Source organism: Pantherophis guttatus, chromosome 1 (genome assembly GCF_059756535.1).
Source record: "Pantherophis guttatus breed Tessera chromosome 1, ASM5975653v1, whole genome shotgun sequence".
NCBI lineage: Eukaryota > Metazoa > Chordata > Lepidosauria > Squamata > Colubridae > Pantherophis > Pantherophis guttatus.
The window spans coordinates 340,461,755-340,605,933 of record NC_142063.1 but is presented as its reverse complement, the minus strand read 5'-3'; the positions used below and the strand labels follow the sequence as shown (position 1 = coordinate 340,605,933).

At 45.2% G+C, this 144,179-nt stretch overlaps 1 protein-coding gene and 1 long non-coding RNA gene across 2 annotated transcripts; one reads left to right on the top strand and one right to left on the bottom strand.

Moving 5' to 3' along the window:
• Nucleotides 1–46,237: 46,237 nt before the first annotated feature.
• Nucleotides 46,238–47,926, bottom strand: LOC148116996 (uncharacterized). The gene is made up of 4 exons (XR_015731636.1): nucleotides 47,866–47,926; nucleotides 47,702–47,775; nucleotides 47,348–47,553; nucleotides 46,238–46,419 (listed from the first exon to the last, which is right to left on the bottom strand). It is a non-coding gene; the product is annotated as an uncharacterized LOC148116996 (long non-coding RNA).
• Nucleotides 47,927–69,151: 21,225 nt separating this feature from the next.
• LHX1 (LIM homeobox 1) lies at nucleotides 69,152–143,931 on the top strand. The gene is made up of 6 exons (XM_087883444.1): nucleotides 69,152–69,269; nucleotides 70,106–71,138; nucleotides 91,276–91,502; nucleotides 106,445–106,722; nucleotides 141,628–141,793; nucleotides 143,081–143,931. Exons 2-6 carry the CDS (start codon nucleotides 70,969–70,971, stop codon nucleotides 143,458–143,460), a joined length of 1,221 nt encoding a protein of 406 aa, XP_087739570.1. The 5' UTR covers nucleotides 69,152–69,269; nucleotides 70,106–70,968; the 3' UTR covers nucleotides 143,461–143,931.
• The last annotated feature ends 248 nt before the right edge of the window (nucleotides 143,932–144,179 follow it).

Here is a 144,179-nt window from a genome sequence, read left to right as displayed (position 1 = left end):
GAATGGGATGGCTCCCTGCCCCGTTTTTATCGTTTTTAAGATGCAGACGATACCGTTAGTCCTTGACTTACAACAGCTCATTCAGCGAATTTACAATGACCCTGGGAAAAAAAGGGAGTGAAGACCGCTTTTCACACTTAACGACTGCTGCAGGAACCCCGTGGTCACCTGATCAGTATTCAGGCCCTCGGCAACTGACTCGGATATATGACAGTTGCGGTATCCCAAGGTTGCGTGCAGGGCCGGATTTTCCTATAGGCTAACTAGGCTTCAGCCTAGGGCCTCAAGATCAAGAGGGGGCCTCAAGATCAAGAGGGGCCTACATTCAAATTGTTAGCAAAATTAAAATTACACTTTCACTATAGGTGAAAGGGCCTCATAAGTGGAATAGCCTAGGGCCTCTTTTCATCTAAATCCGGCCCTGGTTGCGTGATTTATTTTATTTATTGATTGATTTGATTTGATTTGATTTCTATACCGCCCTACTCCCGAAGGATTCAGGGCGGTGCACAGCCAAACAATAAAATACATACATACAAAATTTAAAAGTGGAATTAAAATCAAATTAAATAGTTTTGGCCCAGACAAATTAAAACCCCAATCAATTTAAAACCAATTTTAAAATTTGAATATATAAAATACTAAAAAATATTAAAAATTAAAAATCTTTTATAAAAGAAGGAGAAAATTAGGCCAGGCCCACCTGGTGAAATAAAAAGGTCTTTAAGGCGCGGCGGAAGGTGCACAGATCCGGGATCCTCCATATCTCTTTCTGCAACCTTCGGATGAGTAAAGTCAATGGGGAATCCAGATTCGTTTAACAAGCACGTTACTAACTTAACAACTGCAGTGATTCCCTTAACAACTGTGGAAAGAAAGGTGGTATCATGAAGCAAAATTCACTTGGCCGTTGTCTCGCTGAGCAATAGAAATTTTGGGGTCAATTCGATCATTCATGTAATAATTGCAGCGAGAATTGTATTTGCACAAAATTGGAAAGCGGAAAAAATCCCTACAGAGAGAGAGGTAATTAAGAAAATATTAGAATGTGCAGAAATGAATAGATTAACATTGGCAATTAAAGGGAAGGAAGAATCGGAGTATTATAATATATGGGGGCAATTTTATCATTGGATGAAAAATGAATATGGACAAAAGGTGGTATAAAATTAAATAAATTTGGAAGGAAAATGCTTTAACAGGAGATATAATAAATCAAAATGTAAAAGTAAAGATATATAATTAAGAAAACGGTGGTAAGCAGTCCTGTTGGAGAAGGGCGGTATAATAAATAAATAAATAAATAAATAAATAAATAAATAAATAAATAAATAAATAAAATGACACAAAAAAATTGTACCCAGATGACACACTGATTGATCAATGATGTAATGTTTGCTATGAAAGGAAAAAATAAAAAACTTTTTATTAAAAAAAAATTTGGGGGTCAATTGTGGTCATAAGCTGAGGAATTTCCTGTAGCAGAAAGTGAAGAGGAACTAAAGAGCCTCTTGATGAGAGTGAAAGAAGAGAGTGAGAAAGTTGCATTAAAACTCAGTTTTAAAAAAACTAAGATCCTGGCATCTGGTCCCATCACTTCCTGGCAAATAGAAGGAGAAGAAATGGAAGCAGTGACTGATTTTATTTTCTTGGGCTCCGAGATCACTGCAGATGGTGACTTCGGCCATGAAATTGAAAAATGCTTCCTGCTGGGGTGGAAACCTAGACAGCATATTAAAAAACAGAGACATTGCATTGCCGACAAAGGTCCATATAGTCAAAACTATGATTCGTGTACAGCTGTGAGAGTTGGGCCATAAGGAAGGCTGAGCATTGAAAAACTGATGCTTTCCAATTGTCGTGCTGGGGAAGACTCTTGAGAGCCCCTTGGACTGCAAGGAGATCCAATCAGTCAATCCTAAAGCAAACCAACCCTGACTGTCCGTTGGAAGGAGCAGCAGGTGTAGCTGAAGTGTCTGAAATGCCAAATTCAGTGAAAGACCAACTTGTGTGTGGAATTCTGAATGGAAAAATAAAATTAATGGAGGCAAATTTAACATTTGAAAGGGCTAAAGGTAAAGGTTCCCCTCACACATATGTGCTAGTCATTCCCGACTCTAGGGGGCAGTGCTCATCTCAGTTTCAAAGCCGAAGAGCCAGAGCTGTCCGAAGACGTCTCCATGGTCATGTGGCGGGCATGACTAAATGCCAAAGGCTTACAGAACGCTGCTATCTTCCCACCAAAGGTGGTCCCTATTTTTCTACTTGCATTTTTTATGTGGGACAAAACTCACTTTACAGCTGTGTTGCTTAGCCACTGAAACATTGGGCTCAGTTGTGGTCATAAGTCAAGGACTACCTGACCTGTATAGGTTTTAACTGCTCTTTCTTTTGTAAGGATCATCTTCCTACCTGTTCTATTTTTTTTATTTTTTTTTTAGACCAGTGCATTTCTGGAGTAGCTCTGTGTAAATTGGGGTTTGGGCCTAGAATCATCAGACTGTTGGAAATCTCTGCAAGTTTGTTTGCCAGAGTTGTGTCAAACCTTGGCAGTTGCCCAAGAAGAAGATTAAGAATCAGTCTTCACCGAGATGGTGTTTTAACGGTGGCCTGGAGAGCTGAGCTGTGAAAAGGAGTTTAAAGCAGGAAGGAAGATCAATTCTGAATAGTAGTTTTTTAAACGGGAAGACTGACATGTAATAGAGGAAGGCCGGGGATTTTAATGCCCTGAAGCACTGATGGCTAACCTTTTTCTCGTCGTGTGCTGAAAGCGCGTGTGTGCTGGCATCCTAATGCAACGCGGGGGGGGGCTGCACATGTGCTCACAACCCCCCACGCTCCGCCTGCCCCCTGCGCAGGCGCATGCGACCCCCCCCCTGCAGCCCCCGTTTTTGGCCTAGCAGGCCTTCCTGCAGCCAACCGGGCCCAAAAACTGTTTTCTAGCCTGGTGTCTTAACCACCAGACCAATTTTTCTTCTCTAAATACTTTCATAGTTATGGGAAATTAACTATTTTAAATTTTATGGATTTAGGGGTTTTAAATTGGGAAGCTAGTGATTTAATTTTTTTTAATTATCTTAACTTTTGTATTTGTATGTTTTTTAATTTTGGCTGTTCACCGCCCTGAGTCCCTTCTGGGAGAAGGGCGATATACAAATTAAATTAATAAATAAATAAAATAAATAAACTATGATGCGTTGGATTGCGCAAACAAAGCCTTCAACTTCACCAATAGCAATTTTGTAATAAGAGTCACTGTCGTTTTGTTTATTCGACAAAAAAATTTACAACGTCGAACAAAAAAAAAAATTGTGACGGGAACAATGGGTACGTTAGTGCACTTACACAGACACACCCTTAGGAACCTCTTAAGTGTGGGTTGCGGTCCACAGAACTTAAGTTGGCATTAAAACTGTGAAAGTGAGTAGTGTGGAGACAACTCAATTGGGTTAAGATTTTCCAGACTTCGACAACTCTGTTACAATAATCGAATTGTTTACAATCAAGTTTAAAGCGGTTTACGTGAACTTTAAAGTGTTAATGACATGACCACGGGATGCTGCAATGGTTGTAAGCGTGTGGCATGGTCATAAGCCACTTTTTTCAGTGTCTTGTAACTCTGAACGTTCTCTAAATGAATAGTTGTAAGTTGAGGACTACCTATATGCAGCTGTGAGCTATGTCTCCTATTATCTGACCGTTCCCTAGGCCAGTGATGGCTAACCTTTTTGCCATCGCGTGCCAAAAGCGGGAGGAGGGCAGGGGGGTTGCGCGTGTGTGTGCCCACACCCATAATTCTATGCACCCCTCCCCCACGCATGTGTGCGCAACCCCTCCCCCACCTTCTCCTGCTTTTGGCATGAGATGACACGGTGGGCCTGGTAGGCCCATTTTTCGCCATCCCCAGGCTCCAGAGCCTTTCTAGGAGCCTGGGGAGGGCGAAAACGGTCTGTCTGCTGACTTCCAATGGGCCCAGAAGGCCCAAAAATCAGCTGGCCGGCACGCGCATGTGCGCCGGAGTTCAGCTTGCGTGCCCACTGATATGGCTCCGCGTGCCACCTGTGGCACGCGTGCCATAGGTTCACTATCATGCTCTATCGTCCTCTTCGGCCCAGTTCCTCAAGGTCTTTCCCACATACCATTACATCAAGACTGATCGAGGAAAACAGATATCCAAGCAGTAAGATAGATAATACATCCGTTGTGTTTTCAAACTGAAAACTAAAACAGGATTTAGTGCAGTTTTAACCGGAAAGCGTGCCCCCCCCCGCCCCCTCCCCTCCTCCTCCAAGTCTTAAATCTTCCAGCCTTCCTTTCTGGGAGGAAATTATCCCAGGATCGGATCATCTCACCTCCTTCCACTTTACCAACCTCCTGACATTTGAAGCCTGTCCCCTGTCTTGTACGGTGTTGCGTCTTTTTGCAGGTAATTACGGCCGTAAAATTAAGCCGGTCTTGTACACGAAGCCAGCAAATTAGCTAAGGATTGAAGGTCAAAGAGATCTCATTTATGGAGTCTCTAAGAAAATGTTAAGAGCAAGTGTGTGTCAGGCAGACCAGTATGCTGGATTAACGTGAGGTCATGACAAGTGGAAGTGAAGTGTTCGTGGGGGCCGTGTAACCAACTCCGCCAGCCCATCAGCACAATTGGGAATTTATCTCTCCGAGTCTTATCAGAGCCCTGGTGGCTGCCCTCTCTTTTAATGAAGCCTGACAAAAGTGACAAAAATAAAGCACTTTTTTTTCTTTTTCTCTTTTTTTTAAAAAGCAGGCTGGCCACGGCTGTTTTTCCCAGTGGCATCCCACCGAAGCCCACACACACACACACACACACACACACACACTTTTTTTTTTTTTGCTCAGATAATATAATCCGCAGCGAGTAATGAAGAATGAATGGGAACAAATGCTTGCTGGGTAACTACCGAAGCCAAGGTGGTAGGTGACCTACTTTTCAAACTAGAGAAGCGAAAATCTGGCCAGATCATCCTAATAAATAATCATAACGACAGCAAAGAACAACAATTATAACGGGATATATAATTTAAGGGTAAAAAGCGGCCTTGCCTTGGGAGGAAGGGAAGGCTCAGACCGGCTATGAAATTTTCCAGATCGCTCTCTTAAATCAGGGGTGAGGGGCAGGGATGGGTTCTACTTACCTTTACTACCGGTTCGCAATGGGATCGCACATGCGCAGAATGCCAATGACAACATCCGGGGCAGTGGGTGGGGCCTCCCACCAGTTTTACTACCGGTTCTTGCAAATCGGACCAAACCGGGGGCAACCCACCACTGGTGAGGGGTCCAGTTTGCTTAATTTCGCCAGAGTGAGTGGGAATGCAGCCATGGTGCTTTGTAAACCACTACAGTAGAGGTGGTATTCAGCCGGTTCGGTTATTCAGCCGGTTAGGGAAGATCGCGAGTGGGCCCACCCTAGCTCTATGACATCCTATTTAGGCATGTTTTCGAGGCTGGGCGCATGCACAGAAGGCACACGAGTGAGCAAAATGCATGCGCGGGAGGTGCGCGCATGGGACAAACCAGTGATAAGAATATTGGAAACCCACCACTGCACAAGTAGTCCTCAATTTACAACCATTCGTTTAGTGACCGTTCAAAGTTACAACGGCACTGGAAAAAGTGATTTATTTTTCACACTTACGACCGTTGCAGTATCCCTGTGATCATGTGATCAAAATTCAGATGGCTGGCAACTGGCTTGTATTAAGGATGGACGGTCGGAGTATCTCGGGGTCAGGAGATCAACTTTTGCAAACTTCTGACGAGCAAAGTCAACGGGGAAGCCAGATTCGCTTAACAACCGTCTAACTCATTTAATCAATCGCAGTGTTAACAACTGTGGCAAGAAAGGTCATAAAATGGGGCAAGGCTCACTTAGCAACAGTCTCGCTTAGCAACAGAAATTATGGGCCCAATTGTGGTCATAAGTTAAAGACTATATTTGTGGCACTGCATTTTAGAAATTGTTCTGTCCCAGCTACAGATCCCAAAGAACACAGCACACACAAACTCTGAACAAAACTTAGTTTACTCAAATAACACAGTTTTAGCAAATGCCGGCTGTTAATAAGCGTTCTTAACAGCCTGCCAGAATTCCACAGATAAGATAGTAAGAGTCTTACTGGAGTTGGCATAAAGCCCAGAAGCAAGGTTGCAGAGAAATCCCAACACGATGATTAGCGAACTGAAGTTGTTTCCTGCAGCTTGTTGCAAGCTACATTCTTTCTTAAATAGGCTAAGGGAGTGGCCAATTAGCCCCAAGCCTTACTCTCGAGGAGACCTCCTCCTGAGGAACCACTCTTGCCTTTTGGCAGCTCTGAGTGCCCGTGCATTGAGAAGAGGCTCCTCCTCTTCGTCCTCTTCACTTAAAGGAGCCTCTGGAGGTCCTGAAAGTCCTGACTGAATCCCTGCCTCTGGCACCACATCTTCTTCAGCCTCCTCGCTGGCTGCACAGGGTGCTGGCGCAGCACCACACCAGCCTCCTTGTCATCAGGATCAGCAACAATCCGCGCAGGCCGCTGGCGGGCCACAACAGAAATATTAAAAATTGATGGCGGAAAAAAAACCCACCAGTCCATCGAGTCTGGTTTGAGTTTTTGTTTGTTCTTATTTTCTTTTTAAGTTCTTTGCTTATTTTTTATTTTAAGTCTTTATTATTTTATTGTTGTTTATTTTTATTTATTTTAATTATTATCAGTTAATAGACATGAGTTTATCCCAAGCATGTTTAAACACAGTTACTGATGATTGACCCACTACCTCCATTGGAAGATGGATGGACTTCAACTCCCACAGTTCCCCAGGCAACATGCTTTAAGATGGGTGGACTTCAACCAGTGGTGGAATTCACATTTTTTTACTACCGGTTCTGTGGGTGTGGCTTGGTGGGCATGGCTTGGTGGGCATGGCAGGGGAAGGATAATGCAAAATCTCCATTCTCACCCCACTCCAGGGGAAGGATACTGCAAAATCTCCATTCCCACCCCACTCTGAGGCTAGCCAGAGGTGGTATTTGTCGGTTCTTCGAACTACTCAAAATTTCCACTACCGGTTTTCCAGAAACTGTCAGAACCTGCTGAATTTCACCCCTGACTTCAACTCCCAGTATTCCCCAGGCAACATACTTTAAGATGGGTGAACTTCAGCTCCCAGAATTCCCCAGCCATCATACTTTAAGATGGGTGAACTTCATCTCCCAGAATTCCCCAGGCAACATACTTTAAGATGGGTGAACTTCAACTCCCAGTATTCCCCAGGCAACATACTTTAAGATGGGTGAACTTCAACTCCCAGTATTCCCCAGCCATCATACTTTAAGATGGGTGAACTTCATCTCCCAGAATTCCCCAGGCAACATACTTTAAGATGGGTGAACTTCAACTCCCAGTATTCCCCAGGCAACATACTTTAAGATGGGTGAACTTCAACTCCCAGAATTCCCCAGCCATCATACTTTAAGATGGGTGAACTTCATCTCCCAGAATTCCCCAGGCAACATACTTTAAGATGGGTGAACTTCAACTCCCAGTATTCCCCAGGCAACATACTTTAAGATGGGTGAATTTCATCTCCCAGATTTCCCCAGGCAACATACTTTAAGATGGGTGAACTTCATCTCCCAGAATTCCCCAGGCAACATACTTTAAGATGGGTGAACTTCATCTCCCAGAATTCCCCAGGCAACATACTTTAAGATGGGTGAACTTCAACTCCCAGAATTCCCCAGCCATCATACTTTAAGATGGGTGAACTTCAACTCCCAGTATTCCCCAGGCAACATACTTTAAGATGGGTGAACTTCATCTCCCAGAATTCCCCAGGCAACATACTTTAAGATGGGTGAACTTCAACTCCCAGAATTCCCCAGCCATCATACTTTAAGATGGGTGAACTTCATCTCCCAGAATTCCCCAGGCAACATACTTTAAGATGGGTGAACTTCAACTCCCAGTATTCCCCAGGCAACATACTTTAAGATGGGTGAATTTCATCTCCCAGAATTCCCCAGCCATCATACTTTAAGATGGGTGAACTTCATCTCCCAGAATTCCCCAGGCAACATACTTTAAGATGGGTGAACTTCATCTCCCAGAATTCCCCAGGCAACATACTTTAAGATGGGTGAACTTCAACTCCCAGAATTCCCCAGCCATCATACTTTAAGATGGGTGAACTTCAACTCCCAGTATTCCCCAGGCAACATACTTTAAGATGGGTGAACTTCAACTCCCAGTATTCCCCAGGCAACATACTTTAAGATGGGTGAACTTCATCTCCCAGAATTCCCCAGGCAACATACTTTAAGATGGGTGAACTTCATCTCCCAGAATTCCCCAGGCAACATACTTTAAGATGGGTGAACTTCAACTCCCAGTATTCCCCAGGCAACATACTTTAAGATGGGTGAACTTCAACTCCCAGTATTCCCCAGGCAACATACTTTAAGATGGGTGAACTTCAACTCCCAGAATTCCCCAGCCATCATACTTTAAGATGTTCAGACTTCAACTCCCACAATTCCCCAGCCAGCATGCTTTAACGTGTTTGGACTTCAACTCCCACAATTCCCCAGGTAGTGTTAAGCCCACACTTCTTAAAGTTACCAAGTTTGAAAAACAGTGATCTGGACGGCTGCCTGAATTCGCACCAATTTCTTCAAGCCACCTTGTTACCACAAACAAGCTGTGGAAGTCCAATGAATGTTAACCCATCCTGACAACAGTGCCTTTTGTACAGGATTCAATTAATTGGCAAAGAAGATCCAGACTAATGAAAATAAAGTAAAATCATTCTGGCAATTAAGTCACTGTAAACATTATTGACAATGCTTCTTCCATACAATAAACTTGGATTTAAAGCCAACTGTGGCAATATTGAATCACAGGTTCATTAGTAAATCATGAGTAGCATAAATGTAGGTTTTAATCAAAGGGGCAAAATGAAGGAGACCCATTTGCCTGCCTCTGCCCTGGACTTGAGAGGAATATTCTACAGCTGTGTCATGTTTATTTATTGTCTTTTCTTTGAACTATCGATATTCAAGGAAATAAATATAAACAGCAATAGTTGGATAAAGTCAGGTTCTTCAATGCTAATTGTTCAGGGCTGTTGTTATTGAAACATTTATTATTCAGGTTGGCTGATTTGGTGATAGGAACTAGCTGAGGCTGGCTGATCTTCAAAGGTGATACTTGGAGGAAAAACCGCAAGGAAACATTCAACCTGAACAACTTTAAGATGGGTGGACTTCAACACCATTGAAGTTGAAGAGCCGAGGTGGCGCAGTGGTTAGAGTGTAGTAACTGCAGCTACTTCAGCTGACTGCTAGTTCAGCAGCTCAGCGGATCAAATCTCACCGGCTCCAAGGTTGACTCAGCCTTCCATCCTTCCGAGGTGGGTAAAATGAGGACACAGATTATTAGGGGGCAATATGCTATTTAGTATACTGTCTTTGGTGTAAGCCGCTCAGAGTCCTCGGAGAGTGGGCGGCATAGAAATATGAATAATAAAATAAATAAATAACTCCCACGATTCCCCAGTCAGTTGCCTGGGTCACTTCTGAATATTATTTGGATATTCTGGACTTTGAAATGCTTTAGTCCCTCCCGCCTAGGCCACAGAGCTTGTGTATCAAGGTCACCTTCCTTACTCTCTCAGAAATTTTGGGCTCAATTGTGGTCGTAAGTTAAAGACTATGTTTGTGGCACTGCATTTTAGAACTATATAGAAAATGGATGGCGGGGAAAAAAACCTCACCCGTCCATCGAGTCTGGCCTTCGAGATTTGGCTTGTTTTTATTTTCTTTTTAAGTTATTTACTTATTTTTAGTCTTTATTATTTGATTGTCTACTTTTATTTATTTATTTTAATTATTATCAGTTAAGAGACATGAGTTTATCCCAAGCATGTTTAAACTCAGTTACTGATGATTGAGCCACTACCTCCATTGGAAGATGGATGGACTTCAACTCCCAGAATTCCCCAGCCAGCATGTTTTAAGATGGGTGGACTTCATCTCCCATAATTCCCCAGCCAGTTGCCTGGGTCACTTCTGAATGTTATTTGGACATTCTGGACTGAATGTTATTTGGACATTCTGGACTGAATGTTATTTGGACATTCTGGACTCAAGGGGCTCCCCTTGAAGAGCACTCGGAGGTTCCAACTGGTCCAGAATGCGGCCGCGCAGGTGGTTATGGGCGCAACTCGTTGAGCCCACGTGACACCCCTCCTGCGTGAGCTGCAGTGGCTCCCAGTGGTCTTCCGGGTGCGATTCAAAGTGTTGGTCACCACCTTTAAAGCGCTCCATGGCACAGGACCCGGGTACCTTCGAGACCGTCTTCTGCCACCAGTAGCCTCCCACCGGCCAGTTCGCTCCCACAGAAAGGGACTCCTCAGGGTGCCGTCAGCCAAGCAATGTCGGCTGACAACACCCAGGGGGAGGGCCTTCTCTGTGGGAGCCCCAGCCCTGTGGAATGAACTGCCCCCGGAAATACGTAAGATCTCCGACCTCCGGGTATTTCGCTGTGCATTGAAGACCCTGTTGTTCCGCCAGGCCGGGCTATCAACGTAATATTTTAAATTGGGGTATTTTAAATTTTCTGGGGTTTTAAATTGAGCCGAATTTATTTAATAATTTTAAATTTTTAATTGATGTTTGTCTTGTGTTTTTAAATAGGCTGTACACCGCCCTGAGTCCTTCGGGAGAAGGGCGGTATAGAAATAAAATTATACTTATACTTCGAAATGCTTTAGTCCAGTGATGGCGAACCTTTTCGGCACCGAGTGCCCAAACCGGAACGTACATGCATGTGTATGCATGTGTGCACGCCAGAGCACCGGAAACTCAAAGACCAGCTGGCTGGCGCACACATGCCTGTTTTTGGCCATTTTTCGGGCTGTTTTTCGGGCCATTTTCAGGCCGTTTTTTAGCACTCCGGCACCCGTGAAGACCAGCTGGCCAGCGCACTCCAGAAACCAGAAGAGCAGCTGGTGACGGCGTGCGTGCCCAGTTAAAGGGCTCTGCCTGCCACCTCTGGCACGCGTGCCATAGATTCGCCATCATGGCTTTAGTCCCTCCTGCCTAGGCCACAGAGCTTGTGTATCTCCATCAAGGTCATCTTCCTTACCGGTAGTGGGTTTCACTTACCTTCGCTACCGGTTTGGAACTGTGAGCGCATGCGATGCTTTAGCACAAGCGCAGAACCTTCTGCGCATGTGCAGAGTGTCTGTGATGACATCCGGGTGGGTGGGCGGAGCCTCCCACCACTGCAGTTACCGGTTCGACCGAATGGGGTTGAACCAGTAGAAACCCACGACTGTTCCTTACTCTCTACAGCAGTGGCCCACAAATTTTTGGACACCAAGGACCGGTTCTGTGGGGGGTAGGGAGGTGGAGGGAGGATGGGAAAGGGGAAGTGGAAGGAAAGGGGTGAAGAAGGAGAAAGAGAAAAGGAGATTGAAAAAGGAGAAACAGGAGGAGGAGGGAGAGAAGAGAAAAGGGACAAGGGTAAAGGGAAAACGGGAAGGAAAGGAGAAGCGGAAGGAAAGGGGTGAAGAACGAGAAAGAGAAGAAGGGAAGGAGAGATTGAAAAGGAGGAGGGGGAGAAGGGGAAAGGAAAGAAAAGAAAAGTGGAAGGAAAATGGTGAAGAAAGAAAGGAAAGAAGGGGAAAGAGAAAATTTGAAAAGGAGGAGGAGGGAGAGAAGGGAGAAGGGGAAGGAAAGAGCTGAAGAAAGATAAAGGGGAAGAAAAAAGGGAAGAAGAGTTGAAAAGGAGGAGGAGGAGGAAGAGAGAGGAGGAGGAGGAGGAGGGTTGGTCAACATAGTCAACCAGATGTTTTAGACTGGATTTGTCATTTTTATCCACCTATTGAGACCTTCCTAGAGTTGTGCCCTGTTGTTCAGGGGGAGCAGCTGTCATGATCTGGACGTGTTGATGACCTTTGAAGAGAGACCTGGGAAAGACCAATTAAAGTGGGACCTGTTAAAGAAATTCGGTCATCACTTTTTGCTTTCCCTGCCTGCCTCATTATGGTGGGCAACAAACAGTGAAGACATCATTTTGAGCAAAACCTTTGCAGGGATCCACATTTCTTCTTCATTGTTCACCCAGGACCTAAACTTCCTTTTCCCGAGCCACTCTCTAACCAGATGTCCATTCAGCCAAGAAAGGTGTTTACTGAAATATTTAATAAATCCACAGAATCACTTGCAAGACAACATTTTAAAAGCCATGGGAAAAATGCTGTCTTCCTCCTAATTCTCTTTGCAAATTAGTATTGTGTAAAAGATAATGTCCAGTTTTGAAAGCCAAGTTTCTTGCATAATTATGAATAATTTCATTCATGCCCTTCCTTCCTTCCTTCCTTCCTTTTCCCCTTCCTTCTTTCCTCCCCCCTACCAATTCTTCCATTTCCTTTCTTTCTCCTTCCTTCCTTTTACTTCCTTCCTTCTATTTCTTTCTTTCTTTCCCTCTTCCTTTCTTTTTCTATTTCTTTCTTTCCTTCCTACCTTCCTCTATTTCTTTCCTTTGTATTATTTCCTTCCTTTCTTTTCTGTCCTTCCTTTTTTCTTTCCTCCCTCCCTCCTTCCTTCCTTCCATCCAGCAACCTCATTTTTCTGTTATGTCCCCATGATATTGCCATCAATAATCTCTAGCCAATAAACAGGACAGCCTTAAGCAGCCTCAAAGCTGCACTGGGTTCAAGAAAGTTCATTCTAGGTACTCAATGCAACTCTCTTGGCCATGTTGATGGTTCTTTTATGATGCTCAGCTGCTGTGTCTGTGAATGTATTCAATTGGTTTTATCTGTGTTATGGTAAGCCACTTAGAGTCTCTTTGGTGAAATGGCTGGTTATATCTTCAGAAAAGCTTTAGAATAATAGAGTTGGAAGGGACCTTGGAGGTCTTCTAGTCCAACCCCCTGCTTAGGCAGGAAACCCTATACCATTTCAGACAAATGGTTATCCAACCTCTTCTTAAAAATTTCCAGTGTTGTAGCATTTACAACTTCTGGAGGCAAGTAGTTCCACTGATTAATTGTTCTCACTGTCAGGAAATTCCTCCTTAGTTCTAAGTTGCTTCTCTCCTTGATTAGTTTCCATCCATTGCTTCTTGTCCTGCTCTCAGGTGCTTTGGAGAATAGCTTGACTCCCTCTTCTTTGTGGCAGCCCCTGAGATACTGGAAGACTGCTATCATGTCCCCCCTAGTCCTTCTTTTCATCAAACTAGACCTACCCAGTTCCAGCAACTGTTCTTCATGTGTTTTAGCCTCCAGTCCCCTAATCCTCTTTGTTGCTCTTCTCTGCACTCTTTCTAGAGTCTCAACATCTTTTTTACATCGTGGCAACCAAAACTGAATGCAATATCCCAAGTGTGGCCTTTCCAAGGCCTTATAAAGTGGTATTAACACTTCACATGATCTTGATTCTGTCCCTCTGTTTATGCAGCCAGAACTGTGTTGGCTTTTTTGGCAGCTGCTGCACACGGCTGGCTCACATCTAAATGGTTGTCCACTAGGATTCCCAAGATCCCTCTCACAGTAGTACTATTGAGCCAGGTACCACTTGTACTGTACCTGTGCATTTGGTTTTTCTCGCCTAAATGTAGAACCTTATTTTTTTCACCATTGAATTTCATTTTGTTAAATAGCGCCCAATGTTCAAGTCTGTCAATGCAATTCAATATGAATTGAATATGAATTGAATCAATCAATAAAATAAAAATCAATAAAAATAAAACCCCCAAATCTTCCAGACTTGGAGAGCAGAGGAGGATGGGCAAGGTTAGAATTTTAATGCTTGTTAAGATGAAACCACTTTGAGTAGCTAATTGTCTTCTTGACAATGTCAAATGAGGCCCTACTGATAGGACGGCTTCATTTTGACACTTCTCTCTCCTGCTTTCCCCACACCTTAACAAACAAACAATCAAACAAACAAACAAAATTCTAGACAGGCTGTGGGTTTTTGACCTAATGGACATTTTTGCCCTGAGAAACTCTGGTTCCTATCCTACAACCAGTTGTGTGTACAGGGGTGGGGGCGTCAAAATCTGGAACAAGGCAAATGCAGCATTGCTATCAAAATCTATCGTTTGTTTGTTTGTTTTTTGTTACATGCAATGATGCCAAAACTTTCAGATTTGGATCGTTCCTGCACATGTGACCCATGTCAGATGTATGCACGTAGATTTCTACTTGTACAATTTCTGGCATGCGCCTGAAGAGTGTCCAAACACATATGGACAGCTGCAGGTGGGGGAAGCCCCCGTTTTTAATTTAAAATGTACTCGAAAAGCCACACCAAATCTGTAAAACTTTGTGCCAAGCAGATTAAGAACTATCAGTTGATTCCAGCTCTGTCTAATCTTTCTTTCTTTCTTTCTTTCTTTCTTTCTTTCTTTCTTTCTTCCTTCCTTCCTTCCTTCCTTCCTTTCTTTCTTTCTTTCTCTTTCTTTCTTGTTTTCTTCCTTCCTTCCTTTTCTTCCTTTTTTCCTTCCTTCCTTTGGTTTCTTCTCCCTCTCTCCCCTTCCTTCCTTCTTTCCTCCTTTCCCCTTTCTAGGTCCTTCCTTCCTTCCTTCCTTTCTTCCTTCTTTCCTTCCTTCCTTCCTTCCTTTTCTTCCTTCCTTCTTTTGGTTTCTTTCATCTCCCTCTCTTCCCTTCCCTTCTTCCTTCCCTTCTTCCTTCCTTCCTTCTCTTCCTTCCTTCTTTCCTCCTTTCCCCTTTCTAGGTCCTTCCTTCCTTCCTCTCTTTCTTTCTTTTCTTCCTTCTTCTTTCTCCCTCTCTCCCCTTCTTCCTTTCCTTCCTTCCTTCCTTCCTTCCTCCCTTCTTTCATCCCATCTTCTTTCTAGGTCTTCATTCCTTCCTCTTTCCTTCCTTCTTCCTTCCCTTCCTTCCTCTCTCTCTCCTCCCTTCCTGCCTGCCTACCTCTTTCTATGCCTTTCTTTCTTTTCTTCCTTCCTTCCTCCCTTCCTTTATCTTTCCTTTCCTTCTTTCTTTCCTTCTCTCCTCTCTCCCTTTCTTCCTGCCTGCCTGCCTTCCTCTTTCTATTTATTTATTTATTTGTTTATTTCCTTCCTTCCTTCCTTCCTTCCTTCCTTCCTTCCTTCCCTCCCTCCTTCCTTCCTTCCTTCCCTCCCTCACATCTCTGTCGGCATGTGCACCGACTTAAATACAACATGGATAGTTGTACTTTCCAAGGAGCTGGCAACCCTTAATCAGTGTTAATTGGCTCTAATTAGCATATGTTAATTAATGATATTTACTACAAATTAAAGGTATGAGTGTTCCCAGAGGATTTCCTGTTCATCCAATTAGTGCCAATTAGTTGCAATTAACACGTGTAAATGAGTTGCCATTGAACCCAAAACAAACAAACGCATAGACCAGGCTCTCTCTCTCTCTCTGTGTGTGTGTGTGTGTGTGTGTGTGTGTTTCTTGCACATTTTGAGAAGGCACTAAATTGCAGTGGGGGAGTGAGGAACAAAAAATCCAGGAATTGCTTAATAAATGACAGTGTTGATTACTGTATTCAGCGTGTATTCAGCCTGGTTCTGGAACAGGGGTGGGGTACTATGGCCCCTTTATGACCTGTGGACTTCAACTCCCAGAATTCCTGAGCCAGTTGGCTCAGGAATTCTGGGAGTTGAAGTCCACAGGTCATAAAGCAGGGGTGAAATCCAGCAGGTTCTGACAGGTTCTGGAGAACCGGTAGCGGAAATTTTGAGCAGTTCAGAGAACCGGCAAATACCACCTCTGGCTGGCCCCAGAGTGGGGTGGGAATGGGGATTTTGCAATATCCTCCCCCTGCCACGCCCACCAAGCCACATCACGCCCACCAAGCCACACCCACAGAACCAGTAGTAAAAAAATTTGGATTTCACCACTGTCATAAAAGGGTCATAATTCCCCACCCTTGTTCCAGGGGATCACCATTTCCATAGGATTGTGAATCTGGGAAGAAAGGAAGAAAGAAAGAAAGAAAGAAAGAAAGAAAGAAAGAAAGAAAGAAAGAAAGAAAGAAAGAAAGAAAGAAAGAAAGAAAGAAAGAAAGAAAGAAAGAAAGAAAGATAGATAGGGGGGGGCTATCCAGTGGCGATCTAACAATCCCACACACATCCCTTCCTTGCTTGCTACCTGAAAAATGCATGTCCAGGTGTGCCCCGCTCAACACCTGGCTGAATCCATCTTTTTCCACCTTTCCTATGACTGTTATGTTGAATAGATCCTGTGAGAATCATGGCTGGCTGGGGAATTCTGGGAGTTGAAGTCCACAGGTGTTACGGTGGCCAAGATTGACCATCTCTGACCTAGAATATCAATGCATTTACACAAGTAGTCCTTGATCAGAAAGGTCAACAGTTTAGAGGTTCAAATCCCTAGTACAGGTCTCCTGCGTGAGTAGGGGGTTGGACTAAATGACCTCCAAGGTCCCTTCCAACTCTGTTACTGTTTACTTAACAACAGTTCATTTAGTGACCATTCAATGTTACCACAGCATTGAAAAGAGTGATCTATGACCGTTTTTCACACTTACGACCGTTGCAGCCTCCTCATGGTCCCCACGTGATCAAAATTTGGACCTTTGGCAACTGGCTCGTACTTAGGACAGTTGCATTGTCCCGGGGTCACATGATCACCCTTGTGACCTTCTGAGCCAATAGGGTAGACAGATTCACTTAATAATCGCGTCACTAATTGAACAACCGCAGTGATTCACTTAACAACTGCGGCAAGAAAAGTGGCAAAATGCGGCAAATCTCCCTTAACGGCTGTCTCACTTAGCAACAGAAATTCAGGGGTCAATTGTGGTCGTAAGTCAAGGACTCCCTGTATTCGGCCTGGTGGCAGCTTTCATTTATATGCTGCTTTTAATTAATATATACTAAGCCACTTGAGCCCCTAGGATAACCTGGAACAAATAAATAAGATTTAACACAATCAACTTCGACTCTATTTGAAAGCTTAACAAATTTGCTCACTGCTTTTACTATGTGAATCACATCCCTTGGCCTTAATTTAAATGAGATTCTCATTCACTTCCGTGCCCACACACAGGCGCACGGGGACACGTGCGTGCACACAAAACACCCAGACACACAAACACACCCCACACACAGAGGGAGTCTTTAAATTAGAACCCCATATTGCTTTCTGATTCATTGCAGTATATACAGTTCTCAGCTGCAGCTCCGTTTATTTTATTTTTTTCAGCAATGATTCACAAAGCATTTAAAACGAAATCAATGTCATAAATATTGAAGGGCCATAATAGATAATTCTAAGTAAGTTTAACCAAAACTAGAAATTGCTTTAAATTATGGAGGACAATGAGTGGAGTAGAATAGACTATCTCTAGCAGCCTCTGCCTTTGGACTCAGGTGGTCAACTGACTTCCCTATTTTTCGTTCCTTCTTCCCTCCCTCCCTCCCTCCTTCCTTCCTTTCTTCTTTCCTCCCTTCCTTCTTTTCTTCCTCATTCCTTCCCACTATCTTCCTTCCTTCTCCCTTCCTCTTTTCTTTCCTCTACCCTCCTTCCTTCCTCCTTCATTCTCTCTATCCTCTTTCCACCCTCCCTCCCTCCCTTCTTTTTCTTCTTCTTTCCTTCCCACTATTTTCCTTCCTTCCTCCTTCCTTCCTGCTTCATTCTTCCTATCTTCCTCCCTCCCCTTCCTCTCTTCCTCCCTTCCTCTCTTCCTTTCTTTCTTTCTTTCTCTTTCTTCCTTCCTTTCTTCCTTCTCCCTCCCTCCCCCTTTCTTTTTCTTCCTTTTTTCCTTTCTTCTTTTCTTCTTCCTTCCTTCCTTCCTTCCTTCCTTCCTTCCTTCCTTCCTTCCTTCCTTCCTTCCTTCCTTTCCTTGAATTCTTCTCAACCAGCACTGTTTTCAATTTATCTGAGCCATTGTGGGCTAGTGCTAAAAATCTGGGTTGGTACCAAGGAGACATATCTTCACCGACAGTCTCAGAAGCTCCCTGGGTAACTTTGGACCTGTCCTATTCAGAACAACCTACCTTGCAGGGTTATTTGTTGTGGGGAAAAAGCAGAAAAGATTTTACTAGGTAGACCTCCTGGAGTTTCTGAAGGATAGATAAAATCTCAATCTCAGAAAACAAATACCTGTATTTTTCGGGTATAAGATGCACTTTCCCCCCTGCGCTTAAAAGTGGATGAAAATTGTGGTGCGTCTTACACAGTGAATGTTGCCTAAGCCCCACCTACTCGCCAGCTCCCTCCCTTGGCCATTTTCGGCCTCCGTGCATCACATTTTCGGCCTCCGTATACTGCATTTTTGACTGGTTCCAGGTGGTGGGGATTGACAGCAGCGACAACAGTGATCCCCGCTGCCTGGAATTGGCCGAAAATGTGACGTGCAGGGGCCAAAAACAAGGCATGTGGAGGCCAAAAATGCACCGGGCGGAGGCTGAAAATGCGACGCACGGAGGCGGCAATCAGCGACGATGTGCTGTGGCGATCCTGGCAGCCTGGAACGGGTCTAAAACTGAGCATGCAGAGTCTGAAAATGCAACACGCGGAGGCCAAAAACACAAGCAGAGGCGGCGATGGGCTGTGGCGATCCCTGCAGCTTGGAACAGCTGATTGGCGATATTCTGGGAGGCCAATCCAACTGCCAATCAGCTGCTCGTGCTGAATCAGGCTCTGATAATGTGCTGAAGCTCACTAGGCTGTTTGTTGTTTGCTGCAAGGACTCTTGCCAGATGAATACCGATGGATGCTAGTAGGCAGAGGCAGAATTTCTTTTTCTTGTTTTCCTCCCCAAAAACTAATGTGCGTCTTATACTCTGAAAAATACGGTAAATACATTTACAAAACCAAGGTCACAAGCAGATAAGGTTAAGCTTGCTTAATTTATCCTCAAGTCAGCACTGAGGAAAGTGACTTATGAGCATTTTTCACACTTATGACTGTTGCAGCATCTCCATAATAATGTGATCAAAATTCAGAGGCTTGGCAACGGACTCATATTTATGACAGTTGCAGTGTCCCAGGATCAGGTGATCCCCTTTTGCGACCTTCTGACAAGCAAAGTCAATGGGGGAGCCAGACTGACTTAACAACCGTGTCACTAACTTAACAACTGCAGTGATGCACTTAACCATTGTGGCAAGAAAGGTCGTAAAATGAGACAAAATTCACTTAACAAATGCCACGCTTAGCAACGTAAATTATGGGCTCAGTTGTGGTCATAAGTGGAGGACAGCGAAGGTCCATTGCAGTGTGGGTGAGGAATACACACTCCCACGACGTTGCAGTTCCTGCTGTTTTATTTGTGCCATTTTTGTTTTACTATCCAGTCTCACAGGCTTGAATCGCTAATCTTTGAGTTCACACACTAATCTCCTAAAACAACGGTGTCAAACTCAAAGCCCGTGGGCCAGATCCAGACTGCGAGGTGCTTAGATCTGGCCCACGGGCAGTGGTGGGATTCAGGCAATTTAACCACCGGTTCTCTGCCCTAATGATTTCTTCCAACAACCAGTGTGCCAAACTGCTCAGAAAGTTAACAACCGGTTCTCCCGAAGTGGTGCGAACTGGCTGAATCCCACCACTGCCCACGGGGCCACCCTGGAAACAGTGACGGACCGGCCCACGGTGCCTCTGCCAGCAAAAAGGGGCTCCCAATCTCTGTTTTCAGCTGGGACAGCCTCTTGCAACTCTCTGCCACTGAAAACAGAGCTCGGGAGGGCCGCGTGAGCTCCGTTTTTGCTGGCAGAGGGTTGCAGGAGGCCGTCCAGCTGAAAACGGAGATTGGGAGCCCGTTTTTGCTGGCAGAGGTGCCATGGGCCGCCACAGGCGCCCCTGATACAAGTGACGTCAAGCTGGCCACTCCCACCCTGGCCCTGCTCCGCCCCGCCCCACGCCCCCCCCCCAGGTCAAACACAACCCTCAATGAAATCGAGATTGACACTCCTCCTCCTAGAAGAACAGTTTTGCAATCCACGTCACTTTCCCATTGGCTGGATAGAGGAATAAATCACTGTTAGACTGTACCATGGAAAAAAGGATCACAGTAGAAGATTTGGAGAAAACCCCATAATTTTACCACCAGTTTGCCGCAGACCCAAAATGTGAGCGCACATGCGTGCACGCTCACTTCATTCGCGCATGTGCCTTACATGCATGTGCACAGCCTTACATGCATGTGCTTTGCTCACACGCACAGCTTGCACATATGCACGAGGCTTAAAAAAAGTAGCTAAATAGGATGGCCTAGCACCGGGCTCACTACTACCACTTCGCCCGAACCGGCTGAATGCCACCACTGGAGAGAACTCTTACCAGGCTTCCCCTGTCCTGTGCAATGTGAATACCCCAAATCCCGAACCTTGCCTGTTTTTAAAATGAAGCGTGCAGAACTCTCTCCCCCTTTGTCTGTCCACTTTTATGCAGGAAGAGTGAGAAACTCTGCATGTCTCTCTGTGTGCATGTGCAGGAGAGAAAATGACGTTCTGCAAGGAATGGAATGGAATAGAATCAGTGGTGGGATTCAAATAATTTAACAACCGATTCTCTGTCCTAATGACCAGCTGGGTAGGCGTGGCTCGGTGATAATGTGACAATGTGGGCGTGGCCAACTCAACGTCACTCATGTCGATGGGCGCTTCACCTTAGCTGTTACAATGTAATAAGGGTTAACCAGAGAGGCAGTTTCTGTAAGCAGGGCAATAAAGATTAGGCTAGAGATAACACCCGATTGTTTCCTTCCTGCCTTCCTTACAGGATTAGCCCTGTAAAGTGGAAAGAAAACAAAATAAGATTTCTTCCAACAACTGGTTCTCCAAACTGCTTAAAAAGTTAACAACCGGTTCTCCCGAATAGGTGCTAACTGGCTGAATCCCACCACTGAATAGAATAGAAATAATAGAATAGAAATAGAAATAGAAATAGAAATAGAAATAGAAATAGAATAGAATAGAATAGAATAGAATAGAATAGAATAGAATAGAATAGAATAGAATAGAATAGAATAGAATAGAATAGAAAATATGGAATGGAATCTATTATTCTATTAAAAGGTGGAAATAGGAAACAAAGTACATAGATCAGTGATGCCGAACCTCTTTTTCCTCCGGTGCCAAAAGCACGTGTGTGCGTGTGACAGCGTGCACACACGTGCTGACACCCATAATGCAATGCCCCCCTGCAGGCCCCTCCCCCCCTCATATGTGCACACAATCCCCGTTTTTATGCTAGCATGCCTCCCTGAAGACTCCTGGGACCCAAAATGGGCCATAGGGGAGGGTCGCACCGCACCCCCCTACATACCCCGTTTTGGCGCTAGCAGGCCTCCTTGAAGACTCCTGGGACCAAAAACCAGGTGCGGCGGGCCACTGCACCCCCCCCACACCCCTGTGCATGCATGTGCGACCCCCCCTTCCCCATACATGTGCGCGCGCCTCCTGGCAAAGACCCGAAAATCAGCTGACCAGGGGGAGGCATGCAAGCATGCGCGGTGGAGCTGACCTGGTATCAGCACTTCAAGCTGCATTTACTCTAGTGCTGACTTAAGGAGGAGAAGCGAAGGCATCTGGAAAGGGACGGCTGACTTTTCACCTACTTATTTTCCCTGGAGATAATGTTTCCGAGGAGATGAGATGGGAGGGGGGAATTCCTTTGAGCTGGAGTAGATTAGGGGTAGAATGACTTGGAAGATGGCCAATGTGTGCAGGGGAGTGGGGAACAGAAAGGGACGGTTTGGGGGCTGGAAGTCAGTGTTGGCTTCGTTTGGAGTCAGGTTAGGATGTCGTGCTCAATAAATAGGAGTTTTTTCTTCAAAGATTTTGTTTGAAATGCATTTTATTCGAGACGACCTCGAAACTTGACACCTGGAGCTGACCTGACCATGCCATAGGTTTTGCCATCACGGACATAGATTCTTTTCATTGAGGTTATAATGGTGCTAGTTTGGGATATCAACCCATTAGTTCTAATCTAAGCCTCTTTTTTAAAAGGTAGTTAATTCATTGGTTTCAGCAACCTGTGCATGTCTTGCCTTGAGCCATTTTCTGTTGTCACATATTACTTTAATTGTGTTAGACACACTGAACAACTTGCCTGCAGAAGTTGTGGGTGCTCCAAACTCTGGAGCTTTTTAAAATGAGACTGAAAAGGCATTTGCCTGAAACGGTATAGGAAGGTGCTCCTGCTTGAGTGGGGGGACGGGGGGTTGGACTAGAAGATCTCTAAGATCCCTTCCAATTCTGTTGTAATTCCAGCTTCAGCCCTTTCCCTGAGCTTGTTGGCTACGGAGCTTCTCACTACGCCAAAGCTCTTATCGGTGCTCGTGTCCACCTGAGGCACGAAGCGCTTGTGTCGTGAAGGGTCTCCATGGCCGTTGATGCTGTCAGTGGCACCTTTATCGATTAAACTTCACTCTGAAAGACTTAAGCTAGGAGCTGGGAGCGCGACAGTCCTCTGAAGGCGCCATTAAAGACGTGAGCCAGTTCAAGCTACGGAGAGGAGATCAAGAGAGGCTGGTGAAGAGGGAAGAGGAAAAAATTTATGGGAGATAAAACTGTAGACAGCATTAGGGTTAGTCTCTGGCTAGTTTCATCAGACAATTTTGGAGTTGAACAAAGACGATTAGAGGATGGAGGCTAAAGCAGGGGTGAAATCCAGCAGGTTCTGACAGGTTCTGGAGAACCGGTAGCGGAAATTTTGAGCAGTTCGGAGAACCGGCAAATACCACCTCTGGCTGGCCCCAGAGTGGGGTGGGAATGGAGATTTTGCAGTATCCTTCCCCTGCCCTGTCCACCAAGCCACTCCCACTAAGAGACACCACGCCCACCAAGCCACGCCCACAGAACCGGTAGTAAAAAAAATTGGATTTCACTACTACCCTGATCTAGTCTAACGTAAAGGTGGTTGAAGAGTCGAAGGACCAGGTTAGAGACAGATCATTCACCACTGGGCTAAAGCATACGAAGAACCATTGTGGAAACAGGGTATGTCTAGTCCAGGAGTGGGGAACCATGGCCCTTTTATGGCTTGTGGACTTCAACTCCCAGAATTCCTAAGCCAGCCATGCTGGCTCAGGAATTCTGGAAGATGAAGTCCACAGGTCATAAAGGGGCCATTATTCTCCACCCATGCTCTAGAACATGGCTGACTGGGGAATTCTGGGAGTTGAAGTCCACAGGTCATAAAGGGGCCATTATTCTCCACCCATGCTCTAAAACATGGCTGACTGGGGAATTCTGGGAGTTGAAGTCCACAGGTCATAAAGAGGCCATTGTTCTCCACTCGTGTTCTAAAACATGGCTGACTGGGGAATTCTGGGAGTTGAAGTCCACAGGTCATAAAGGGGCCATTGTTCTCCACTCGTGCTCTAAAACATGGCTGACTGGGGAATTCTGGGAGTTGAAGTCCACAGGTCATAAAGGGGCCATGGTTCTCCACTCCTGGTCTAGTCTAACGAAGAGAAGAACTAGGGGTGACATGATAGCAGCCTTCTAATATCTGAGGGGCTGTCACAGAAAAGAGGGGGTCAGCCTATTATCCAAAGCACCTGAGGGCAGAACAAGAAGCAACTGATGAAAACTTATCAAAGAGAGAACTACTCTAAAATTAAGGAGAAATTTCCCGGCAGTTAGGACAATTAACCGGTGAAATGACCTGCCTCCAGAAGTTGTGGGCGCCCCATTGCTGGAGGTTTTTAAGAAGAGATTGGACAGCCATTTGTCTAAAATGGTATAGCTTCTCTTACTTGAGCAGGGGGTTGGACTAGAAGACCTCCAATGTCCCTTCCAACTCTGTTATCCTGTAATTCTGAAATGGCTTCCCTTCCATTCAAAGAAGAACCAAGGGGGATCATTTCAGAGATCTCATGTTTGTTCATTGGTCCCTCACTATAGGGATATCATATTTAGAATGTGATTCTAAATATATAATAACTCGTTCATATTTATGACCGTTGCGGCATCCCTGGGTCATGTGATCCCCTTTTGCGACCTTCTGACGATCAAAGTCAATGGGGAAGCCAGATTCACTTAACAACCATGTGGCTAACTTAACAACGGCAATGATTTGCTTAACAACCGTGTGGCTAACTTAACAACGGCAACGATTTGCTTAACAACCGTGTGGCTAACTTAACAACGGCAACGATTTGCTTAACAACGGTGGCAAGGAAGGTCATAAAATGGGGCAAAACTTACAAATGTCTCGCTTAGCAACATAAATTTTGGTCATAAGTCGAGGACTACCTGTATACTTGTCCCTTAACCTTTCTTCTCTGTCCAACTGGCAAATACTTAGGAAAGTATATTATTTACGTGACACCTTTTTACCTATTTCTCATATTCTTGCAAGTTGGGGATTTCCTTACCAGCACTTAGCTTCTTCCATTTCTTCCCTATATCAAAGAGATTTAGGGTGGGAGGATAGCCACACTCCCCTCTCTCTATTTGGGGGGGGAAATTGGACCCTCGTCTTGGGGTCGCTGCCCTCTTGCAGGCGTTAAAGCCCCTGCTGAGTGTTTATTTGAGATCGTCTGCTCCAAAACAACAACAACTAAAAAAAAACATTTGGGGCTAAGAGAAGAGGTGTTGATTCAGTATTTTCTTTCCGAGGGGCAGGTCAGAGTTCGACATAAAGAGCAGCCTTTTGTGGGGTGGGGGGGGTGGAGAAGCAAACAAATAAATTTCATCCCACGGCAAGGAGACTAGCCAGGGGAGCCACAGAATGGCCAGTTAACAGGCACTGTGTGCAAAGAGAGATGCTTTCATCACCGAGGGAAATGATTTAATAGAAAGAAAGAGAGAGATGATCTAGTTTAATAGACAGGGGGAATGTCATAGATATAGTATACCTTAAGCCAGCAAAGCATTCAGTTTAACAGCATAACAGAATTGGGAGGGACCTTGGAGGTCTTCTAGTCCAAGCTGGAGAATAGAATGGAATGGAATGGAATGGAATGGAATTGGGAATAGGAACAGGAACAGGAACAGGAACAGGAACAGGAACAAGAACAAGAACAAGAACAAGAACAAGAACAAGAACAAGAACAAGAACAAGAACAAGAATAGAATAGAATAGAATAGAATAGAATAGAATAGAATAGAATAGAATAGAATAGAATAGAATAGAATAGAATAGCAGAATTGGAAGGGATCTTGTAGGTCATTTAGTCCAGCCTTCTGCTTAAGCAGAAAACCCTATACCTGTGATGGTGAACCTATGGCACGTATGCCACAGGTGGCACACAGCACCCTCTCTGTGGGCCGTAGGCCCAGTTCAGCTCTGTCATGCACATCCTGCAGCCAGCTGGTCGTTGGGTCTCTGCCGTGCATGCGTGGGGGGGCGGGGCACATGCAGGGGGCACACATGCATGCATGGGGGGGTGGGGCGCATGCGGGGGGCCACACATGCGTTGTATTTTGGGGATTCAGGCACTTTAGACATCACTGCCCTATACCATTTCTGACAAATGACAGCTTCTGAAAGCTTCCAGTGATGAAGCTCCCACAACTTCTGAAGGCAACTTCTGTTCCATTGGTTGATTTTTGGGGTGTACTAATAAAAGCAGAATATTCACATCATGGGAAACAATAGTTCTGTTCGGTAGTATTTAGTCCTAACAGAAGCCTGTTTAGACTGGTGGGTCCAAACTGGATCAAGATCATCAGAAAAGGACTTCCAAATTGGTTGAAGATAAGAATGCGGGCGTGCTTAGCTGAAATTTGAGAGAAGACTGGATGGTTCTCAAATATGAAAAGGACCGTCATATGGAGAAAGTTTGGGCTTTTCCTTTGTTAACAGAAATATTAAGAGACAGCAGAACAGAAACAAGTGGGTTAAAACTATAGGGAAGGAAATCCAAGTTAGATCCTGTTGGGGAGATCCATCAACAGTGGAATAGGTCAAATTATGAGGTGGTCTGTTCTAGGAGTGAAATCCAGCAGGTTCTGACAAGTTCTGGAGAACCGGTAGCGGAAATTTTGAAAGCCGGCAAATACCACCTTTGGCTGGCCCCAGAGTGGGGTGGGAATGGAGATTTTGCAATATCGTTCCCCTGCCACGCCCAAGCCACACCCACCAAGCCATGCCCACAGAACTGGTAGTAAAAAAAATTGGATTTTACCACTGGTGTGTTCCCTTTCTCTCTCAATGAGTAAGGTGTTGGACTAGATGACTGCAGTGATTTGCTTGACAATCGTGGCAAAACGGTCATAAAATTGAGCAAGATTCACTTAACAACCCACTAGAAAGGGCCTGCAACATATTGCCAGCCCTGCCTCCAAGATACCCCAATGTAGATACAGGTAATCCTTGAGTACGACCAAAATACAGCCCAAAATTGCCAAGCAAGGCAGTTAAGTAAGTTTTGCCCCGTTTTACAACCTTCCTTTGTCACCGTGGTTAAGCGAATCAACGCAGTCAGTAAGTAGCGTGGTTGTTAGGTGAATCTGGCTTTCCCATCAACTTTGCTTGCCGGAAGGTCATAGAAGCAGATCACATGACCCCCCCCAGAACACTGCAACCACAGAAATTCTAGCCTCAATTGTGGTCGTAAGTCGAGGACTACCTATAATAATGTAGGAAGTTAGCACCCACCCCTCTCCTAGGAAAATGAGATATTTTAGGAAATATTAAAAGGGCAGAATATTTCCCCTAAAAGAGAGGCAGAAACTCACACACACACCCCATTTTTGTCAATAGGCCATTAAGGCCTGAGCCAGTCCATTCTACATAACAAAGATCTACCTCCTTCAGGCAGAGCCATTTAATTGCCCTTCATTGCATCACCCAACAAGATTCAACCAAACTTAGCACGCAGACAACCTACAAAGCTAGCCATGACCTCTGACAGCAACCCATCAAGATACTCTTCCTGTGCTCCAGGAAGTTCAAAGAGGGTATAAAACCCAGGGACTTTCAGCATCTCTTCCCCTTTTTCGCCCAAGATCTCCAAGGCATGTGATCCTGTTCATCAATAAACCTTCTTTCCAAGCAGCTTCCATGAATCCAGTGTCTTTCTCCTCACTTGGAACTGAACCCAGATGGACATTTCTCCCAACAATTATCAGGGTGTCACCACTTTTCATGGAGGTTCTGTTATTCTGGCACATCTTTGACAGAAAAAGAAGAGAGAGGGGAGAGAAATTGGAGAGGATTTTTAAAAGGGGCCATCCCATATTTTGGGCATTGCCATCTCTATTTTAATTCATGATAAAGCCGCCTCATGTATCAGGAAAACACACACACACATACACACACACATATACAAGTTTGATCATTGTAAAGACAGGAGGTGGGAAACCCCATCTTGCAAAGTTCTTAAGCCCATACAGGAGCAAATTCATTGATATGCAAACTATTCACGTGTGCAGTAAATTCCAATTAGTTTTACAGTGGTCTGCTTAACATTTATGGGAAAGCAACCTTGGCAAGCCAGCAATATTATCCATGCAGGAGGTTTGGACTAAGTGAGGATTTAAAAAAAAAAACAGAAGAAGCCGCAGCTCACACTGAGTTAATTATATTTTGCAGATTCAAAAAAAGAAAAAGAAAAAAGAAAAAAAAAGAGGAGGGGGGCAGGGAAGGACTCCAGCTGAGCTCTTTGAGGTTAGGCTAACAATTCAATGAATTTTATTTGTGTTTTTATTAGACTGTATCCCACCCGCCGAATATCCAGGGTTGGTAACTAGGCTGCCGTCTTTAAAAAAAAAAGACTTGGCTGCCTTGCCAAAGTGTTAGAGAAATGGAAAAGGCCGTCGGGCGGGGATGGGCTGCTGGGGGTTCGCAGGGGTTCGGGAGAACCTCTAGCTAAGATTCTGTGGAGTTCGGAGAACCCCCAAATCTCACTCCTGGCTGGCCCCACCCACCCCATCCCGCCCCTCCCAGGAGTCCCCACACGCCCCATTTTGGATGCAGGTAAGTGTAGGGCATGCAGGAGGCTCAGGGAGGGTGAAAAACGGGCCTACCGGAAGTTCGGGAAGGGGGCCCGTTTCTGGACTCCAGAGGACTTCCAGAGCCTGGGAAGGCCGTTTTCACTCTCCCGGAGGCTCAAGAAAAGCCTCCGGAGCCTGGGGAGGGAAAAAACGCCCCCCCCCCATGGTGCAGGAGGCTGAATAGGCCACACCCACCATGGCCACGCCCACCCAACAACTGGGCAGAGAACCCCTTGCTAAAATTTTTGAAGCCCACCCCTGCCTTCTGAGTGAAGAGCTGAGGTATCTGAAGGGGGAGAAGGTAAAAAAAGGCAAGATGGCGGCACGAACCATCTTACGGAAACCGGTAACGCGATCAAAATTCAGATGCTTGGCAACTGACTCGTATTTATGACAGTCGCAGTGTCCCGGGGGTCACGGGATCCCCTTTTGGCCGCCTTCTGACAAGCAAAGTCAATGGGGAAGCCAGATTCACTTAACCACTGTATTGCTAACTTTCGAACTGCGGTGATGCGCTTAACAACTGAGGCAAGAAAGGTCGTAAAATAGGCCAAAATTCACTTAACAACTGTCTCGCTTAGCAAGATAAATTTTGGGCTCAGTTGTGGCCGTAGGTCGAGGACTATACCTGTGGAAGGGAAAGAAAGGCAGTTTGGGGCAGTGGTTAGAGACTGGGCTAGAAACAGTGAGACTAAATTCTAGTCCTGCCTTAGGCATAAAGACTGGTTGGGTGAGTTTGTGCCAATCACCCAGGAGACGGTGAGGTCTAGTGCCATTTTAGGCATGAAACCAGCTGGGTGACTTTGGCCTATCACCAGGAGACAATGAGTTCTAGGTACTAATACCGCTCTACAAAGCCTTAGTAAGACCACACCTAGAGTATGGCATCCAGTTTTGGTCACCACACTACAAAAAAGATGTTGAGACTCTAAAAAGAGTGTAGAGAAGAGCAACCAGGATGATGAGGGGACTAGAAACTAAAACATACGATGAACGGTTGCAGGAACTGGGCATGGCTAGTCTAGTGAAGAGAAGGACCGGGGAGACAGGATAGCAGTCTTCCAATATTTGAGGGGCTGCCACTAGAGAGGAGAGGGTCAAGCTATTTTCCAAAGCACCTGAAGGCCAGACAAGGAATAATGGATGGAAACTGAACAAGGAGAGATTCAACCTGGGAATAAGGAGAAATTTTCTGACAGTGAGAACAATCAACCAATGGAACAGAAGTTGCCTTCCGAAGTTGTGGGAGCTTCATCAATGGAAGCTTTCAAGAAGAGACTGGGCTGCTGTCTGTCTGAAATGGTGTAGGGTCTCCTGCTTGGGCAGGGGGTTGGACTAGATGACCTACAAGGTCCCTTCCAACTCTGTTAATCTGATCTAGTTCCACTTTAGGCACAAAATTACCTGGGGGACTTTGGGCTAGTCCATCTTTTTTCTACCCTAGGAAACACTGTTAAGGATATTGTTGTTGTGTTACCAACCAGCAGAGCACAGAGAACCGTTGCTGAGAGCAATGAATAAGATGTGCAAACTGGTTTATCAAAAGTTTACTTTATAGTGAAAAAACAATCTCATAGTCTTTAAACAAATCCAAGTCTTTGCGAGTTAAATCAGTCCAGTGATACAAAATCTTCTTACCACAAACAGTAGTTGGTTAGAATAACAAACTCACTCTGGTTCACAAACCACGATGGTAGCAGATCCATCCAACGATGATAGCACTCCTCACACAATGGTAGCTTATCATCAACTGAATACGTTACAGTACCTTCCTTAAATACGTTCACAACTGATTACAGCATGACTCAGCATTACAATGAATCAGCAGTAGAACTTTAAAGTCACACAATACATATTCATATTAAAGTCACAGAACACATATATTGCCTGGACAACTTGTTAGGCTCAAACCATATCCTAACAAACACGCAATGGCAAACTCATTCCAAAAAACTTGCCAAGAAAACTTCAATGACTTGTGTAGGCAATCACCAGGAGCCAAAAAGTGATTCAAAATGGAGCAAAAAAAAGAGAGAGAAGAAGAAAGAGTATATACTCAGGATCCTTTTGAAATATCTCAAGGGAAGTAATCTCTCATCCCTAAATCATTTCATAATAATAACAGATCTAAAAATGGTGTCTTAAATTCATTTCCCATCCCCATTGCCCAATTATCATTGACACAACTTAGAGCTAAGATATGATAGGCCTCAAGGTGTGAATCACATCAAATATCTTTCCGAAAAATGATGCCACTGCCATTCAACGTCATTGCAGTTGCCAGCAATAGAAGGCCCAAGAAAGAACTAGAAAAAAAAAAACCTAAGAAAATATAATTTATTTATTTATTTATTTATTATATTTCTATACCGCCTTTCTCCCGTAGGACTCAAGGCGGTGTACAGTCAAGAAAAATATAGACACACAAACATCATAAAATTGCTAATTAAAATTATTACTTAGTTTGGTCAATTAAATAAAACCCAGAATTAGATAACATTTAAAAAATCATTCACATGTTCATATGTTTAGCCCCGCCTGTTGGAACATCAGGGTCTTGAGGGCACGGCGGAAAGCACGGAGATCAGGGATATTCCGTATCTCCGGGGGCAGTTCATTCCAAAGGGTTGGAGCCCCCACAGAGAAGGCCCTCACCCTGGGAGTCGCCAGTCGGCATAATTTGACTGACGGTACCCTGAGTAGTCCCTCCCTGTGAGAACGAACTGGTCGGTGGGAGGCTATTGGTGGCAAAAGACGGTCTCGTAGGTACCCAGGTCCTAAGCCATGGAGCGCTTTAAAGGTGATAACTAACACCTTGAATCGCATCCGGAAGACCACCGGGAGCCAGTGCAGCTCGCGTAGGAGAGGTGTTACATGGGCGTAACGAGCTGCGCCCATAATCACCCGCGCGGCTACGTTCTGGACCAGTTGGAGCCTCCGGGTGCTTTTCAAGGGGAGCCCCATGTAGAGAGCATTACAGTAGTCCATACGGGAGGTAACTAGGGCATGAGTGACCATGCGCAAGGCATCCCGATCCAGAAAGGGACGCAACTGGCGGATCAGGCGAACCTGATAAAAGGTTCATAAAAGATAATGATCAGAGATTGCGTGAATGTGGAAGAAGAGAATTGTAGAGATGTGATCTGGGGGTGTTGGGTTTGGTGCCAGGCCAAAAAATCTGGGGAAACAACATACAATGTAAGAACTGCAACAACTATTATGTAGGACAATCAGGCAGAAAACTGGCAGAGAATGCATCCATGAATACCAACTGGCAGTCAGGAGACATGACAAACATATAGACAGATTTAACCACAGTTTCAGTTGGAAAAATGTGACCATCCTAGACCAGGCCAAGTCCAAAAATGCCAGGGGATTTCTAGAAGCCTGTCATTCTGACAAATCAGCCATCAATGGACACATAGATATAAACAACAAGTGTAGGCTATGCAAAAAAGACAATCAACCAGCCCAAAAGAGAACAAAAAAAACCCCCCCAGCATCTATCAGGAATCAGCACCTAGATCAGCATAGATTAACTCCAAGGTCAACTTCACACCAACAATCAAGTAAATAATACCCCAATCAAGAAATTGCCAAAGAGCCATCAGTAAACAGTCCAACCGAAGAATCTCTAACGCTGCCCCCAACCCACACAGACAGACAAGTCAGCAGAATGTAAACTGCCAGCAAACAGCACTCCTTACTAGCACTGATGATATTACCTAATCAGGTAATAAAATTTCTGCAAGAAAACAAGCAAGCTCACCAAGGACCCCTCATTTCAATCCCCAAACTACAAATATTCTCCTTTATGAGAACTGGGGAAGCACTGGAAGAAAATAGGAACAGATTCAACTCCTCAAGTACAAAAGTTGCATTACTTGGAATGGTAATATCTTAGGATAATATCTTACAGATAAGCAGAGATTAGCACCAGACAAACAATCAAGCAGAAAACAATGCCCTAATCAAAGAACTACCAAGGAGAAAAACCATATCTCTGCCAGCACTGACAGAGTAAGCTACTGTTATGTATAAAAAAAGGAAGGAAACTCCACTCTCACTAGCCCTGATGTGGTTACCCAATCGAGCAATGAAACATCTGCAAGCAAACAACCAAGTTCAAAGAGCACCAAAGACACCCCTTGATGACATCTATCAGTGACAATATCTTCCCTGGGGATCTGATATCGAAAGCACTGAATCCTGTCAGAAGGCAAATTCCTTGTGTGTCTTAAAACCGCACTAGGCCATTCAAGTATTCAATACAATTCGGTATCTGGTAGATTCTGTTAATTAAGGTGATTGGTTGCAGAGTTCAGCCAGGTGTTTAGAGTGGATTTTGTCTTTTTGTCCTCTTATCGAGTCCTTCCCAAGGATTTGGGATATGCAGGTGGTCTTCTTTGATTGTGTTAAAGGGATTGTTGAGGATGTCAGCTGTTCCTTGTAAAGCTGCCTTTTGCAATTGACCGATTGGGATTTTGTCAATGCCAGTGGTATTCAAATGGTACTCCAGTTCTTTCAGGCAGACTGAAGGCATCTATTACTATTGTTATTATTAATTATTATTATTATTCAGTTATTACATTATTAATCAATAATTCATGGTTAATAATTCCTCAGGAAGGAAAAACTACTGTCCGTGAGATATTTCAAAGGAATCCTAAGCGTACACTGAGGGCCTTTTTTCTGCCTTTTAAGCCAATATCAATTACAAATTAATTATTATAAATATTTCATATTTTTTAATAAAATTACTGAATAATAATGTTGCTATTTCCCCACCCATTTGTAAAGACTCTTTCCAATCAAATTCAATAATCGTGTCTATGTAGATTTTTTTGGCAATAATTCCACAATGCTTTCTTTGGGTTTAATTTTTTTTTTTTTATTTCCCAGTTCAGGATATACAGTAAATAACAGAAGAACAGAGTTGGAGGGGACTCTGGAGGTCTTCTAGTCTAACCTGCTCAGGCAGGAAACCCTGTACCATTGCAGACAAATGGTTGGCCAATATCTTCTTAAAAACCTCCAGTCTATAATCCTTCCTAGTCTTCCAAACAAATATTCACCAGGTTCAATGCTGCTTAGCTTTTCAACATCAAGCAAGGCCATCCAGATGTTGTCATTTAGGCAGAAACTCTATGACAAACAAAGGACTAAATCATTAGGTGGGCTTGATTAAAAACAATCACAAAAATTGCTCAGTCCTGGCTTGTCTAATTGCATAGCATCATTGTTCCACCTCGTACAACCTTCAGATACCTAAATTTAAAAAAATCTCTGTCCACTCAAGGGTAGCACCTGGTTCTAAAATTCACAGCCTCCAGTTCTAGTAAGTGCAGCACTTGTGATCTAAATATCACAGCACCTAGTTCCAGGAAGTGCAAGGTCTGCAATCTAAAACATCACAGCACCCAGTTCCAGGAAGGGCAGCACCTGCGATCTAAATATCACAGCACCTAGTTCCAGGAAGCGCAACACCTTCAATTTAAAAACTCACAGCACCCAGGGTTCCAGGGAGTGCAGTACCTACATTAAAAAAAGACTGACCCTTAGCTTCTAACAATTTCCACACCAAGTTGTCTTCAGCAATTCCCTGCTCCATTTTCTTTTCCAACAAAAGTTTTGGAACACCACGGAGCAACATTTGAGAGTTCCACATGTACCAGTACATCCACGGAAGTGCGTAAGCCATGATCCTTTGGCATCACTTCCTCCTATTTAAACCTACTTAAATCGCCACCCTCATGCAAAAGAACATGTGTGATAAGGCCACACAGGGTCCTATGGAAAAAAATTAAGCATCTCTGCCATGCCAGCAAGCTGCATAGGCTTGGACCCGCACCATTTTTCCCAAAACTAGGCTGCATAAACAGAGCGATAGAATCAAGATCACGTGAAGTGTTAATACCACTTTATAAGGCCTTGGTAAGGCCACACTTGGAATCCTGCATCCAGGTTTGGTCACCACAATGTGAAAAAGATGTTGAGACTCTAAAAAGGGTGCAGAGAAGAGCAACAAAGAGGATTGGGGGACTGAAGGTTAAAACATGAATGATTGGAGAAATTGGGTAAGTATAGTATGAGCCTGAGTAGCGTAGGAGGCTAATGCCTCCTACTAAGGCAGCATTTAACATCCAGCTGCCTGCAATTACTGCGAGTTCAATTCTCACCAGGCTCAAGGTTGACTCAGCCTTCCATCCTTTCTAAGGTGGGTAAAATGAGGACCCGGTTTGTGGGGACAATAAGCTGACTTTGTATAAAAATATACAAAAGTATGAAGGCTATTGCTTAACACATTGTAAGCCGCCCTGAGTCTCCGGAAAAGGGCGGCATATAAAAATAAATAAATAAAATAAATAAATAAAATAGTTTGATGAAGAGAAGGACTAGGGGAAACACGATAGCAGAGTTCCAATATCTCAGGGGTTGCCACAAAGAAGACAGGGTCAAGCTATTCTCCAAAGCACCTGAGGGCAGGACGAGAAGCAATGGGTGGAAACTAATCAAGGAGAGAAGCAACTTAGAACTAAGGAGAAATTTCCCGACAGTGAGAACAATTAATGAGTGGAACGACTTGCCTCCAGAAGTTGTGAATGTTCCAACACTGGAAGTTTTTAAGAAGAGATTGGACAACCATTTGTCTGAAGTGATGTAGGCAGAGGTGGGCTACTAGGGGTTCGCAGGGGTTCAGGAGAATCTCTAGCTAAGATTCTATGCAGTTCAGAGAACCCCCAAATCCCACTCCTGGCTGGCCCCACCCACCCCACCCCTCCCCTCTGAGCCCACCCCTGGGTATAGAATTTCCTGCCTAAACAGGGGGTTGGACTAGAAGACCTCCAAGGTCCCTTCCAACTCTTGTTATTCTAAAACCAACCTAGCCTTCTGACCCATAGATTTTTAGGCTTCTTATTCAGACGAGGCAAACCGGCCAGAGGGAGAAAAGGCCAAATCAACATGAGCCGTGCGCTTCTGCCTACTCCAGACAGAGGCGTAATCTCTCCAGCAGGTGTACATAAAAGATTTATTTTTGAATTAACATGCTATTGATTAGTATTATGTAAAGCCGCATGCCGAAGGCAAGCCGGCATTATGTGCCCCTGGTCCACCGAGCGGAGAGATCGGAATGCCAGGAGTGCTGTCGCGGCCTTAGACAGACTTCAGGTTCTCTGTTGTCAGGAGAATAAATGGGATTAGCGTTCATGATGGCAAAGTCGATTGAGCGGTGGGTGGCCGCAGCATTTAATTTCTACAAGCAGGAGACTCGGAAGCCCTAAGATTTCTGCCAGACCTGGAAACGATGCTATATTAAAAATATAAATAATATATGTATATAAAATCATAATATAAAATACAAAAAAAATATAAATGAAATCATATATGCATATACCGTGTTTCCCCGAAAATAAGACCCTGTCTTATATTTTTTTGAACCCCGAAATAAGCGCTTGGCCTTATTTTTCGGGAGTTCTTATAAATTTTGGGGTGCACGGAGTAAGATGGGGCTCCTCTTGCTGTCTTACCTGATTTCCAGCTCTACATTTAAATATTTTTGGGGAGGGCTAATTTTCGGGGAGAGGCTTATTTTAGCGCATGCACTCAAAAGCCTGATTGGGCTTATTATCAGGGGATGTCTTATTTTCGGTGTGTGTGTGTGTGTTTGTGTGTGTCATATATCCATATATTATATATATATATATATATATATATATATATATATATATATATATATATATATATATATATATATATATATGAAATTATCATAATATAAAATACAAAAGAAAATAAATGATTTCATAGATATAGATATAAATATGAATCATATATATATAAATCATATACATATAAATCATATATATGATTCATATATATGATTCATATATATGAATCATATATATATATATATAATGACCCCGACTCCCGAGCCTGTCCTAACAGAGGAAGAGGTGATGGGGAGGAACTCACACGGCCTCCCTCTCCAGGACCCTCCTCTCTGGCAATGCCTCAGGTTCCATCCGAAGGCCAGGAGAAACAGCCTGGGATGTGCCAGGAGGAAGGCATATCGGAGCAGCCAATTGATAGGGAGCGAGGATGATGAATCCTGGCTTGATCCCAGGCAGCGTCGGAGGGAGAAGCATGTGCAGCAACGGAAGAGGCATGGGAGGGCCAGAGATTGAGCTGAGTCACGGAGCCACGCCCCACCGTGTAACTGGACAGAAAAATACCCTTTCAAATATGCTTTTTATGGAATCCTTTGAAAAGTGCCCCATGAACCCTGAGGCTCATAAATCAGAGAGATTCAAGGGAGCAGGATTATGGGTCCATGCATCACCATTTTCTTCTTGTCTTTCAGCATTAGAGCCCCCTTTCTGGACAAAATTCAAAATTCATGGAGGAACTGGAGGAAATGGCCTAAGCCTCAATTTAACCAGGTTTGCAGACTGCTATCTGGGCCAACTGCATGCTCAAGCTTGACTTCTAATAACAGGAAAGGTACCAAGCAAAATTTGATATCAATTTTTGGCTATGATTTATTTTCCTTCTTCCAATAATTTGGTTTTGTTTTTTTTTATTTGATGGCTTTTGACCACTGAAACCACTGCATTACAAGTTTGCAAGAATATTTGCCAATTTGATGTAGTAGTTAAAGTACCAGGCTAGAAACAGGAGACTGTGAGTTCTAGTTCTACCTTAGGCATGAAAGTTGGCTAAGTAACTTTGGGCCAATCACCAGGAGACTAGTGGTTAAGGCACCAGGAGACTTTGAGTTCTAGTTCTTTTTTTTTTTTTTTAATTTGATTTATATGCCGTCCTTCCCCGGAGACTCAGGGCGGCTTACAATGCGTTAAGCAATAGCCTTCATACTTTTGTATATTTATACAAAGTCAGCTTATTGCCCCCACAAACTGGGTCCTCAATTTACCTACCTTAGAAAGGATGGAAGGCTGAGTCAACCTTGAGCCTTGTGATATTCGAACTCACAGTAATTGAAGACAGCTGGTGTTAATCACAATGCTTTTAGTCTGCTGAGCCACCTTCTACCTTAGTTCTACCTTAGGCATGAAAGTCAACTAGGTAACTTTGGGCCAATCAGTCTCTCAACCCAATCCACCTCAAAGGGTTGTTCTGGTGGGGAAAATAGGAGAAGGAGGGAATATAAGGTATGTTCATCACCTTGAGTGATATTTAAAGTAATAAAGGTGGGACAAAAATCTAATAAATAGGGCCTGCAAAAAGCTGAATAATTTTCTTATTCTTTCTTCTGCCACCCTTTCCTGCCCCACTGAATTTCTTATGGACCAGACAAGATGTTTCAGAGAAATTGGACTTTTAAGGAAGGATGAGGCAGTTTATAATTTTAATCAATTATTTAGGTCTTCAGGACTTCAGTCCCCTGGTTGTGCAATAATCATCTACAAACACAGACAGTTTTTGCATACAGTTTTTATTTGTTTTATACAGTTCAAGGACAAACAGTAAAAACAACTATACTGTACAGCAATAAAAACAAACAAAGGGTTGTTTAGCCCATGGTGTTTAGATTTTCTTTTGGCTAACTTTTTAAAGCCTTTTTTTTTTTTTACACTCCAATACGAAATTTCGCATCTAGCAGCTGAACAAGCATTTGAGGTGCGCATTTTTATTTCTACTTGTGTAACAATGGGGCACATCATGCTTGCAAATTATGCATAGGAAAATTTGTTCACCTGTCCCACATTAGCATCTGGCTTCTCTTCCCAGGTTCCGATTAATGTCAGATTCATTTAGGAAATCCTCAACATATGAAGAACGGTTACAGGAACTGGGTATGTCTAGTTTAATGAAAAGAAGGGTTAGGGGAGACATGATAGCAGTGTTCCAATATCTCAGGGGCTGCCACAAGGAAAAGGAAGTCAAACTATTCTCCAAAGCACCTGAGGGCAGGACAAGAAGCAATGGGTGGAAACTAATCAAGGAGAGAAGCAACTTAGAACTAAGGAGACATTTCCTGAGAGTGAGAACAATTAACCCGTGGAACTACTTGCCTCCAGAAGTTGTGAATGCTCCAACACTGGAAGTTTTTAAGAAGATGTTGGATAACCATTTGTCTGAAGTGGTGTAGGATTTCCTGCCTAAGCAGGGGGTTGGACTAGAAGACCTCCAAGGTCCCTTCCTTCTCTTCTCTTCTCTTCTCTTCTATTCTATTCTATTCTATTCTATTCTATTCTATTCTATTCTATTGTAAACAGTTCATTTAGTGACCATTCAAAAGTTACAACGGCCCTGAAAAAAATGACTTAGGACCAGTTTTTCACACAACCGTTTGCAGCATCCCTATGGGCACGTGATCAAAATTCAGATGCTTGGCAAACTGGCTCATTTTTTTTTTTTTATTTGATTTATATGCCGCCTTTCTTCGAAGACTCAGGGCGGCTTACAATGTGTTAAGCAATAGCCTTCATACTTTTGTATATTTATACAAAGTCAGCTTATATATATATTTATACAAAGTCAGCTTATATTTATGACGGTTGCAGTGTCCCGGAGTCATGTAATCTCCTTTTGTGACTTTCGGACAAGCAAAGGCAGTGGGGAAGCCAGATTCACTTAACAAAAACTAATTTAACAATTGCAGCGATTCCCTTAAGAAACGTGGCACGAAAAGTTGTAAAATGGAATGGGACAAAAGAAACTCAATGAATGTCTCCCTGAGCCACATAAATTTCGGGCTCAATTGTGGTCGTAAGTGGAGGATTACCTGTATGTAGAAATAGTCATGACTTACTCCCTCTCTTAAATTCACCAAACTGGCCTCCTTTGTCAGCAAGTGCAGCTGTGCACTTTAGCATCAGCTGGGAATCCAGCAATGCAAACTGTGGTTTGTTCTTTGAATTAAGGTAAAAAAAGAACAAACCTTGGTTAATTATAATGTTGGAAACCAGACCACAATGCACTTGGGTGTCATTACAGTACTCTATCCCTTTTTCAACCAGCAACCTTAAACTGTGTGGACTTCAACTGTGTGGACTTCAACTCCCAGAATTCCCCAGCCAGCATGGCTGGCTGGGGAATTCTGGGAATTGAAATCCACATTCCTTAAAGTTCCTGTGGCAAAACACCGACCTGAGATGTTACTCAAAATTAGTCACCTAAACGCAAAAGTGCTTTTTTCAAGAGGCAACTGGACTTTCTGGTTTTTCTTTGAAGACGTTTCCCTTCTCATCCAAGAAGCTTCTTCAGCTCTGAAGGTAAAATTTATTTGTGTGCTTATGCTTGCTTTAGTTATTTTACGAAAACATGTAACCGTTTATATGCTGCTTTAGGCCAAAAGGACGGTGAATGGCTTACATGATTCCCACTCATAAAGACAAAACAAAACCAAAATACTGCATAACAATATAACTGCGAACTATTACAAGTAAAATAGCAAAAATTTTCTGCATCCAAACCTTTAAAACATTGATTTTTCACCTGCTATTAAGGCCAGGCTGACATGCCAGCTGCTAAATCAAATACACATAGTTTATATTTTATTGTTCTGTTCTGTTCTGTTCTGTTCTGTTCTGTTCTGTTCTGTTCTCTCTTTCTCTCTCTCTCCATTTCACTTCCTCTGTCTCTGTCTCTTTCTTTCTTTTGTTCTTTCTTTCTTTCTTTCTTTCTTTCTCTCTCTCCCTGCTTTTCTGCTTCTGTGTGTCTCTTTCTCTTTCTCTCTCTCTCTCTCTCTCTTTCTCTCTCTCTCTCTCTTTCTTTCTCTCTCTCCCTCTCTCTTTTTTTCTTTCTCTCTCTCTTTCTCTCTCTGTCTTTTTCTTTCTCTCTGTCTCTCTGTCTGTCTCTTACTCTCTCTCTCTGTCTCTCTCTCTCTTTCTCTGTCTCTCTTTCTTTCTGTCTGTGTGTCTTTGCCTCTTTCTTTCTCTCTCTCTCTCTGCTTCTCTCTCTGTGTCTCTCTTTTTTCTCTCTCTCTCTCTCTGCCTCTCTCTCTCTCTTTCTTTCTCTCTCTCTCTTTCTATCTATCTCACTCTTTCTCTTTCTCTCTCTCTCTCTCTGTACTTGGAGTCTATCTTTCACCAACATTCTACACAAATCTCTTTTAAAAAAGTAGCAATTATTAAACAAATCATTGATTACCGTACTTGTTTTGATTAAATTCTATTGACTTTGCTTGTCAGAAGGTCGCAAAAGGTGATCACACAATTCCAGGACACGGCAACCGTCATAAATATGAGTCAGTTGTCAAGCATTTTGAATTTTGATCACATGACCCTAGGGATGCTGCAACGGTCGTAAGTGCGAAAAGCAGTCCTAAGTCACTTTTTTTCAATGCCGTTGTAACTTCGAACGGTCACTAAATGAACCGTTGTAACTCGAGGACTACCTGTACTCCTTTTTCAGCTGGTAAATCTTCAAACTAGCCATTCTCCTTTTAACTGACCTACCGATTTCCACCTTCGGTTCTTAATTTACACGCCACAAAAAAGGCCCTGAAAACCATGTTTCAAAAACGGGGGAAGAGGCAGGATAAGAAAAGTGGCGTCTGCCATTTTATTTTATAATTTTATTTTATGTTGTTCTCCCAAACCCCCCAGGAGGAGGAAGGTTTGGAGGGCATCTGTAAATCACCCTCACTTGCCGAGGTTCCCTTGGAAAAAATGGCATTAATATGAGGAAGGGGAAAAAGCATTACCATCTATTATCTGCCGTAACGTGAATTTAAACCCAAGAAGTCGAATGATAAAATACGGAGTCTGAGGTGATACGGTAGGTTTGGGTCAGGGAAAAACCTAGAACGATGCCTTTGGGCCTCTGAGCCGTCAGCTTAATGGGCTACGTAAATCCCCCAGGTTAAAATGGTATGGAAATCACCGTTGCTGGGGAGGGGTATTTTTAACTCTGCCAAAGAGTTCCTGCAAACCTACAGCCAGGATTTTTCAAACATGCATGTGACCAGGGGTGGGCCACTGGGGGTTCGCAAGGGTTCGGGAGAACCTCTAGCTAAGATTCTGTGCAGTTCGGAGAATACCCAAATCCCACTCCTGGCTGGCCCCGCCCACCCCACCCCGCCTCTCCCAGGAGTCCCCACGCGGCCCGTTTTGGATGCAGGTAAGTGCAGCCTGAGCGCGGAGGCTCAAGGAGGGTGAAAAACGGGCCTATCGGAAGTTCGGGAAGGCCGGAAACAGTCCCCGTTTCTGGCCTCCAGAGGGCCTCCGGAGCCTGGGGAGGCCATTTTCGCCTTCCTGGAGGCTCGAGGAAAGCCTCCGGAGTCCGGGGAGGGCAAAGCCCACCCCCTGCTGTGGTGCAGGAGGTTGACTAGGCCATGCCCACCATGGCCACGCCCACCCAGCAACCGGGCAGGGAAACCCCTTGCTATTTGAAGCTCACCCCTGCGTGTGACCCATTTTATTTAGAATAAAATAGAGCTGGAAGGAACCTTGGAGGTCTTCTAGTCCAGCCCCCTGCTCAAGCAGGAGATCCTATACCATTTCAGACAAATGACTGTCCAGTCTCTTCTTAAAAACCTCCAGGGATGAAGCACCCACAATTTCTGGTGGCAAGCTGTTCCACTGGTTAATTGTTCTCACTGTTAGGAAGTTTCTCCTCAATTCCAGGTTTCTTCTCTTCTTGATTAGTTTCCATCCATTGTTTCTTGTCCTGCCTTCAAGTGCTTTGGAAAATAAATTGACGACTTGCCTCCAGAAATTGTGGGTAGCTCCAAAACCTAAAGTTTTAAGACCAGATTGCACAACCATTTGCCTGAAATGGTATAGGGCCATGATGGCGAACCTATGGCACGCATGCCACAGGTGGCACACGGAGACATTTCTGCGGACACGCGAGCCGTTGCCCTGAATCAGCTCCACCGCACATGTGCGCGCGCCTCCCGCTGGCCAGCTGATTTTTAGGTCTCTCCCGCGCATGCAAGAAGTTGGATTTTATTTTGAAGAAGTCACAGGGGGATGGGTGGTGAGGGGGGGTTAGGGAGGAGGGGGGGAGAAAAAAGGGGGAAAATTTTGTATTTGAAAAACTTTTTCAATAAAAAAAAAAAAAGAGACGTGTGTGCATGCCCATGCCGCCCCTCTCCTCCCAGGAGTCTCCACACGGCCTGTTTTGGATGCCAGATAAGTACAGAGCTCGCGCGGAGACTCTGGGAGGGCGAAAAACGGCCCTACCTACCGGAAGTCCGGCAACAAGCGGTTCTGGCCTTCAGAGGCTTCAGGGAGACCTGCTAGGCCCAAAACGGGGTGCAGGGGGGGGGTTGCACATGCATGCAGAGGGGGAGGGGCGAGGGGGGGCATTACATTATGGGTGTGGGCACACGCGCATGCGCTATCACACGCTTTTGGCACCCAAGGAAAAAAAGGTTAGCCATCCCTGGTATAGGGTTTCCTGCCTGAGCAGGGGGTTGGACTAGAAGACCTCTAAGGTCCCTTCCTACTCTGCTATTCTGTTAAGACAAGTTGCAAAATCCATCAGGAATTTCTTAAAATACGGATTGTGTCTTATAAAATCCATTTGCTGGTCAGCCCTGGGAGTTGCTCTTGAAAACTGTTCCAAAATTGGAACTGGTTGAAAATGGGTCAGCCTGGTTATTCCTAGTAATTGAACGCAGAATGCCTATTTGTATTTATATTTAGCTGCCCTAAAAACTGCCTGGTGGTTAAATTTAGGGCAAAATTCAAGGGCACTTTTATGATGGTTCTTTTGCTTTTTAAAATCCACCTAATTTTAGGACTCTTCAAATCCAGCTTGTCCTCGACTTATGATTTGTTTAGTAACTGTTCGAAGTTACTTATGTCCAGTCCTCACACTTAACAACCTTTGTAGCATCTTCATATTCATGTGATCAAAATTCAGGCGTGTATTTATGAGGATTGCATCATCCCAAGGTCATGTGATCACAACTTGAAACCTTCCCAGTCAATTTCCAACAATGGGACAGGCTGATTTCACTTAACGACTATGTGATTCGCTTAACAACCATGGCAAAAAGGTAATAATATTGGGTGTGCAGCAAGGGTGAAATGCTCCCAGTTCGGACCGGATCACCCGATCCGGTAGCTATGGAGGCGGGTGGTTCAGAGAATTGGTAGCAAAAATCCCTGCCCCCCCCCCATGCCCAGTTGAGCCGCGCAATCATCAGAGACTTTTTTTTTATTTTTAAAAGCATTTTTTCTACAACCTCTTCGGCTGAAAAAATGCTTTTAAAAGTAAAAAAAAAAGCCTCTGATGACCGCACGGCTCAGCTGGGATCGTCAAAGGCTTTTAAAAGCATTCTTCAGAGGTTGTAGAAAAAATGCTTTAAAAAGCCTCTGACGATCCAAGCTGAGTTGCCTGATCGGCAGAGGCTTTTTTTCTTCTAAAAGCCTCTGACGATCCAAGCTGAGTTGCCTGATCGGCAGAGGCTTTTTTTTTCTTTTAAATGCCTCTGACGATCCAAGCTGAGTTGCCTGATCGGCAGAGGCTTTTTTTCTTTTAAAAGGCTCTGACGATCCAAGCTGAGTTGCCTGATCGGCAGAGGCTTTTTTTCTTTTAAAAGGCTCTGACGATCCAAGCTGAGTTGCCTGATCGGCAGAGGCATTTAAAAGAAAAAAAGCCTCTGCTGATCAGGCAACTCAGCTGGGATCGTCAGAGCCTTTTGAAAGCATTTTTTTACAACTTCTTCGCTGAAGAGGTTGTAGAAAAAATGCTTTTAAAAGTTAAAAAAAAAAAAGTTGGCCACCCCCACCCAGTCACATTACCACCACCACCACCAAGCCATGCCCACAGAACCGATAGTAACAAATTTTAGATTTCACCACTGGCGTGCAGCCCTATTGTCCCAAAGGTGCTTTTTTTCAGGAGGCAACTGGACTTCCTTGTTTTTTTCTTTTGAAGACGTTTCGCTTCTCCTCCAAGAAGCTTCTTCAGCTCTGACAGGATGGTGGGGAATAGAAGGATTTATATTCCCTGCAGACAGCTGGTCGTTTGCATCCTTTCAGAGAGTCATTGATCCCACCTGGAGGTTTGTCTGTGTCCTCAGGGTCACCTGAGTAGTGCGAATGGTTCCTGTGGCCTGCAATATTTTCCTCTGGACATTCATTCCGACTCTCAGGCCATTCAAAGGGGGTTCATCCCAAATTGTATGGCTAAAAGTCATTGGATTCCTGAAAAAACACCTTTGGAAGAACCATAACCTGGATGACTGAGAATCTCTACAGACTATTAGCTATACAATTGAACACCCCCCACTCTTCTTTGTGGCAACCCCTCCAGTATCTGAGGGGCTGCCACTAAGAAGAGGGGGTCAACTTATTTTCCAAAGCAGCAGAAGGCAGGACAAGAAACAATGGATGGAAACTGATCAAGGAGAGAAGCAACCTGGAATTAAGGAGAGACTTCCTAACAGTGAGGACAATTAACCAGTGGAACAGCTTGCCACCAGAAGTTGTGGGTGCTCCATCATTGGAGCTTTTTCAGAGAAAACTAACAGCCACTTGTCTGAAGTGGTGTAGGATTTCCTGTCTAAGCAGGGGGTTGGACTAGAAGACCTCCAAGGTCCCTTCCAACTCTGTTACTCCTATTCTATTCTATTCTATTCTATTCTATTCTTGATTCCATTCCATTCCATTCCATTCCATATTTTCTATTCTGTTCTGTTCTGTTCTAATTCTATTCTATTATGCTCTTATTCTATTCTATTCTGTTCTATTCTATTCTGTTTTTTATTCCATTCCATTCCATATTTTCTATTCTGTTCTATTCTGTTCTGTTCTAATTCTATTCTATTATGCTCTTATTCTATTTTGCTCCTATTCTATTCTATTCTATTCTATTCTATTCTATTCTATTCTATTCTATTCTAATCTAATCTATTCTATTCTATTCTATTCTATTCTTTATTCCATTCCATTCCATATTTTCTATTCTATTCTGTTCTGTTCTAATTCTATTCTATTCTATTCTATTCTATTCTATTCTTTATTCCATTCCATTCCATTCCATATTTTCTATTCTGTTCTATTCTGTTCTGTTCTATTCTAATTCTATTCTATTATGCTCTTATTCTATTCTATTCTGTTCTATTCTATTCTATTTTTTATTCCATTCCATTCTATTCCATTCCATATTTTCTATTCTGTTCTATTCTTTTCTGTTCTAATTCTATTCTATTCTATTCTATTCTATTCTATTCTATTCTATTCTATTCTATTCTATTCTATTCTATTCTATTCTATTCTTTATTCCATTCCATATTTTCTGTTCTGTTCTGTTCTGTTCTAATTCTATTCTATTCTATTCTATTCTATTCTATTCTATTCTATTCTATTCTATTCTATTCTATTCTATTCTATTCTTGCGTGTTTCCGTGCAATTCTGCTTTTAACCGGCCTGCGAAGCCTTTGGTGCAGCCCCCCCAACCCCACTCTCTCTCTCTCTCACACACACACACACACACAAACACACACACACACACCCTCCCCACTCGGCTGTCCTTCAGCCTCTGAGTAAAATGTCACCAATGGGGTATGTAGATTGAAAGGCGAGTAATTGATCCCTTTGTGTGAAGGTTGCAATCTGCCGCAGAGGCATTTAAACCTCGTTTCCAGCCCTTTCCCCTGGCAAAATCCCCTCTCCCTCCTGAGCCGGCCATGCTGTTGAATTTATGAAGAGAGATGTTTTAGCGGAAAAATTCCCCCGAGTCTTCCTTTAGCCTTAAATCCCCAGGCTGTTCTCCAAGGGAGACCTGGAGACACCGAACATGCCAAAAACGGCTTCCTTTTGCTTATGTATTAGCAATCTATTTTACTTTTTTGACATCTCTCACACATAAAACCGTAAGAGAGAAATAAAATATCAGTCTCTGGGCGAAAATAAAGCTTTGCCTCCCTCCTGATCTATAGGATATAAAATAAAGCCGAGAGTTGGATAGTAGCTTTCCCTTATGCAAAGGCCGGTTCTTCCACATACAAAGGGAATGAAGATAGATGGTGCATATTCTTTGGGATTTTGCTTTGTGGTTTCTTCTCTTTTTTTTCCCCCCCCTTCCCCTTATTGTCAATTCTTTCCCTCCCTCCTTCCACCTTTTTTCTCCCTCTGCTCTTTTTTAGGGGGCTTCCTTGGTTGTTGTTTTTTTTTTTAAGTTTTCCCCCCACATACAAGTAGTCCTCGATTTACGACGAGAATTGGGACCACGGTTGTTGAGTAATTTACGGGAATAATGTCACTGGAGGTGGCTCCTGGACTAACTACGGTAACTCAGGGGTGTCAAACTCAAGGCCCGCAGGCCGGATCTTGCCTGTGGGGTGCTTAAATCTGCCGGGTTGGCCTGGAAATGTCAAGGGTAAATGCCTTAACTGTGCCAGGGGTCAGCTATAGTGCAGCAGTGCAGGGGTTAATCCAAACTCCCACCTGTCCAGCTCCTCCCACTAACCCCTCCTTACCTAAGTCTCCGCCTTCTGGCATAAAAGGTGGGCACGCTCCTCCTCGCTCTTCAGATCCAGATGTTGCAAGTGTTGTTGAGATGATCCTGTGAATAAAAGAGATTTAATTAATCTACTGACTCATGTCTTGCTGTTGGGCCTGATCCATGAATCCTTGTAACAATATGGTAGCAGAGGATGGTTGGATGGCCCAATAACCTCCGAACCTACAACGAAGATACATCACTGCCTACGAGATGGCAACTCCACCGAAGCAAAGGGACAGCAACCCAGCAGGATCGCCTAGGAAGGCAGAAACCAAGACTGATCCCAAAGCCACCACATCGGAGGAAAGGAGGGAGACCAACAAAAGGGAAATAACGAATCCCAGTGATCAAGAGGAAGAAAAACTGAGAATCGACGTCCTGAGGCTGCTAAAAGAGCGAGCCAATGACAAGAATCTCCTCGCGGACCTACGAAGCTTCATAATGGACCGCGAGGTGGCGGGGAGCGAGGAAGACTCAGACCCGGAGCCCGAAGAACTGAATTCGGTGAGTGGATCGCCCCAGAACGACCCCACTACGGTCACCGAGCCCCACAGCCCCGCGCTAAATTCAAAACGGCGGCCATCTTTGACCACGTGGTCGGGCAAAATGGCCGACCCCCGCCCAATCAGAAGCCGGGATTCAAAATGGCCGGCGCGCGAAAAATATCCGACCCCAAGCGATGATGAAAACGACTGGGGCGAGGGGGCAGAGTCCGATTCGGGCCGCGGGGACCCCCCAACCGAACGGCAAGTCGACGAGGCCATGAGGACCCTCGCCGCCGCCTTCGGCCCGGGCCTCAAAGTCACAAGAAGGGATCCGGAAGGGCCCAAACGAAAGGGAAGGCGAGGAGAGGGGCACCGGAACGCCCACCCGAGGGTCGACGATGCCCACGCCAGCACACCAAGCCCCCTGCGCACCCCAAGGACACCGCGCCGCCGATCGCCCGGACCGCGCACCCCAGAACGCAGGGACTGGGCCAGCTACTTACTTTCGTCGCCGAGACCCCAGCACCGCCAGGATCGTCACCCTGATGAAGCCGCTGCTGACCGCCACCATCCGGAGCGCACCTGGACCCCCAAGACCGAAGTCGAGGCCTACCCAGCCGATGGAGACCTCTACGCCGGAGCCGCGATGAACAGGTCCTTCCTCGACGACGGCAGGGCAGAAATGGACTTCGCGCATGCGCTCTTCCGCCTAGAAGAAGAAAAGAGAAAAAAATCGCAAAGCGGGACTTTTAAAATGCCGGCTAGCGTTCCCATGCCGTATTGCTGTTATAGGCACATAAGGAACCATGGACAGCAGCCAGCAGTAAGTAACTTTACAAATAATGCTGGGAACTTACCGAGTGACTTTCCTAAGTTGAGGATGGATGGGGGCAATATCCTAGAGTGGTCACAGCAGCTCCAGGTAGTGTTCCTAAAAGAAAATATGTCACATTTTATTAATGACCCCCCAGAGAAACCTTGGTCCTTGGAATTGGACTGTACGCACCACAGGGCTTTTTACCTTTTAATTGCAAGCATATCTCCCACGATCTATCACTGCATTGGTCATAATCTCACAGTATCCGAAATCATACAGAAAATGTTTGGGTTGTATTACAGTGAGAGTGTGTCCACCACTACCCAGATCTCCAAAGACTTCTTCTCTGCCAGACTAAAACCAGGGGCCCCCATAAGTGAGCACCTAGTGTCCTTAAGCGCTACCAGAGCAGAACTCCACCTTAGGGGGGAGGTCATATCCGATCAGATCATGAAGAGTGTAATAATTAACTCTTTAGATCACTCATGGGACAGCTTCTTATCACACTTAGATACCATTAGCCTAGGCCTGCTATCCGTGGAAAAGCTGTCCAACAAACTCATAGCAGAAGACAATCTCAAGAGGAGGCGCTCTGGCCCCTCCACAGAGCATAAGAGCGAGAAAAGGGTAGTCTTCCAGGAGAAACAACACAACATATCAGAGTGTTATATCTGTGGATCAAGGGGGCATCTCAAGAGAGACTGCCCCAAGAACTACAGGGAGAGAGGCAGACCTGAACATAGGTTCAGGCAAACAGAGAGACGCACCTCTGAGGAGAGATACAGGCGCAGAGATTCACCCAACCCCAGGGATAGAAGAGGGAATAGAGACAGCTCACGTGACAGCAGAACGGGGTCATTATATGGGATAGGAGAACGCACTCACATAACACATCAGGGCAGAGACACCAATTCATGGCTCCTAGACTCTGGAGCCTCCAACCACACCACATACAACCAGAAACTTCTCTCATCGTTCCAAAGAGAGGATTTCTCAATCAAGGTTGCAGACCAAAGCGAGGTTAAGGTAATAGGCAAGGGGACAGTTATATTGCCAGGAGTAGGGGAAATAGAGGGGGTACTGCTGGTCCCGGAGATACCCCACAACATATTAGCCGCAGTAAAACTCAGCAAGGAATCAGGGGTTAAGGTGACCTTTACGGAAGGGAATGTTCAAGTCAGCAAGGGCGGAAAGGACATAGGGAGAGTGACCATCAGTCAAGGGTTACCTCATGTAACGTTCTTTGAGGGTAGCACACACAGCATATACGCCAGCTCGGAAAGCATAGAAGACCTTAACCAGAACAGAATTGAAGGAGGACAGGTAGATGAGGGAGAGGTAGAGAACAAGAAGAACACGACACTAGAGACACGACACAGCAGACACACTCAGAGAGGGCCCTCGATAGGCAAGCCCATGCACGACGACTGTGCACACCTATTACACAGGAAGCTAGGGCACGCAAGTTTCCCCGTAATCCAAAAAATGGCCAACTGTACCGAGGGCATCAAAATAAAGAGCTGTGAAAACTACCTCGAGTGCTCGGTGTGCAAATGTTCTAAGTTAAAGGTCAAAACCAGGCCTAAGAAGTCATCACGCGCCGCCAAACAGATATTCAATTTAGTCCACATGGATTTGGTAGGGCCCCTAAGGCCATCCATAAAATACAAAAAAAGATACTTTCTCACCATCGTGGACGATTATAGTCGATATGGCTTCGTCTATACCCTAAAGAGAAAGGATGAGGCCTTCCAAAAATTCAAAGAGTTCTACAAAAGGGTAGAGACACAGAACAACGCCCAAATCAAGCAAATCATGACTGACAGAGGGTCCGAGTTCCTATCAAGGGACTTCTCCCATTGGCTCAGATCCAAGGGCGTGCTTCACTTTACGTCATCCCCATTTTCGGCCTTTCAGAACGGGGTCGCAGAACGACGAAACTCAACGCTGCAAACAATGGTCAGGTGCGCCTTAGAGGACGCGGGCATTGGCCAACACTTCTGGTCTGAGGCCTTGGTTTACTCCAACTACACACTTAACAGAACATGGTCCAGTGTGATAGACAAAACGCCATACGAGCTCATGTACAACAAAAAGCCACAAATAGCACACTTACACGTATTCGGCGTAACCGCCGATGTCCACATTCCCAAACAGCTGCGCAGAAAAGGGGACAAAGTATCCAGAAGACTGAGGTTCATGGGGTATGAACCGGGAACCAAGGGCTACAGGTTTGTGGACAGTAACGACAGGTTCGTGGTATCTAGGACGGCGGCATTCCATGAGCAAGCCAACTGGTCCAGGATACATTTGAACGAGGTGCCCAACAAGCTAGAAAGTAGGCCAGACGAGCAAGCACAAGACAAACACGAAAAGGTGAATAGACAGGAAAAGAAGGGACCCAAACCCAACCTCCAAGGCATCAAAATTGGGGAGTGGAAAGGGAACCATCCCAAAATAAGTGTAGACTCGCTGACACAAAGGGAGGCCAGGTACTTACATGACACCGAACAGACAATAGACAGACCGGTCAGGTCAACCAGGAACCAGTTGCCAAGGAGGCTAAATGACTACGTGATGCACATACACACGAACCACGTCACACCAAACTCATACGAAGAGGTATTAAGGCTACCTCAAGAGGAGAGAACAAGGTGGGAGTCCGCCATGGCCAAAGAACTGGACAGTCTGAGAGAACTAGAGGTCTACACCCCAGCCAAGGTCCCTGAGGGCAAAAGCGCGATAGGCACCCGATGGATCTTCAAGGTCAAGAACCTTGAGGGTGGCCAAAACCTATACAAAGCCAGGCTAGTGGCCCAGGGGTTTGCTCAAAGGTTCCCAGAGGACTACACTGACACCTACTCACCCACCGTGAGGACAGAGAGCGTCAAAAGTGCCCTGGTCATCGCCTCCCTACTAGGACTAGAGGTACACCAGTTCGATGTGCAGACAGCTTATCTGCACGCCAACCTAGATAAGGAGATATACGTCAAGGCGCCACACAGTAAAAGGACCAACAGGGGGGACACCTGGCTGCTTCGCAAAAGTCTGTACGGACTTAAACAGTCAGGTAAACGCTGGTATGAGTGCCTGGTTGAGGTCTTGAAGTCAATGGGATTCACAGCAACCGTGGCCGACAACTGCTTCTTCACCAGGAGAGTGGGGGACTCGCCAGAATACATCCTGGTATACGTGGATGACATTCTCTACATCAGCAAACACGAAAAGAATCGCAAGGCCTTCGCCAACAGACTAAGCGAACACTTCACCTTAAAATACTTAGGAAGAATAAACCGGTACCTGGGCGTGCAGGTCAGTGAAACCCCCAAGGGTTTTCAACTGTCCCAAAAGGAAAAGATAGAGGAATTACTCCACAAATGTAACATGGCAGATGCCAAGGGATGTGATTCACCCATGCAACCGGACTTTCTGAAGAACATGCATGACGAATCACCTGAGTTTGAAGACAACACGCTGTACAGGTCAGTCATAGGCTCACTCCTGTATATCGCTAACTGGACAAGGCCAGACATTGCGCTATCAGTTAATCTATTGTCCAGACACGTAGGCAGACCCACCACATACCACTGGGACGCAGTGAAGAGGGTACTAAGGTACCTGAAACAAAGCGCCAATGCGTGCCTAATCCTAGAACCAGAAGCATCTGACGAACCTGTCCTCTCCTGCTACGCCGACGCTGACTGGGCTGGAGATATCAAAAGTAGGAAAAGCACATCAGGATACATATTCTACTTGAACAATAGCCCTGTGCATTGGTACACAGGTAAACAAATCTTGGTAGCCACCTCGACCACTGAGGCAGAATACATATGCCTCTCCAAAGCCGCCAACAACCTTATCTGGTTCGACGACCTGCTCGCCAGCGTGTGGAGAGAACCAACTTACCCGATAAATATCTATGAAGACAACAAGGCCGCCATAGAAATATCCATGGCCGATGCCGTAGGGCAAAGATCAAGACATATCGACATAAAATACAAACACGTAAGACAGCTCTCCAGAATCGGGTTCATAAAGGCCATTCATTGTGACACAGAAGAACAGACTGCAGACATACTCACAAAACCACTGCAGGGCAAACAACATTCACACCTAGTGTCCAAACTCAATATCCGCCCCGGAGTGCCAATCAATCAGTCAGGCATACAGACACATGTTAGGCATTTAGAGGGGGATTTGTCAAGGGTAAATGCCTTAACTGTGCCAGGGGTCAGCTATAGTGCAGCAGTGCAGGGGTTAATCCAAACTCCCACCTGTCCAGCTCCTCCCACTAACCCCTCCTTACCTAAGTCTCCGCCTTCTGGCATAAAAGGTGGGCACGCTCCTCCTCGCTCTTCAGATCCAGATGTTGCAAGTGTTGTTGAGATGATCCTGTGAATAAAAGAGATTTAATTAATCTACTGACTCATGTCTTGCTGTTGGGCCTGATCCATGAATCCTTGTAACAGGAAAGAGCAAAGGAATGGCCTGCGATGCCTCTGGCAGCCAAAATGGGGCACAGCCTCGCGTGGCCCATTTTCAGGCTGGACAGGCTCCTGAAGCACTTTGCCGGCCAAAATGAGGCATGGGGGGGGAGCATGTGCAGCCCCCCCACACACCTCATTTTGACCAGCAAAATGTTGCAGGAGCCTGTCCAGATTGAAAACCAGCTGTGAAAATGCCCCCCTCTCCCCCCTTCCCCCCCCCCGAGCCAGCCAGCCAGCCTGCGGAGAACTACAATGCTGATCCAGCTTGACACCCCTAAACTAGCTGATCCCACTTTCTTCCCCCTCCCCAATTCTTCCTGCTCCCCCTCCTCTCCTCTTTTTAATTTCATATTATTCACATTTGGTGAACTTCGTATTATTTCATATTATGATCATGTTTATTTGTATAGTTTTAATTCCTTCGCTATAGATAGTCCCCAATTTACCGACCATTCGTTGAGGGGATCGTTCGGAGATACAACGGCACTGAAAAAAGTGACTTATGACCATTTTTCACACTTACGGCCATTTTTCACACTTACGACCATTACAGCATCCCCGTGGTCACGTGATCAACATTTGGACGCATGTATTTATGATGGTTGCACCGTTCTGGGGGTCACGTGGTCACCTTTTAGAATAGAATAGAATAGAATAGAATAGAATAGAATAGAATAGAATAGAATAGAATAGAATAGAATAGAATAGAATAGAATAACAGAGTTGGAAGGGACCTTAGAGGTCTTCTAGTCCAACCCCCTGCCCAGGCAGGAAACCCTACACCACTTCAGACAAATGGTTATCCAACATCATCTTTAAAACTTCCAGTGTTGGAGCATTCACAACTTCTGGAGGCAAGTTGTTCCACTGGTTAATTGTCCTCACTGTCAGGAATTTTCTCCTTAGTTCCAGGTTGCTTCTCTCCTTGATGAGTTTCCACCCATTGCTTCTTGTCCTGCCTTCAGGTGCTTTGGAGAATAGCTTGACTCCCTCTTCTTTCTGGCAGCCCCTGAGATATTGGAACACCTCTATCATGTCTCCCCTAGTCCTTCTTTACATCAAACTAGACCTACCCAGTTCCTGCAACCGTTCTTCATATGTTTTAGCCTCCAGTCCCCTAACACAACCTGCTTATATAAAGGTGGTCCTTGACTTATAGCCACAATTGAGGCCAAAATTTATGTTGTTAAGTGAGACAGTTGTTAAGTGAGTTCCGCACTATTTTATCACTTTTCTCACCACAGCTGTTAAGTGAAATCACTGCCGTTCTTACATCGGTAACACGGTTGTTAAGCGAATCATTGCCCCATTGACGTTGCTTATCGGAAGGTCGCATAAAATGATCACATGACCCTGCTGGGACATTACAACCGTCATAAATACAAATCATTTGACAAGCTTTTGAATTTGGATCACGTGACCACGGGGATGCCGTAACAGTCATAAGTGTGAAAAACGGTCCTAAGTCCTTTTTTCCAGGGCCACTGTAACTTCTAATAGTCACTAAATGAAAAGTTGTTGTTAGGATATGGTGCATGCCTAACAGGTTGTCCAGGCAATATATAAGCTTATATATCAACGACTATCTGCATTGACCAGATATGGCACTAAAGGACCCATTTTACAGAAGTTCACAACCGAGGCAAATGATGCTCATGGCGGTTTCTGTTCTGACCTAGGCTTCCTTAGAAAGTATGAAGCACAATCTTAGTCCTGAAAACCCTCTTTTATTTATACGACTGTAAATTACTTCATTTACAGTCCGCAAGGCTCGATAATCAGTCTTTCAGAGGAAGGTTATCAATACCCACCTATCTCATGTGGAATGCTGCCAGAGAGCTAATTTCCAGAGGCAGGGCAAGGCCAAACTTGGCACAGAGTCACAAACAGAACTATCAATTCTTGACTCGGCCAAATGAACTAATTGCTTCCTGCAAAAGTTCACGTCTCGTTTGCTCTTCTTTTATGTCTTATGAGAGGGGCCAATCATCTCCAAGCCTTACTTCCAAGTTGACCCTGTTTTCTTAATTGTTCTTGTCATCTGCCAGCTCTGCGCATGCGCACACTGGGAACAGGCTCACACTGTTCTTCTGCCTCGCTGATGTCCGACTCCGGAGACTCCGGAGGCAGCAAAGAACTACCAGATGGCCTTGGCCCCCTCTCTGCCTCCAACTCAGAGCCATCATCCGAGCCTTCCCCAGACTCCAGGACTGGTCCACGTTCCTCCCCAACCTCCTCACTGTCCGAATCTGCTGGCTGCTGGCGGGCCACAACAGTTTAGCCTAAAACAGAATTCCTTCCTTATGTTAATGTCCGCTGTTGTTTCCTTGCTCTGTTGACTCTTGATGCCACCAAACCTTTGTTGTTTTTCTTACCGTTAAGTCTCACTCAGTTGATCAAAGTCTTGGTGGGTCCCAGCTAATGTTTCTCAGTTTATTGCAAACCATCCATTAAGCTATTTTTTTCCCCCTTTCATGCATAGAGATCAGCATTCAAAGTATAACAGAGGAAGGAACTAGGCGAAAGTAAATAGACGTTTTTGCATCGATCGTCAAATGAAAAACGAGGCCCATTTTTTTGGGTCCTTGGAATTGTTTTTTTTTTTTTTTAATCCAATGATTTAGTTCTCCAGTTCCTTGTCAGATCATTTTCTGAAGTCTTGGTCTCCTTCTTCAAGACCTTGGCCACCCAAACACTATAACAGTTTGCCCCCCCAAACCCTCATCGTCAGCAGAAGCTGCAGTACTGCATTTATGCAGAAATGAGGTTTTCTAATATTGAGAAATAGCAATATTGGCGTTTTCAGAATTCTACATCAGAACGTTCTGCAGTTTCTTTCTTCCCACTGATGTAGGAAAACCTCCTAGCAAATATCCCATTGCTAAAGAGGACAGAGAAATTTACTGTTCCTTAATTACAGTAGTGGCCAAAATTGTGGAAACCTTTTGGGAAAAGTGTATTTCCTAAAACTAGTTAATAACACCATTTATTTTTTTTTTGGAGTAGTACCATAAAATTATATATCAATGGGAAGATAATTTAATCAAGAACGTAATGCAATAAATTTTATGAAGGATTTGCTATTAGAAAAGCAGTTAGAGTATAAAGAAGAAAAGTGAAACACGTAGAAAAAATGAGATATACAAAAATGATCAGCCTAGAAAAAGCGAGATATACAAAAATGATTACCATAAAAAAAGCGAGATATACAAAAATGATCCCCATGTCAGTTAATCCTTAGTTGGGTAATCTTTAGCATGAATGATGGCCTTACAACGTCTTCCCATGGAGTGAACCAAGTCTTTTAGTTCTGCAGCTATTATAATGTGAAACCGAGATTGAATGATGGCTTCTATGAACTGGGTTTTATTGCTGGGTCGCTTCTGACTAACAAGTTTCTTTAGTCGGCTCCATAGATTTTTCAATTGGGTTAAGGTCTGGGCTATTCCCAGGCCATTCCAGCAGTGGAATAGGATTATCTTGAAACTCCCCCAAAAAAGTGGTGTTATTAGCCATCAAACTTCAAAAATACACTTTTCCCAAAAGGTTTCCACAATTTTGGCCACTACTGTACATTGTCCAGAATCTCTACATTTGTCTTACGCCTACAATTGTCTTATATGCTGTCTTATGCTTACAGTTGAGTGAGGATTAGGACATCGCTAACTTTCCTCTAGAAAAGTTTGTGTTTTCTCCATACGAGCTGCAAACAAACAAAGAAAAATGTGCTAGACTTTTCTTCCCATGGCATCTTCCTGCTCAGCAAAGTGGGGTGATAAATGTCACGGATTAATGGTGGCAGGAACCGGTGAGGAGTGGGGGAGGGGGCACCTTGTGAAAACATCACCCTGTGAAGTTGGTAGACTTCTAATGCACTTAAAAGGATATTCCCTGCAAAGGTATTCTCAGGTTTAAATTCCTGTTTCCTCTCTCAATAACAGGAGAATATTTGTAGCTCAGGGTTGGAAGGAGGGGTCCTTACGTGCTATAAGAGATAGAATAGAATAACAGAGTTAGAAGGGACCTTGGAGGTCTTCTAGTCCAACCCCCTGCTTAGGCAGGATACCCTACACCACTTCAGGCAAATGGTTGTCCAATCTCTTCTTAAAAACTTCCAGTGTTGGAGCATCCACAACTTCTGGAGGCAAGTTGTCCCACTGATTAATTGTTCTAACAGTCAGGAATTTTCTCCTTAGTTCTAAGTTGCTTCTTTCCTTGATTAGTTTCCATCCATTGCTTCTTGTCCTGCCCTCAGGTGCTTTGGAGAATAGCTTGACTCCCTCTTCTTTGGGGCAACCCCTGAGATATTGGAAGACTGCTATCATGTCTCCCCTGGTCCTTCTTTTCATCAAACTAGAAATGCTCTCTGAGTTTGGTGGCTTTCTTGCAGACGTTTGATGACCCAACCCAAGTAACATCATCAGAGCTAGTAAGTCCTTCATAGCAAGTCACCGGAATATAAACTGACAGCAAACAGCACTCCTTACTAGCACTGATGGTGTTACCTAGTTGGGTAATGAAACATCTACAAGAAAACAAGCAAGCTCAGAGAGCACCAAGGACCCCTCATGTCAACCCTGAGCTACAAATATTCTCCTTTATTGGTACTGGTGATGTTACCTAGTTTGGATAATAAAACATCTCCAGGAAAACAAGCAAGCTCAGAGAACACCAAGGACCCTGTCAGACTGCGGTGCTATCTCAAAATTAAATGAATTTCCAAACTGCCAATCTTTAAGGAAATCTTTCTTTAATTGAGCTCAGCCACCGGATCATGACTCCGCGCGGACAAGACTGACCTTTTGCCTCCCAATCCTTCCCTTTCCGATCCCCAAGTCTCTGCTTCTCATTGGCTGTCTTCCAAGTCATTCTTCAGACTTCTTTTCCTCGTCATTTCTCAGGAATGTGCACTCCCCCCTGATTTCCACGACAACCGAACTTCAAAGGGATTTTGCAGGCAAAAGTTTCAGGGTTTATCTTTCGCTCTCCCCTGCTCTCTCTATGCCAGCGTTGCAACGCTGACAGACCCCTTGTATTCTCTCTTTATTAGGATCTGGCTTCGTTGGTTCTTGTTGGTCCTCTGAATAGATTACAAGCAGTAAAAAGAAACAAAAAAATAGAAGCGATAACGGATTGCAGCTACAGTACAGGCAGTCCTTGCCAGAACGTAAATCAGCCCCGTCTCCCTTTGGGTAATTGCACCTTGATTAGAGACGGATGGATCTTGTTTTTCCATGCTGTATACTTTAAAGAAAGAAAACCTGAAATATATTCTAAGAAACATTTTATTATAAAGAAATAAAACAAATCTACTAACTACATTTTGCCGGCAGTTGTATAACACAGACGGACAAAGGAAAAAAAATCAGGAAGTTTCTTCATAAGACAGTCTTATCTCTGTTACTACAGAGACGTGATAAAGTTCTCTGTCAGGCTACCGTAAGTCTTAGGATGGAAGCTCAGCTGGCAAATACATAACGCAGTGACAGTCCTCGACTTACAACAGTTCGTTTAGTGACCGTCCGAAGTTACAACGGCACTGAACAAAGCGAGTAATGACCGTTTTTCCCACTTACGCCCGTTGCAGCATCCCCATGCTCAGGTGATCAGAATTCAGATGCTTGGCGACTGGCATGTATTTATGACCGTTGCCGCGTCCCAGGGTCACATGATCCCCTTTTGTGAACCTTCTGGCCAGCAAAGTCAATGGGGAAACCAGATTCACTTAACAACCGGGTGACTAATTTAACAACTTGCAGTGATTTCCTTAACAACTGTGGCAAGAAAGGTCATAAAAATGGGGCAAAACTCACTTAACAAACGTTTCACTTAAGGACAGAAACTTTGGGCTCCATTGTGGTCGTAAGTCGAGGACTACCTATATATGCCTTCAAAATATCTAAATCCTTCACTTGTTTCGTCAACTGCATGTATTTTGGGTACTGATGCATTATTCTTTCAGGCCCGTTCCTAGCTTACCTTAAGCCAGGTTTGCTCCTTATTTAAATGCGCACTCCATTCAGGATAATTGTACCATATTTCCCTTACACACACGGGTGTATACTTGTTAGAGAAGTGTCCACCAATATTTCAGTGCAAACCACACAGGGGAATCCTTGCATATAAAGTGAAGTGCGCAGATTTGCTTCCTCGGCCAGTCTGCCTCTTGTGGTTGCTTTCTCAGAAGACGAATCTACCCGTTAGCTGTTGAAATTACATGAAAATTCAAAAATATTGTTCTCTGTAATAACTAGCCCAGATTTCCTAGCGAGAGAGATTTTCAAAAATCGTAAGCAACCAGATTCAGTTCTGGACGGAGATCAATTGTGCTCAGTCTTCCTGTAACATTTAGCAAGAATTTGACTATTTCTTCTCACCTCACCTCCTCCCCCATCTCTCTCTCTCTCCCCCTCCCTCCCTCTCTCCCTTTCTCTCTCTCTCTTTCTGTCCTTCTGTCTCTCTCTTTCTCTGCCTCTCTCTTTCTTCCTCCCTCTCTCTTTCTCTCTGACTCTCTGCCTCTCTGCCTCTTTCTCTGCCTCTCTCTTTCTCTCTTTCACTCTGTCTCTCTATCTCTCTGCCTCTTTCTCTGCATCTCTCTCTTTCTTTCTTTCTTTCTTTCTTTCTTTCTTTCTCTGTCTCTCTGCCTCTCTCTCTCTCTTTCTCTCCCTCCCTCTCACTTTCTCTCTGACTGTCAACCTCTCTGCCTCTTTCACTGCCTTTCTTTCTTTCTTTCTTTCTTTCTTTCTTTCTTTCTCTCTCTCTCTCTCTCTCTCTCTGCCTCTCTGCCTCTTTCTCTGCCTCTCTCTCTCTCTCTCTTTCTTTCTTTCTTTCTTTCTTTCTCTCTCTCTGTCCCTCTTTCTCTGCCTCTCTCTCTCTCTCTCTCTCTCTCTCTCTCTTTTTCTCTCTGACAGGCTGCCTCTCTGCCTCTTTCTCTGCCTCTCTCTTTCTCTCAGCCTCTGCCTCTTTTTCAGGAGTGAAGGATAGACCTCGTTCCACTCTCTGCTTTGTCCAAGGCAGCATCAAAATAACGTTAGGAGAAATCTTTAAAAGAATTCATAATAATTCATAATTAAACACTGGGGGCATCCTGCTTTTTCTTCACAAAAAGCGGATCCGTGCACAGTTCTTTCCCCTCCTCTCTCTTTCTCTCTCCCTCTACACACACACACACACACACACACAAATTGCGCAGTGAAGCCCCAATCCTGTTAATGACCCAACTACATAGGAACCAGCCTGCATGAAGCAGGAAGCGGTTTCCTTCCTTTCTTTCCCAAATCATTTGCCCAAACCTGAAGGGGGCTTTGCCAGGAAGACGGACAATTAATCAATGCCAGCTTTCAAAATCCATTTGATCAAAAGGCAGCTTTGCTTTATGGTTTGGTCCGGGGAAGTGCCCTGCTTTCCAGACCAATGCTTCTTACCAGGTGCCGAAAACCATTAAAGAGAATATGTGTGCCTTCTAAAGGAAGGGGAGTGTGGGGGGGGGGGTGCAGGAGGAGGACCGGTTGTGTAATTATACCTCCTTACTGACTCATGGCAAGCTCTTCCAAGACCCCTGACGCTTCCTTCCACCCCCAGCCTTCCCCTTCGAGATTTTGTGATTCAGCAGCTTCCTCTCGCCCCCAAAATCAAAAAAAGAAAGAGACATTTTTTTTAAAGGATTCTATCATTTTAGAAGGGTAAGCCGCCCAGAGTCATTTGGTTGAGTTGTGTGGTTATAGAAATTGAATAAATAAATAAGTCAAGAGATCTATTAACAGAATGACAGGACGACAGAGTAACAGAACAACAGAACAACAGGATAACAGCATAACGGAACAACAAAGTAACAGAACAGCAGAATAACAAAATAACAACAACAGAGTAACAGAACAGAATAACAAAATAACAGTACAACAGAATAACAAGAACAGAACAAAAGAATAACAGTACAACAGAATAACAGTAACAGAGAACAGAATAAAAAAATAAAGAACAACAGAGTAACAGAACAGCAGAAAGCAAAATAACAGAGTAACAGAACAACAGAATAACACAACAACAGAGTAACAGAATAACAGAACAACAGAATAACAAGAACAGAACAACAGAATAACAGAACAACAGAGTAACAGAACAACAGAATAACAAAATAACACTACAACAGAATAACAAGAACAGAACAACAGAATAACAGTACAACAGAATAACAGTAACAGAGAAGAGAATAAAGAATAACAGAACAACAGAATAACAAAATAACAGAACAACAATAACAGAGAACAGAATAAAAGAACAAAGAACAACAGAATAACACAGTTGGAAGGGACCTTGGAGGTCTTCTAGTCCAACCCCCTGCTCAAGCAGGAGATGCTATTCCATTCCAGACAAATGGCTGTTCAATCTCATCTTTAAAACTTCCAGTGATGGGATGGGCTTTTCACTTTTCATAAGTTTTTTTCTGGGAGGAGGGGTGTGGAGGAGTCCCAGCAAGCATCCTCAAGACCATTTCTCCCCAGGATCTTTGCTCAGGAAGCAGACAAGAGAGGAGAAGCTTAAACGGACAGCCAAACTTCAAAGGAAACATTTACTAAATACCCTAACATGAAAACGAGATGAATCAACAGACGTAGCCCACTGTTTTCACACTTCCCAGAATGATCTGCTTCTTCGCTCTCCTCCCTGCCCCAAATCTGGAGGAATCTAGAGCAGGTAGATCTTTCGGGCTGATCTCGCGATTGAAAATTACAACGGCAATGGAAAATGTTAAGTTATATCACCATTTTTCATAGTTATGACCTTTGCAGCATCTCCATGATCCCATGATCAAAATTCAGACGCTTGGCAGCTGGTTCATATTTACGACGGTGGCAGTGTCCCAAGGTCACGGGATCCCCTTTTGCGACCTTCTGACAAGCAAAGTCAACAGGGGAGCCAGATTCACTTAACAACCGGGTGACTAACTTATCAACTGCAGTGATTCACTTAACAGCCGTGGCGAGAAAGGTCTTCAAACACGGCAAAATTCACTTAACAAATGTTTCACTTCACAACAATAATTTCAGGCTCAATGGTGGCCATAAGTCGAGGACTACCTGTATAGGCTGATTGCCACGTGTCCTAATTTTGATCACAGGATGCCACAATGGTCATAAGTGCAAAGCCTGGTTGTAAGTCCCCTTTTTTGATGCCATTGTAATTTTGAATGGTCAGGGCCTTGGTAGTACAGTGGTTTAATGCACCCTGTTATTAACACAGCTGCCTGCAATTTCTGCAGGTTTGAATCTCCCCAGGCTCAAGGTTGACTCAGCCTTCCATCCTTTCTAAGGTAGGTTAAATGAGGACCCAGTTTGTGGGGGCAATAAGCTGACTTTGTATAAATATACAAAAGTATGAAGGCTATTGCTTAATGCATTGTAAGCCGCCCTGAGTCTCCGGAGAAGGGCGGCATATAAATCAAATTTTAAAAAATTAAAAAAAATAAATAAATAAAGGAATGGTTGTAAATCGAATATATTATTTTTGTATATTGTTTTGGCCTTTAGAGGTGGGTCTTGTAGGACCAATTTTCATTAGCTTCCCAGGTTGTCAGGGCAAAGAAACTCCTGATGTTTCTCACACAGAGTTTTGGGTCCACCAAGTGCCCACTCCCTGGCTTAACACTGGAGATGTTACAACTCTTCTCAACATCACAACTCCTGCTTGCCAAACCCAGGCCATGTATTCCCTCTCGGCCTAGCCCTTCCTTCCCCTACAAGGTGCTTAAGGGGACGGAGCTCTAGATAAATATAATAAATATCCTGATTTGGCATCGTGGAGGCTGCTGGGATTTAGCTTGCGAGGGTGACACTTTTCTCCACTTCTTAAGCCTCCGTCTCTTGAATGCTCCAATATCAGGTTTTCTGTTCTTTTTCTGACTGGAAGAGAAAGGGGGGTTTGAGAGAAAGGGCTAAGCTGGTGAAGGGAGGGAGGGCATGTAGGAAAGAAGGAAAGGGGAAGGAAGGAAGGAGAAAGAAAAGGAAGGAAGGAAGGAAGGAAAGGGGAAGGAAGGAAGGAGAAAAAGGAATAGAAGATAATGGGAAAGGAAGGAAGGAAGGAAAGGAAGGAAGGAAGGAAGGAAAAAGAATGGAAGATGGGGAAGGAAGGAAGGAAGGAAGGAAGGAAGGAAGGAAGGAAGGAGACAGAAAAGAAAGAAGGAAGGAAGGAAAGGGGAAGGAAGGAAGGAAATAGAAAAAAGAATGGAAGATAATGGGGAAGGAAGGAAGGAAAGAGGAAGGAAGGAAAAAAGGAAAAAGAATGGAAGATGGGGAAGGAAGGAAGGAAGTAGAAAAATGGAAGATAAAGGGGAAGGAAGGAAGGAAGGAGAAAGAAAAGAAAGAAGGAAGGAAGGAAAGGGGAAGGAAGGAAGGAGAAAAAGAATGGAAGATAAAGGGAAAGGAAGGAAGGAAAGAGGAAGGAAGGAAGGAAGTAGAAAAATGGAAGATAAAGGGGAAGGAAGGAAGGAGAAAGAAAAGGAAGGAAGGAAGGAAAGGGGAAGGAGGGAAGTAGAAAAAAGAATGGAAGATAATGGGGAAGGAAGGAAGGAAAGAGGAAGGAAGGAAAAAGAATGGAAGATGGGGAAGGAAGGAAGTAGAAAAATGGAAGGTAAAGGGGAAGAAAGGAAGGAAGGAGAAAGAAAAGAAAGAAGGAAGGAAGGAAAGGGGAAGGAAGGAAGTAGAAAAAGAATGGAAGATAAAGGGAAAGGAAGCAAGGAAAGAGGAAGGAAGGAAGGAAGGAAGAAAAAAGAATGGAAGATGGGGAAGGAAGGAAGGAAGGAAGTAGAAAAATGGAAGATAAAGGGGAAGGAAGGAAGGAAGGAATTCTAAGTCACTTATTTCGCCGGCAGATAAGCATGACCCGATTCCAGAGCCAGCCAGCTGTGGCTTGTTGGTTTCTCCCTCCTGCCCGCTCCTCGGTGTCCCCCCCACCCCACCCCCCGTGCCCCCCCCCGCTCACCCCCCCCCCGGCCTCATTCATCCGCCAACAGCCCTTTTCACTTGGGCGCCTGGAGTCAAAGGCGAATGTGTCCCTTGGCACCGCCGGGGCAGCTGTCGCGTTGGAGAGCCGGCATGAGCGCGGGCGCCGCCGCAGCCGCCGGCACCCCAGCCAACCTTTGGCGGAAGGAAGGCGGCTCTCTGCCCGCCACACGGGAGGCCGCCCGGGCGGAGGCTGTGGGGAGGATGCGGCTCGGCCTTCTGGAGAGGGGAAGGAGGACGGGCGCATCTGATGTCCCCCATCACCCGCCTCACCATTTTCTCCTTTCCCCCTTCCTTCTTAGCCCTCCCTCCCACTAGCCTTCCTTCCTTCCTTCCTTCCTTCCTTATCCCTCCCTCCCATTATCCCTCCTTCCTTCTTTCCTTCTTATCCCTCCCTTCCATTATTTTTCTTTCCTTCCTTCACCTTCACCTTTCATTCTTTTTTCCGTCTGACACGTTTTCTCCCTCCTTTCCTTCTCTCCCTCCCTCCCTCCCTCCTTCTTTCTTTCCTTCCCCTTTATCTTCCATTCTTTTTTCCATCTGTCTGATATGTTTTCTCCCTTCCTTCCTTCCTTCTTTCTTTCCTCTTTATCTTCCATTCTTTTTTCCATCTGTCTGATATGTTTTCTCCCTTCCTTCCTTCCTCTTTATCTTCCATTCTTTTTTCCATCTGTCTGTTATGTTTTCTCCCTTCCTTCCTTCCTTCCCCTTCATTTCCATTCTTTTTTCCATTTGTCTGATGTTTTCTCCCTTTCTCCCTTCCTTCCTTCCCCTTCCCCTTCCCCTTCATCTTCCATTCTTTTTTCCATCTGTCTGTTATGTTTTCTCCCTTCCTTCCTTCCTTCCTTCCTTCCTTCCTTCCTTCTTTCCTTCCTCTTTATCTTCCATTCTTTTTTCCATCTGTCTCATATGTTTTCTCCTTCCCTCCCTCCCTCCCTCTTTGCTTCCTTTTCACTGTCTTCCGGCCCTATTTTTCCTTTTCGCTTCTTCTCTTTCCTATTCTTCCCCTTTCTCTGCCCACCCTCCACTCCCCGCCTTTTTTTTTCCCCCTCTCCAGCGCTCAAATCACAGCCCTCCACACTTTCCTCCCTACAGTACTTTTCGGAGTCGTTCGTGACTTTTTCGCTTCGCAAAAAGCTCTGCAAAGAGCAAATTATTGGTCGATTTCCATGGGGATGTCCCTGGAACGGGGAAATCGCTTTCCCCGCTGCCCTTATTCGAAGTCGGCCTCCCTTACACATTTTGCCCCACGGATTTTTGAAAGCAAGAATCAAACCCCCACTTCCCCCCAATAGCCGAAGTTGTGCCGGATCCCACTTCGACCTGCTCAATCGGCCGTTCAGTGAACCGAATTGCAACGTCGGCGCCTCTTTTAACTTTAACCGAAGCGTTTTCCCGTCTCCCTATCCCACCCGTCCAGCCCCCGCCCTAGTTATTTTTTTCGATTTTTTTAAAAGACAGATTTAAGCGTCTTCTTGTTTAAATTTTCCCCACAGAACCAACCTTTTTTGAAGCCTAACATGAAAATCCTGGAGGTCTGCTCAGGATGGAGAGTCGGAAAACTGACTAGTTTATTCATACACCCCCTCCCCCCACCGTTTAAAATGGTTAGGATGGAGTGTGTGGGGGGGGGGAAGCTTTTCCTTTAAAAAGGCATCTTTAGGTGGCAGGCAAAACGTGCTACGTCAAATCAACAAGATAAAGACAAGGTTCGCGAGTTTTTTTGGGGGGGGGTTAATGCAGGAATTGGGGGGGGGAGATATCCCACCGTGTCATTCGCGGAGTTGATGGATTAATGATCTTTATCCAGCAAAGCTGGCTTGGCCTCAACTGCTCCCTCCGACCGGGCTCTCGTTTCAGCATCCCGGTTTGTTTGTTTGTTTGTTTGTTTGGTGATCTGATTAATATTCCCAGCCGCCCCCCCCGCCCCTACCCCCCCCCGAGTTTCTATAATCTTCCAACTGAACGAATAAATTTGTCCTTCTGCTTTTTTTTTTTTTTAAAGCCACCCGGCAGAGAGAGAGAGAGAGAGAGAAAGAGAGAGAGAGACCTCTTGACCTCATGTAACCCCTTCCCCCAAACGCCTTAATCCGGAGTGAAACTCGTTTGAGCCGCAGCCGCAGTCGCTCGGGGTGGGGGGGTGGGGATGGGGGAGCCACGAAGCCTGTCGAAGGCTTCGTTTGAAATCGTGCTCTTTCTTTCTTTCCCAGGAACGAGTTCGAATTCGGGCCTAATTTGGTCTGATCCGTAAACCAATTAAGCCCAAAGCCTCTGGATTTGGGGGGGGGGGAGAAAGAAAATATCAGGAAATTTAGGGACAGACATTGGGGGTGGGGGAGAAACCCTTTGGGGTGATGGAGCTAATTTGGATACTCCAAAACCTGATTTGGGGCTTCTTTTCTGACTTCTAACGAGATTGGATCCCGAGCAACGACGGTACAGTTAATCCGGATTTAATGCGGTTCATTTCTGAGCAGCAAACGGTACATTCCCCACTTCAATTTTTTTCCCCCTGAAACCAGCCGCGTTTTCTAAAATACAAATAAAACCGGCTCGTTTGAGGTTCTCTCCTTTAACAATGACAATGTTGCCTTTTTAAAAAAAATATATTATTTTTTTAATGGATCTGTTTTTTTGCGGGGGGTGGGGGGGTTGTTTCCTAGTTAAGGAGGATTAAGGACGATTTATAAATGCGCTCATGGGGGTCCCTCAAGCCTTTATTATATATCCCGTAGGTCGGCGAGAATTTTTGGCTCAGGGGTTTGTTGGTCCAAAACAGACTTTAACTTTGTTTGAAATGGGGGGGGGGGGCAGAGGGAGAGATTGAGATAGGGAGAGATTTAAATCTAGCTTCCCCCACCCCACCCACCCCCCTTGCAAAGGAACCCCTGGTCCTCTCTCTCCCCGGGCTGAATTTAAGGACCAAGAGTGAGCGATGTTTGGGAAACGAGAGATGCTAAGTAGATCACGGCGGCGCGCGGGAGGGGGGGGATTTTAAAATGTGTCACAGCGTCGGCTTTTAAGGTAGGGGCGGAGGTGGGAGTTGGCGAGCGCCCCTTGTGCGCCCTGAATTAGGCGAAGGACTTCCGTTTTCTCTGCTCTCAAACTTCCCCAAGCTTTATCTGTGACAGGCGCAGATAATCCTCTCCCCCCCCTCACATTTTCCATCTCCATGTCTCTTTCTCCCTCCCTCTCCCTCTTTCTCGCTCTCTCTCCTTCTCCTTCCTCTTCCCCCTCTCTTCCTCCCCTCTCTCTCTTTCTCCCTCTCTCCCTCCCTCTCTTTTTCTCCGTCTCTTCCCCTCTCCCTCATTTTCCATATCCATCTTTTTCCCTTCCTCTCTTTCTCCCTCTCCCCCTCTCTCTTTCTCCCTTCCTCTTTCTCCTTCTCTCTTTCTCCCTCTCCCCCTCTCTCTTTCTCTCTTTCTCCCTTCCTCCCCCTGCCTTCCTCCCTCTCCTCCCCTCTCTCAGTTTCCATCATCTCTCTTTTACCCTCTCCCTCTTTCTTTCTTTCTCCCTCTCTCCCCTCCCTCTCATTTTCCATATCCATCTCCCTCCCTCTCTTTTGCCCTCTTCCTCTCCCCTCTCTCTTTCTTTCTTCCTCTTCCTCTTTCTCCCTCTCTTTCTCCCTCTCCCCCTCTCTCTTTCTCTCTTTCTCCCTTCCTCCCCCTGCCTTCCTTCCTCTCCTCCCCTCTCTCATTTTCCATCATCTTTCTTATACCCTCTCTCCCTCTTTCTTTCTTTCTCCCTCTCTCCCCCTCTCTTTCTCCCTCTTCCTCTATCTCTCTCCATCTCCCCCCTCTCACATTTTCTGTCTCTCCCTCTCCCTCTCTCCCCCACTCTCTCTCACACACACAGAGGAGGGAAACGAGAATAAACTTCCTAAATAAACAAAACGCCGCCAATATAAACCCTTATCTGTGAATTCCACTCTGGCTGGTAGGGCCATCAAAAGAAGCCCACGGTGACCCTTGGGCCTTATCACCATATAGGGGGGTGCGTGGAATCGCAAACTCTCCAGAGGTTTCGCGTTTATTTTCTCTGGAGGGGGAGTCAACTTCACACTTTCCTTTGAAAAGAAATTCAGGTCATTTCTCCCCCCATCCCATAAAAAAATGGACCGGAGGGTGGCTAATCCTCATCCCCCCCCCGCACAAAGACGGAAGGTTTCCCTTAGAAATTCCGGCGTGGGGAAATTCTTATTATTATTCCTTCCGTTGGCTGGCCAGCGGTCCAGCCAGCTGGCGGCGGGGGATCCCTCGATGCTTCGAAGGTAGTCCCTGTCTGTGGGGAGAAAGGGGCCGATTCCAAGGTAAGGGGAAGCTCAGGTGAGCCTTTTGTGTAAGGCGCGCACACATTTTGCGCCCGCCAAGATTTACCAACAGCGCGCGCTGAAAAGCCAGGCTGATTGCAGCCTCCGGTTTGCAAAACTTTCAAGGCTCAAGATTCTAGCCCTCAAGAGGCTCGCGTTCCACTGACGCCCACCCATGGCTTTGGCAGACCCCCACCTCCCACGGACCTACATTACATTCGGCACCAGTTGTTTCCCTTTTGCCAATTCTAAACTTTTAGGGTTTGCCTGCCTTCTTAAGACGCGATCCAGGGGATGCTTGCAAACGCCGCCCCCACCTCCCTTGGACGGTTCCTAGGACCACGCTTCCTTCTCGAGCGCTCTCTTTCCCCTTCTTTCAATTTTTATCTGCTTCCCCCCCCCCCTTTCCTTTCCTTTTTTTTTTTTCTTTTTGGAAAGAGTGGAAACTTTTAGGAACGTAGAAGTGACCCTCTGTTCGGAATGGAAGCTCTGTGGACCGGAAAAGACTGGATTTCTTGGGGTATCCACTCAGGGAAGTGAACGTGGAAATGACTTTTTTGCTTGGTCCCCCCTTCACTTCTTCCGAGGGAGGGAGGGAGGGAGGGAGGGAGGGAGGGAAGGAAGGAAGGAAGGAAGGAAGGAAGGAAGGAAGGAAGGAAGGAAGGAAGGAAGGAAGGAAGGATCGAAGGAGGAAGGAAAGAGAGGGAAAGAATGACGAGAAAAAAAAAAGCGAGCCTGTAGTACAGTGGACTAAAGCACTGTTATTAACAGATTTAACATCTGCTGCTTGCAATTACTGCAAGTTCGAATCTCACCAGGCTCAAGGTTGACTCAGCCTTCCATCCTTTCTAAGGTAGGTGAAATGAGGACCCAGATTGTGGGGGCAATAAGTTGACTTTGTATAAATATACAAAAGGATGAAGGCTATTGCTTAACGCATTGTAAGCCGCCCTGAGTCTCAGGAGAAGGGCGGCATATAAATTAAAGCAAAAAAAAAAAAAGGCAGACAGAAGAAAATTTTAAAACAAGAAAGAGAAGAGAGAGAAAAAGAGGGGAAGAGAAAAGGGAAGAGAGACAGAAAAGGGAAGGGGAAATTTTAAAAGACTTTCCCCATCTTCCTCCGGCCTCCTCCCGCTCGCTTTCCCGGCGCTTAGCCAGCCCCTTCCCACGAAGCTTCAGCGCAGACAAACCGGACCCCCAACTCTTGCGGGGCCCGGCTCCTCTTCCCACAGTCCGCCCCGTCGAAAACTTCCAGGCAGGCGTTTTCCAGACGTGTTCGAATCCCACCCGCCCCATATCTCCATCCTTTTCCTCTACCCTCCCCACCCAACCTTCGGGGTGGGTGGGGGATGGGTGGGGGTGACAGCGCGGCTTGACCCAAACGTACCGCTCTCTCGGAGGGGGGTGGGTGCGTGGGGGGGTGGGGGGCAGCGGGTCGCCTCCATCCTCTCTCCGCCCCTCGGAAAGCAGCCGGCTCTGCGGGCAGCCGCCAAAGACGCTCCGGAGCGTCAGGAGCCGAGGCCAGGCGTAGAGAGGGTTGGGGAGGGGAGGGAAGGGAGGGAAGGGAAGGGAAGGAGAGAGGGAGGGAGGGGGCAGGTTGGAGCCAGCCGGGCGCCGATTGGCCGTCGGCTGCCGTGACGTGGCCGCTCGCTGCATAAGGCTTCGGAGGCGAGGTCGAGGCCGAGCCGCAGTCTAAAGCCGGCCGGGCCAAAGCAGAAGCCGAAACGCAGCCAACGAAGCCGGGAGGGAAAGCAAGGCAAGGCAGACAAACAGACAGACAGACGCGCGCGGGCGCGCGCTTGGCGAAGCAGCCAGGTAGGGTGGGGGGGGCATTCATTCTTCCCCCGCAGCCACGCCGCCCTAAGAGGAAGAGGATTTGGGGGAGCAAGGAGAGAAAAAAGAGGCATTTTTGCCCCCTCCGGAGAGGGGTCCATCTCCCCCCTCTCTCTTTCCCTTTGCGCCCCCCACCCGGCACGCAGCCTCGATCCAGCAGCACCCGAGCCGTCCCCCGTCCCTCCCCATGGACCAGGCGAAGAGGTGGGGGAGTCCAGCACCCAGGCACCCGTAAAGGGGGTAGGTCACTTGCTGCTTTTTCCTTGCTCTCTTTTCCCCTCTCTACCCCCCACCCCCACCCCTTCGCCCACTCCCCTCCCACCCACCCCCAGGCCAAGAATTATTGTTATTTTTATTTTTTAAAATAGAGGACAAATCGCGAAGCCCAATCTAGAGGGAAAGAAGGAAAGGCCGTGTCTTCTAGGACAACTTGGATTTTTATTTATTTATATATATATATAAATATATATGTATTTATATAAATGTATATATATATATATTTATCTATAATTCGCAAAAGCCACGGAGGAGAGAAAAGGACCGTTTAAAAGAAAGAGAGTCGGTGTGATTCCTTGCCTTGTCCCCGGTTCCTAAAATGAAACTCTTTCTAGATTGGAGAGACCCCAATTGTCTCTGATTTCCTTCCCCCCCCCCACCGCCCCAATTCCCGGCTCGACTCTTCTTCCCATCCGGCCCAGGTGTTAAAAGATTCGCTCCCGCTTCTCGTTTCGTCGACCTGTCGTTCGCCTGCGGTCACCGCTGCCTCCCCCCCACTTTTTTTTTTTAATTTATTGCTGAATTATTTTTTTCCCTAGGAGGAAGAAGAAGAGGAGGAGGAGAAGGAGGCGGGATTTTTCAAAAAAAAATATATTTCGTCCTTGATTGCACTTTGACCTCGGACTGCTCTACCTCAAACCTGAGAATACTCCTGGCCTTTTGTTTCTTTTTACAACCGATCGATGGTCCTTCCTTCCTTCCTCTTCCGATTTTTCGTCCTGCTCAGTTCGACTTGACTATTGTTGTTGTTATTATTATTATTATTAGCCGGCCTTTTGGAGAACTTCCCTTGCAAAACATTCATACAGCCCAGAAGGAAAGAAAAAGGACATTATTATTATTAATAATAATAATAACTTTTTTTTTTTTTGGTTCTCGACTCACCAAAACCTCTGGACGGGGAAAAGGGGAACTCGCTGATGATGTGATGATGATGATGATGACGATGATGATTGGAACAATTGAGAAGGAAAAGGCGGTTGGCGAGATGCACTAAAGAGGGGCGTCTGTGGGGCACCCCCCACGCTCCGCGATCCTGCCCCGACCTTGTTCAAGACCAGCTGCCAGCTTCTTTCAGGCTCTGCCAACCAACAGAGCCGGGAGGGGGCTCCTTTCTCTCTCTCTCTCTCTCTCTCTCTCTCTCTCTCTCTCTCTCTCTCTCTTTGCCTGCGCCTCCCGCCCCCCCCCCCCCCAAATTGGGGTCTTCGTTTGAGGCTTGGAGTTTGTGGACTCCTCGCCTTCGTTTCGTCCCCCTTGCTCTCTTGAAATCCGGGAAGGACTTTTGAAGCACGGACTTTTTTTTCTCTCGGCCAACTTCGGCATCGCCCTCTCCTCCGACACCCCCACCTCACCCCAGGACGCCCCCCCCTCCCCCACGCCCCAGCACGACCTCTAGCCAAAGACAATGGTTCACTGCGCCGGCTGCAAAAGACCCATCCTGGACCGCTTCCTGCTCAACGTCCTGGACCGGGCTTGGCACGTGAAATGCGTCCAGTGCTGCGAATGTAAATGTAACTTGACTGAGAAATGCTTTTCCAGAGAAGGAAAACTCTACTGTAAAAACGACTTCTTTAGGTAAGTTTCCCAAAGGGCTTTGTGCCCCTTTCCTTCCTTCCTTCCTTCCGCCTCCCTCTTCGTTTTCACGACACGAATCTAGGCCTCTTGACACGGAAGTCAGCCTTCCCACCACCATTCACAAGACGCGCTTAAACCTGCTTTCCTGAATTAAACCGGGTTCAGGTGTATTCCCCGCCTCCCCAAAACGTTACTCACCAGGGAAATATCCTGGCGGGCCTGGGATCCAAATAAGGCTGCTAAGACTTCCCAAATCTAGAAAGAAAGAAAGAAAGAAAGAGACAGAGAGAGGGGGAGAGAGAGGGGGAGAGAGAGAGGGGGGGGAAAGAAAGAAAAGAAAGAAAAGGAAAGAAAGAAAGAAAGAAAGAAAGAAAGAAAGAAAGAAAGAAAGAAAGAAAGAGTAACGTTGTCACGGATTGGGCGCAGACTGCTAAATCCTTCCCTGACCTAGTCCAACGCCTTGTGAGAATCAGGAAGCGGGCTTGTTCCTTCTTAGGAGAAACTATGGAGTCGAGAGGGAGGGGGAGGGATTATTTCTGGGTAAATATGCCGGCGATTGCTCTTACCTGGGCTGGAGCGGGGGGGGGGGAGGTTTCTGGTTGTCTTTGGCATTACTTCCCCCCACCCCACCCCCACGCCGAATTGTTCCGCGCCCTGAAACCTTGTCCTTTGGCTCTTTCCCTCTTCTTCGACTCGACACGTGCAATTGCAAACCTGTCCCACGCCTCCTTTCAAAGGGGAGATATACGCGCCCCGCGAAGGTCGCTTCTCCATGCGAGAGAGAGAGAGAGAGAGAGAGAGAGAGAGAGAGAGAGAGAGAGAGAGAGAGAGAGAGAGAGTGTGTCTTTTTCGGGGCCGAGGTTCCGCTTCAAAGGTTCTGGGTCTGGGAGATCTCCGCTCGCCCGGAAGCCTAGACAGCATTTCTGAGCGCGTGCAGAGCGCTTTTTCCCTCCCTCTTCCTCTTCCTCTTCCTCGTGGGGATTCCCACGGCCAGGCGGATTAGGGCCAGCTCTTTCCCGTTCGACCGGGCGCCAGGAGTGGATGAAGGGGAAGGGAAGCTCTCGGACGAACGACGGCCCGGCCTCGTTCAGCGCCTTGCGCGCAGGGGATGCTCCGCGCTTATAGGAAAAAGCCCAGGGCGAGCGAGTGCGCGGAAAGCCTATTTCTGGGGTCGCCTTTGTTCCCGGGTCTCAGGTCGCCACAGTCGGCCTGGCGAGAGAAGGGAGAAAAAGGAAGAAAAAAAAGCTTTTCAATGCGGGGTTGGGAGGGGGAAAAGCCTGGTCCTTTTATCCGCGTTTTCTTTCCCGGACCAAGAGGGGCGGCTTTGGGATCCGAGCCAAGCCGGCGCCGCGCGGGGAATGCAGCTGAGGTTCCCACAAAGGGAGCCCGCAAAAGCGGGGAGCGGCTGGGGTAGATAATGGAGAAATATTTCGCCTTTCACCTACGTGGGGTCTATTCTGATAGGCGCGTGGGTGCCAGGACCTAGATTACACGTGTAGAAATAGAGGCGGGTGTGCGAACCCAGATACGCGTGTAGAAATAGAGGCGGATATGTGAACCCAGATACGCGTGTAGAAATAGAGGCGGGTGTGCGAACCTAGGTATGCGTGTAGAAATAGAGGCGGATATGTGAACCCAGATACGCGTGTAGAAATAGAGGCGGGTGTATGAACCCAGATACGCGTGTAGAAATAGAGGCGGATATGTGAACCCAGATACGCGTGTAGAAATAGAGGCGGCTGTATGAACCCAGATACGCGTGTAGAAATAGAGGCGGATATGTGAACCCAGATACGCGTGTAGAAATAGGCGGGTGTGCGAACTTAGGTATGCGTGTAGAAATGGAGGCGAGTATGTGAACCTAGAGACGCGTGTAGAAATGGAGGCAAGTGTGCAAATGTTGAATTAGAGAAGAACAAAGTCGCCTCCACGAATCCAAAGCGAGCTGAAAGTTGAACGGGTTGGCGCGTCCATTCGATCGGGGGACCCGGGTGGGAGATCACTAGAGGGGGGGAAAAACCCACGGAGGAATCCGACCTCCGTTCAACCGTTGCCCTCCGCCCGAACTCCCCAATGCCAGGCCAGGAAGGCCCCGGAGCGCCCCCCAAATTAGGGAAAGGGTCAAGGCCGCCATCCCCGCGTCTTTGGAAGCTTGTCAGAATTTATTTCAAGATCCGGGTTGTGAGAGGGGAATGATCCCCGCCGGCTTTCTTTCGAAAGGGGAGGGTGACTACACGTCCCATCTGTCCCGGCCCGCCTCGGGCTTCAGGCAGCTGAGGTTGGCGTCGTGTTTGTCGCTTGGGACGGCTTTATATATAAATTATATATATTATACATATATTTATATTGTATATAAATATAAATATAAATATATATAAGAGCTGGGATGCGCGGTTTTCGTGTCCAAGCTGGGTAGGGGCTCCAAATTTCCTCGGGGAAATTTATTTATTTATTTATTTATTTATTTATTTATTTATTTATTTATTTATTTATTTATTTATTTATTTATTTATTTATTTATTGGGATTTGTATGCCGCCCTCTCTCCACAGGATTCAGGGCGGCTCACAACGATTAAAACAGAACAAACAGACCATTAAAACAGGAGTCCAAATTAAAATTAAGAAATTCAATAAAACCCAGATTAATTTGGAGCCCACCCCCCTCCCCCCCACCCACCCAGCTTGGACACGAAAACCGCGCATCCATCCCAGCTTGGGAAAGCGAGCCTCGTCTCTTGAAGCCCGGCCTGGTGGTGATTTCATCTTAAATCCTTCTCCCTTTATTTATTTTTGAATTTTCCCCCTAGGAAATAGTTTAGCCGGCCGATCCTTTTTAAAGGTTTCGCGAAAACCGGCTTTTTAAAGGCCCGCGCAGGACGGGAGAAAGCGCGGAGGATCGGCGCCTCGCCTTCGGGTTTTTTACCCATCTAGTCCGGGCGCGCACGGCTTGGCCGAGCCGCCTCATTCCGGTCCTTGTTTGAACAGGGGAGATTGCTTTCCATGGGAAGGGAGCGCGCTCGTTGAGTCGGGAACGAAAGCTAACGGGAAGCGCAAGAATTGGGGGCGTAAGTCTCATTGGGGGGGTGGGAGCGCATTTTCCAGAGAAGGACCCGAGGCGAGGAGCCGCGCTTCCTTCGACCGGCCAACTAAGCTTTCCAACCCGAACGAATTCGGGAAAAATAAGAGACAGACGCGCTCCCATTCAAACGGCGCAAAAAAACAAAAAAACAAAAATAAAATAAAATAAAATAAAAAAACAAAAAAGGGAAATTCGCAAATGGTGCAGAAACATTTTAAAATTTAAAAGAAATGTTTAAAGGGAGGGAGGGAAAAAAATAACTAAATTAAACAGGAAATGTAGAGACGAGCTCCCGCTTTTTAAGTTTACGTTTAAGTTTAAGCGACCCCTTTGCCTGCCCCCCCCCACATCCCCGAGAGAAATTCGAGGGTCGTCGGTCTAAACCGGGGAAAGGACCCCTCCGGAAAAAAAGACGCGAAGCTGCATCCCAAGCGCGCAGAACCGCGCGGGTGCGAGGTTCCCCCCCTCCGCCCTTAGAAGAGCGCAAAGGATCGGGGGCTAATTCGGCTGGGCTTTGTCTCTTTTGTACCCCTGCGCCCCCCCCCCTCCAATCCCCCCTTCCACGCGGCTCTCTGAGCCCGATTTGCCAAATTCTCGGCTTGGAAAGATGGTTTGCCAAAAAAAAAAAAAAAGACACCGCCAGGCCGGGCCAGTGAGTTGGAGATGAGGGGGCTGTGAAATCTTCCTTGCGGGCTTGAAATCTGGGGAGACGGTATTGGGGGAGCTGATCAGGACAGATTGGGGGAGATTTAAATGTCCTCGATAGCGTCGGAATCTGGGATCGGGTTCTCTTAAGCGTCTCACCTAAAGCGAAGGATCTTCGCGTGTTAATATCGAGGCAAGCCGCCATACTCCGAATAAATAATAATAATAATAATAATAATAATAATAATAATAATAATAATAATAATAATAATAATACATTTATTTATTATTATATTAAATTATTATTAAATAATAATAATAATAATAATAATACCAATACTACACATTTTTTCTCTTTCGGCTTCGCACCTGCCGCGAAAGCCCCCTCCCCATTTTATGCACCTCGGGGTGGGGAACCTTGGCACCCCAAAATTACTTCCATCGTTTCTCTCCACCCCCCCAAGCCCCCTTCCCAAATTGACCACTGGGCGAGTTTTTCCGCTCCGGCCACCACAGAGACAGGCCAAACTTTTGGGCCCGCAAGTTTAGCTGTCAAGACAGATCTTTGGGGTTGGGTTTGCCGCGAGTCAATGCAGCCCTCTATTCCGCAAACCGCGGCTTATCCTCGTGGGGAGGGGACGGGAACCCAGCTTCAGCCGTATGGACGCCCTTGGTTAAACTGTGGCCCACCCCGTTTGCCCAGCAGCTGCGTCCACACGACCCTTCTCGACCCGCTTCCTGAATTTCTTCGTTCTCTCTGCCACGGGCCAGAAACGAATCCAAGGGATCTACGCAACGCTAAACCTCACCAACGTACACACCGGCCCTAAGCAAATTTTTTTTAAAAAACCCTCCTTTAGCGTGTGGACGGAATGCTGGTTTATTTTCGTTGACTAGATTCAGATATTGGGGGGGCAACAAACCGCGTTACTTTTAGAAAACCAGCCAGCTGGGTTTTAGAATTAGAATTATTAGAATTTTTTTTATTGGCCAAGTGTGATTGGACACACAAGGAATTTGTCTTGGTACATATTGGTTTTATTTTGTAAACCACGTTTTAAAGCCATCATCCATTGGCCCGCCAGCTTGAGTTTGCTGTGCGCTTTCCTGGCTTGGAACCGCGCCTGCTTCGCACGTGTCTCTGACTCGCCTCTTTAACGACCGCCGGGTCCCTGTCCGGGATAAGGCAAGAAGTGGATTCTAATCCAGACCCACAGACACCTTCCATCCCACCCCCAATCGTGCGACGTTCTTTGGTGGCGTATAAGGAGTTGGCGCTTATTTTTAAGCATGTCCATAGAGGAAAACTCGCCGGCTTATCAATTTTTGTTCAGCCTAAATTGGAAGAAGCGGTGGTGGTGGAAAAACGCCTTTTTCCTTTCGTTGGAGTGGGGGATGGGAGGAAACTCAGTTTGCGCCCAATCCCACTTTGCCAAAAATTGCGCCTTCCCCAACGCGCAATTTGGGGGGTGGAGGTGGGGGGGACGAATTCTAATTGACTTTTGGTCTCTCTGCTTCTGAACCCCGGTGGCGAGTCCTGCAAAAGCCAACGGACTTACATTATTTAACCCAGCTGAACTAAAGTGGAATTAACCCGGATTCCTGGATTCCCACGACGCGCTCATTGTTATTAATTAAGTCTGAATTAAAAAGGACCCGGCTGGGGGGGGGGGTCTTCCAGACATTTGCGCGGCTCAAATGTCGTTCCGGGTTTTGGGGTGGGAGATTGTCCCAGCAGGCCAAGACTTGGCTTGAAACGGGGAACTTGAAGGTCGTGGGAAAGCAAAGCCTAAATTCAGGGCATCTCAAAACTCTTGGCTTCCTAAATTCAGGGCATCTCACCGAGTTTCCCCAAGTCAAAATGGTTATTCCCGCATCATATTTGGTGAGCTTTTTAAGCCACCATGCTTCGCGAAACTGGCGGGGTTGAGCTGGTTGTGTGAAACCCGCCACGATATCCTAGACCTTAATACGATCTTTTAAAAAGTGGCATTTTTTAAAAGAGGAAACGGCGGCCGAGGATGCCAAGGTGGAGAAGCGGAGATTGGAAGGCGAAGCTGTGATTTTTTTTTTCCACCTCAGTGGCTCTGAAAATAAAGTCTTTTTTTTTTCTTGTTGTTGTGGTTGCAGCGAGGTGTCAAAATAGGAAGCGGAGCGTAGAAGCGGTATTCGGTATTTGTAGGAGGAGAGCGGGGTGGGGGGGGGGGAGAGAGTTTCTGGCAGCCAAAAAAAATCAGAAATGTGGGGAGGCGAATTTTTTTTTTTAATTAGATTTATATGCCGCCCTTCTCCGGAGACTCAGGGCGGCTTACAGTGCGTTAAGCAATAGCCTTCATGCTTTTGTATATTTTATACAAAGTCAGCTTATTGCCCCCACAAACTGGGTCCTCAATTTACCTACCTTAGAAAGGATGGAAGGCTGAGTCAACCTTGAGCCTGGGGAGGTTCGAACTTGCAATAATTGCAGACAGCTGAATGTTAATAACAGGCTTTTAGTCTGTTGAGCTATCCAGGCTCAATTTTACGACCTTACCCACGTTTTAATTCAAAAGCCGCAAACTGAATAAAAGGTATTAGTTTGGGGGGAGTGGGGGAAAGTGGAAAGTATTCCCGGATTCCTTCTGATTTGGGGCAATTCCTGTATTTGTTCTCTGGAGACCTCAGAGAAACTATTCCGCCACACACACACACACACCCCTTAAATACAAAATCTGGAGGTGTTGTGTTTAAGGGGGAGGGGGATGGAACAGAATTGGGCTAGCCGAAAAAAGGAAGGAGACAGAAGGAAACTGAGACACCCCCGCTGAAGGTCGTGCGAAAAGGAGGTGAAGTCCCCGGGGGAAAAAACTAGGACGGGAGGAGGAGCGGACGGGTGCAACGAAGGCGAAGGAGAAGGGCGGACGGGGAAGGTCAGCTTCCCTGGGGCGCGCCCTCCCTCCTTCCCCTCCCTCTCTCCAAGTGCGGCTCTTCGGGCGCCGGGTTGCCGACTGTTCAACCCGAGACCTCCAAGCCAAGCGCAGCCTTTCTCTCTTTCCCACAGGCGTCCCCACTGCCACTCCCGACGGCTTTCCACTCGCCCCACCGCAGACGAGACCGGCCGGATTCTTTCCTCCCCCCCTCCCCAATAAAACGCCCCCTCCCCCCAAAAAACCAGAAACTTTTGCGCTCAGTCTTGCGGCCAAGTTTGTCCTAAGAAAGATTGTAGACGTGCATCCTATTCTTCCCAGCGCTTTCCCAGATTTCTTTCCTGAGCCTTTCTCAAGTTTCTAGTCCTTTTTGTCCAGCTTTGTTCGGTTGAATTCCCTCCCTCTGCGCCGTGTCTCCTTTCGCTTTTGCAAAACCGGGCGAACCTTTTGGCTGCTTCAAAACCGGGACTTCCTGGCGGCTGCTTGCCGAAAGGATCTTTCGGGATCGACTTTCTTTCCTTTTAAGGCCTCAAAGCATCCATCGACCCCACAGAGATAACCCCAGAAACCCCCACAAGGCAAGAGAGAGGTGACCAAGCCCCGAGAAGGACGGGGGGAGGGGCTACCCACAGGGCACGGAGTCCTGGTCAGTGGGGAAAGGCTGGGGGGAGCCGGGCAGTTTGTAGGCTCGGACGTGGAGATGGTTAGAGAGACCGTGTAGCCTATTAAATGTTGAGAGGCAGCTTTGCGGGGTCCCGTGGTCCGTCCCCTTTCCTTCCCCCCCACCCCCGACACGCATTGGAAGCCGAGCAATTTTATGTCCGGTGAGAATTTGGAAAGGAGGCCACTAGGAAATCTATTGGGAGTAGGAGAAAACAGCCTTGAAAGGAGCTCGGGGTCCTTTGGCCTAGAAAAGACACGTGTCTACCAGATCTCCAGAGCTTGACCTGACCAACAGAGACGTCGGAATGATAAGAGACCATCCCTGGCCTCTGACAGCGCTTCTGCATCTCGCGGTCGAAGCGCGTCTAAACTCCCAGCTCTCCATTATCCCCCACACCCCACCCCACCTCACCCCCCACACCCCGACCCGGCCAGGAGTCTTGCAAAAAGACAGGCTGCAAAAGGCTCCACCGCGCGCTTCTGCTTCGGTTTGCGGCGGTCGCTGGGCGAGTCGTTCCGCGTCTCCGCTTTCGAACGAACCGAGCGCCCGTTGCGCGTTGCTGAGACGCGCGCGTTGGCGCGGTCGTGGGCACCAGCCAGGCGGGCAGAAGTAGGTCGCCCGCGGGGTCTGAACTCACAAGCGAAGAGGATTGAGGGTGGTGAGGGGTAGAGAGGTGGGGGGTCTCCATCTCCGGCACCAAGCCCTGGCACAAATCCTTCTGAGCCGCGTCTCTGCTTCTTTGGGCTCAGCTCGACGTTAGCCATGGTTGGTTTGTGTTAAACAAACCAACCATGGTTTGTTAAAAGCTAAAAAAAAACCCTTTTTTAGCTTTTTAAATTGTCAATCGGTTTTAGTTTGAATGTTTTAAATTTTGGGCCAAAGTCATGTAGTTTGCCCGCGGGCCCAAGGGAACGTGGGGAAAGGACCAGCGCCCGGGGCTGGCAGTGGCCCCAATCCCCCATTTTTATCCGGAGACCTCCCTGCCTTCTAAGCTTTTGTCTTGGCTGGGTGGGGGGGGAAAGGCAGAGGGGGTTGGCGGCTCAGACCGAACCATCTCCGGGCTCGAATCAGTTTATTGGTTAATTTATTTATTGGTTCGATTTATATGCCGCCCTTCTCCAGAGACTCAGGGCGGCTTACAATGCGTTAAGCAATAGCCTTCATCCTTTTGTATATTTATACAAAGTCATTTTATTGCCCCCATAATCTGGGTCCTCATTTTACCTACCTTAGAAAGGATGGAAGGCTGAGTCAACCCTTTGCCTGGTGAGATTTGAACTTACGGTAATTGCAGGCAGCTGGTGCTACTTAACAGCACTTTAGTCTGCTGCGCCACCAAGGCTCTATTGGGGACTGCTAGCCGGTCCCAGTTCCCCACCATCAGAGAATAAACGTGGATGAAGGAACAGGGTTGGGATTGTCCACTCTGGGACTCGCGCACCGGTAGGATTAGTCTACAAAGGCCACACAAAGGGAGGCAAAAATACAAATAAAATTCGTATTTTATTTCTGAGGGTGGGTGGCGGTTTAAGGGGCACAGGGAAAAGCGAGTCAGTCAACCTTACGTGTGAACGCACAGACGCTAGGCAAAATATATCTGGTGCAGAAAATGGACTTTCTAAAAGGGGCAGGGGGAAAGGTGAAGACCCCTCCACTTTTCCCCACCCTTCTCCAAGTTTACTCCCTTCTCCAAGTTTACTCTCCACACTTACTCACTCCTTAAGCTGGTTTAGTGAATACTGCCCGGTTTGAGTAAGGCAGGTGTAAAAGTTACTGGGCTCCCCCTTTAGCCCCACCCTGCACTGGGACCCCCCAAAGGAGGGGTTTGGAAGGGGCTGCTGGAGGAAACTGCTTATGGGATTTTATTTTTTTTAAATTTGATTTATATGCCGCCCTTCTCCGGAGACTCAGGGCGGCTTACAATGCGTTAAGCAATAGCCTTCATCCTTTTGTATATTTATACAAAGTCAGCTTATTGCCCCCACAATTTACCCACCTTAGAAAGGATGGAAGGCTGAGTCAACCTTGAGCCTGGCGAGATTCGAACCTGCAGTAATTGCAGGCAGCTGGTCTTAATAACAGGGTGCTTTAGACCACTGTACTACCAAGGCTATTTGCTGTTGGGTTGGTTAGCAAGGCAGCCCATCAGTCACTCCTGCAAAGCTGGACTTGTGCCCATAACCGTCCCGTGTGAAGCTTCCGGAGGCCCTGATTTTTTTATTTTTTTTTTGCAAGGATGTCTTTGCTGCCTGCGGGCAAAAAAAGTCAAGATGGCAGCCATGATGGCGTGTCACCCATAACGAATGGGTGGGCCTCTCTCGCTGCGAGGAAACCCTGGTTTGGAGGCTTTCTCACCTGCTTGGATCCTTGAAATTCTCAAAAGCAAAGATGAACCAGGATTGTCCCAAGAGGAGGACAACAGGGGTGAAATCCAGCAGGTTCTGACAGGTTCTGGAGAACTGGTAGCGGAAATTTTGAGCAGTTCAGAGAACCAGCAAATACCACCTCTGGCTGGTCCCAGAGTGGGGTGGGAGTGGAGATTTTGCAATATCCTTCCCCCAGGAGTGGGGTGGGAATGAGGATTTTGCAGTATTCTTCCCCTGGAGTGGGGTGGGAATGGGGATTTTGCAGTATCCTTCCCCTGGAGTGGGGTGGGAATGGGGATTTTGCAGCATCCTTCCCTTGGAGTGTGGTGGGAATGGGGATTTTGCAGCATCCTTCCCCTGGAGTGGGGTGGGAATGGGGATTTTGCAGCATCCTTCCCCTGGAGTGGGGTGGGAATGGGGATTTTGCAGTATCCTTCCCCTGGAGTGGGGTGGGAATGGGGATTTTGCAGCATCCTTCCCCTGCCATCCCTACCAAGCCATGCCTACAGAACCGATAGTAAAAAAAAATTGGATTTCACCACTGGTCCTCAACCATGGTTAACATGGAAACCTTCCTTTCCTAGCCACTTTTTTTTTTTTTTGTTACCGAGATCCTACCCAGATCCCACTGGATCCGAGGCATCTTCCAAAGCCACCAAAGCTCCAGGGTGATCCGAGTCAATTCCATCCAAAGATGGGATCGATAAGAATCTGCTTGGCAGAGAACCCCTGTAGAGAGGATCTCCTCCAAAACATTTTAAAATGAAAATCCGAAGTCTTCCCACCCCCCACCCCCCATCCCCCCTTTTGGGTTTCTGCAACTGAGTTTTTAATTGAAGGGGTTTGTTTTATTTATTATTTATTTGTAGCTCAGGGTTTGAAATGAAGGATCCTTGATCCTCTCCGAGCTTGGTTGATTTCTTGAAGACCTTACATTACCCAACTAGCACTGATGATGTTACCCTAGTTTGGGTCATGAAACCTCGACAAGAAAACTACCGAGTTCAGAGAGACCCCCAAGGACTCCTGAGTTTTTATTTCTTGATCGAATTTATTTGCCCCTGACTGTCTTGCGGTTCAAGGTGACTCTTGAATTCCTTGCTAAGGACGGGGCTTCGTTGTGGTTGGCTTGAATAAGCCACAATGGTCCAGGATTCCTATGGCATCAAACATCAGGGGTCGATCAGTTAGGATAGCTGGATTCCTGGAATGAAGCAGAGTCTAGAATAGAATAGAATAGAATAGAATAGAATAGAATAGAATAGAATAGAATAGAATAGAATAGAATAGAATAGAATAGAATAGAATAGAATAGAATAACAGAGTTGGAAGGGGTATCTTGTCTGGTTCGGTTCTAGGGCTCTGGCAACCAGATGGACTTGAAGAGGCTGTATCCTTGGTGAGCAGAAGGTCCTGAATCCTGTTTTCTCACACTCACACTCACACTCACACTCACACACACACACACACACACACAGAGAGAGAGAGAGAGAGAGAGAGAGAGAGAGAGAGAGAGAGAGAGAGAGAGAGAGAGAGAGATGGAGAAGTTCTTGTTGATTCTTTCTTATACCCCCGTACAATATAATAGAATTCTTTATTGGCCAAGTGTGATTGGACACACAAGGAATTTGCCTTTGGTGTATATGCTCTCAGTGTACTTTATTCAGGAGAATAAAAATACACTCATCGAGCATAAAAAGATACAACACTTAGTGATAGTCAAGGTTACTAATAAGCTATCAAATCGTACTAGGAAGCAAGTAAAAACAATATAAATTGAAAGCAACATGGTTATAGTCATAAGTGGGAAGAGATAGGTACTAGTAAGGAAGAGAAGAGGAATAGTAATGCAGACTTAGGAAATTATTTGACAGTGTTGTGGGAATTAGTTGTTTAGCAGAGGGATGGCATTTGCGAAAAAAATGTCCTTGTGTCTAGTTGTTCTGGTGTGCAGTGCTCTATAGCATTGTTTTGAGGGTAGGAGTTGAAACAGTTTATGTCCAGGATGCGAGGGGTCTGTAGATATTTTCACAGCCCTCTTTTTGACTGGTGCAGTAATGGACTTAACTCTTCTACACAGACAGTGGGGGAGAAAACTATATTTAAAAAATAATAGGAGTAACTCTGAGTGGTTTACAATTGTTAAAGCATGGGAGAAAAAAAAAACAGTACAGAAAAGATTTGTTTAAAAAAAACACAGCACAAGACAAAGAGACAACTTTGGGCATCTCTCGGTCTCAGTGCCCAATTTTTCTTTCTTAGAGCGAGGCAGATCGGAATAGATTCTACAGAGAACTCAGGAAACTGCATTTAAAAAGGAAAAAAGAAAGAAAAGGAACAGTATTTGCTGTTCACCGACATGCTTTGTACTCTTCGCTGGAGTATCTGCTTTATTAGGTTCTTAAAAACTGTGGCAATTCCTGTTAATATTTTCAGGCAACCGGTGCGTTGTTTTTTTTGTACACCTCTTGATTAAAGGAGCTATTAAGAATAGTCACAACAACAAAGGAAACTGTTATTCAATGTGTATTTGCTCAAGTAAACTCTCTTAAACACTATGGGGTATAATTCTAAGTAAATATGCCCAGAACCATGTAATAAGATAATTGATGGAGAAATGTAATATATGCAGCTACCGAAAATAAAGTACACCGTCTTTATTTTCCTTGATATTTTTCCAGCATCCCTGTGGAGTGTGGAATATTTAATATTTTCAGTAGGGTAACCGGCTGCAAGTCTTAATTTATGCTATGAATGCCTCCCTCTCTCCCTTCCTTCCTTCCTTCCTTCCTTCCTTCCTTCCTTCCTTCCTTCCTTCCTTCCCTCTCTCTTTCTTTTCTTTCTTTCTCTCTCTCTTCCCCTCTCTCTGTCTCCCACTTTCTCTCTTTTCTTTCTCTCTCTTTCTCTCTCTCTTTCTTTCTCTCCCTCTCTCTCTGTCTCTCTCTTTCTTTCTCTCTCTCTCTCCCCCTCTCTCTGTCTCCCACTTTTTTCTTTTCTTTCTCTCTCTTTCTCTCTCTCTCTCTCTCTTTCTTTCTCTCTCCCTCTTTCTCTGTCTCTCTGTCTCTCTTTCTTTCTTTCTTTCTCTTTCTCTTTCTCTTTCTTTCTTTCTTTCTTTCTCTTTCTCTCTCTCTCTTTCTTTCTTTCTTTTTTGCATCAGCAAGAAATATGCAGCCATTCCATTGCCTCTTTTGGCCTTGTTGTGCACCCTACTTCTAACTCCACCACCTTCTGATGGGATGTGGGTGTTGTGTTTTCAGTCCTTGCATGTGCCCCATTGCCCCACTCGGGAAATCTTGGGGAACTAACAGCAATTCCCATTTTCACCTTCAACAAGGAAACCTCTGGGGGTTTATTTCCCACCCCCCTTCCTTCTCGAGCCGGGGTCAAGCAAATGGTTAGCTGTCAGTCATTCAGATCTGCATGGAATTTAGTTCCAGAACAATTGCTAAAGGGCTTGAAAACAGCTGGTGAAAGACCCGTGGCAAGGAAGCGATAAAGATATTTAAAGCCCACACATTGGAGGGCCCCGTCTTTGTGATCGGGACACTACAGAAAAATAGAAAACTGGTGGCGGGAAAAAACCTAGTGGGCCATTAAGTCTGCCCTTCGCGGTTTTTTATTTTGCTTTTTAAAATGTGTGTCGGATGATGGACATGTTTATCCCAAGCATGTTTAAACTCAGTTACTCATGAGCGACCCCCTTCCTTCCTTCCTTCCTTCCTTCCCTTCCTCCCTTTCCTTCCCTTTCTTTCTTTCTTCTTTTTCTTCCTTCTTCTTTCCTCCCCTTCCTTCCTTCCTTCCTTCCTTCCTTCCTCCCCTCCCCTCCCTTTCCCTTCCTCCCTTCCCTTCCCTTCCCTTTCTCTTTTTTCTTTTTCTTCCTTCTTTCCTTCCATTCCTTCTCTTCCTTCCTTTCTTCCTTCCTTCCTTCCTTCCTTCTCTTCCCTTCCCTTCCTTTCCCTTCCTCCCTTCCCTTCCCTTCCCTTTCTCTTTTTTTCTTTTTCTTCCTTCTTTCCTTCCATTCCTTCTCTTCCTTCCTTCCTTCCTTTTTACCTCTTTCGGCCTTGTTGTGCACCCTACTTCCATCCCCATAGATAAGATAGGAAAGAAGAGGGTTTATTTGGGAATTTTGCTCATCTGCTGAATATATTTTAAATTCAGCTCTCAAATGGATCTGGAAGGATATCACTAAAGTAAAATAAGTGTTAATGTTTCTTTCTTTTCCTCGCTCTCCCTCCCTCTTTCTTTCTTTCTTTCTTGCCTGCCTGCCTGCCTGCCTGCCTGCCTGCCTTCTTTCTTTCTTTCTTTCTTTCTTTCTTTCTTTCTTTCTTTCTTTCTTTCTTTCTTTCTTTCTTTCTTTCTTTCTTTCTTTCTTTCTCCTGGAAGAAGGTTCCAAGCTCCCACTACTCTTTCTGTGAAGTCATACTTTCTAGCAGGACTTTGTAAAACGTCCCTCATATCAGTTTGAGGTTATGTCCCCATGTTCCTGATTTTTGCTTAAAGACTGCCTTCTAGAACCTTATTCACACCCTTCATATATTGAAAGGTTGCAATTATGTCCCCCTCCCCTTTCTTGTGGGTGGGTTGGTGCATGGTTCAAAAAACAAACAAAAAACATTGGAAATGGGAATGTCAACATGCTGCTAGAAATAAGGGTACTTTTAGAGGCTCTTTAAACTCGGTTCCTGAATCTCTTGTTGGTCTCTTTACCTAAATGTTTCCCAGTTGTGGAGAAGTTCCACATTTTTGAGAGAAGCTGCCTCGCTTAGGGTGATTTTTTTTTTTTTTTAGAGTTTTCCATCTCAGAATGGAAGGAAAATAAAGCAGCAATTTTCAGCAAGTAGGATCAGAGTTGGGGGTGTGGGGGAAGGGGAGACCCAAAGATGTTTGGGGCAGCATCTGGCTCTGAGGATCAAGTTGCTTACCTCTTGATAGAATTTGAAATCAAATCTGCATAGATATGCATTATAAAGTTGTTATAGGTATATTAAATGGGGTGGGGGTTTAGAAACAGATAAGGAAGAAATATGGATGCTATCAAAAATGTCCCAAATGCAGAACTTCTTCCCCATGGCAAGATCAGCAACAAATAATTTAACAAATAAATAAATAAACTTAGCGATACCTTCCTGTCTAGATACCTACATTCCTTCCTTCCTTTCTCCCTCCCTCCCTCCCTCCCTTCTTTTTTCCCCTCTCCTCTTTCTTTCACCTTTTTCAGCCTTGTTGTGCGCCCTACTTCCATCCCCATAGATAAGATAGGAAAGAAGAGGAATTTTTACTCATCTGCTGAATTTATTTGAAATCTGGCTCTCAAATGGGATCTGGATTGGAAGGATATTGATAAAAAGTAAAAGTTGTAAGTTTAAAAATGTAATTCTAAATTCTTAATTGAACTAAGAGCAATGCTGTTAGTATGTCATTCGGTTTATGATCCTCCCCTAAAATGAATAAAATCTGGACTTCATTTCTGGTGACTCTGTGGACACATCAGTGCTGTTTTCTTACCAATAATTAGGAAGTGATGCTTTGAGTTTTTTTGCTTTGTTCTATAGACTACTGAATCTAGCTTACAGCTTGCGAATCTCTGGGTTGTCTTTTAATACACTTTAGCCAGGTCCAACTTTGTTTAATTTCCAGAAATCCACCAAGATCAACAAGGTCTGACGTCTTCAGGCTATGGATTATGGATTGGTAGGCCAGATTAACAGTGATTTGGCTTTGTGGCTGAATGGATTGACGTAGCTAGACTTCTCCAATATCCGGTCGTTTTTTTTCTTTAGGAGCTCACCACTGCTGTAATCCACCCACTTTGTAAAAAAATCTGGGCTCACGCAGGATTTAGAAAGTTTGGTGACCAAAACAGGCTCAAGGCATTCATTCCACTTTTGGCTGTTTCCTCCAGAGACTGATGGATTGAACCATGGAATCATTCCGTGGATCGCTACCCTTACAAACATAAACTTTGGATGGCTAATAATACATTAAAACTAATATGTGTGTGTGTGTGTGTGTGTGTGTGTGTACAGTTAATATTTCGGGTTTCTTCCCGTGTAATTGTGAACATATCCCTAAAAGGGTAGAAGCTTCTACCCTTTTAGGGATATGTTCACAATTACACGGGAAGAAACCCGAAATATTAACTGTACACACATATATACCCGTGAAAACTTACATAGACATAATATATATATATATATATATATATATATATATATATATATATATATATATATATATATATATATATATATATATATATATATTTCTTTCTTTTTCGTAGGTTTTATGTGTATGTCTCTTTAGCCAGGTTCTACCTACGTAAATCAAGATATTATGCAGCCCTAGTTCAGTGAAATCACAATTCACTAGTTTCTGGGCTTTTTTTTTTTCCTGACAGCCAGCAGTCTCCCAATGGGCAGCAAAGGATCTGCTGGCTGCCAGAAGAAAAAAAAAAAGCCCAGAAACTAGTGAATTGTGATTTCACTGAACTAGGGCTGCATAATATCTTGGTTTACGTAGGTAGAACCTGGCTAAGGAGACATACATATATATATATATTAGTGGAATAAAAAGCCAACATGCGATATACATATGCAAATGAATAAACGGTCACCAAGAACAAACCAGAAAAGACGATAGATTTATTGTTGTTGCTACGTCTTGTCCGACACTTCAACTCTTCGCAACTCCATGGAGTACAGCCCCTCCCCAGCCCCCCCCCCCCCGTCCTCCATTGTCTCCTGGAGTTTGCCAAAATTCATGTTCATTGAATGGATGACATTATCTAACCATCTCCATCCTCTGCTGTCTCCTTCTCCTTTGGCCTTCCATCTTTCCCAACCTCGGGGTCTTTTCCAAGGTCTCTTCTCATTGGGTGGCCAAAATACTGTATTTTTCGGACTATAAGACACATTTTTTTGTCTCCCCAAAGGGGGTGAAAATGTCTGTGCGTTTTATAGACCGAATATTGCTGAAGCCCCGCCCACCCACCGGCTGTTTTTTAGCCTCCTCACGCCCCGTTTTCGGGCCTTTTTCCAGCCTTTTTCAGGCCTTTTTTCAGCCCATTTTCTGGGCTTTTTTTTTTTTTGAGGCTTTTTTTGGGGGCGGCTTTTTTTGGCCCATTTTCAAGGCTTTTTTTGGCCCATTTTCAAGGCTTTTTTTGGCCCATTTTTAAGGTTTTTTTGGCCCGTTTTCAAGGCTTTTTTGGCCCGTATTTGAGGGTTTTTTTGGCCCATATTTGAGGCTTTTTCCGGCCTGTTTTTTTTTTCAGAAAAAACAGGCCAAGAAAAGGCTGGAAAAGGGCAAAAGAAGACCCCAAAAAAGGCCCAAAAATGGGACACGCACAGGCCAAAACCTTTTTTTTTTGTTTTGTTTTTCCTCTTCTAAATTTAGGTGTGTCTTATGGTACAAAAAATACAGTAGTTGAGTTTCAGGATCTGTCCTCTTCCAAAGATGGTTGATTTCTTTCCGTTAGGATCGAAGACACTAAATAGAAACCTCTAAAAAGGTTTCTATTAAAACCTCTTGTGGTTTGAATTCCTCTTGACCACGGGGGGTGTGTGGAGGGTGTTTCAACGGTGATTTTGAATCAGTTGCTCAACTTCTCCAGCCCAACCTACCTAGCAAGGTTGTTTTCACGGGATAAAACCGAGAGTGAGTCTCGTATAATTGGGGTTTTTTTGGAGGGGGGAAAGGAATTGATTCAGAAAAGCGCCCTCTGGAAAAAAAAGAAGGGCCATCAATGCGACGAACAAACGAATAAATAAATACATTTCGCAGACACGGGGATTTTATTATTGGTATGTAGGTAGCGCCGCGCATTTGATTAAATGTAATGGAAATTGTAATTTGTATTCCGTTATGACCGCTCGGTGCTAAACCTCTAAATCGGAATGATCCAAATACCATCGTTGGGTTCATGTAACATGCTATATACATGCAAATAAATCCTTTTTAAGAGTTTAACAGGATGGCCTGGTTTAAGCCATGTTCTCTCTTGGTATTTAGAAAAAGCCACTGCGAATCACCGGGTTCTTGCTGGTTAATGGATTGAAGCATTAATTTTATGCTTTTGAATTTTTTTTCTACTGTCTTTTACCATTTTACTTCTTGCTTTGAGTGTTTGTTGGATCAGAAAGAAAGGATAAAAGATCTATCTGGGCTTTGGTTCTATACTGAATTTTTCTTCTTGTCTTTTTTCCTCTTACTACTGTCAAGATGCTCTCAGAAAGTAGGTAGTCTTGTATGATTTGGGAATAGGAACACTGTTTGATATTATTTTTAAATTTGGTGCTAGTAAGCAGAAAGTCTCTCTTTCCGTTCCTATATATCATTTTTCTGTAGCTAGTGGAGAGAAATACTTTCCCCTTTGCATGAATGTGCACTTAGAAACCTAATTTATTTATCTACGTATGTTTAAAATGTCACATTATTGTCCTGTTTCTGTTTCCCCCCCAAAGAAGATAAAATAGGCACACCCTTAATTTTTTGGAAACAGAACGTTTCTTTTTTCTGGAAAGTTTCCTTGACTCCCTGATCCACTCCATGTCCTTGGGATCTCCTGGTGGTGTCCATTCCATATGAACTCAGCTCAGTTCAGTTTCTTGTCCTGAGACTTGCCAACACTGGCTCGGTGCTGCCCCCTAGCTGTATTTCACCCTTCCTTAAATGCATTTTTTTTAATGAATGTGTCTTCTGGCTGCAATGAGAAAGAAAGAGGAAAGAAAGTTCTTTTTAAAAACCAGACAATTGATTTAAGATGTGTGGACTTCTTCTTAAATGTGTCTTAAGTCTCAAGGCCTTCAATCATCTTTTAAGCATTTTAAAGCAATTTGGGGAATTCTGGGAGTTGAAGTCCACAGAGCTTCAAGCATGCAGGCTGGGGAATTCTGGAACTTGAAGTCCACAGAACTTCAAGCATGCAGGCTGGGGAATTCTGGGACTTGAAGTCCACAGAGCTTCAAGCACGCAGGCTGGAGAATTCTGGGAATTGAAGTCCAGACTTGTTAGAGCTGCTGAGGTTGAAAAACATGGTATACTATATAATATCATGGATTTCTTCCCCCAAATTTTTTTAAAAATGGAAAAGTGTGTCTCTCCGACTATAACAGAGGTAGAAGCCTTCAGATAAGGCTGAACCAGAAGTAGCAGAAACTTCTGCCAGCATCAATAAAGGGGGTTCAAAGTTGTAACTGCAACCTCTGTTGTAGAGGAGAAGAAGAGAGAAGGGTTGAGTTTACACACCCTGGTGAGACACTGCAAGATGTGGTTTCCTTGATAGTTGTTCATCACAAATAATGTGTGTTTTTCAAAGGCATTCAAAGGCATTTTCAAACCCTCCAAATCCTACATGGTTGTCCCAAAGGTCCTTTTTCCAAGAGGCAACTGGACTTTCTGGTTTTTCTTTGAAGACGTTTCGCTTCTCTCATCCAAGAAGCTTCTTCAGCTCTGACTGGATGGTGGGGAATGAGTCAGAGCTGAAGGAGCTTCTTGGATGAGGAGCGAAATGTCTTCAAAGAAAAACCAGAAAGTCCAGTTGCCTCTTGGAAAAAGCACCTTTGGATCTGGTGGGGAAGGTGCTGGATTAGGAGCAGGGGGGGCAGGTTTTAGTCTTACCCTTAGGTACAGGGGTTCCCTGGGTGGCTTTGGGCCAGGCAGTATTCCTAGCCCAACTTATCTTGCAGGACTGTTATGGGGGGAAATAAGGGGTGGGTGGGTGCCAGTCTTTCCTCTTTCAGCTCCTACATAAAAGAGGATGGAAATCCAAGAAATAAATAAAAGGAGTTGATTCAACCGATCTGAGATGCACCAGGTGGGTGGATTGGCAGGTGTAATTGGATTAGAGTCATGATTATCCTTCTTCGGGTTTTTTAACCAGAAAAATGGTTGATCTGAATCAAAATTCTTTCCTGATCAATTTCACTGGTGATCTGTTTTTTTCCCCTTCCTTCCTCCCTCCCTCCCTCTCTCCCTCCCTTTTCCTTCCTTCCTTTTCTTTCCTTCTTCCTTCCTTCCTTCTTTTCCTCCCTCCCTCTTTTCCTTCCTTCCTTTTCTTCCATCCTTCCATCCTTTTCTTCTCTTTTCCTTCCTTCCTTTTCCTCTTCCTCCCTCCCTCTTTTCCTTCTTTCCTTCCAACTTCCATTCTTTTCCTTTCTTTCTCCCTCTTTATTTTCCTTCCTTCCTTTTCCTTCCTTCCTTTTCCTTTTCCTCCCTCCCTCTTTTCCTCCCTCCCTCCCTTTTTCCTTCCTTTCTTTTCTTCCCTCCTTCCTCCCTTTTTTCTTTTCCTTCTTTTCTCTTCCTCCCTCCCTCCCTTTTCCTTCCTTCCTTCCTTCTTTCCTTCTTTCCTTGCTTTCTTCCTAACTTCCTTCCTTCCTTCCTTCCTTCACTTTTATCTTCCATTCTTTTCCTCCCTCCCTTTTCCTTATTCCCTCCCTCCCCTCCTTTCTCTCTCTCTCCCATTCCCTCCCTTCCATCCAGGTGTTTTGGTACCAAGTGTGCCGGCTGTGCGCAGGGCATCTCTCCGAGCGATTTGGTCCGGAGGGCCAGAAGCAAAGTCTTTCATTTGAACTGTTTCACTTGCATGATGTGCAACAAACAACTGTCCACCGGCGAGGAACTTTATATCATCGACGAGAACAAATTTGTCTGCAAAGAAGATTATCTGAACAACAGCAACTCTGCCAAAGAGAACAGTTTGCACTCAGGTGAGGCATTTTCTTGGCTGGGGAGGCCTTTATCCGAGCAGATTCCGCTTTGCTTGATCCAAGGTATCAAAGGCAGGAATTGGTTTCAAAAGGTGACAAAAAGGAACTCGGTTTATGTGCTCTGGTGTTGGTGAAACCGAGCCCCAGTTTAGAAGAACTGACAAGATTAGCTCAAGGAGAGGAAAAATGTGTAGATTCCATTTTTCCACAGAGCTGAGTACAGTAGTGGCCAAAATTGTGGAAACCTTTTGGGAAAAGTGTGTTTTTGAGGTTTGATGGCTAATAACACCACTTTTTGGGGGAGTTTCAGGATAATCCTATTCCACTGCTGGAATGGCCTGGGAATAGCCCAGACCTTCACCCAATTGAAAATCTATGGAGCCGACTAAAGAAACTTGTTCGTCAGAAGCGACCCAGCAATAAAACCCAATTCATAGAAGTAATCATTCAATCTTGGTTTCACATGAGAACAGCTGCAGAACTAAAAAACTTGGTTCACTCCATGGGAAGACATTGTAAGGCCGTAATTCATGCTAAAGGTTACCCAACTAAGGATTAACTGACATGGGGATAATTTTTGTATATCTCATTTTTTCTAGGGTGATCATTTTTGTATACCACGTTTTTTCTACGTGTTTCATTTTTCTTCTTTATACTGTAACTGCTATTCTAATAGAAAATCCTTCATAAAAGCTACTGCATTACATTCTTCATTAAATTATCTTTCCATTGATATATAATTTTATGATACTATTACCCCCAAAAAGTGGTGTTATTAGCTAGATTTAGAAAATACACTTTTCCCAAAAAGGTTTCCACAATTTTGGCCACTACTGTTGAACTCTCAGAGTCAGAGGCAGTCTATCTGGGAATGTGTTTGACAGTTGTGTGGACTTGCAGATCGTTGACCCAACGAGACCAGTGCTAGCATGCCTTTGGGACTTTGAGTTTTCTCCTTTATCAGAGAAACGAGACTTTCAATCTGTTAACGCAGAGCAAGGTCTTCCCTGGCCCATATATTTCAGTATCGTTAATAGCAGTATTACGAAGTCTGACTAGGTGGCTCAGTGGCTAAGACACTGAGCTTGTCGATCAGAAAGGTCGGCAGTTCAAATACCTAGCACAGGTCTCCTGCATGAGCTGGGGGCTGGACTAGATGACCTCCAAGGTCCCTTCCAACTCTGTTACTGTTACTGTTAAAGTCTGGATTTCAACTCCCAGAGTTCCCCAGCGAGCATCCCTTGAGGTCTGAGACTTTTTAAAGCTGCCAAGGTTGAAAAAGGCAGGTTTACGCTGCTTACACTGGCAGCTCTGTCTCTGCTTAAACAACATCCTTTCCTTTTCTCAAATTAATGTACCATCCAAACACCCACCTCAAACAATGGAACAATGGAAGGGCGTCGAGGCAGGGCGGGGATGCCTTTGCAAAGGCAGAAAAGCCAAAATAATTAACAAAGTCACAGGAGAACAGAGGGAAAGTCAGTGAAAATCGTTGAAATGAGAAAGGTTTGTTTCAGCTGCTGAATCCAATTTCCGGCTCGGAGCTGGAATGCAAGAGAAGGAATTTTACATTCGACAGACTTAAAGTTTGCACTGGATTGTATAACAGAAGACCTGAAGTGGAGGGTTTTTTTATTTTTTTTTAATAATATAGGAGATTATCAATATTTGTAGCTCAGGGCTTAAAATGAAGGTGGTCTTTGATGCTCTCTGAGCTTGGTTGTTTTCTCACAGACGTTTTATTATCTAACTAGGTAACATCATCAGTGTTAGTAAGGAGTGGGGTTTGCTCCAGAGGTGGGTTTCAGCAGGTTCTGACCAGTTCTGGAGAACCAGTAGCGGAAATTTTGAGTAGTTTGGAGAACCGGTAGTAAAAATTCTGACTGGCCCCGCCCCCATCTATTCTCTGCCTCCCAAATCCCAGCTGATCAGGAGGAAATGGGGATTTTGCAGTAATCTTCCCCTGGAGTGGGAAGGGAATGGAGATTTTACAGTATCCTTCCCTTGCCATGCCCACCAAGCCATGCCACGCCTACCAAGCCACGCCCACCGAACCGGTAGTAAAAATTCTGACTGGCCCTGCCCCCATCTATTCTCTGCCTCCCAAGTCCCAGCTGATCAGGAGGAAATGGGGATTTTGCATTAATTTTCCCCTGGAGTGGGGTGGGAATGGAGATTTTACAGTATCCTTCTCCTGCCATGCCCACCAAGCCATGCCGCGCCCACCAAGCCACACCCACAGAACCGGTAGTAAAAAATTTTGAAACCCACAACTGGTTTGCTTTCATTTTATATTTTGATGGCTTGCCCTATCAGTGGGGGTGGAAATGGTTTAAGAGGTTCCTTGGCTGAACTGTTTATACTGTTAGCTCGTATGGGGTATTGTTTATTTCTTGAGCGTTGGTCGAATGTTAATCTTGGTATTAAACCATTGTTAGGCCAACAATCAAGAAGCAAACGATATTCCGGACAAGCCAACAGTAAACAGCCCAACCAAAGAACCTTCAAGGCTTACTCCCACTCCTACTGACAGGGCAAGCCACTAAAATATAAAATGAGAGCAAACCCCACTCCCTACCAACCACTGATGAGATTACCTAGTTTGGTAATGAAACGTCTGGCAAGAAAACAACCAAGCTCAGACTGTGGCAAGGACCCTCTATATCAGGGGTGTCAAACTCGATTTCAACCGCATCAGGGTTGTGTTTGATCTCGGGGGAGCAGGGGGGACGTGGCAGTTCGACATCATTTGTGTCGGGGGCGCCTGTGGTGGCCATCAGCTCTACCAGTGAAAATGGGCTCCTGAATTCCGTTTTCGGCCGCGACGGCCTCCTGCAACTCTCTGCCAGCCAAAACGGAGCTTGGGAGGGTCGTCCGTGGCCCTCCCGAGCTCCGTTTTCGCTAGTAGAGGCACCAGAGCCGGTCCTTTGCTGTTTCCAGGGCGGCCCCGCAGGCCAGTTCTAAGCACCCCGCAGGCAGAATCCGGCCCACGGGCCTTGACTTTAACCCCCTTGGTCTATATAGAAGATTATTTTACGGTAGCAAAAAAAGCAGAGGTTTTCCGAAAGGGAGAACGTATCTGCGTTATATTATAACAAAATAGAACACGGAGCCCCGCGGTAAGTTGTCTGACTAACAAATTTTATTAAAAGGCAGCGGCTTTTGTGAGCTGCAGGCATTCACCCGTCGAGCCAATCTATGCATTGGATTAAATGAAACGCAGCTCACCGAAGCTGTTAATAAAAGTTGCCATTCAGAAAAGGTGCTGCGGGATTCTGTTTCGTCCAGTGTCGAGGCAGGGATGAAGTTCCAGGCGGTTGGTTCTTCTGGAGCCAGAAAAAACAACAACAACCATGCCAGGAAATAAGGGATTTTAAACTTTATTATTAGTTAAATAATAATAAATAAATAAATAAATAAATAAACAGACGCAGTGGATCAGCGGCTAAGATGCTGAGCTTGTCGATCGAAAGGTCGGCAGCTCAGCTGTTCGAATCCCCAGCTCCACGTAATGGGGCGAGCTCCCGATACTTGTCCCAGCTTCTGCCAACCTAGCAGTTCGAAAGCACGTTAAAAAAAAAATGGAAGTAGAAAAATAGGGACCACCTTTGGTGGGAAGGGAACAGTGTTCCGTGCGCCTTGGGTGTTTAGTCATGCCGGTCAAATGACCACAGAGACGTCTTTGGACAGCGCTGGCTCTTCGGCTTTGAAGCGGAGATGAGCATCGCCCCCTAGAGTCGGGAACGACTAGCACATATGTGCGAGGGGAACCTTTACCTTTACCTATTGGTTAAAAGCATAGCATAAAAAGCATCCACACCAAGCAAGGTGATCCCCAAATCTCTCAACAAGCTGCCAGGAGCTCCTTCATACAGGTAGTCCTCGACTTATGACCACAATTGACCCCAACATTTCTGTTCTTAAGTGAGACATTTGTTGAGGGAGTTTTGCCCCGTTTTACAACATTTATGGCCGCAGTTGTTAAGTGACTCGACGCAACTGTTCAGTTTGTAACCCGGTTGTTAAGTGAACCTGGCTTCCCCATTGACTTTGCTTGTCAGAAGGTCCCAAAAGGGGATCACGTGACCTGGGGACACTGAAACCGTCATAGATATGAGTCAGTGGCCAAGCGTCTGAATTTTGATCACATGACCTTTGCAGGGGATGCTGCAAAGGTTGTAACTTCATAAGTCACGTTTTTCTGTGCCACTGTAACTCTGAATGGTCACTGAATGAACTGTTGTAAGTCAAGGACTACCTAGAACAGTGACGGCTAAACTTTTTCTCCTCCGGTGCCAAAAGCGTGCTATCGTGCGTGCACACCCATAATGCAATGCCCCTCCCGCACACCCTGCCCCCCTGCACATGCGCGTGCGACCCCCCACATACTCACGAGACCCCCCTCCCACCACCTGCGCATGTGCATGACACCCCCCTTTTGACCTCACATCAGTGGTGGGTTCCTCCCGGTTTGGTCCGGTTCGGCCGAGCCGGTAGCGGTGACGATATGACGTCACCAAACCGGTTCTCCCCCCCCCGCCCTCCCACCCCCCCACACATTATTCTTACCTTTTATTTGGTCCCAACCCCAATCTATTGCTGCCTCCTGAGTCCCAGCTAAGGACTAGAGGGAAAAAAACTGTTTAAACTCTTGCCGCGGGGCTTCAAAGGGCTGTCCTACAGCTGATCAGTGTTAAAAGCAAACAAATGAGTCAGCTTGTAAGTGCGAGGACTTGGTCGTAAGTGCGAGGACCTTCCAGAAATGACTCTGACCAGCTAGCCATGCCCACCTAGTCACATGACCACCAAGCCACACCCACAAAATAAGCCACGCCCACAGAACCGGTAGTAAAAAAATTTAGAACCCACCCCTGCCTCACATCCCAAAACAGTGCTGGGAGAGGGAACAAACCCTTACCTCCCCTGGGAGCAGGGGTGAAATGCTACCGGATCGGACCAGATCGGCCAATCCGGTAGCGATGATGGCCGGTAGTTCGGAAAACCGGTAGCAATGGCAGCTGGAGGCTCCGCCCACCCGCCCCATTCCACGGAGTCGGGGAATGCACCATTCCCCAACTCCGGCCTTGCCGCAGAGCCGCTGCCTGCTCGCCCTTTGCCACACATTGTATCCTACTGCTCATCTTTCTCCCGCGGCTGTCAGGGAAGGCAAGCGCCCGAAAGTTACTGGAGTCATTCACTCTCCTTCTTGAATGAGCCGCCACCATCGCCGCTCTGGTCGAGTTGGCCACGCCCACTCAGTCACAGGACACCCCCACACACAACCAAGCCATGCCCACAGAACCGGTAGGGAAAAATTTTAGATTTCATCCCTGGCTGGGAGGGGAATCTCCGGAGATCTGGGAAGGCACAGGCAGCAGAAAGTGAGGAGAAAGGTAGATCCCCTGCGCATGCGCGCACATCTCCTGCTTGCAGGGCAGACCCAAAAATCAGTTGGCCAGTGGGAAGCGTGCGCGCATGCACAGTGGAGCTGAGCTGGGCGACGGCTCGCGTGCCCACAGAAAGGACTCCATGTGCCACCTGTGGCACGCGTGCCATAGGTTCGCCATCATGGGCCTAGAACGACAGCACAAATATCTCAAGGATGGCCAATTTCCACAGCACAGGTAATCCTCGACTTACAACAGTCCCATTTAGTGACTGTTCCAAGTTATAATGGCGCTGAAAAAAGTTACATATGACTGATTTTCATGGTCAATTCGATCAAAATTCGGACACTTGACAACTTATATTTATGATAGGTTGCAGTGTCCCGGGGGTCAAGTGATCCCCTTTTGTGACCTGCTGATAAGCAAAGTCAACGGGGACGCCAGATCCACTTAACAACCGTGTAACAACTGCAGGGATTCGCTTAACAACGGTGGTAAGCGAGGTCGTAAAACGAGGCAAAACTGACTGAACAACTGTCCCACTTAGCAGAAGAAATTTGGGACTCAATTTGTGGTCGTAAGCAGGGGTGGGCTTCAAAAATTTTAGCAAGGGGTTCCCTGCCCAGTTGCTGGGTGGGCGTGGCCATGGTGGGTGTGGCCTAGTCAGCCCCCCGCACCATGGCAGGTGGGGGCGTTTTTGCCCTCCCCGGGCTCTGGAGGCTTTCTTTGAGCCTCCAGGATGGTGAAAACGGCCTCCTCAGGCTCCAAAGGCCTCTGGAGGCGTGAAACGGGCTCGTTTCCAGCCTTCCTGAACTTCTGGTATGCCTGTTTTTTGCCCTCCCTGAGGCTCCATGCGAGCCCTGCACTTACCTGCATCCAAAACGGGCCGTGTGGGGACTCCTGGGAGGGGCAGGGTGGGGTGGGTGGGGCGGGGCCAGCCAGGAGTGGGATTTGGGGGTTCTCCGAACTGCACAGAATCTTAGCTAGAGGTTCTCCCGAACTCCTGCGAACCCCAAGCAGCCCAACCCTGGTTGTAAGTCCAGGATTCCTTGTACCCAGGGATGGGATATGTACACAGTTCTTGACTTATGACCAAAACTGAGCCAGAGGCGGTATTCAGCCGGTTTGGACCAATTTGGGCAAACTGGTAGCGGAAATTTTGAGTAGTTTGGACAACCGGCAAATCACACCACCGTCTGGCCCCGCCAACCCTGCCCCACCCTGCCCTATATATCTTGCCTTCGCCACACTGAGCCCCAAATTTCTGTTGCTAATGGTTAAGTGAGTTTTGCCCCATTTTATGACCTTTCTTACCACCGTTGCTAAGCGAATCACTGCAGTAATTGAATTAGCAATACGGTTGTTAAGTGAATCTAGCTTGCCCGTTGACTTTGCTTGTCAGAAGGTTACAAAAGAGGATCACGTGACTATGGGGCACTGCAACCGTCTTAAATACGAGTCAGATGCCAAGCAATGGTCATTAAGTGTGAAAAACTGTCATGAGTCACATTTTTCAGTACCGTTGTAACTTTGAGCGGTCACTAAAGGACCTAAAGGACTAAAGTAAGCCGAGGACTGCCTGTATTTATTAATTTTTTAAAATCCCGCTTTCATTCCTTTTTAAGTAACTCAAGGCAGCAAACACACCTAATTTCCCCCCTCCTATTTTCCTTACAACAATAATCCTGTGAGGTAGGTTGGGCGGAGAGAAAATGACTGGTTCAAAGACACCCAGCCGACATTCATGGACTAGAACTTACAGTCTCCTGGTGATTGGCCAACAGTCATCCATCCGGGTTTCCTGCAGAAGGCAGGACTAGAATTCCCCATTTCCTGGTGATTGGCCCAAAGTTACCCAGCCAGTTTTCATGCCTAAAGCAGGACTTGAACTCACCATCTCCTAGTGACTGGCCCAAAGTCATCTATCTGGGTTTCACAGAGAAGGCGAGACTAGAATTTCCTGTCTCCTGGCTTCTATATGGTGCCTTCACCACTAGACCAAACCGCCTCACCAAATAATTATCTTCCACATCATCTTTGAAAATTATCTTTCAAATAACTATCTATGTTACAAATACAAAGAGCATTATTCGAATAGAAGACTCCCAAATCAAGATTTTGCTAATCCATTAACAAGACCAGGAGACAGTTAATAAATTTGCAAGCTTGATAGAGCAGTAAAATTTGGTCGTGCATCTGACAGAGCTTGAAAACGGTGATGCCCAACCTTGGCAATTTTACTTTGTATGGACTTCAACTCCCAGAATTCCCCAGCCAGCATTCTGGCAGGGGAATTCTGGGAGTTGAAGTCCGCATGTCATAAAATTGCCAAGGTTGGAAATCACTGCTTTAGATAATCAAAGGCCTTAAGATTTAAGAGTCTACGTTTATTCTTTATTTGGGGCACAAGAGGTGAATATCTAGAATTGACTCCTACTTCCTGCTTAACCTCTCCTGATTGCTGGAAAACCTCCCTAATAAATCACACCTAATTCTACCCACCATTTCTTTACCTTAGCTGCAAGTGCATTTGGTTTTTTCCAGGCATTTGAATTTCTTTGATGTTTAATTTTTTTTAAAGCAAGGACTTCATTTTCAATTCTTTTACATTGCTGTGATGCTCATATACAGTATCTCATTTTATTCCTGCTCTCTTTGACATGCTGTGTCTTTTTCACCAACGATGGGGATATTTTTTTTAAATTCTATTTTTATTCTTTTTTTTTTAAAGTAAAGTGCAGATTTTAAAATATTGCGTGCTGCCCTGATGGGGAAACAAATATTTTTGAAAGCGAGGATGGGTGGGAAACAGCAATATGAAATGTTGAAATAAATAAATAACTGAGACGAGGGATCACACATGAAACTCCTATTTATTACCATCAAGAGAAGACATATTAAATTATGTTTAATTTTTATATATAATAGAGTCGGAAAAAACTGGACAGGGGGAACCTTTGCCTTTTATATATTATGTTAAATTATTATGTATTTTTTTTTATCAAGAAAAGACCCTTTACATGATAATATTAAATTCCAAATCTAGAATTTCCTAAGCTCACAATAGCTACAATTACTATTGTGGTGCATTTATTCTTCACACTTATAACCTCTTTCTCTCTCTTTTTTTTCCCCCTCCCTCACCCACCTTAAGAGCTCAGGATGGCTTATCTGGGATATTCCATTTTATTCTGACAGTGAACCTATAACATAGATCAAGCAGTGATTTTAAAGCTCAGAAAGTGATTTGAACCCTTCTCTCTTTAATCCCGGAGCAGATGATTTAGACTTTTCGGTAGCTTCCTTGTTCTTTATCCTAGAATCTCGAGAGCAAAGCCGTACCAAAAAAAGAAAAGCTTTAAGATGTGATATTTTCATACCAGAGATTTATTTTAGGGGACTGGAAGAGTTTAAATACCTTCCACCCCCAAATTCCTTTCCTGGTTTCTGGAAAGCTTTCTTCATTTCTTTTGTATAATTTAAGGATAAATTTAAGGATACATCCTTACGTCAAGGATAAAATGAGGATAAATTTGTGGATACGTTAAGGATGAATGAAGGATAAATTGTGAGTGTGGTTTTGTGACGATCGCAGCCCAAATTGGGAACCCCTGTCAAACTATCACACATTCCTGATGGGCTGATCAGTAAATCCACATGTTCCCCCCAAATTTATCACCCTTTATCGCTTATCACCCTTCACACTTACACCGTTATCACTCGATTCGAACGGATACCAGCAGTAATAGTAACAACATTATCCTAATAACAACGACACCAATATCAACAACAATTCTCTCCGGCATGGGGATCAGGAACCTGTGAGATATGATTAATTATTGTCGATGGTGTATCCTCAACTGCCTTTTTTTCCTTTTCTTCTTGTGGGTGTGCATTTTTTTTTTCATGTTAATTTTGTATGAATTTAGGGAATGTCTTAAACTGGAATCCCTCGCGCAGAGTCCTGTAAATTGGATAACATAAACAAACAAACGATATTATTATATCATTATAATAGTCCATTCTGCACTATTATGGTTGTCTATTGATCTATTTTACTTATTAATTACATTTATACGCAGCCCATCTCGCTATCAATCTTACAATATGAAAAAAAAAACAACGATATTATTATTATACCATTGTTGTTTTTTCATATTGTAAGATTGATAGCGAGATGGGGCAGCATATAAATGTAATTAATAAGTAAAATAGATCAAAAGACAATCATATTAGTGCAGAATATTTAGGGTTGCCAGGTGTCCACTATTTGAGCGGACAGTCCGCTTTTTTCACATTATGTTCACTATTTTTTTTCACAAAATAGTGGACATTTTTTTTATTCAAAAGCTTGATGATGAAATGGTACGTCATCTAAAGCTGTACAGTCTAAGAGAATAAGGATAGGAGAATCGTGTTTTGTCTTTTTTTTTTCATAAGTTAGAATGAGACAAAGATCGAATATCCATTGAACTCGATTCTCCGAAAAAATTAATGATGAGATTAAAATAAAAATATATTATAAAATTATGTACGGTTCACATTTTTAAAATGTATTGTAGCTTGTGTCGACTGACCTAAAATGGCGTGTTAAAATGTTTGTAAGAAAATATATAATTTAATTGTAAATTTTTTTATTTATTTTTTTTACTACTTAACTCACCCCACCCCACCCCACCCCACCCCGCTTGTCCGCTATTTTTTGGAAGCAGACCTGGCAACCCTAAATATAATTAATAAATAAAATCAACAAATAATAATAATAATGGGGAATTTAGAGCTGGGCCGTGCTTAGAAAAGAGCTTAGCAGGCCTTAAAAGTTAGAAACACTCTTTGCATGCTTAATTCTATAGGCATTCATTTGGAATAAAATGTGTCTGAATCGGAGAGAGACGCTTCAATGTATGTATGTATGTATGTATGTATGTATGTATGTATGTATGTATGTATAGATATTTCATTTTGTCTTCTAGGCTGGGCTTTTGTTCATTCCCTTCTTCATCTCAATCGTTTCTCAATCTTCTGCAAAGCTGCACCCTTTCCTTCTTGTCGTTCCTGGGTTGTTTTTTTTCCTCCCCCATCTCTCCTTTCTCTGCTTTTCTCTTTGTGGTTGCCCCTTTCTTTGGCTTCCTTCTATGCATCACAGTTAGGAAAGAAAACTATTTTGTTATTTAGGAATGGAGAGGGGTGGGTGGGTGTCTGGATTGAAGAAAAGGCTGTAAGCTTTCTTGCGGATGAGAATCAAAGCTTCAGTGGCCCGGAAAGATTGACTGAATGTCAGACAAATATTTGAAGTGATGGGGTGGTGTTGCTTGCAGAGTCTGATTTCAGCTGGCTTGTTTGTTTCTTTTACTTTGCTGGTGGGGTGTGAGTGTGTGTTTGTGTGTTAAGAAAGTCACACCAGACAAAGCAGATCACAGGGGTCGGGGAGATGTGTAACTCGCTATCCACACTCGGTTGTAAACTTACGGGGCGGAGCAAGCCGTGAGGTGTCTATGGGTCCCTTCCTTTTGGAAAAAGCGACACCGGGGGGACCGAAAATTGGATCTCCATTTTTAAATGCCAAGGAGATCAGAGAAGGCAGACGGGACGTGTGGATTTTGCTGGAAAGCTGTTTGGGGGGGGGGAGCCAAGTGTTGGGCGACGGGCGGTGAAGAAATTCACAGGCCAGGCCGATGTTTGGCCTGGCAGACTTAACACGGAGGTGCCTGGGTCAGTTTTGACACCCACGTGTCAGTGTGTACCCGTGTAAAGTGTGAAGGCTTGTGGGGAGGGAGAGGAAGAAGAAGGTGGGCGACTTGGGAACAATTTTCACTCCCGTGTGAGAAATTTTTAACACAGTCCTTCTTCTCTTCAGTTAAAGAAAAAAACAGAGTGAAAAACAAGCGATAAGTTTAGGAAAGGAGGGATTTCTTCATATGAAATCTAAGACGTGGTCTGGCAGAGATCGTATTTTATTAATTAATTATATTTAATATTTTTCCCCCCTGCCTTTATGATTTTATAAATAACTCAAGCTGGCGAACATGACTAATATTTCTTCTTTCTCCTGGTTTCCTTACAGCAACCCTGTGAATTGGGTTGGATTGTGAAAGAGGGACTGGCCCAAAGTCACCCAGTCAGTTTCATGATTAAGGCAGGACTAGAATTCACCATCTCCTGGTGATTAGCCTAAAGTCACCCAACCAGCTTTCATGGTTAGTTGAGGCTAGAACTCACTGTCTCCTGGTGATTGGCCCAAAGTCATCCAGTCAGTTTCATGCCCAAGGACTAGAATTCACCATCTCCTGGTGATTAGCCTAAAGTCACCCAACCAGCTTTCATGGTTTTCTTGTTTCATCAGGCTGGCCTGACCTAAGTCTTTCCCCTTTTTAAATGGAAATTTTAAATTTGGTTTTAAAGTATTGGGTTTTTAAATTTGTTCAGCCAAATTACTTAATTTGTTTTATTCTATTTTAAATTTTGTATTTATATTGTTTTATTCTATGGCTGTTCACCGCCCTGAGTCCTTCGGGAGCAGGGCGGTATACAAATTCAATAAAACAAATTCAATAAAACAAACAAACAAATGGTTAGTTGAGGCTAGAACTCACTGTCTCCTGGTAATTGCCCAAAGTCATCCAGTCAGTTTCATGCCTAAGGACTAGAATTCACCATCTCCTGGTGATTAGTCTAAAGTCACCCAACCAGCTTTCATGGTTAGTTGAGGCTAGAACTCACTGTCTCCTGGTGATTGGCCCAAAGTCATCCAGTCAGCTTTCATGCCTAAAGCAGGATTAGAACTCCTAGTCTCCTAGTTTTTAGCCTGGTGCTTTAATCACTAGATCAAACTGGCTCTCTAAATAATCATGTGCTATTAAATATCATTGGCCTCCAGGAAAAATACTTAAAATACATATTTAAGGCAGAAATTCTCTTTACATTTACCTGAGGGAAAATCTCAGGGGAATATTTGATGGGATGTTTAGCATGGAAATCTATAGGATCTTCCCATATAGCCGTGATGGCAAACCTATGGCACGGGTGCCACAGGTGGCACGCGGAGCCATGTTGCCTGGCACGCCAGCTCAGCTCCGGCACGCATGTGCGCACCGGCCAACTGATTTTCGGGCCCTCTGGGTCCACCAGAAGTAGGGAAACAGGCTGTTTCCTGCGTCCGGAGGGCCTGGGGGAGGGGTGTGGAAGGCCCGTTTTTCTTTCTCATTCTAGATCCTCCAGATCCTCTCTATGCATCTGGGGAGGGCGAAAACAGCCTTCCCCACCCCCACGGAGACCCGAAACAGCCCGTTTTCCAACTCCCCAGATGCATAGAGAGGATCTGGAGCCAGGTGAGAAAGAAAAACGGGCCTACTGGGCTATCGCATGCCAGGAGCGGGGGGGACGGGGGGGCCCGTGTACATGCGCGGGGCACATAGAATTATGGGTGTGGGCATGCGCACGCATGAAACTTCCCCGCCCCCCGCCCCTTCCTGGCACACGATGGCAAAAAGGTTAGCCATCACTGCCATATAGCATCTTGTGTGGCTAGCTTGAAAAAAAATCATGTGGTATTGCCATTCTCAAAAGCTGCTTCACATCCAAGCCTGCTGGTCATCTCCAAAGTCCACTGGAGTTGGGTGGCCCATAAATTTAAGTAAAATCAAAAACAAAATTCAAATAATAAAATAAAACCTTGGTCTGAGGGGTCCTTGGTGCTCTCTGAGCTTGGTTGTTTTCTTGCAGACGTTTCATTACCCGTCTAGGTAATGCCATCAGTGCTGATGGCCACAGAATTTCTGTCACTAAGCAAGGCGGTTGTTAAGTAAGTTGCTCCACTGCTTTTAGCCAGCGGAGATCAGGGAGAGGCAGAACATTAGTTTTTCACGATCTACCAAGTTTAATAAGGGATCCGGTGGCTCAGTGGCTAAGACGCTGAGCTTGTTGATCAAAAGGTCGGCAGTTCAGCGGTTCGAATCCCTAGTGCCGCATAATGGGGTGAGGTCCCGTGACTTGTCCCAGCTTCTGCCAACCTAGCAGGTCGAAAGCACGTAAAAAATATAAATAGAAAAATAGGGACCCCCTTTGATGGGAAGATAATAGCATTCCATGGGCCTTTGGCGTTTAGTCATGCTGGCCATATGACCATGAAGACGTCTTCGGACAACGCTGGCTCTTTGGCTTTGAAACAGAGATGAGCACCACCTCCTAGAGTCAGGAACGACTAGCACATATATGCGAGGGGAACTTTTACCTTTACCATGTTTAATGTTACTAGAGATCTACCAACCACTGCGAAATACAGCTGTGAGGATTTCAGAGTGAAGATGGACGATTCTTCTCAATAGTTTAGCTCAGCTGTTTATTAAGGTGGAGCCTCCAGTCCAATGTACTGATCCCAAAACGCTGCCTTGATTCTCTGTTCACACACTCTGTCCTCATTCAAGCTTTCTTCTGCTTATTTTAAGATGGGGTGTCTCTCTGAACGCATTGCTCTGAAATAACTTGGGATCAGAAACTCTTGGTGAATGATTTGCACCATTTCTAATTGCTGCCTCTGTAGTTTTTGATTGTGAGAGTTGCAATATCCGGGCTGGTCATCATGCGTGTAGACTTTTAGCCATTTTGTTAAGACAGAATGCTGCTTGGAGGTATACCATAGATCAGGGGTGTCAAACGTGATTTCATTGAGGGCCGTATCAGGGTTGTGTTTGACCCCTGGGGGCGGACAGGGGGCATGGCCAGATCGGCATCACTTGTGTGGGGGCGCCTGTGGCGGCCCGAGCGCTCTGCCAGCAAAAATGGAGCTCGGGAGGGCCATGCGCGGCCCTCCCGAGCTCCGTTTTTGCTGGCAGAGGCACCACGGGCCGGTCCTTCACTGTTCCCAGGGCAGCCCTGCGGGTCAGATCTAAGCACCCCACAGCCCTTGAGTTTTACACCCGTACCTGTCATAGATGGTTAGCTACCTTAGATGTTGAATTATAATATCTATCCTATTGCGACTCTCCGGTGCCAATTTATGGTGATTTTTATCGTGGTTTTACCTAGCTTTAATTTTTTATCTCATATATTGTACTATCTACATATTACACAGGCACACATACATACTGTGTGTTTGTGTATTTGTGTGTGTGTGTGTGTGTGTGTGTGTGTGTGTGCGCGCGCGCGCGCTGATGCCAGTGGTGAAATGCTCCGAAGTCTGCTACCAGTTCCCTGCACGCACAGGTGCATCGCAGGCGCTACCGCACAGCGCTGAAAAGGGAGGCTTTTTGGGGGAGGGGGGGAAACAGCTGTGCTGCGCAGTCTAGATTTGCTAGAAAGCAGGATTTCCTGCTTTCTAGCAAATCTAAATTGTGCGGCACAGCTGATCATCGGAAATACCAGTTTGTCCGAACCGGTAGCATTTATTACTACCAGTTCGGGCGAACCGGTCCATACCAGTAGCATTTTACCCCTGGCTGATGCTCTACATAAACTTATATTTGTGTTTGATTAGTGTTGCATATCAATGATTGCAGGACCCCTGTAACACAATCTCTATCCCCTTTTTATGTACACCTCTGCTTCTTCCTCTTGCAGCTACAACTGGTAGCGACCCCAGCCTGTCCCCGGATTCGCAGGACCCCAGTCAGGATGACGCCAAGGACTTGGAAAGCGCCAATATCTCCGACAAGGAGGTGGGCAGTAATGAGAACGACGACCAAAACCTGGGGGCCAAACGGAGAGGTCCCCGCACCACCATCAAAGCCAAGCAACTGGAGACCCTCAAAGCAGCCTTTGCCGCCACTCCCAAACCCACCCGGCACATCCGTGAGCAGCTGGCACAGGAGACCGGCCTTAACATGCGCGTCATCCAGGTATGAACGTTTGAAGAGTAGGGGGGGGGGGAATGGCGGGACGGCGGGAGTTCTATGGGGAAGCCAAAATCTCCAGATCTTTTGAAGTTGGCTCAAGATTGGACAGCCTGGATTCAGATTTGGGGCTTCTGACAGCATGGAATATATTCAGATCTTCATCCATTGACTGAATTGATTGTTTGGAAATCTACTTTGAGAGTAGATGTGTCTCAGTGGCGCAGTAGTTAGAGTGCAGTACTGCAGGCTACTTCTGCTGACTGCCGGCTGACTGCAATTTGGCAGTTCGAATCCCACCAGGCTCAAGGTTGACTCAGCCTTCCATCCTTCCGAGGTTGATCAAATGAGAACCCAAATTGTCAGGGGCAATATGCTGACTCTGTAAACCGCTTAGACAGGGCTATAAAGCACTGTAAAGCAATATATAAATTTAAATGCTATTGCTACTTTTTGGGTTGCTTTTTAAAATTTCTCACGCCCTCTTCTTAGGGTCAAAGCAGAATGAACTTTTTTAAAAAATCATTACGACTGTCTTTAGAAAAAAGAGTTTCGTAGCAGCATCAACGCACTTAGAATTGTATCTGGTTTTATTAATTCCTTTGCAAAAGATTCTCAGACTTTTAAGGATTTTTTTTTTTCCAGCGGGAAGATACTGGACTAAGTCTAAGGGAGATCTAGGTTCAGTCCATTTCCTGCAATGATTTATTTGATTGTGATCACCAGAGGGCATGGATTTATTGGGCTTTATTTGGGGATTTTATTTTTGTTAAGATGCTCCAAGAGACCGTGAGTGAGTTGAGAATGATACGATTTGTAAGCAAACATACGTGGAGGGCACCTTGTTGGAGAAGCTTCCTTCATGAGGTTTAGATCAGTTGGAAAGAAGAACGAATTATCCTATTTAAGTTTTAAACTATGTGCATAGTCCTTAAAAGCAGAATTACAGAGATGGAAGGGATCTTAGAGGTCTTCTAGTCCAGCTCCCTGCTCAAGCCATTTCTGGACAAATGGCTGTCCGATCTCTTCTTAAAAGCCTCCAGTGTTGGAGCACCCCCAACTTCTGAAGGCAAACTGTTCCACTGATTAATTGTTCTCATTGTCAGGAAATTTCTCCTTAATTTTTGTTTGGAAGAAGTCTTCAATCTAAAAAATGGCTGATCAGTGAAGCTTTTCATAGTCACAAAATGGTCTGGAGATATTAAGAAACTATAGCCCCATCCCATAATAATTTATAGACCCAAGTCATTTTGTTCATTAATTCAAATTTTGTTCTATTTTCCCTTATCTCACACCACCAATTTATTTGGCATATAATTTCTTTGATAGTAAACAGCATGAGGGGATATGTTCAAATGCAGGACAATGGGGCATATTTTTTCAGTCATTTCTATAGTTGAATATTCCTTCCAAAATTTTAAGAAAACAAATTGATTTGATTTAATGCTAGGTGAATTTTGTGTAAATTACTATCTCTCCCCTCAAACACCACCTCACAATGTTGTCGTTGTAGGGGGAAATAGTAGGTATGTATACTACCTTGAGCTTACTTACCCAAAATAAAGGCTACCATTTTTTTAAAAAATCAAATAAGTAATTTATGGCAGATAGGGATTCGTTTAATTCTCCATTCTGATAAGACAATGGGATTTCTTTTAAAATCGCTCTTAGCAAACCACAAGCCAATACTATCTCATAACTTAAGTTAGTTCCTAATCAAAGGAATTATTAAATTGGACACAGGCAATACTTTGTGCCTTATTTATTTATTCAATTTATATGTTGCTCATTTGAGTAACTGGCTTAAAACAAAATAAAAATGACAATGTAAAACATTAAAAGAATAACTTGATACATTAAAATTAACAAAGATAGCTAGCAAATACACAAGGAACAAATATACAATGGGGTGGAGGAATAATGCTTGCCTAGCTGCTACTACTTACTTACTCACTCGCTTACCGTACTTGCTTACTTAAATGCTCCTACAGTAATTGTTGCAAATTTTAATTTAAGCTTGCATATTCAAAATGGAAACAAAAATATCTGTGCTAAGGGAATATGAATGAAAAGTTTAATGAAAAGAAGGACTAGGGGAGACATGATAGCAGTGTTCCAATATCTCAGGGGCTGCCACAAAGAAGAGGGAGTCAAGCTATTCTCCAAAGCATCAGAAGGCAGGACAAGAAGCAATGGATGGAAACTAACCAAGGAGAGAAGCAACTTAGAACTAAGGAGAAATTCTCTGACAGTTAGAACAATTAATCAGTGGAACAATTTGCCTCCAGAAGTTGTAGGTGCTCCATCACTGGCAGTTTTTAAGATGATGTTGGACAACCATTTGTCTGAAATAGTATAGAGTTTCCTGCCTGAGAATTTCCATTGCTAAGCAAGGCAGCTGTTAAGTGAGTCACGCCTGATTTTACAACCTTTCCCCCCCATAGTTGTTAAATGAATCATTGCAGTTGTTAAATGAATCATATGGTTGTTTAGCCTATCCAGCTTTCCCCACTGATTTTTCTTGTTGGAAACCAACTGGGAATACATGCTGATTACCAAATTTTGATCACAGGATTGTGGGAATGTTGCAACAGTCATAAGTGTGAGGAACATTTTTAGTACATATAGTCCTTGACTTACGACCACAATGGAGCTCAAAATTTTCAAAGGAAATGGCCTTAAACATGGATATGAAGAAAGTCAATATGTTCTCTTTAAGGTAGTGGGCTAGAAAGTGGGAGACCGTGAGTTCAAATCCTGCCATGGCCATGCTGGGTGACTTGGCCAATCACCATGAGAGGGAGAGTTGGCCAATCACTAGGAGATGGAGAGTTCTAGTCCTGCCTTAGCCATAAAAGCTAACAGGATGACTTTGGGCCAATCACTAGGAGATGGAGAGTTCTAGTCCCGCCTTAGCCATAAAAGCTAACAGGATGACTTTGGGCCAATCACTAGGAGATGGAGAGTTCTAGTCCCGCCTTAGCCATGAAAGGCAATTGGATGACTTTGGGCCAATCACTAGGAGATGGAGAGTTCTAGTCCTGCCTTAGCCATGAAAGCCAGCTGGGTGACTTTGGACCAGTCTCTCTCTCTCTCTCTCTCTCTCTCAGCCCAACCCAACTTAGAGGGTTGTTGTGAGGAAAAATAGGAAGAGGGAGGAATATTAGGTGTGTTTGCTTCCTTAAGTTAAAATTACAAAGATGGAATATAAATAAAATTAAATTAAAATGCAAGGGTTGCATAAATCTGGATTTATGATTTCCAGACATGTTGCTTCCTGTAAAGCTTCCAGAGAACTTAGATTGCAGTTTCCATCAATCCCAGCCCCATTGGGATGATGGGAGCTGTTGTAGTCCAAAATGTCAGGGAGAGGGCATTAGGCTGGAGAAGATATGGACAAAACTTGAACTAAATTCATTTTGATTCCCCCCACCACCTCAAATTCCATATTCCAGCAGCAAACACCTCTGGGTGAACATTAGCTGTGCCTCCCCGGCTCTTAAATTGGCTTTAATAATTATGATTGTAACCTAGGGGGATACAACGGCGTGGAAAACATCTGTTGGAGATCCTCCAAGTGGGAGCAGATGCTTTGAAGCAGAAGGTGTCTGCTCGGCTCAATATGGGAATCTGATTTGGATCAGGTAGCAAGTGATGGGAACTTCGCTGAACCTGGAAAGCAGCCACCTGGTCAAACAATCCTTGGAAGGGAAAAAAAAAAAAGGGAAGCAATTTTGTTTGCAGATGAGAAATAATTGACTTCTGCTGTTTGACATGCAACCTGCAGATTCCCTGTAGAAGAGGTGCCAGATGGAAGGCTTGTCTTTCGCTCTAAGTCGTAACAGTTTGTTTGGTTTTGGCTTGGTGTGAGTGTATATGTGTGTGTGTATATGTGTATGTATGGGGAATCCCACTGCTGCCATTTGTTTCCCAAACTACGATGAAAAGAAACCATGCCACAGGTGAACGCACGGCTTGCAAAGACAGAAAAAAAGAATTCCTACTCCGCACTGAAAGGAATTTTGGAAAACTGCTCGTTACTGGTTATGTTTTCTCATTCTGGAAGGGATTGACGGATTAACAGAGTTGGAAGGGACCTTGTAGGTCATCTAGTCCAACCCCCCCCCAGGCAGGAGACCCTATACCATTTCTGACAAATAGCAGTCCAATCTCCCCTTGAAAGTCTCAAGTGATGAAGCTCCCACAACTTCTGTTCCATCGGTTGATTGCTCTCACTGTCAGAAAATTCCTCCTTATTTCCAGGTTGAAATAATATCCTTGTTCAGTTTCTATCCATTGTTCCTTGTCTGGCCTTCAGGTGCCTTGGAAAATAGGTTGACCCCCCCTCCTCTCTGTGGCAGCCCCTCAAATATTGGAAGACATCTATCCTGTCTCCCCTGGTCCTTCTCTTCACTAGATTAGCCATGCCCAGTTCCTGCAACCGTTCATCGCATGTTTTAGCCTCCAGTCTCCTAATCATCTTGATTGCTCTTCTCTGCACTCTTTCTAGAGTCTCAATATCTTTTTTATAGTGTGGTGACCAAAACTGGATGCAGTACTCTAGGTGTGGTCTTGCTAAGGCTTTATAGAGTGGTATTAGTACCTCTATTGATCTTGATTGTATCCCTCTGTTAATGCAATTTAGGATTGCATTGGCTTTTTTGGTTGCCCCTGCACACTGCTGGCTCATATTTAGCTGGTTGTCCACTAAGACTCCAAGATCCAAAAGTACAGATAGTCCTTGACTTACAACAGTTCATTTAGTGACCGTTCAAAGTTACAACGGCACCGAAAAAAGTGACCTATGACTTTAGAATTCAAACAAACCAGCACTTGGTAGAGCCTTGGTAGTGCAGTGGTCTAAAGCACCCTGTTATTAAGACCAGCTGCCTGCAATTACTGCAGGTTCGAATCTCGCCAGGCTCAAGGTTGACTCAGCCTTCCATCCTTTCTAAGGTAGGTAAAATGAGGACCCAGTTTGTGGGGGCAATAAGCCGACTTTGTATAAATATACAAAAGGATGAAAGCTATTGCTGAGCACATTGTAAGCCGCCCTGAGTCTCCGGAGAAGGGCGGCATATAAATCAAATTTAAAAAAGAAAAAAAAACTTCCTGCATAACATGCCAGCCTTAACAATTGTCGGTAAGAAAGTCTGGATAAGAGGCTGTGGCAGTAGCTGGAGACAGCGGAATAGAAGAAAAGGAACTGAAGATAATAAAACACAAAAACCTGCAAATAAAACCTTCTTTTGACTTGGCCAAAAGAAAGCAGAGGGTAGTGCCAATACAGGTAGTCCTCGACTTACACCCATTTGGTTAGTGACCGTTCAAAGTTACAACGGCACTGAAAAAAGTGACTTATGACCGTTTTTCACACTTATGACTATTGCAGCATCCCCAGGGCCACGTGATCCAAATGCAGACGCTTGGCAATTGACTCATATTTACAATAATTGCGGTGATCATGTGATCCTTTCGCGACCTTCCGACAAGCAAAATCAATGGGAAAGGCAGATTCACTTAACCAAACTTGAAGAAGCTTCTGGGATGAGAAGGGAAATGTCTTCAAAGAAAAACCAGAAACTCCAATTGCCTGTTGGAAAAAAAAAAATAAAGCATCTTTGGGACAACCATAACTTGGTAGATGACCCTCACTCTGTCCAGGACCTTGGAGTACCCATCTCAAACGATCTAAGTGCCAGAGCTCACTGTAACAGCACTGCCAAAAAGGCATTAAGAGTTGTTCACCTAATCTTGCGTAGCTTCTTCTCCGGTAATATTGAATTGCAAACTAGGGCATACAAAACTTTTGCTAGACCAATTCTTGAATACAGCTCATCTGTCTGGAACCCGCACTGCATATCGGACATTAATACAATTGAACAAGTCCAGAGATATTTCACGAGAAGAGTCCTCCATTCCTCTGCTCGCAACAGAATACCTTATGCCACCAGACTCCAAATTTTGGGCTCAGATAATTTAGAACTTCACCGTCTTCGGTCCGACCTAAGCGTAGTACATAAAATTATCTGCTACAACGTCCTTCCTGTCAATGCTACTTCAGCTTCAACCACAACAATACACGAGAACACAATAGATACAAACTCAAGGTAAACCACTCCAAACTTGATTGCAGAAAATATGACTTCAGTAACAGAGTGGTCAATGCCCGGAATGCACTACCTGACTCTGTGATTTCTTCCCCAAACCCCAAAAACTTTAATCTTAGACTGTCTACTGTCGACCTCACCCCATTCCTAAGAGGTCTGTAAGGGGCGTGCCTATCGTCCCTGTCCTAATGTCCCCCTTTTATTTGTAACCATTTCATGTATTCATAATTAAGTTTATACTTATATCTGTTATCTAATACATGCTTGACGAAAATAAATAAAGAAAAAGAAAAAGAAAATTGCTTAGCACATTGCTTATTGCTTAGCGCATTGTAAACTGCCTTGAGTCTCCGGAGAAGGGCGGCATATAAATCAAATTTTTTTAAAAAAATATGACTGAGAATCTCCATAAACTGCATTACTAATGTAACAATGGCAGCAATTCACTTAATCATTGTGGCAGGAAAGGTCTTACTTAACGACAGGAATGTGGAACTCAATTATGGTTGTAAGGCAAGGACTCCCTGTAGTTACCCTGAGATCTTCCGGAGTTCTAAAGAGACAGAAGGATTAATTCTGTGGCTGCACAAGACCTCAAGCCTTAAGAACAAATGCATACAGAATTGAGATGACAGCAACAGACAGCAAGGGTCACCTCTGCAAAGAATAGCAATAGTAATAGCACTTAGATTTATATACTGCTTTTACAGCCCTCTCTAAGCGGTTTACAGAGTCAGCCTATTGCCCCCACCAATCTGGCTCCTCATTCTACCTACCTCAGAAGGATGGAAGGCTGAGTCAACCTTGAGCCTGGTGGGATTTGAACTGCTGAACTGCAGCTAGCAGTCAGCTGAAGTAGCCTGCGGTATTGCATTCTAACCACTGCGCCACCTTGGCTCTTAGAAGAAGCTGAAGAAATAGGGGATAACCTGATTAGCTGCTGCAAGAAGATCGCACAGACTGACTACAAGCAACAGCATGAGAAAGTAGCAACAATGGTACGTTGGAAGGTAACTTCAGAGATAGACATAAAAGAAGAACAGAGTTGGAATCTCCAGTCAACAACACAGTCCTTTCAGCAGTTCCAAGAAGGCTCCACACCCATTTGCACTACTCAGGTGACCCTGAGGACACAGAGAAGCCTCCAGGTGGCCTTAATGGCACTCTAAAAGGATGCAAATGACCAGCTGTCTGCAAGGAGTATAAATCCTTCCATTCCCCACCATCCAGCCAGAGCCGAAGAAGTTCCTTGGGTGAGAAGGGAAACATCTTCAAAGAAAAACCAGAAAGTCCAGTTGCCACTTGAAATAAAGCACCCTTGGGACAACCATGGCCTGGATGACCGAGAATCTCCATAGAGAACAGAGTTGGAAGGGAGCTTGGAGGTCTTCTAGTCCAACCCCTTGCTCAAGCAGAAGAGCTTTCTATCATTTCAGACAAGTGATTGTCCAATCTCTTCTTAAAAACGTCCAGGGATGGAGCAGCCAGAACTTCTGAAGGTCTGCAAAGAATACCATTTGCCTGCCAGCCAGAACTGATGGGACCATAAAATAGAGAAAGGAATAGAGAATAAAGCAGCGAAAGTATTCTGGGATTTTAGAATTCAAACCAACCGGCCCTTGCCGCATAACGGGCCAGACTTCACAATTGTCGATAAGAAAGACAATAAAATCTGGATAGTGGCAGTAGCTGGGGACAGCAGAATAAGAAGAGAAAGAACTGGATAGCCTGGATAGCTCAACAGACTAAACGCCTGTTATTTTATTTTATTTTTAATTTGATTTATATGCCGCCCTTCTCCGGAGACTCAGGGCGGCTTACAATGCGTTAAGCAATAGCCTTCATCCTTTTGTATATTTATACAAAGTCAGCTTATTGCCCCCACAAACTGGGTCCTCAATTTACCTACCTTAGAAAGGATGGAAGGCTGAGTCAACCTTGAGCCTTGGCGAGATTCGAACCTGCAGTAATTGCAGGCATCTGGTCTTAATAACCAGCTTAATAACAGGATGCCATACTACCAAGGCTCAGGTTATTAACATTCAGCTGGAATAGGTATTCAGCTAGGTAAATTGAGGACCCAGTTTGTGGGGGCAATAAGCTGACTTTGTATAAATATACAAAAGTATGAAGGCTATTGCTTAACGCACTGTAAGCCGCCCTGAGTCTCCGGAGAAGGGCGGCATATAAATCAAATTTTAAAAAAAAAACTGAAGATAATAAAATCTCCCCACCCTCCTGTCAGAGCTGAAGAAGCTTCTTGGATGAGAAGCGAAACGTCTTCAAAGAAAAAAAAACAAGAAAGTCCAGTTGCCTCCTGAAAAAGCACCTTTGGGACAGAGGATCTTAGCTTTCTCATTCTCCACCACCTTCGTCGGAGCTTCCATCTAGACTTAGGAGGGTCTCTAGTCTAGTGATGGCTAACCTTTTTGCCGTCACGTGCCAAAAGCGGGGGGAGTGGGGGGGGCTGTGCCCCGCCCCCCACGCATGCACACGTGACCCCTGCATTCCCCCTGCTTTTTGTACATGATGGCTCGGTGGGCCCAGTAGGCCTGTTTTTGGCCCTCCCCAGTGGTGGGTTCCTCCCGGTTTGGTCCGGTTCGGCCGAACCGGTAGCGGTGACAATATGATGTCACCGAACCGGTTCTCCCCCCCACCCTCCCACGTTATTCTTACCTTTTATTTGGCCCCACCCCCAATCTATTGCTGCCTCTTGAGTCCCAGCTGATGACTAGAGGGGAAAAAACTGTTTAAACTCTTGCCCTGGGGCTTCAAAGGGCCGTCCTACAGCTGATCAGTGTTAAAAGCAAACAAATGAGTCGGGTCGTAAGTGCGAGGACTGGTCGTAAGTGTGAGGACCTTCCAGAAATGACTCTGACCAGCTAGCCACGCCCACCTAGTCACATGACCTCCAAGCCACACCCACAAAATAAGCCACGCCCACAGAGCCGGTAGTAAAAAAAATTAGAATCCACCTCTGGCCCTCCCCACGCTCCAGAGGCTTTCCCCACTCCCCGGAGGTCCTCCAGAGGCTGGAAATGGCGAAGTTTCCCGACTTCCGGTGGGCCCAGAAGGCCCGTTTTTCACCCTCCCCAGGCTCCAGAGGCTTTCTAGGAGGCTGGGGAGGGCGAAAACGGCCTTCCCCACCCACCTACCCCGAAGGCCCTCCAGAGGCCGAAACAGCCCATTTCCCGACTTCCGGTGGGCCCAGAAGCCCCGTTTTTCACTCTCCCCAGGCTCCAGAGGTTTTCTTTTCTATTTCAGACTATTATTTATTTAAATGTATTTGTTACCTTTATTAAAACTGCTGGGACGAGTTTGCCAGCCACTATCACCTTCCAGATATGATGCAATTTTAATTGGATCCAGAAACTCTTGTATATACTGTATTGCACAGAAGTGGCAACTCGAAAGGATCTGGATTGATAATGCATTGCCTGGGTCTTGTTATAACACAATGACAGGGGTTGGAAGGAACCTTGGAGGTCCTCTAGTCCAACTCCCTACTTAAACAGGAAACCCTATTACCATTTCAGATAAATGGTTGTCCAATCTTTTCTTAAAAACTTCCAGTGTTGGACCACCCACAACTTCTGGTGGCAAGCTGTTCCACTGGTTAATTGTTCTCACTGCCAGGAAATTTCTCCTCGGTTCTAGGTTGGTTCTCTCCTTGATTAGTTTCCACCCATTGCTTCTTGTCCTGCCCTCAGGTGCTTTGGAAAATAGTTTAACTCCCTCTTCTTTGGGGCAGTCCCTGAGATATTGAAACACTGCTATCATGTCTCCCCTAGTCCTTCTTTTCATTAAATTAGACGTACCAAATTCCAGTAACCATTCTTCCTATGTTCTAGCCTCCAATCCCTTAATCATCTTCGTTACTCTTCTCTGCACTCTTTCTTAGAGTCTCAACATCTTTTTTATATCGTGGCGACCAAAATTGGATGCAGTACTCTAGGTGTGATCTTACTAGGGCTTTATAGAGTGGTATTAACCCTTCACGTGATTTTGATTCTATCCCTCTGTGGAAGGATATTTGGCTGTTGAAAATTGCTAGCCAATTTAGTTTGTGCTCATGGGTTTATTCAGGATGCACCACAAGGGTCGAACTAGCTCTGCACCAGAAAGACAAGTGGCATCCTGTGGCATCACCTGTGGCCTTCTCTCACCACCGATGTTGCCTCGTGCTCATGTGTTGCATTGGTAGCAGCTGGATTTACATGATCGTATGAAACACTGTTATATTCCTAGCAAAGTGATACCTATTTTTCTATTTGCGTGTACCATGTTTTCAAACTACTAAGAGGGCACAAAACTGAGGCAAGTGATGGGAACTCACTCAGCCACGTGTTGTTAGGACTCGAACCACAGGAGCTGAGACCATCTCCAGCGTTTTTAAGCCACTGAGCCACTGCACCTCTTTAAAGATGGTTATGATGAAGCCAGTGGTGAAATTCAATTTTTTTTACTACCGGTTCTGTGGGTGTGGCTTGGTGGGCATGGTGTGGCTTGGTGGGTGTGGCTTGGCAGGGGAAGGATAGTGCAAAATCTCCATTCCCTCCCCACTTCTGGGGGAAGGATATTTGAAAATCACTTAGCAACAGAAATTTCGGGCTCTATTGTGGTCATAAGTCAAGAATTACCTGTCGATAGATTTCCCCCCCCCCCCCACGATGATCTGACGCTAACCTGGTTCTTTCGGTCTCCCAAAGGCGTCCCCATTGTTACCATAACAGAGTCCATTCGCTTTGCCGCTGCTCCTCTCCTTCTCTTTCCTTCCACCTTTCTGTGTGTTATGTATGGGGGGAAAAAAAGGAGAGATTTTCCAATTTCGTAGAAGATTGTCAAGTGACCGGAGTAATAAGGTTGCGTTCTGCCCTTGTGAATTTGACAGAAACTCCATCAGCTGACGTCTAGAAAGGAAGCAGATCTCCCCAGCTTGGGAGCCAGCTTAATTGCATCTCAATATCAGTTGTTAAAAGTAAAATTATTGTGATTGGCTGTCCTGGCAACCTGAAAGATGCTGTTGTGTGAACACAATAATTACTATGTGTGAATATGTTAGGCTGCTGGGTGTGGAATTCAGCCTCTGGGGCTTAGGTTTAATTTGAAATGTGACCCTTGTTCCTCTCTATGGTTGCCTTCTCTTTATCAGACAGACACTGAATGTCACCACAAGCCACACAAGGGGAGAAGATTTGTGTCACACCATCCTTAAAGGCACAGGCGCTCGGCCAGAACACCAGTGGCAGTTCAGATTTTAAGCAGTCCTCCGCGAGCTCTCTTTTGCCATCTCTCTTGTTGCGTCTGCTGTTAGGTGGGTGGTGGGTTTTATCAGGAAAAAAAATGGGGAAAAACAGAGCAGCTTAAACTATACAAAAGAGAGAGAGAAAGAGAGAAAGAGAAAGAGAGAAAGGGAGGAGAGGAGGGAGAGGAAGAGAGGGAGAGAGGAGGGGGAGGGAGGGTGGGGGAGAGAGAGTGAGAAAGAGAGAAAGAGAGGAGAGGAGAGGGAGGGAGGGGAGAGAGAAAGAGGGGAGAGGAGAGGAGAGGGAGGGAGGGAAAGAGAGAGGAGAGGAGAGGGAGGGAGGGGAGAGAAAGAGGAGAGGAGGGAGAGGGGGAGGGAGAGAGAAAGAGAGGAGAGAGGAGAAAGGAGAGGGAGGGAGAGGGAGAGAGAGAGAGAGAAAGAGAGGAGAGGAGGGAGAGGGAGGGAGAGGGAGGGGAGAGAGAAAGAGGGGAGAGGAGGGGAGGAAGGGAAAGAGAGAGGAGAGGGAGGGAGAGAGAGAAAGCGAGAAAGAGGGAAAGAGGGGAGAGGAGGGGGGAGGAAGGGAAAGAGAGAGAGAAAGAGAGGGGAGAGGAGAGGAGGGGGAGGGAGGGAAAGAGAGAGGAGAGGGAGGGAGAGAGAGAGAAAGAGAAAAAGAGGGAAAGAGAGGGGAGAGGAGAGGTGATGGAGATAGGGGGAGAGAGAGAGGGAGAAAGAGAGGAGAGGAGGGGAAGGGAGAGAGGGAAGGAGTGGGAGGGAGGGAGAGTGAGAGAGAAAGAGAGAGATAGGGGAAGCTACATTAAAACCGCAACTCAATAACCCAGAGGAGAATTATAGGGAGCAAATGTTCCCAAAGCCCAATTATGAACATAAATTTCTTTTATTTTTCCCATTTTGCTGAAATTAATAGCAAAACTATTGTTTTAGGCTAAAAGAGCATGCAAAGTCCATAGGAACCATGTGTGTAGCTTAGCTCAAACCACTTTGCATTCTCTCCCCCAGCCTTATCCTAAATTGCTTATGGTATATAGGTATGGGTTATTTTTTTAAAAAAAAAATTCAAAGATGTATTAGAAAGTTTCCCCCCAATCTATTCGGAATGTTTATTCCTAATCTTTACTGCTGTTCACCTTAAGAACATTAAAGCAAGGAGAAAGGGAGGAGGAGGAGGAGAAGGAGGAAGGGAGGTGGAGGAGGAGAAAGGAGGAAGGAGGAAGGGAGGAGGAGGAGGAGAAAGGAGAAAGAAGAAAGAAGAAAAGAGGAAGGAGGAAGAGAGGAGGAAGAGGAAGAGAAAGGAGAAAAGAGGAAGGAGGAAGGAAAAGGAGGAATTAGGGAGGAGGAGGAGAAAGCAGAAAAGAGGGAGGAGGAGGAAGGAGGAAGGTGAAGGAGGAAGAGGAGGGGAAGGAGGAGGAGAAAAAAGGAGGAGGAAAGGAGGAGAAAGGGAAGGAGGAGAAGAAGAAAGAAGGAAGGAGGAGGATACTGTTTTTTTTTTAATCCAACATAAAATACTGCCCAATCTTGCATTATGCTGTTTTTTTTCCTCCCTCCTTTTTCCTTTGTTATCCCTCAACATTTGGGGAAGCTCTCTAGTTCCCTCGAAGGCTAAAAAAAAAAGGGGGGGTAGGAGGAACAAGCAGTGATTTTCAATGGCCGCTTCTATTTATTTTATTTACTTTCAATTGATATAGCTGCCCGCCTCCAAACCATGGCTTCTGGGCAGCTAAAAAGGTTAATAACATTTGTAACATTGATTAATGGTTATAACAGTTCATAGCCAACGTAAACAAGAATGTAATAAATACTTAAAGCAGCAGCCGAGATGAAAGTCTCCAAAGCCATCAAATCAGCATCCATTTCAGGAGCTCTGTCGTGGAGTCTGGCCACCATGCACGGCTCCGTTGTGGCTCCGTTGCCTGAGCCTGGGCTATCGACAGATGCAGACTCTGAGAGTGAGGGAGAGGAGTTGGCAAGGCCTCCCTCTCCAGGACCCTCCTCTCTGGCAATGCCTCCGGAGGACACCGAAGGCCAAAAGATAGGGTCAGAGCCAAGCACGTCCCCGCAGCCACAGGTGGACAGCGACGAAGAAGATAAGTGCTGGCTGGATCCTCGCCAGAGGCGCAGGGAGAAGCGTGCGCAGCAGAGGGGAAGGCGTGCCAGAGATTAGCTGAGTCACTGGACCACACCCCACAGGGTATAAATGTGGGTGTGGTGGCCGGTTCAGTTTGTGACGAGCAAAAACTAGAAATAATCCATGATCTCTCCGTTACTGGACTTTGCCTGCTTTATTGGACTGCATCTGGATTAATCCTTGTATTGTTGAAACTCTTCCTGCTTTATCGGAATGCTTGCAGTCTAATCTTTGTTTTGTGTGAGTAAAGTCTGAATTGGCAGCTAGCCACTGGGTTGCTGCCAGCTTTATCTTCAAAGAGTTTTGTTGTGTGGCTTATTAACTCCGGGCCCGTCTGTGGGGGTTCGTGTGTGGTATGGGGACAGAACACACGGTGACATAACTAAGTCATGACATAAAAGACTCCTCCTTCACCCACGCACCCACCCCGCCCGATCACCAGCATCTTCATTTAACGACCCCATAATCCTTTGCAGGGTGGAGTCTGGGCAACTGAATGGAGCTAGCGGAGTGTTTACTGGCCAGATGCCCTTCCCGACGCCAATGCAGAGTTTTGTTCAGCAGATTTATTCTCATTGTGCCCAGAGAGAGAAATATCTGCCTCTAGCTAGGATCGAACACACAGCCTCCTGATTGTGAGGCAAGAGCTCCACCTCTAGGCCACCGCACCACTCCTACCAACCCCCCCCCCCAGATGGCACTCCCTAATAGTCGGGATCTATAACACGCCTCTCCTGGTGGATCTGTTAGAACAAGTAGATATAATTGGCAAGATGTGGTCCCTCAAATAAGATGGCCCCGTGCCATTTTTCTTGGTGTTTTATGGAAGGAGTGGCAGAACCTGGGGGTGGAGTTAAAAAGAGGAATCAGCCTAGAATCCTCTACGTAGCCACAAGCAAACCCTTGAATTCCATTGACCCTTATTAGCTCCAACTTTTAATCGTTCATTTAGAAGATTCTTGTGCACAGGCATGAGTAGCACTAAATCAATTTAATTGGATCTTTGGGTGTGGTCTTGGCCTTTCACGTCGGACACATTTCCTCCATATAGCCAGCAGTACGGAGACTTATCAAGTTCAGGCCCTGTTTAGATGGGAAGAAATAATTTTTTCTTGTTATTTATTATTACTATAAATATTTATTATTATAAATACCTCCGGGTATTTCGTTGTGCACTCAAGACCCTGTTGTTCCGCCAGGCCAGGCTATCAACATAATAATTTTAAATTGGGTGTTTTAAATTTCTGGGGTTTTAAATTGAGCCGAATTATTTAATAATTTTAAATTATTTTAATTGATGTTTGTCTTGTGCTTTTAATAGGCTGTACACCAGCCTGAGTCCTTCGGGAAAAGGGCGGTATAGAAATAAAATTATTATTATTATTATTATTATTATTATTATTATTATTATTATTATTATTATTATTATTATTACTATTACTATTATTACTATTATTACTATTATTACTATTATTATTATTATTTTACTAGTTTTTTTCAAAAATAGACTGGACAACCGTTTGACTGAGACGATTTCATTGAGGGCCGAATCAGGGTTGTGTTTGACCTCGGAGGGCCATGGGGCAGTGGCCATGGCGGGCATGGCCAGGGCCATGGCCTTGATGGGCGTGACATGGGACTCGTGTTGAGGCACCTGTGGTGGTCAAATGCTAAGGAAGGACTTCCCTGAAACCCGCCGCAGCCCCCCTGTGCCCCATTTTCAGCCTGGACGGCCTCCTGCAGCCCTCTGCCAGCAAAAATGGAGCTGGGGGGAGCCACACACGCCCCCAAGCTCCATTTTTACTAGAAGGGGGTTGCAGGAGGCCATCACGGCCTAAAACAGGGCATGGGTGGGCCACCCATGGCGGAGGACTGATCCTTTGCTGTTTCCAGGCCGGCCCCACGGTCCAGATCTAAACACCCCATGGGTCAGATTCAGCCCGTGGGCCTTGAGTTTGACACCCCTGATATAAGGTTTCCTGCCTTGAGCAGGGGGTTGGACTAGAAGACCTCCGAGGTCCCTTCCAGCCTATAATTTTGTGTTCTTTGTTTTCTTGCCGTTCCTTAAGTCGATGCTGATCATTAATTGAGGCCTCTGCAGGCATAGCCAAGAGAGTATATTAATTGATTGGACTCAGAAAGTCCTTGATTTACAACCATTCTTTTAGTGATTGTTTGAAGTTACGACGACACTGAAAAAAGTGACTTATGGCCATTTTTCACATTTGCGACCGTTGCAGCATCCTGTTCTGTCCCCGTCTCACACATGCACACAAACAGTCAGCCAGGGGTTAAATAAAACTTGCAGACAATAAATTCCTTCGATAACAGGATTGGCAGCAACCCAGTAGCTGCTTGCCAAGAACTTTACTCACAGAGGGAGGTGTTCCTCCTCCGTCAGATAAACCAAAACAAATACACAAAGCCACAGAATTGTCAAGTCCAGTCCGTATTAAATCCAAGGCAGGCAGATAACGTAATTTCAGAGATACAATGCGACTCGCTAGTTGTTTAGTTTTGTCCGTCACAGAGCCTGAATGGCCACTACATCCCCTTTTATCCCCTGTGGGGTGTGGTCCAGTGACTCAGCTTAATCTCTGGCACGCCTCCTTTTCTGCTGCATGCGCTTGTCTCTCCGACGCTGGCGTGGATCCAGCCAAGACTTATCTCTGTCACTGTCCGACTGCGACTGCTCGGCGATACCTGGCTCCTGGCCAATCTCTTCTCCTTCGGGGGACACCTGAGGCATTGCCAGAGAGGAGGGTCCTGGAGAGGGAGGCCTGGCCAACTCCTCTCCTTCACTTTCGGAGCCTTCTCCCTCCGATAAGTCGGGCTCGGGGGTCGGAGACACAACACATCCCTAGAGTTACCATGATCAAAATTCAAACACTTAGCAACTGGCTCATATTTAGGATGGTTGCAGTGGTCCAACCCTCTGATCCACAAAGACAATGGGGGAAGCCAGATTCACTTAACAACCGTGTTATTAATTTAACTCCTGCAGTGATTCAATTAACAACAGTGACAATCATCATCTTCATTTAACGGCCCCATAATCCCTTGCAGGATGGAGTCTGGGCAACTGAATGGAGCTAGCAGTGTTTTAATGGCCGGATGCCCTTCCTGTCGCTAATGCGGAGTTTTTTTCCCCTCAGCAGATATATTCACAGTGTGCCCAGAGAGAGAAATAGCTGCCTCTACCTAGGATCGAACTCACAGCCTCCGAATTGTGAGGCGAGAGCTCCACCTCTAGGCCACTGCAGCACTGCAATTAACAAGTGACAATCCAGGTCGTTAAATGGGGTAAAACTCACTTAACAACTGTCTCTCTTAGCAACAGAAATTTTGAGCTCCATTGTGGCCGTAAATTGAAGACTGTATGATAAGAAAAATAAGGCAATATTGCTACGTTGTGGGTGAAACTGGCCAACCCGTTAAACCACGAAAAAGAGAGAAATATTGAGGTTGTGCATTAGAGTGTAATATACTTTTATTTCTTTTCTTGGCCCGAGTTTGGTGAGTTGTGTGAATTTAACTACAGGTAGTCCTTGACTTACAACAGTTCGTTTAGTGACCGTTCGAAGTTAAATGGCACTGAAAAAAATGACTTACAAGCGTTTTTCACACTTCTGACCGTGGCAGCATCCCTATGGTCCACGTGATTTACATCTGGACTCACATTTATGGCCGTTGCAGTTAACAAGCAAAGTCAATGGGGAAACCCGATTCACTTAACAACTGTGTTACTAATTTAAGAACTGCCGTGATTCACTTAACAAATGTGGCAAGAAAAGTCACAAAACAGAGCAAAACTCACTTAACAAATTTCTCAGCAACATAAATTCTGGGTTCTATTGTGGTCGTAAGTCGAGGACTACCTGTACTTCAGGCAGGCCGGGCTGTTTGAAAAATAAAGCGAGGAGGTGACACAATATTGTCTGGTTAGAATCATTGGAAAATGTGAGACCTATGGAAGATGATCTTATCGGTCTTAATTGGACGCTCCCAAACAGATTTGTTAGAGCTTTGCCTGGGCTAAAAATAAATAAAATCCATATACTTGAATATGGTTACTTTTCATTGCCATAGTTGGAAGAGGCTAAAAGAAGCTGCTTCTGTCAATCAAGGAATTGGGGGCCCTACTATTGTGTGAATGTCACACTCATGAACTTTTTTTGTATTTGTCTTTTTCTATTTTTGCTTTTAATTGACTTGCACTTATCTAGTAAGTAAGAGACACCATGGCTCAGTTGCTAAGACGCTGGGCTTCTCGATCGAAAGGTCGGCAGTTCAGCGGTTCGAATCCCTAGTGCGCATAACGGGGTGAGCTCCCGTGACTTGTCCCAGCTTCTGCCAACCTAGCAATTCGAAAGCACGTAAAAAAATGCAAGTAGAAATAAATAGGGACCCCCTTTGGTGGGAAGGGAACAGCGTTCCACGCGCCTTTGGCGTTTAGTCATGCCGGCCACATGACCACGGAGACGTCTTCGGACAGCGCTGGCTCTTCGGCTTTGAAACGGAGATGAGCACCGCCCCCTAGAGTGGGGAACGACTAGCACATATGTGCAAGAGGAACCTTTACCTTTACCTTTTATTGTCCTGGACTAGAGAATTTGGGGTGACAAGATGAGAAACTTAGATGCAGAGATTCTATAGCAGAGGTGTCAAACTCAAGGCCCACGGGCCGAATCCAATCCATAGGGTGCTTAAATCTGGCCTGTGGGGCTGGCCTGGAAACAGCAACGGACCGGCCCACAGTGCCTCTGGCAGCCAAAACAAGGCACGGGAGGGGGGGCACATGTGCCCTCCGTGCCCCGTTTTCAGCCTGGACAGCCTCCTGCAGCACCCTGCCAGCCAAAATGGGGCACGGGGGAGCTGGCAGGATGCTGCAGGAGGCCGTCCAGGCTGAAAATGGGGCATGCTTTGTTTTGGCTGGCAGGAGGCATCTGTCCCATTCCCCCCACTCCGCCAGTCCGCAGAGAAGAACTACGATGCTGATCCAGCCTCTGAAGAAATCCAGTTTCACACCCCTGTTCTATAGCTTTCAAAATTGTATTTTATTGATTTCTTTGTATCCCACCTTCATTCATTTTAAAAACATAGGTAGTCCTCGACTTCCGATTACAATTGAGACCAAAATATTTGCTAAGTGAGACAATTGTTAAGTGACTTTTTCCCTATTTTACAACCTTTCTTGCCACAGCTGTTAAATGAATCACCGAGGGTGTTAAATTTGGAACACGGTTGTAAACTGAATCTGGCTCCCCCCCCCCCGACTTGGCTTGTCAGAAGGTCGCAAAAGGGGAATCACACGATCACGAATATGCTGCAACGGTCATAAGTGTGAAAAACGGTCCTAAGACACATTTTCAATCCATTTGTAACTTTGAACGGTCACTAAATGAATGGCTGTAAGTCGAGGACTACCTGTAACTCAAAGGTATGAATTTGGGGTGTTTTAAATTTCGTTTTCCGGGCCAATTATTTAATTGTATTTTAATGGTTTTTTAACATTTATATTATATATATTTTATTCGGCTGTTCACTGCCCTAAGTCCTTCGGGAGTAGGGCGGTATACAAATTCAATAAATAATAATAATTTTTAAAAAAGGGGTGAACGTATCCAACACACCTTCCTCCACGCCAGGGGTGAGTTCTAATTTTTTTTACTACCGGTTCGGTGGGTGTGGCTTATTTTGTGGGTGTGGCTTGGAGGTCATGTGATGAGGTGGGCGTGGCTAGCTGGTCAGAGTCATTTCTGGAAGGTCCTCACACTTACGACCAGTCCTCGCACTTACGACCCGACTCATTTGTTTGCTTTTAACACTGATTAGCTGTAGGGCGGCCCTTTGAAGCCCCGTGGCAAGAGTTTAAACAGTTTTTTCCCCCCCTAGTCATCAGCTGGGACTCAGGAGGCAGCAATAGATTGGGGGTGGGGCCAAATAAAAGGTAAGAATAACGGTGGGGGGTGAGGGCGGGGGGGACAACCGGTTCGGTGACGTCTTATTGATACCGCTACCGGCTCGGCTGAACCGGACCGAACCGGGAGGAACCCACCACTGCTCCACTCCTACTTGATCAGGGGGCTGGACTAGAAGACCTCCAAGGTCCCTTCCAACTCTGTTATTGTTATCTTCTTTGTTATCTTCTAGTTTCTCCACAAAAATAAAGCTGGCTTAGCATAGGTCCATGATGGCGAACCTATGGCACACGTGCCACAGCTGGCACCCAGAGCCCTCTCTGCGGGCACGCGAGCCGTCGCCAAGCTCAGCTCTACCGTGTATGCGCGCATGCGCCTCCCGCCAGCCAGCTGATTTTTTGGATGCGCAAGGGTTGGGGCGCATGCAGGAGATGCGAGTGCATGCACAAGGTGGGGGTCGCGCACACATGAATGGGGGGCGGGGGGAACACGGGGGGTGCCGCACACCCTCCCCCACAGTCCATTTTTGGGCCTAGGAGACTGCAGGGAGGCCTGCTAGGCCCAAAATGGGACATAGGGGGTGCAGTGGGCCCCCCACCACCCCCATGACCCGTTTTTGGTCCCAGGAAGCTGCCGGGAGGCCTGCTAGGCCCAAAACGGGAGGGGGTTGCGTGGAAGCGGGGGGTGGGTGGGTCGTACACATTTTCGGCACACGACGAGAAAAAGGTTAGCCATCTCTGGCATAGGTGAATTGCAAGCTTCCCATATGGGAGAAAGCAATTTTATTTGGAATCAAGGCAAAAACTAAAAAATTGACGGACAAATGTGATTATTCAGAACTGGCTTTTATTTGTTGAGTAGAGGGGAAGGAGGAATTGGGCTGCCAGCTGAAGGAGGGGTATTTACTGACCGAGGGGAATATTAGAAGCCCCTCGGGGACTCGGGCCTGTTAATCCAATCTGATTGGTCTGTTAATCCAATTTGGCTGTGTTAAGGAGCTACATCAACTCCAATTCCTCCCTTGGCTACGGAGAAAACCCAAGGGAATGCGGCAAGATCTTTGCCCCCAAAACAAGGAGCCCTTTCTGTTGCTCCTACGGACACATAGGGTTTTTTGGGAAAAACAAAAAAAAATGTTCTTGCAATGTTTAAAAGAGAAATGCAGAAAAATCAGCATAACAATTTTTTAAAAAGTAATGTGCCACAAATCAAAAATGACTTGATGGCACGTAATCAATCAAATCCCCAACCAGTTAGTCAATTATCCACATCAATAAATATTATGTTGATGGTTTGGTGACACAGTCAGCCAGATGTTCAGACTGTATTTGGCATTTTTATCCACCTAGCAAGTCCTTCCCAAGGCCCTGGGATAGGCAGATGTTGAAATTTCATGGTGTTAACAGTATCGCTGCGGGATGTAAGCTGTTCTGAGTAAAGCTGCCATTTGCAATTGACTGATGGTGGTTTTGTCAATGTCGATGGTGCTCAGGTGGAGCTCCAGATGTTTTGGGATGGCGCCCAAGGTGCCTACCTCTGTTGGTATTCTCTTTGCTTTTTTTTCTGCCACAGTCATTCTATTTGCAGGCCTTTATATTCTGCTTCGGTCGGCCAGATGTTTAGACTGGACTTGGCATTTTTATCCAGTTGGGATAAAACCTGCGCTAGGCAGATGTTGTTGTTTCATGATACTTACATTGCAAGATGTAAGCTGTTCATTATTATTATGATGGCCTAGGGGGCCTCGCAGGCTGGAAATGGTTTGCACTGCTTTGAAGCCATCATCACTATTTTTATTATGATGATTATATTTTTATCCAATTTCTCTCTCTCTCTTATACACACACACACGTATATACACGTATACATATATGTATGCATATGTATATAAATATACATATATATACACACACATACACTGTATATATACACTATATATACTGTATATATATATAGTGTGTGTGTGTGTGTGTGTGTGTGTGTGTGTGTGTGTGTGTGTGTGTGTGTGTTTTTCCTCTAGCCAGGTTTTCCTACGTAACCAAGGTTTTTCTGCAGCCCTAGCTCAGTAGAATCACATCCACTCGATTCTGGGCTTTTTTTCTTTCTGGCAGCCAGCAAGTTCTGGTGCCAGGTGAGAGACTTATATAGATCTATTTCTGGCTCGTTAGCCATCATCAGTAAGCCACACCCACATCTCATGTATCCTCCCTGTAAAGGTATAGTATCTATTTTCTTACTTCTTCATAGGATTTATGTGTGTTTTTCCTCTAGCCAGGTTTTCCTACGTAACCAAGGAAAACCTGGCTAGAGGAAAAACACACATAAATCCTACGAAGAAGTAAGAAAATACACACACACACACACACACACACACATACACACACATACACACACACACACACACACAATATATATATGTATATAAGGCCAAAATAGATCTATCTTAGTCTCCCAATGGGCAGCAAAGGATCTGCTGGCTGCCAGAAAAAGAAAAAGAAAAAAAAAAGCCCAGAAACTAGTGAATTGTGATTTCACTGAACTAGGGCTGCATAATATCTTGGTTTACGTAGGTAGAACCTGGTTAAAGAGACATACATATATATAGAGAGAGATTCTGCTGAAACATTGCCAAAGTGCTCTCAATCTTACACGGGAGAAGACCCAAATACACGAAGGCTTGCATACCTGTACCCATGAAAATCTACGAATATATCTAGATCTAGATCTAGATCTAGATCTAGATCTAGATCTAGATCTAGATATAGATATAGATATAGATATAGATATATAGATATGCAAGTTTTGGTGTATTCGGGTCTTTTCCAGTGTAAGATTGAGAGTATTGTGGCGATGTTTCGACAAGGTCCCACTCGTCATCTTCAGGCTGGTGTCTTCGGCTTCGTGCTTGTGGGAGGAAAGCGTGATCGGAGCTGCCATCTCTCTATAAATACTGGTGGGGAGGTGTGGGGTGCTGGCTTTGTTGCTGTGAGCGGGTTGGCTGCCTGTGTTGTTACATCTTGATTAGTTGATGGAGTTGATGTTTGCAGATTAGTCAGATGTTTTGTAACATCCTGTATGGGTGAGGTCCTTGATGTGTGCCCATTAGTCTTTTGTGTTTTAACGACCTGGGTAATGGGCTCTGTGTTAACATCCTGAGTTCTAGTGTTATGATATCCTGAGTTTTTTGATGTAATGTCCTGAGCAGATGGCTGTGATGCCACATCCAGGGCTTTGGTTTGTGGACCTCACCCACACAGGATGTTACTGGCAGAGACACCACGGGCCAGTCCTTCGCTGTTCTCAGGGCGGCCTTGCGGGCCAGATCTAAGGACCCCTAGGGCCGAATCCAGCCCCGGGCCTTGAGTTTGACACCCCTGCTCTAAAAGCTTTGCTACTGCTTTAAGTTAGGCACTGTTTGGGATTGCAAGAGCCAAAAACAGAGCTCCTTTCTGTGTCCTTTGAAGAAGACCTTTTAATGAGTTTGGATTTGCAGGAACAGCAGTTTTCTAGCCTAGAACTGGAGGAGATATTTGTGAGGGAGGAGAGGAAGGGTATGTGTCCATACAAAATCACACGCACAAACACACACCCTGCCCCCCACACACGTCAGAGCTGCAATCTCTTTGTTATGATCACCTTCAAGGACGCTTTGAGGATCATTCGCCTTCCGTGATGCTGCGTCTTACTTTTACGGGCTTCTCTTATGCCTGGAAACACACACACACACAAACACACACATATATATATCTAAACACACACACACACACACACAGAGAGAGAGAGAGAGAGAGAGAGAGGCAGTCCTTGACTTACAACAGTTCATTAAATGACCGTTCGAAGTTACAGCGGCCCTGAAAAAAAGTGACTTATGAAAGTCTCCCTGTATATAGGGAGATGCTCAACTCATATTGCGCATGTTTGTCTGGATGTAAAATACCCCAAGGACAGTCTGTTAATTTTTCTTACTTTGGATATCATCTGACTTTTCATCCTGAGTCCATTGCAATTTTGTTCTAGTTATCTCTTCACACTTTGTCTCAGTGTACAGTTAAATCGTCATGGAATTTGCTGAATTTTAGCTTAGTGTGTTCTTGTTGTGGCCCATACACGGCCTATGCGGCTGGTGGCTGATTCGGACAGCGAGGAGGCTGGTGTGGTGCTGCGCCAGCAGCCTGTGCAGCTGGCACTCGAGTTGGACAATGAGGAGGCTGGAGAAGATGTGGTGCCAGAGGCGGGGATTCAGCCAGGGCCTTCAAAACCTCCAGAAGCTCCCATAAGTGAAGAGGATGAAGAGGAGGAGCCTCTTCTCAATGCACGGGTGTGCAGAGCTGCCAAAAGGCAGGAGTGGCTCCTCAGGAGGAGGTCTCCTCGAGAGTAAGGCTTGGGGCTAATTGGCCACTCCCTTAGCCTATTTAAGGAGGAACGCCGATTGAAGCAATTTGCAGGGAACAATTTCGTTCACTCTCCTTCGTGCCTTATCCAATCTTAGTTCTCTGCAAATTGCTTCTGGGCTTTCTGCCAACCATAGTAAGATTAAGATTATTTATTCTTTGGATTCTTGTAGGCTGTTAAGAAAGTTAATTAACAGCCTTTGTTTGAAAAAAAAACTGATTTAATTTAGTAAACTAAGATTTGTACAGACTTTGTGTGTGCTGAGTTCTTTGGGGTCTGTAGCTGGGGCAGAACAGTTCTGTGGATTAATTTATTTTGGTTGAAACCCTGATTACGCCTCAGTGCGCCCTACGAATCCAGTAAAATGTGGTTGATTCCATAAAAGATGATGTAGTGAATGCACAAATGCAGTTGAATGGATACATGGATTATGCTAAACCATGGCCTGTTAATCGTGGTTTATTTAATCAAACACAAGTGGCTGAATCCAAACAAATATAGGTAGTCCTCGTCTTAAAACAGTTCACTTAGTGACCATTCAAAGTATCAACAGCACTGAAAAAAGTGATTTATGACCGTTTTTCACAGTTATGACCTTTGCAACATCCCGGGGTCATGTGATTTACATTCAGATGCTTGACAACTGATTCACATTTATGACAGTTGCAGTGTCCCAGGGTCACATGATCACCTTCTGATAAACAAAGTCAATGGGGAAGCCAGATTCACTTAACAACCGGGTTACTGTTGTGGTCCGCCAGCAGCCTGCGGACCTGGCAGCGGAGTCGGACAGTGAGGAGGCTGGGGAGGACAATGGGCCAGTCCTGGAGTCAGGGGAAGACTTGGATGAGGGCTCTGCATCAGAGGCAGAAATGGGGCCAGGGCCATCGGGGAGCAATCCACGGACTCCAGAGGTAGACAGAGCCTCCAGAGGTAGACAGCAGAGAGGCAGAGGAACAGGAGGAGCCTGTTCCTAATGCACACATGAGAAGAGCTGCCAGAAGGCAAGAGCAGCTGAAGCAAAAAGGACGACTCGGCAGTAAGGCCAGGAGATGATTGGCCACTCTCATAAGGCTTAAAAGAGCAGCAACGAGCCGTTGGGTTCTTTGTAGAAAAGCAACGTTGATTCCAGTGCTTCTTGTCAGCGTCTCTTGAACTTGGTGGGGTGACAAAAGCATGGGTGGAAATTCATCAGAAGGAGATTCAACCTGGAAATAAGGAGGAATTTCCCGACAATGATTAATCAGTGGAATAGCTTGCCTCTCAGAGTTATGGGTGCTCCATCACTGGAGGCTTGCAAGAAAAGATTAGACAACATCATGTGTCCAGGAAGGTATAAGGAATCCTTCCTTGGGCAGGAGGTTTGTTTGTTTATTGGTGTTGGAAGCATCCCAATTAAAATAAGGCATACTATCTGACATAAAATATATATTTTTTTGTTGTTAGTTGCGAAGTCGTGTCCGACCCATCGCAACCCCATGGACAACGTTCCTCCAGGCCTTCCTGTCCTCTACCATCCTCTGGAGTCCATTTAAGCTCACGCCGACTGCTTCGGTGACTCTATCCAGCCACCTCGTTCTCTATTATCCCCTTCTTCTTTTGCCCTCCATCATTCCCAACATGAGGCTCTTCTCCAGTGAGTCCTTCCTTCTCATTAGGTGGCCAAAGTAACTGAGTTTCATCTTCAGGACCTGGCCTTCTAAAGAGCAGTCAGGGTTGATCTCCTCTAGGATTGACCAGTTTGCTCGCCTTGCAGTCCAAGGGACTCACAGGAGTCTTCTCCAGCCCCAGAGTTCAAAGGCCTCAATTCTTTGACGCTCAGCCTTCCTTATGGTCCAACTTTCACAGCCATCCATTGCAACTGGGAAAACCATAGCCTTGACTATACGCCCTTTTGTTGTCAGGGTGATGTCTCTGCTTTTTAGTATTCTGGGTAGGTTTTAGGCATCCGATAATAGTTCTGCTAGTTTCATTTGATAGACCTCCAAAGTTTCTTTCAGACCTATGGTTCTAAATGGAGATTGCAAACTCTCTCTCTTTGGAAGTTGTTGTTTTTTTTTTTTTTTAAAGGCTGGACAGTCATCTCCTGAGGATGGTTGATGGTCTTCCTATCTATGGTAGACTCTTTAGAGGTTGACTCAGCCTTCCATTCTTCCGAGGTGGGTAAAATGAGGTCCCAGATTGTTGGGGGCAATATGCTATTTAGTGTACTGTCGATTGTTGTAAGCCACCCAGAGTCCTCGGAGAGTGGGCGGCATAGAAATATGATATAATAATAATAATAATAATAATAATAATAATAATAATAATAATAATAATAATAATAATAATAGAACAGGGGTCGCCAAACTTGGCAACTTTAAGATTTGTGGATTTCAACTCCCAGAATTCTGGGTGTTGAAGTCCACAAGTCTTAAAGCTGCCAAGTTTGAAGACCTCTGCTTTAGAATCTCTAAAATTCTAAAATTCCTTGATTCTTTGATTCTGAAAATTCGGGTGAAATATGCAAATCTTAAACCAAACAAAGCACATTGTACTTTCAAGTAGCAGAGGTCTGATTGAAAGAATCCCCCCCCCACCATGTTAGGATTATCTAGTGATGCAAAGACCCTTTTGTGCAAAGGAAAGAGAGTGGGGGAAATGCATGGAAGGCATTTTCTCACCTTCTAAACGCAATCAAGAGCTAACCCAATTGCTCTGTCCACAGAAGCCTTTTGATGTGATGATGGAGTTAACCCATTTTCTGGATACGTCCAACGTATTTAACTATAAGCTAACAAGAGTCACTTTGGTTTGCAGGAAAGGTTATGCGTACACAAACGCACACGCAACCAGCCAGCACGTCCAAGCCTCTCAAGTTGCATGAATGTATATTCAAGAAGGAAGGTCTCTAACCATCTCAGATAAGCTTGTTTGGCAAACAGTTTAACAGTTAAGAGTTGGTGTGAAAGTCTCTCTAACTGCTTGAAATTTGCAGACTGAACTATTCGTGGCTCTGGGGATTTAGGCCAAAGGAGATTAAAGGCGAAACATCGTGATTTCTTTTAACATAGAATCATAGAGCTAGCTGCAATGTATGTCTCAATGTCCCAGTTGCAATGTATGGCTGTGAAAGTTGGACCATAAGAAAAAGCTGAGCGCCAAAGAATGGAGGCCTTTGAACTCTGGTGCTGGAGAAGACTCCTGTGAGTCCCTTGGACTGCAAGGCGAGCAAACCCGTCAGTCCTAGAGGAGATCAACCCTGACTGCTCTTTAGAAGGCCAGATCCTGAAGATGAAACTCAAATACTTTGGCCACCTAATGAGAAGGAAGGACTCACTGGAGAAGAGCCTAATGCTGGGAACGATTGAGGGCAAAAGAAGAAGGGGACGGCAGTGAACGAGGTAGCTGGATGGAGTCACTGAAGCAGTCGGTGTAAGTTTAAATGGACTCCAGAGGATGGTGGAGGACAGAAAGACCTGGAGGAATGTTGTCCATGGGGTTACAATGGGTCAGACATGACTTCGCAACTAACAATAACAGAGAGGGACCTCAGAGGTCTTCCAATCCAGGGGTCTGCAACTTTCAACACTGAAAGAGCCATTTGGACCCGTTTCCCACAGAAAGGAAAACACCGGGAGCCACGAAACCCTTCCCGTACCTGACTATTTCTTGAGTCACAAAACTAGCATATGTAGTTGAATTAAATGTTCTGTTTTCTTCTGAAACTTTTCTTTTCTTGGATTTATCCATGGTTGGCCTACCGGAGGTTGAAAAGCTCAATAAATCGCGTGCCGGTGGGTGTCGCACATTGGCAGTTGTGACGCATATTTTGAATGACAGGGAGCTGCAGCAAAGAGGTGAAACAGCCACATGCGGCTCCAGAGCCGCAGGTTGCTGACCCCTGTTCTAGTCCAATCCCCTGCTCTAGACAGGAGACCCTTATACCATCCTGGTCAAAAGTTTGTCCAGTTTATTTTTTGAAAACTCCAGTGATGGAGCCTGTTAGGATATGGTTTGAGCCTAACAAGTTGTCCAGGCAATATATGTGTTCTGTGACTTTAATATGAATATGTATTGTGTGACTTTAAAGTTTTACTGCTGATTCATTGTAATGCTGAGTCATGCTGTAATTAGATAATCACTGGTTGTACACGTATTTAAGAAAGGTACTGTAACGTATTCAGTTGATGATATGCTACCATAGTGTGTGGAGTTGCTACCATTGTGCTATCATCGTTGGATGGATCTGCTACCATCGTGGTTTGTGAACCAGAGTGAGTTTGTTCTAACCAATTACTGTTTGTGTGGTAAGAAGAGTTTTTGTATCACTGGACTGATTTAACTGGCAAAGACTTGGATTGATTTAAAGACTATGAGATTGTTTTTTCACTATAAAGTAAACTTTTGATAAACCAGTTTGCACATCTCTTATTCATTGCTCTCAGCAACGTTTCTCTGTGCTCTACACTCTGCTGGTTGGTAACACAACAACAATATCCTTAACAGAGCCCCCAACCTCTGCCGTTCCTTCTGCAGAGATCCAGATTTGGTTCTTCACAAGGCTCCCCACCTTGTTTGAAAAGCGGGGGAGCAGAATTTTAAAAAATTGAGGTTAATCTCGGCCGGATGGATGCATTCTGCCTTCTTCTCTCTGCAACTCGGTGTTCCAACTTTCCCCTTCTTTTTGTCCTGCCTTGGGGAAATATTTTAGAAACAGATGCAAAAGGTAGTTTCATACTCCTGATTTATAGCACTTTCCAACCTTGGGGTGATACAGAGCTCCCTTTATGGACTGCTGCATGAATGCAGCAATGGTTAGGTTGTTCCAGCAATCTCTAATGAGCCAACTGCCTTTGGCCAGAAATGAATTGCAGGACCCGAGACCCTGATCTCAAAATGGGGCTCAAAGGATCCTTACCCACTGGGTCAGTAATCACCCACTCACTGGATCTTCCCTCAACTCAGACAGTATAACTCAGGTATGGTGGCTAAGAGGTTGGGGAGATTTCATTAATTAATTAATTAATTAATTAATTCATTCATTCATTCATTCATTCATTCATTCATCACAGGACATCCTTGAGTGGTGCAGTGGTCTAGAGGTGGAGCTCTCGCCTCACAATCATGAGGCTGTGAGTTCGATCCTAGGTAGAGGCAGATATTTCTCTCTCTGGGCACGATGAGAATATATCTGCTGAATATAACTCCACATTGGCGACAGGAAGGGCATCCGGCCGGTATACGCTCAGCTCCATTCGGTTGCCCAGACTCCACCCCACAAGGGATTATTATGGGGTTATTAAAAGAAGAAGATTCTACATGACGTCCTTGACTTACACTTGGCTGCTTAGCAGCTGTTTGAAGTTATGACGGCCCCCCAAAAATGACTTACAGTCCAAATTCATAAGTTCTCGCGTCCTGGCCCTGCCACCCCCCGTGGTCACATGACACTAGGCAAACATTTGCATTGCATAATTTATGACATTTTTGCTGCAACCCGCCGATTATTTCCATTAAGCAGTTTGCTTGCACACATGTAGAGATGGCAGATCAGGGTTAAACCTGTGTAGGTTTGGGGTATAGCTGTAGCATACAATCTACTTAGCGTTTTGGCAGATTTATTTTAATTTTATTGATTGATTGACTAATTTCATTTATATGCCACCCATTTCATTCTACAAAGCGACAAATTTATGATGCTGGGGGATGTGGAATTGCAAAGATGGTGAAGTGTGCAGTACTAATATAGATAGATTATACTCAAGTCCTTTCTTTCTCATCATGGTGTTTTCTTTCTTTCTTTCTTTTTCTGATCTCTTCTTAAAAACTTCCGGTGTTGGAATATTCACAACTTCTGGAGGCAAGCTGTCCCACTGATTAATTGTTCTAACTGCCAGGAAATTTCTCCTTACTTTTAGGTTGCTTCTCTCTTTGATTAGTTTCCATCCATGGTTTCTTGTCCTGATGCTTTGGAGAATAGTTTGACTCCCTCTTCTTTGTGGTTGTTGTTGTTGTTAGTTGCGAAGTTCATGTCTGACCCATTGTGATCCCATGGACAACTTTCCTCCAGGCCTTTCTGTCCTCTACCATCCTCTGGAGTCCATTTAATCTCACGCCTAGTGCTTCAGTGACTCCATCCAGCTACCTCGTTCTCTGCCGTCCCCTTCCTCTTTTGCCCTCAATCTTTCCCAGCATTAGGCTCTTCTCCAGTGAGTCCTTCCTTCTCATTAGGTATCCAAAGTATTTGAGTTTCCTCTTCAGGATCTGGCCTTCTAAAGAGCAGTCAGGGTTGATCTCCTCTAGGACTGACCGGCTGGATCGCCTTGCAGTCCAAGGGACTCGCAGGAATCTTCTCCAGCACCAGAGTTCAAAGGCCCCAATTCTTTGGCGCTCAGCCTTCCTTATGGTCCAACTTTCATAGCCACCCATTGCAACTGGGAAAACCATAGCCTTGACTATACGCTCTTTTGTTGGCAGGGTGATGTCTCTGCTTTTTAGTATTTTTTAGTATTTTAGTATCTTTGTGGCAGCCCCATAGATATTGGAAGACTGTTATCATGTCACCTCTAGTCCTTCTTTTCATTAAACTAGACATACCCAATTCCTGCAACCGCTCTTCATAGAAAAACAGAAGCCTGTTTTGGGGGCAACTGAGTGCCAACAAATGGGAGTTTCGTTTTATTCCCATTTTTTTAATTAGCAAGAAACCATGCAAATATCTGATTTGAATTCTGCATTCTCCTGGGAAAAAAGGCACCAATCAATTCAGCACGCAAGAAAAGTTGCTGCTTTATGTTCTTTCTTTCTTTCTTTCTTTCTTTCTTTCTTTCTTTCTTTCTTTCTTTCTTTCTTTCTTATTTATTTATTTATTTATTTATTGAATTTATATACTGCCCTACTCCCGAAGGACTCAGGGTGGTGAACAGCCAAAGATAAAATACACATAATACAAACTTTAAAAACCATATTAAAATACATTAAATAATTTGGCCCAGAAAACAAATTTAAAACACCTCTATTTTAAAATAAATTTAAAATTAACTGTTAAAAGGGAAGTGAGGCCAGTTCTCTGCTTTCCCTTATAGATCAGATAGAGTGCCACATGAGAAAATGTCAGGAAACGTGGAAGCATTCTGCGGGCTCTTTGCAGGAAGGAAGGAGGGCAACTTATGTACATAAACTGGGTTGGAATAAAATCTCGGCAGCAACCCCTACAAAGCTAGTTAGTTTTGCACCTTAGACAATCTGAAAGGTTTGTGCGTGGTTTTATCTTCTTGTTACACAAGTTTATCTTGTGCAACCCAGAAAATTTGGCTTAATCAAGGAAAACATGTGTATTGCTTCCCAGACTGATAACAGATTTAGGAGTCGTTCAAATAAAAAATCAACTGAAACTCCCCCATCCTTAGAGACTTACCAGTCTATTAGAAGAAAAATCATCCTAGTTTTTTGAGGTCTAAGAATTCCAGCAGCTGAACTATTTCACTTCCAAAACCAATATATTTCCAACGCGAATATTTCTTTAATATGGGGGGCTGTTGTTGTTGTTGTTGTTGTTGTTGTTGTTGTTGTTGTTGTTGTTGTTGTTATTATTATTATTATTATTATTATTATTATTATTATTATTATTATTATTATTTTATTTCTATACCGCCCTTCTCCTGCGGGACTCAGGGCGGTATACAGCCAAGATAAAACATTGCATATAAAATTTAAAAACAATTTAAAAAACAATTAAATAATTTCAGCCCAAGATATTAAAAACAACCCAATTAAAACCAAATTCAATTAAAACTGAGAGGATGGGATCAAGCCAGCCCAGCTAGATAGGAATTGTTGTGTTTTCAGGGCCCAACGAAAAGTCCGGAGGTCTGATATCGTGCGTATCTCAGGGGGTAGGTCATTCCAGAGGGCGGGTGCTGCCACAGAGAAGGCTCTCCCCCTGGGGGTCGCCAGCCGACACTGTCTGGCCGACGGCACCCTGAGGAGGCCCTCTCTGTGCGAGCGAACCGGTCGGTGGGAGGCTATTGTTAACATTTTAAACGCTTTTAAAGACCAACAGAAGAAAATATGTGTAGCTCAAGGTTGAACTGGGGGGGGGGGTGTCCGTGGTGCTCTCTGAGCTTGGTTGTTTTCATGCAGACGATTTATCACCCAACTAGGTAACATCATCAGTGCTAGAAAGGAATGGGGATTGCGCTGTTTATATACAGGTAGTTTTCCACTTACAACAATTCATTTAATAATAATAATAACTTTATTGTCATTGTATGTGTATACACAGTATACCCGTACAACGAAATTCACTTAACATCCAAAGACCAGGTCCAACACACATAACAATCCCCAAACACACTCCCACCCACCACAATTCCCCACCCCTAAACCACCCAAACATCCACACAACAGACCAAGTAATGGTGGCCCTTTAGTTCATGGTTGAGTGCAATTATAGCTCTGGGATAAAAACTATTCAGAAAACGTGTGGTCCGAGTTTTAATTGTTCTGTATCTTCTGCCAGAAGGCAACAGTCCAAAAAGATTGTAAGCAGGATAGGAAGAGTCTCTGAGAATGTTATGCAACTTCCTCAAACAGCGAGATTCGAAGATGTCGCCCAGGGCTGGTAGCTGGAGTCCGATGATATTCCGGGCAGTTTTAATGATTCTCTGTAGAGCTTTTCTGTCTGCTACAGAGCTGCTCCCATACCATGCGAGAATGCCGTGTGTCAGGACATTCTCAATGGTGCTGCGATTTAGCGACCAATCAAAGCTACAACGGCACTAAAAAAAGTGACTAATTACTGTTTTCATACTTATTTATTTATTATTCATATTTCTATGCCGCCCACTCTCCGAGGACTCTGGGCCGCTTACACCAAAGACAGTATACTAAATAGCATATTGCCCCCAACAATCTGGGTCCTCATTTTACCCACTTCGGAAGGATGAGTCAACCTTGAGCCGGTGAGATTTGATCCGCTGATCTGCTGAACTAGCAGTCAGCTGAAGTAGCTGCAGTACTGCACCCTAACCACTGCGCCACCTCGGCTCAGTTATACTTATGGCCGTTGCAGCATCCCCATGGTCACATCATCAAAATTTGGATGATTGACAACTGACATGTATTTATGACCGTTGCAGTGTTCCCGGGGTCATGTGATCACTTTTTCCGACACTGTGACAAACAAATTCAATGAGGAATCCAGATTCACTTAACAACCGTGTTGCTAACAACTGCAGTGATTCACTTAACAACCGTGGCAAGAAAGGTTGTAAAACAAAAATTTTTTGGCTCAATTGTGGTCATAGGTTGAGGACTACGTATACAAGTGGGTTTCCCTGTCAGAATTGGCGGGAGTGTTTTTAGTGGTTCCTCGATTGCGGTATCGTTTATTGCCATGATGGCGAACCTATGGCACACGTGCCAGAGGTGGCACACAGAGGCCTCTCTGTGGGCAAGAGCGCCGTTGCCAGCTGCTCTTCTGGTTTCCAGTGAGCGCATGCGTGCTGGCCAGCTGATCTTTGCGTATGCTGGAGCCCCGGAAACCTGACGACCAGCTGGCCGGTGCACATGCGCATGCTGGCCAGCTGGTCTTCAGGTTTCTGGGGCTCCGCTGCGCGCACATATTCCGGTTAGGGCACTCGGTTAGGTTGGTATGGCATGCTTTCTTGTGTTATGGGAAAAATAAGATACATGTTGTGGTCCGCCAGCAACCTGCGGACCTGGCAGCGGAGTCAGACAGTGAGGAGGCTGGGGAGGACAATGGGCCAGTCCTAGAATCTGGGGAAGGCTCGGACGAGGGCTCTGCGTCGGAGGCAGAGATGGGGCCAGGGCCATCTGGGAGCGATGCACAGGCTCCGGAGCCTCCAGAGGTAGAGAGCAGAGAGGCAGAGGAACGGGAGGAGCCTGTTCCTAGTGCATGCATGCGAAGAGCTGCCAGAAGGCAAGAGCAGCTGAAGCAAAAAGGACAACTCAGGAGTAAGGCCAGAAGATGATTGGCCTCTCCCATAAGACTTAAAAGAGCAGCAACGAGCCGTTGGGTTCTTTGTAGAAAAGCAACGTTGATTCCAGTGCTTCTTGTCAGCGTCTCTTGAACTTTGAAAAGCCTTTGGCAGGTTGCCAAAGACATCAACGGTTGGTGATAAGGCCTGGTAGGACTGGTTATGAAGAACTTGTTTTGGATGAAGCTGAGAATGAATTAATTCTCCGCTGTTTTAATAAAATAAGTTTGTTCAGGATTGAATTGTGTTTGGTAATCACTACGTGGGCCTCGGTCACGACAATACATGGATATTTTGAAAGGCATTACATAAGGAATGCATTAATGCTAGTTTGGGAGAAAATTAAAGAACAACATTATTTGAGGATCCCAGTCTCCTTGCTTTTCTTTGTACAATTTTACTTTCCAAGAATCCAACAACTTTTGATCTGTCTTTACTGAAGAAAAGTTTAAAAGCCATGAGGAGAGAATCCTAACAGCCAGTGGTGGGTTCCTCCCGGTTCGGTCCGGTTCGGCCGAGCCGGTAGCAGTGATGATATGACGTAACCAAACCGGTTGTCCCACCCCACCCTTCCCCCCACCCCCCCACGTTATTCTTACCTTTTATTTGGTCCCACCCCCAATCTATTGCTGCCTCCTGAGTCCCAGCTGATGACTAGAGGGAAAAAAGCTGTTTAAACTCTTGCCGGGGGGCTTCAAAGGGCCGTCCTACAGCTGATCAGTGTTAAAAGCAAACAAATGAGTCGGGTCGTAAGTGCGAGGGCTGGTCGTAAGTGCGAGGACCTTCCAGAAATGACTCTGACCAGCTAGCCACGTCCACCTAATCACATGACTTCCAAGCCACACCCACAAAATAAGCCACGCCCACAGAACCGGTAGTAAAAAAATTTAGAACCCACCCCTGCTAACAGCTGCAGTGCTGCTTGAAACAAAGCTTCCTTACAGAAATAGCAATTTCGAACTTCTCGTTCTTGCAATGATGTGCCTGCTCCTTGATTTCTATCTGCAATTCGTATTGATCATGGCTCATTTTACGATCCCTGGTTGTTTCCCAATTGCCAGGAAAAAAAAAATGGGACTGACTTTCACCCCCGTTTTCCTTTCTCCTCCTTCCCTGGCAGGTGTGGTTCCAGAACCGGCGTTCTAAGGAAAGGCGCATGAAACAGCTGAGCGCACTCGGAGCCCGCAGGCACGCGTTTTTCCGCAGCCCCCGCCGCATGAGACCGCTGGTGGACCGTTTGGAGCCCGGCGAACTCATTCCCAACGGGCCGTTTTCTTTCTATGGAGGTGAGAAAAGCATGCAGGATTGATCCACGGGGAATGGATAAGACATCAAGACAGGATGGCAGCAGTGGTGAAATGTAAAATTTGTTACTAACGGTTCTGTGGGTGTGGCTTGGTGGGGGGGTAATGTGACTGGGTAGGCGTGGCCAACTTCTTCTTTTTTTTACTTTTAAACGCATTTTTTCTACAACCTTAAGAAGTGGCAGAAAAAAAATGCTTTTAAAAGCCTCTGACGATCAGGCAACTCAGCTGGGATCGTCAGAGGCTTTTAAAGGCTTTTTTTTTTTCTACAACCTCTTCGGTAGGGGGAAAAAATGCCTTTAAAAGCCTCTGACGATCCCGTCTGAGCCGCGCAATCATTAGATGCTTTTGTTTTTTTACTTTTAAAAACATTTTTCTGGCCGAAGAGGTTGTAGAAAAAATGCTTTTAAAAGTAAAAAAAAAAGCCTCTGATGATCATGCAGCTCAGCTGGGCATGGGTGGGGGGAGGCAGGGATTTTTGCTACTGGTTCTCCGAACCACCCACTGCCATTGCTACCGGATCAGGCGATCCGGTCCGAACCGGGAGCATTTCACCCCTGGATGGCAGCCAAGAGATTAAATTTCACGGTTCTGGCCTTTGGCTCTCTTCCCTTTTGTTGCGATTCCACACACACACACACACCCATTTGCACTGGGAAGAGCAGGAAACAATGGAAACAAAAATGGATGGATAGCAGCTTTTTGATACCAGGGTGAGGCTGTCCAGATAGTCCTCAACTTACCACAGTTCATTTAATGACCGTTCAAAGTGATAACGGTCCTGAAAAAAAGTTAACTTATGACCATTTTTCATAACTTATGAGCTGCGGTGGCGTCGTGGTTAGAATGCAGTACTGCAGGCTCCTTCTGCTGACTGCCGGCTGCCTGCATTTCGGCACTTTGAATCTCACCAGGCTCAAGGTTGACTTCCATCCTTCCGAGGTCGGTCAAATGAGGACCCAGATGGGGTCAATAGGATGACTCTGTAAACCATTTAGAGTTAGAGTGTTTCTAACTGAACAACTGCAGTGATTCACTTAACAACCATGGCAAGAAAGGTCATAAAATGGGGCAAAATTCACTTAACAGCCATCTCGCTTAGCAACAGAAATTTGGGGCTCAATTATGGTCGTAAGTTGAGGACTCCCTGTATTGGGGTTTGTATTAGGGTTTTATTTCTGTACGCCGCCCAGAGTTACAGTGAGTTGGGCGACTGTATAAATTTAATAACTTAACCTCTTCCTTTCCCTTCTTTTCTCCATTCACTAGATTATCAGAGTGAATATTATGGACCCGGAAGCAATTATGATTTTTTCCCGCAAGGACCTCCATCTTCCCAAGCGCAGACCCCAGTGGATCTCCCCTTCGTACCCTCCTCAGGACCATCAGGGACCCCACTTGGGGGGATGGACCATCCTTTACCTGGACATCACCCTTCCAGCGAAGCTCAGCGTTTCACAGACATCATGTCCCACCCTCCCGGAGACTCACCTAGTCCAGAACCCAATTTACCTGGCTCCTTGCACTCCATGTCAGCAGAAGTCTTTGGACCAAGCCCTCCATTTTCATCCATATCGGTCAACGGAGGTGGTAACTACGGTAACCACTTGTCGCATCCGCCGGAAATGAATGAGGCTGTTGTATGGTAGCTTTAAAACACCTGGAACTTTCTTTGGAAGGCATGGGTCAAGCAATTTCCATCCTGCATATACCGAGATGTATAGAAATGAGTTCCAAGAAATAGACATTTTTCCCCCACCCCCGTTCTGCCCTACATTTATTTTCGCTCTTTTTTTTTTTTCCTCATTCGGCTTAATTCTTGGGAATTAATTGAATTATTCAGAGCCCAGGGAAATTTTGCTATAAACTGGGGGACAATCTTAACACAACAGAATGAAGGAAGACTGCTCTTTTTCCCCCCCTTTTATACTGAGTGAAAAAGACACTCGTGAAGTGTTTCGATACTGCAATATATATTATGGGATGGCATATCCTTGGATGCTCACGGCACGTACGATCCCTCTAGGAATGGAGAGGAATAACCTTCCATCAGGAAAAAAAAGAAACTAGTACTGAAAAAACAAAAACAAGCCAAGGTCCAGAAGAAGAAGAAGAAGAAAGGGAAAAACGAACAGCTTAAAATAATTCTAGCGATTTTAAAATTTATGGTTTTATTGCTTGTTAATTTTGCCTCTGAAAGTTGAACCGCAGTTCACCGTGACAAGACTTTTCAAGCCTCTGAAACGCTTCTCAGGCAGACAAAATGTAGTTTATTTTATTGTTCTTTTGGGAAGGGATTTTTGTTTTTTTGGGGGGGCGGGCGGGGTGACCAGAGTAACAAATATTTAAATGTTAGCCCTCAGTATCA

What these genes read in the sequence shown, in the direction of transcription:
- LHX1 (XM_087883444.1), top strand. Translation starts at nt 70,969, where the DNA reads ATGGTTCACTGCGCCGGCTGCAAAAGACCCATCCTGGACCGCTTCCTG. An exon ending in TTAACATGCGCGTCATCCAG is followed by an intron (nt 106,723 to 141,627) that starts GTATGAACGTTT and finishes CTTCCCTGGCAG; the next exon opens with GTGTGGTTCCAGAACCGGCG. An exon ending in GCCGTTTTCTTTCTATGGAG is followed by an intron (nt 141,794 to 143,080) that starts GTGAGAAAAGCA and finishes TCCATTCACTAG; the next exon opens with ATTATCAGAGTGAATATTAT.